This window comes from Plecotus auritus (assembly GCF_963455305.1).
Source record: "Plecotus auritus genome assembly, chromosome: 4".
NCBI lineage: Eukaryota > Metazoa > Chordata > Mammalia > Chiroptera > Vespertilionidae > Plecotus > Plecotus auritus.
In genome coordinates, this window is record NC_137775.1 from 7,692,007 (window position 1) to 7,813,645 (window position 121,639).

At 40.2% G+C, this 121,639-nt stretch overlaps 1 protein-coding gene across 1 annotated transcript; it reads left to right on the forward strand.

The window, feature by feature from the left end:
• Positions 1 to 29,050: 29,050 nt before the first annotated feature.
• On the forward strand, positions 29,051 to 101,016 carry IPCEF1 (interaction protein for cytohesin exchange factors 1). Its single transcript, XM_080664565.1, has 9 exons — positions 29,051 to 29,177; positions 29,808 to 29,977; positions 49,935 to 50,008; positions 53,776 to 53,847; positions 60,148 to 60,206; positions 61,698 to 61,786; positions 71,544 to 71,910; positions 88,492 to 88,685; positions 95,948 to 101,016. The coding sequence occupies exons 2-9, from the start codon at positions 29,819 to 29,821 to the stop codon at positions 96,110 to 96,112; spliced, it is 1,179 nt and encodes a 392-aa protein (XP_080520691.1). The 5' UTR covers positions 29,051 to 29,177; positions 29,808 to 29,818; the 3' UTR covers positions 96,113 to 101,016.
• Positions 101,017 to 121,639: the final 20,623 nt, after the last annotated feature.

Below are 121,639 nucleotides of genomic sequence, written 5' to 3' on the forward strand. Positions count from 1 at the left end.
GGGTCCCAGGTTTGATTCCAGTCATGGGCACGTACCTCGGTTGCAGGCTCACTGCCCTGGTTGAGGTGCATGTGGGAGGCAACCAATTGATGTGTTTCTGTCACATCAATGCTTCTCTCTCTCTCTGTCTCTCCCTCTCCCTTCCACTCTCTCTAAAATCAATGGGTAAATATCCTCAGGTGAGGATTTAAAAATAAGTAAGTAAATAAATAAAATGGTAAAATTATTAAAAAAAAAAAAAGAATGAAGCACAATGATTTGTACAAATTCCCAACAACCTATTTCTTCAGGTATCCTTATGCATTTATTGTGTTGGCTCCACCTGAAATCCACATGAAGGCAAAGCTTGACTCTTCACTGCTTTCTACTTATACCAACACTGTGGGTGTCATATCCATCACATTACTTTCCTCCACTTTCCAGGCTCCATCCTCCACCTTTCTCTCATTGCCTCCTCTCATTGTGTTTTCTGGATTCCAGATTTTATAACAAGGGTCTTACTGTGGTATTTTTTGAGCGAAGCTAAAAGAAAGCCTTGAACCAGCTACTAGGACAATAAAATGTCCTCCAACTTGATGCAAAAGCATAAGAATAATTTTCATCTTTTCCATCATCATTAAGCAATAGTGAAGGAGCCTTGCTTATAGTCACTCTGATATATTACAAGCATAGTTCTTAGTCCAAGTACAAGTAGTGGGAGCAAACTATGTATTTAGTTCTCATTCATGTATGTCCAAATTGATGGCCTCATGGTTGGTTATTTTGAGTTCTGTACAGGATTCTTTTTTTATTTTCACTTTTAAAAATTGTGGTGAAATACACATAAAATTTACAGTCTGAACTTATTAAAGTGCATGGTTCAGTGGTATTAAACATTCATGTTGTTGCACGACCCCTACTCCCATCCATCCCCATAACTCTTTTCATCATGGAGAACTGAATTTTTATACCCATTAAATCATAAGTCTCCATCAATCCCTATTCACGCCCCTGAAAACACCATTATACTTTCTGTCCTTATGATTTTGACTATTCTAAGTATTTCCTATAAGTGGAATCATACAGTATTTATTTTTTTGTGACTAGCATATTTGACATAGCATAATATGTTCAAGTTTAATCCATGTTGTAGCATATTGCAGAATTTCATTCCTTTTTAAGGCTGAATAATATTTTATTGTGTGTATATACCGTATTTTACCTATCCATTTATCCACTGATGGACACTTGGGTTGCTTTCATGTTTTAGCTATTGTGAATAATGTTGGCATGAATATAAATGTACAAATATCTGAGACCCTGCTTTCAAATACTTTTGCATATATACCCAGAAGTGGAATTGATGGATCATATGGTAATTCTATTTTTAATTTTTTGTAGAACCACCGTACTGTTTTCTACAGTGGCTGTACCTTCTTATATTCTCACCAACAGTCTTCTCAGAATTCTTAAGTATAGACTGCTTGTCTAATTATTTTGACACTAGATGCCTGGTGCATGAAATTTGTGCAGTTGGGGGGTGTGTCCCTCAGCCCATCCTGCACCTTCTCCAATCTGGGACCCCTCGGGGGATGTCCAACTGCCTGTTTAGGCCCGATCCCATGGGGATCGGGCCTAAACAGGCAGTCAGACATCCCTTTCACAATCCAGGACTGCTGGCTCCCAACTGCATGCCTGCCTGTCTGATGGCCCCTAACCGCTTCTGCCTGCCAGCCTGATCACCCCCTAACCACTCCCCTGCCAGCCTGATTGACACCTAACTGCTCCCCTGCCAGCCTGATCGTCCCCAACTGCCCTCCCCTGACAACCCGGTCACCCCCAAATGCCCTCCCCTGAATATTCCATCTTTATTAGATAGGGTTTTTTCTTTAACATATTGGACAGCTCTAACTGGTTTGTCTAGGTGGATGGAGCATCGGCCTGCAGACTCAAGGGTCCCAGGTTCGATTCTGGTCAAGGACATGTACCTTGGTTGGGGGCACATACCCAGTGGGGAGTGTGCAGGAAGCAGCTGATCGATGTTTCTCTCTCGTGGATGTTTCTAGCTCTCTATCCCTTTCCCTTCCTCTCTGTAAAAAATCAATAAAATATATATATTTTTTAAAAAAGAAACATTTAAGATTCCTCCATATCTGCCTGGCTGGTGTGACTCAGTGGTTGAGACCCCAGGCTGCCGCAGCTGGGAGGGGATCGTGCGTGGGGGTGCGCGCCCCTGCCAGGCTGAGACCCCAGCTCAGGCTGCCACCACTGGCAGGGGATCAGCTGTGGGGGGTGAATTTGTTTTTGTTTTCTATAAAGGGTCAGGAGGGCCTCTGGGCAGCATTCCGCCAGGCCGCTTACTCTGCAGGCTCTCAGCGGCAGCCCTCCCTGAGACTGGGGGACTCCTGTGGGGCTGAGAGGACTGGGCACCACCATCTTGTGGCTATGGGTGATGCCATTTTTGTCGCAGAGTGATGGTTAATTTGCATATTACTCTTTTATTAGATAGGATAGTCCTACTGGGCAGTGAAGATTGTGAAGTTTTAGGTGAATACATTTAGAAAACCAGGTTATAGTTTTCCTATTATTTTTTTCCCTGCTGTGCCTTTGAGAGTTATGTTCTAAGATCTATTTAATGTTAATTTATGTTCCCAGGTGACTCGGGGTGTCAGTGGACTTTTTCCAGAGCAGAAACATGTGATGCCAAGTCTCATACCTCTAATGGAAAAACAGCTTGTACTCCAAGAATTTCTTGGCTGATTTTAAAATAAGCTCTATGTTAAACTCCTGTGTGTTGGCAGTAAAGGAATAGATGACCACATATGTTTTATTCTTGAAGGCTCATAATATTTTTGCACAAAATATACCAATGTGAACAGGAACGGGGACAACTACATTACAAAGAGAGACTTGGCTAGTTGAAGACATAAAACTATCTAGAGGTTATTCTTTGAGACAGAATTTTCAAGCTTTTCAGATTTTTGATATTTGAGCTGTTATTTTTTCTAGTTAATAATATTTGTGCTTTCTTAAAATTGGTTCAAAAATATGAAGATAGTTTTCTAAGGGATAGGATCCAATTCCAAAACCGGTAGGTATTAGTGGAAAATCTCAAGATAGTTTGAGGTTATTTCCACAAATTAGTGGGACACCTTTCCAGACAGTGTTTTTGTTTGTTTGCTTGTTTTTGCAGTCATTGTTTCTGTACAGTGGGAGGAGAGAGTAGGTGGGATGGGCTTACTCTGGGAGTAAGTGGTTTCTTGGTGATTTTGTTTTCCCTTAGTTTATTATCCTCCGTAGAAATAGCAATGCTTTTCCTAATAAGATCATCTTTTAAAGTGTCCAGGAAAGGGATTTACTACCGTGTGTGTATGCCAGTTTACATAGGAAAATTTAAATATAACTTTAAAAGATTTAGAAAGGGCTTTTGTTAATGATTAGTGAGGCACAGGAAATTCTTGTTAGTCTAGGCTAGCTGGGCTGTGGTAGCAAATTAACCCTGAGCTCAGTGGCTTCACACAGTAAACTTTCCACACTGTGTGTCCCACGCTGGTTGCATGAGAAGGGGAAGGCTCCCCATGGGCACCTTGTGGCACCTTGTGGCAAAAGGTGGCTTCAGCGTTTGGCATGATGGGAAGAGAGAGTGTGGAGCATGCATACTCTTTTCCAAACGGGAAATGTCACAGGTCACCTCCCCCCTGCAGACCCCATAGGTCAGAAGTGTCCCATGGCCTCTCCTAACCACATGGAGCTGGAGGTCTTGCCAGGGGCAGAGAGAGGAGAGACAAACTAGGTGCAGAGAGCACCGGCAGTTTTTTCTTTGATGAACTGTGCTGGAAATTCTTGCGTTAGGCATCTCTGTAAAATAACTCCCCTTCCTAAATCAGTCAGATTTATAATTCCTTATATTTTACTATGCAGGTAAGTTATTTTAATCTTTTAAAATTAATTGCACATGTTTTACTTTTTAACTTTAGGTAGGGATAAATAAAACAAGGATTATTGAGGGTATAGATAGATGTAACCAACAATGGAAAAAAATGTCCCTTGGAAAAAGGGCCTTTATATGTTTATAGGTCCACAGATTATTATTAATAGTATTTTTTTTTCTTTTCAATAAGACCATAACTTGAAAGAAAATGTAGCTCCAAACGGTGAGAATTGATTACAAAATCAGTTCATGGGATATTGAACTAGGGATATGGAACTGTACTTAGAACAGTTTTAATAGTGTTATTTATTTATTTTGTACTTAGTTTTTTTCCCCACTATTATATGCTCGGCCTTCTCTGAATTTTAATTTCAGGTTTTTCCCCTTTTTGTATCTCATGTTTTTCTCCTTAAATTTCTGTTTCACTTTATTGAATTGTTTTATCAATCAATATTCTCTTTTACAGTACCTGAGGAATAAACATCTCTGAAAATGTCTATTTTGCCCTCATGATCAACTGTGTCTCTGACTGGAAATAGAATTTTATGTACCAATTTCTTTTCACTCAGAACTTTGAAGGCATTGCTCGAATATCCTTTCATGTCCTAGGTTGCAGATAAGAAATCTGATGGCATTCTTTTCCTTGTTTCTTAGCAGATAATACCTCTTTATCCCATTGCAAACGTTTAGAATTCTCTATATTCATTGGAAACGCTGACATTTCACAAGACAGTCAAGTGTCCGTCTTTCTAAATCTGTCTGGTTCACCTTGGGTGGCCCGGGGAGATCCCTTTCCTTCTCCCCTCTCTCTGAGCTCTGCTTCCCACGGTTTTGATTCCTTCTCTATTCTCCCCACGGGAACTGAGATGGCCACTGCTAGCTCCAGGTGTGCATTGCACTCGTGGCTAAACTCCCAGGAAAAAGGCAAGTCTCTTTTCCAGTACTCCGGGCAGAATTCCCTGATTAGCCCGACTTGGTTCATGTACTCTTTTCTAAATCAGACATTGTGGCAATGGCAATAAACACTTCGGCTCGTTTACCTCTTCCTACCCCTTCTGCCTCCCTCTGGTTTAAGACATTCTTGCATCTTCTCTGGGTTACTGCTCAGTCTCTTCACTGGTTTCTTGGTTTATATCTTGCTTCCTTCAGTCTCCTCTCAGTGCTGGAGCCAGAGCCATTAACATGGGTTTGTTCGATGAAACACTACAATGTTTGCCCATTTTACTTCAAGAAAGATTAAGTTCCCAGCAATAGCTTAAAAGACCATCCATGATGTCCCTGACCTCATCTCCTACTCCTCTCCTCCCGTTGCTCACTCTGCCTCCGCCAGGCTGGTCTCCTTGCTATGCCTTTCACATGCCAGACACATTCCCAGTTCCATGTCAGGGCCTTTGCATCGGCTGATCTCTAGCCTGGGATATATCTTCAGGCTGTTTCCTCACCTCTTTTAGTCAAATGTCAGCCATTCAGTGAGCCCTTTTCCTATCCACTCATTGAAAATTACAGCCCTCTATAATATTCTTCCCTATTTTATGTTTTCCATTTACCTTCTCTATAATATGCCATCTATTTTACTTACCTTGTTGGTCGACCCTCATGAAATGTAAACCCCATGAGGGCAGGAGGCTTTATCTGTTACGTTCAATATTGTGTCTTCAGGCTCTAAAAATGTACCTGGCACATGGTCAGCCAATACATATGTGATGAATGAATGAATGAATGAATGAATGATTGGCCAGTGTAAGTCATATGCTTGCTCCTGTTTTGGGGATGTGGGGCCATGTGATTGACAGTGCCATAAGGAGGGACAGAGGCAATTCCTGAAAGAAAGGAGGCTAGGCAGACAAACATTTAAAAATGCTCAATAAAGGATCCTTTTGGTGATCATTGATAAAATGGGGGTTTGTATTAAAAAGGGATGAGCTTAGCAGGTGGAAGAAAGCTGCAGGTTCTGAAATCTGACAGCAGTTTTTTAATTTGTTTGACTTTGAATTTTGTGTGTATATAATTGTCCTTTTTAAAAAATTTTAAATTCTTTATTGTTTAAAGTATTACATAAGTCTCCTTTTTCCCACTGACCTCTCCCTAGACGGCACCCCCCCCCCCCCCCGCATGTGCCCTCCTCCCTCCCCCCCTCCGTTCTGTGTCCATTGGTTATGCTCATATGCATGCATACAAGCCCTTTGGTTGGTCTCTTACCCCATCACCCCCGCCTTCCCTCATGGCAAACTTTTTGACTCGAGGGCCACAATGGGTTCTTAAACTGGACTGGAGGGCCGGAACAAAAGCATGGATGGAGTGTTTGTGTGAACTAATATAAATTCAAAGTAAAGGAGCGGAGGGGAGAGCAAGAGAACCCTCCGCTCTTTCGGCTCTGCAGGCCGGATAGAACAGCCGAATGGGCCAGATCCGGCCCGCGGGCCGTAGTTTGCCCACGGCTGGGTTAGACAGTCTGTTCAATGCTTCTATGACTCTGGGTCTGTTTTGGTTCCTTAGTTTATGTTGTTCATTATATTCCACAAATGAGTGAGATCATGTGATACTTATCTTTCTCTGACTGGCTTATTTCACTTAGCATAATGCTCTCCAGGTCCATCCATGTTGTTGCAAATGGTAAGAACTCCTTTTTTACTGCAGCGTAGTATTCCATTGTGTAGATGTACCTCAGTTTCCTAATTCTCTCATCTGCTGACGGGCACTTAGGCTGTTTCCACATCTTAGCTATGGTGAATTGTGCTGCTATGAACATAGGGGTGCATATATCCTTTCTGATTGGTGTTTCTGGTTTTTTGGGATATATTCCTAGAAGTGGGATTACTGGGTCAAATGGGAGTTCCATTTTTAGTTTTTTGAGGAAACTCCATACTGTTCTCCACAGTGGCTGCACCAGCCTGCATTCCCACCAGCAGTGCATGAAGGTTCCTTTTTCTCTGCATCCTCGCCAGCACTTGTCATTTGTTGATTTGTTGATAATAGCCATTCTGACAGGTGTGAGATGGTACGACATTGTTGTTTTGATTTGCCGTCCTTCGTCCTTATATTTTACATTAATTAGTCTTTAAAGGTTAGGTAATTTTGCCTGGAAAAAATTATGAAGAAAATAATTTTCTCTGATTTCCTGAGTGATTTAGTTCTAAATCAATTAGATTTTTATTCCACCTGACAATATATGAAAATATAAGTTAGACTTGGGCAAAGAATATGTTATTTTTTTCAGGAGAGTAGAAAGCAAGATAGATTATCAGATAATCTCTCTATATTAGATTTCTTCTTAACTATTTGCCTGCATGCAAATAAAATTTTTGAAGTTAATTTTAGGCTGAATAATTGTCAGGTTAAGAGCTGTATCTTGGAAGTCTTTATTTATATCTAATTTTCCCCTTTAATGAGTCTTGCCAGAGCTCTACTTAATTACTTTTATTCAGAGAAGTAGCTTTGGGTTTCATTAACTTCCATATATTCCTATTTCATTGATTTCTGCCTTTATTTTCGCTATTTCTTCCTTGGTTTTACTATTTTGCTACTTTTCAGTTTCATGTGGTGAACCATTAGCTTGTTTATTTTCATTTCTTCTTATTTTTTTGATAAATATATTTAAGGCATAAATTTTCTTTTATAAATTGCTTTAGTTCTGTTCCCTAAATGTTTTTGGCATGCACTGTTTTCAATGGTGATAAATTCTAAATATTGGACATCTTTTATTGGATTCGTTCTAATGTATTTGGAATTTAATGATGTTGTTCTACATGTATCTTCTTAAAATATTTATTTTCATGCTATTTGTTGCTGATATGTAGAAATGTTATTGATTTTTACATATTGGCTTTGTGTTTAGCAACACTTCTATGTCGAGTCTTTAGTTTTAATATTTCAGGTGTAGATTATTTTTCACATGTAAAATCATATCATCTGAAAATAATGACAGTCTTTATTTTTTAATCATTATAATTCCTACTGCCTTTTTTAAACGAACACTTCTGATACAATGTTGTTGAATGATAATGAGCATTTTGGTTTATTCCTAATATCAAAGAAAAAATTTCAACATTTCACCATCAAATAGAGGAAGTGAGGACCACCTTACTGAAAACAGAGGAGTAAAGACTACATTCTTTTGCCCATGAGAGGAATTTGGGAAGGGCGTGGCTTGGCTTGGCAGTTCATCTCTGACCCACGTGGTTTTTCAGTGGAGTGCTGTTGGGACAGGAGGATTTACTTCCAAGGTTACTATTACATCCACATGTCTGGAGCCCTTGGCTTCTTCTCCCCATGATGCTTCATATTTCTGGGACTATCCACATAGCGACCTCAAAACAATGGAATTTTGTAAATGTCTTCTGGCTTTCCATAGAACAAGTATTCCTTTTTCAAATCTAAAATTCTATGAGTTTGAGCCCAGCCCGTGTGGCTCAGTGGTTGAGCGTCAACCTATGAACCAGGAGGTCGTGGTTCGATTCCTAGTCAGGACACATGTCCTGTTTGGGGGCTCCATCCCCAGTGTGGGGTGTGCAGGTGGCAGCCGATCAATGATTCTCTCTCATTGATGTTTCTTTCTCTCTCCCTCTCCCTTCCTCTCTGAAATCAATTAAAATATACTTAAAAAATAAAATTCTATGAGTTTGGGTCCATAAGCTCATATAAATTACAATTGAACATATCTATTTAACTAAAAAAAAATTTCCAATATCAAATTTTAACACAACAAAATTTCAGTAATATAGAATAAAAAAATAAAACCAGATGATTCCTTATTTTGATGACAGACTTTTACTTTTGGGTTTAGATGATGTTATCTAGGACAGTGGGAGGGTGGCAGGTGCATGTATGGTTTAATGGGAGGAGGTGGGTATAACACAGTGTTGTGTGTAGGTGAGGTGTGAGTGGGAAAGTGAGTGGGTTGGCCACAGGAAGCTGCGCAGACCACAGGAAGCTGGCTGGGGCGGGGGGGTGGGCAGTCTTTGGCTTTACTTAATTAAAGGCAAGAATAAAATAACATGAAGACAAGTGGAAAGTCTCACACGCAAAGTGCATAAAGGGATGGAAACAAAAAATAAGCAGTGTTCAGGAAAAAGTGAGCTGAAGGGGGTGGTTAATTGCAACCCACTCTAACTTTTGTATTCTCAGAAGTTGATACAGCACGAGAATCTAATTAAAATACAAATAAAAGAGAGTAAACTTCCTTTAGAAATAAACACGAAACACTCTTTTGTAAAGCTTAGATTTCTATATTTATAATGCTAATTGTTTAAAAAATGCTATATTGAAATAGAATGTTAACAGGGAGTCATAATGATGTTTCTGCCTTTGGTCTCAAGCTAAATAGTGTACTTACAGGCTTGTCCACTAGGTGTCTCTTTGCTTACATGTTAGGACTCCAGTGAGAACTCCTCTCTTGCTGAAGGCCATAGTTTACATGGATTGTGTCAACAAATATCTCCATTTTGGGCTATTTAAGAATGGCTTTAATTTAATAGTTCCTCTTAAAGAATAAGGAGATGTGTCCTGGCTACATCGCTCACTCTTGCTTTAGAAATTTTGAAGACATTAACCCAGCATTTTCAGCAGATGCAAAATGCAGGTACCTGTACCAGGGTTGTTGGCAGGCGGAAATGGATGGAAGCCTCAGATTCAATAGCCTGCCCACTTAGGATTCTGACCAGGAAGTCAGCCCCACATTATTTCTGAATGGAGCCTTGGCAAGGATGCTTAATTCCAAAACAAACTGCTTTTGGCTCTCTAATGTCCCTTTCCAGGAGCTTTATGTCTTGCTGATCAGACCCTTCCAAATACCCAGTGGCCATTGATCTGTGGTCCTACACGCAGCCCTTTGGGTTCCAGATATCAATTACTGTGAGTCACATAAGGCCTCTCTGAAGTGTCCAAATCTGGTAAGTAGTTACCCGCTGTAACTTGGCTTAAAGTAGAGGCAGGATTAATATATAAGGCCACAGATATTTAGTAGATGCCTATAGTATGCCTGGCCTGGAGTGTCTACAAGAATTATTGGAATCATTCATTCTGTAAGAATGTGATGGAATTTATTATCTGCAGAAAAATTAAGCACTCTGCTAAGGAGAAGTGGAAAAGGCAAAGATTATTCTAAGACAGTGATTTTCAATATTTTTCATCTCATGGCACACCTAAATTACTAAAATTCTACAGCACACCAAAAAATATATATGTTTTGCTAATCTGACAAAAATTAGGTATAATTTTGATTCATTTACACTGGATGACTATTGTTGTGTTGGCTGTTGTCATTTTTTTTTTTAATTTGGCAACCTAAGGGGAAAGAGGTCAGACTCCCTGACTAAATACTCAGGTATTTCACGTTTTAAAAATTATTGCGGCATACCAGTTGAAAATCGCTGCTAATGTCCAAAGGGCCCTGAGCTTGGAGTTTGCAAACCTGAATTTAAATTCTGACTTTATAACTGACTAGCTCTGTAAAGTAGTTACTCCACCTGCTGTGTCTGTCAGCCTCCTCAGCTGTAAAAGTACAGCTAATGTTACTTTATAGAGTTGATGTGAGGTTGGAAAACAGTTTACAATAATTCTGCCACATATCATCATAAGAGCCTCCAAGAGAAGTCACTCTATTATTGGTAAAAGCACCCTTTTTCCATTACCAGGCACAGCACTTTAGTTCCCTGTGGTCTCTACCTCTCCTGTCTGAATGGCCTTGGGCAGTGGTCGGCAAACTCATTAGTCAACAGAGCCAAATATCAACAGTACAACGATTGAAATTTCTTTTGAGAGCCAAATTTTTTTAAACTTAAACTTCTTCTAACGCCACTTCTTCAAAATAGACTCGCCCAGGCCATGGTATTTTGTGGAAGAGCCACACTCAAGGGGCCAAAGAGCCGCATGTGGCTTGCGAGCCGCAGTTTGCCGACCACGGGCCTTGGGCATTACCTTTGCAAAATCATAAGCCCCGTTCCAGTGATATTTCCCAGTGAAAGAGCTAACCAGACAAGAGCGGAATCTTAGCTCCAACTCCAGAGCAACAGGTCAGCTTTTATAATAGTTTCCTTCTCTTGGCGTCCTTCCCGCCAGCAATGGTCCTGGGGCAGAGGCCACTTCTACGCGGGGTGCACCTGTTCACCTTGATGTAAAGCATGTTCAGATGAAGGTTGTTTGTCAAAGCTGCATTAAAGGGCCTGGTGCCTCAGAGCAGTGCACACAGCAGTTCAGTTTTCGTAGGCAGAAAAATATACTATCTTCCTTAGCGAGAACATGTAATCATTTTTCACGTAGAGAAATTTAGAGTTGCAAATTACAGGGAGGTAAGGGCCATCTAAATTTGCCATTCTTGTCTGGCCCAGTTTAGTCCACTGTACCTGCTCTCACTCCATAGGCTGGGCCGAAGAGAACATAGAAATCAGGTGTTGCTATGTAGGGGGCTGCCATTGTAGGCAGACAGGGTATGCTTGTGGGACAGACTGTGGTGGACCTAACCATTGACACGTTGCCTACCAATGCCCCCTGGGACCTCATCACTGGCCTGGTGGTCCTTTCTCTACATGCTGTATCTTCTTGGGGCTACCGCTAACCAGGATTTGACCACAAATCCCTTTAATGGGACCTATGCATGAAGCTAATTTAGACTTCAGAGTGACTGGCTCTTTTCTGGAAGTCCCTGAGATTTCTGTCACTGGCCTAGGAGAGGAGGCAGGCGCCTTGCACTGATGCTCAAGGTTGCTGCTAAGGTGTGTGTGTGTGTGTGTGTGTGTGTGTGTGTGTGTGTGTGTGTGTGTGTTTGGGGTATGTACAAGTATGTTTTGCTTGGCTCCTGCCTATATAAATAATATGAATACCCAGAAGTCAGAGTGTTAGCCTGATTCTGGAGGGCTAGTGGGAGCAATCAGGGGGTTGGCATTTCATGACTGACAATCATGAGAACAGAAAGCAATATCCAGATCATGTATCTTATTAACCAATGACACCCAATACATTTAATAAAAAATAAAGTGAATATATTTTAAAAAGAGAACAGGATTAATCCTATAGAGATGAGACCCAGCGCTCTTCAGAAAGCTGGTTGACTCCACATTCTGGTGAGAAGTGCCTCAATTGGGAGCAATGGGCACAGGGCACACATGGGTGGCCCCCTGCTGTGGCCTCAGAGCAAATCAACAAGGCTTCGCTTGCCCAAGTGTAAGGGCATGCTGTGGGCGCAGACCACAATCTCTGAAGTTTTGGGTTTGGGATGGCAGCAGAAGGGCAGGGGACCCCTCCAGTCCAGACAGGCAGGGACCTTCCTGCCTCCCCAAGGTGCCTATCCAACAGCTATTTGTTAATTGGTGCAGGTTGTCCCAGGAAAAAGAAGCAGATTGTTCGATATCTCTTGCACTTTGCCACTGACTTGTTACTATGGTAAAATGGTCCTTTCTGAGCAGAGATTGACATTGGCTGAAAGAGGGCTTTCGCCCCTTAGACTTGTGGAGTTTTATGTCTAAGCCTTAATTGTCAGGACTGACAGCTTATGTGGGGATGCACGAAAAAAATGTAAGGAAGAAGCCAGCCAATCTCCTCAGATGATGCATCACAGTATTTAATGGTGTTAAAAGTAATTTTAACCATCATCGTTTCTGTTGAAAAAAGGCTATGGGTTGGACCTGGAGAGCATATGCTAAGTGAAATAAGCCAGTCAGAAGAAGACAAATACCATATGATTTCACTTATATGTGGACGCTACTGAACAAAATAAACTAATAAGCAAAATAGAAACAGACTCAGATACAGAAAACAGATTGACAGCTGTCAGAGGGGAGGGAAGTTGGGGACTGGGTGCAAAAGGTGAAGAGATTAAGCAAAGAAAAAAAAAAAGCTAGACACAGACAACAGTATGGTGATTACCAGAGGGAAAGAGGGGTGGGGAGACGTAGAAGACAGTAAAGGGGCGATAAATGGTGATGGGAGGACTTGGGGTGCTGAACACACAATACAATCTACAGAAGCTGTGTTCTAGAATTGCACATTTGAAACCTACATAATTTTATTAACCAATGTCACCCCAATAAATTCAAATTTTTAAAAAACTGTGGCTCATAAAGCCATCTGTCAGTTCATCCTCAAAGTGGAGAGACAGCAGCAAAGCAATGCAGCAAAACAAGTGGAAAGTTAACCATCAAAGGGAGAAAATAAATTTAAAAGAATGACACTATTTTAAAGCATGTGGCATCAGAGTGACAATGGGGCTTACATTCTGAAATAATTTAAATAGAGCCATGTTTTTTTTTCACTTTCATAAACCTCCTGGATAGAGCAACAGCCCCAGACCACCTCCACCCCATCCATCACCGTGCCTACGCTCCCTGGGAGGTCACCTTGCGTTTTGCTTTCCTCTCTCCTGTTCTGCCTTGACAGAAGAAAGCTCCTGCTAATGGGCAAAACGAATGGATTATTTCGTGTCCTTTGCTTTTCCAGATGAGCAAAGATGAATTGTCTCTCCTGCTTCCCAGGGCGTTGCTTTGATGGACTACCGTTTCACAGGCCGTGCTCGTGGATAGATGGCTCTCATTGCTAGTTAGCGTGCACCTTGTTGCCACACATATTACAAGCTTTTTGATGACTGAGACTTCAGCCTCAAGAATAAGCAACGCTTTCTGTTTCCTCTCAGCTCCAGTTCCTGGATTAAGAATAATTCACATTGTTTGCCTGTGTGCGTGAACTTTCTATAAATCCATCTGTTGCTCTCAGAATGTCTTGTCAGCCCTGGCCGGTGTTGCTCAATGATTAGAATGTCGGCCTGCACACGAAAGGGCTGTGGATTTAATTCCAGATCAAGGGCACATACCTGGGTTGCAGGTTTCATCCCCAGCCCAGTCGGGGTGCATGTGGGAGGCAACCAACCGATGTGTCTCTCTCATATCAATGTTTCTCTCTCTCTCTTCTGTCTCTCTCCCTCTCCCTACCTCCTTTCCACTCTGTCTGAAAAGCAATAGAAAAAAAAATATCCTTGGGTGAGGATTAACAACAACAAAATAACATCTTGGGAAATGCTAGCATTATAATTTTAAAGAATAAATATGTTATGAATTATTCTGTGGTTTTTTAATATTTTAGTTCAGAGTTACGCTCTTTTCCATTAGAGCTCTGTGAAAAGGAGAATAAACCTAGCCCACAGTTTATTTAAATGGGAAAAATGATCTATTCTACAACAAATTACCTTCTTTTAAAAAACCCTGAAAATGTTAACCATGATGCTCATTTTCCTGCATCAGTTTCAAAATTTTAATGTCTATTGGGGAACAATCAAGGCAGCTACTTTTGGATCGGTTGACCCTATAACTCCCTTGAGTGAAATTTTTTTTTAGTTCTCAAACGTTACTAATTATACTAGCAACTGCCTTCTTTATCAATTGAGCATTTGTTGTATATTGGTAGTCTTGGTTTATTTTCTCATTTTCAAATTATAGAGGACCAGAGTCCATATCTCTGACTTAGCTGACAGGAATAAATGTGCATTTTGTTTGTGCCTAAAACAGAATGGAACTATTCTTCCCGTAGTCAGTTTGGGATGCAATAATAAAATACCATAAACGGTGACTGCTCAACGATAGGCATTTATTTCTTAGTCTGGAGGCTGGAAGTACGACATCCGGTGCCAGTGCAGTCAGTTCTGGTGAGAGCCTTCTCCTGGGTTGTAGACTGCTGTCTGCTCAGTGTGTCTTCACCTGGAGAAGAGACTGTGCTAGCCTCTACGCTCTTCTTCTGAGGCAGCCGTGGGCAAACTACAGCCCGCGGGCTGGATCCGGCTGTTCTATCCGGTTCTCTTGCTCTCCCCTCCGCTCCTTTACTTTGAATTTATATTAGTTCACACAAACACTCCATCCATGCTTTTGTTCCGGCCCTCCGGTTCAGTTTAAGAACCCATTGTGGCCCTCGAGTCAAAAAGTTTGCCCACCCCTGAGGGCACTAATCCCACTTATGAGGGCTCCACCCTCATGACCTAATTCCCTCCCCAAAGCCCAACCTCCGAATTTTTTTGGGGGGTGAGGAGGAGACACAAATATTTAGTCCTTAACAACCAGTATATATGAAGGAAAATCTTTCTTTCTTTTTTTTGAAACTAACGTTATAATTCATTTTTTAAACTAAAATTTTAATTTTTGTTAATTCTTACTTGAGGATGTTATTTTCCATCGCTTTTTAACAAGAGTGGGAAAGAGGGGGGAAGAGGAGAGAGAGAAACATGGATGTAAAAGAGACACATCTATTGGTTGCCTCCTGCACGTGCCCCGACTGGGGCCTGGGATTGAAACTACAACCCGGGTGCTTGCCATTGAGGGGAAATCAAACCTGAGACCCTTTGGTGTGCAGGCTGACACTAACCACTGATTCACACCAGCCAGGGCTATAATTCATTTGATGATGAAATGTGTTTTCCATTTTTCAGTTACAGAGTTTATCAGAATCCACTTTATTTTATATTGCGACTTTTAAAAAAATTAATGATCTCATTGTCTTGGCGAAGTCTCATGTTGTGGTCTGTTAAATTGTCCTTTACCGAAGGTAGCTGTCTCGAATAGGAATGAGAAAGCTATTCTCTTAAATTCTTAAACAAGGCATCAGAAATGTTTCTGGGGGAGTAGTTAGGGAGTTAAATCAACCTTGAAGTGCGGGAGCTATTTTATTTGATGAAACTTGTTATCACACTAGCTCAAACGCTTTAGTTGTGTGCTAATTCCATTAGGAAAAACAGTTTTCTATAACAAAGCTATTTCTAAGTAATTGCTCCCATTGAAGGTAATTGCTACCACAAACAGAGCTTGCATTGTGCCCTACATGTTTCCCATATGATATTTCATTTAATTCTCACAAAAAATCCTCGGACTTGGTTATTATTATTTCTGTTTAACAGATGAGGCAGCTGCTATTCAGAGAAATTAAGTAATTTTCATAAGTTTCCATATTTAACAAGTGGCAGAGTGAAATCTGTTTGACAGATCTGAGTGTACAGCAGTTTCAAAATATTATTTTTGGTTGTGTAGCCATAAAATAATTTGGAAACCCTGTGTACCCACTTATACTTTAAATTGTCATTTAGAGTTTTTGTCATATGTTTAAATAGTTGGGAAAGATGTAATTTCTGGCATATTATAAATCTTGATAGTAATGAAGTTTAGATTTCTTTTTAAATATAACCTATGTAAAAAAAAATCACAAAGATTTGGTATGTCCTATTACTTTTTTTAAAAAGTTATACTATGGTAGGAGTCAGAGGTTAAAAAATCAACTGCAAAATTAATAATTCAATACAATTATGAGAACGTCTATGAATAAAGATAAGGTGCTAGGAGGGCATATAAAAGGGATTGATGCCTCATAGGATCAGGGAACACTTTCTTGACTAAATGATATTTGGTCTGAGGGCTGAAGGTTTAGATGGTATAAGCCTTCTTGGGAGAGGGCTGTTGAAGAAGAGCATGCACAAAGGTTCTGAGATTGGTTAAAACATGTTTAAGGATTTTTTTAAAAAGCCAGTAAGTCAGGGAAATGCAAAGAAAGACATGGAAATGATCCAAGATGGGGCTGGAGAGGAGACAGAGGTCACGTAGGACAAAGCCCTCCTTGTAGGAGATTTTCATGGTTTTGTTCTTTATCTCAAGACTCAGTGGCCATTGTAGAGATTTAAAGACAGAAATGAATAGTCATGTGCATTGAGAAAACATCACTCTGGGCAAGAAAAAAAGCTGGGACATCAGCTAGGATGTTCACGAAGTGGTCCAAGCGGGAGGTGTTGGTGCCTTGGACTAGGGTGGTAGCAGTGGCTATAGACAGAGTGGACACACTTAAGAGATAGTTAGGAGGTAAAAAGATATAACATGTACAAGAGAAATATTACTCAGGATCCAACAGAGGCTTAATATCTATGACCAAAGCTGTGTAATATCAACAAATCCCAATGCTTAGAGGAAGAATTAAAGATAATTTTTTCCCTTTTTTCTTTCATCACCTCCTATGGGTTTTCTCTTTGGTATTTTACAAATAAATGTTTTATCCAGATTTATGTAATATGAATGTGGCATTTTTGACATAAAAAAAGGGGTATTCATTCTTCAAAAGTTGGGAACCACTTGTATAAGAAATCAAATCACAGGGACTATGGATCTGTATTTGTGGTGTCAGTAGGAAGAAATTGAAAAGCTTTCTGCTTTGGGGAAAGTTTCAGTGGCTTGTGGATGTAACAGGTTTCTTGCTTGTCAAAATCTGAAAATAAGAGATCTTTTTTTCTTTTTGTTTTCACCTGCTTTTCTGGAAACCACAGAATGTCTTGTTTTTCAGGTAATCCACTACAAAGTGTAATACATCAAAAGTGGCTCATCTCCATATGAAAGTTGGGACTTCAGAGGCAGGAGATGAGTTGTATTTTCGAAATTGTTTAGTTAATATCACCAGAATGACAGTGATGGATCCAATAGTTCCACCTCTTACAGAGGTTGTTCATCATGAAGAGGAAAACATTTTTACTTTTCAAAGATACATGTTTCTAAGTAATACAATAATAAGTACACAAATAATATTAGACTTGAAAGAGTACTGACAAATGTGCAGATGAAATTCTGACTTATTTTATAAACTCGCTTTTAAACAGTTGGTTTATTAAGTTGTGCTTAAAAGGCCATTTAATGAGTTGCTTTTATTGTGAAATTTGTCAATTGAAACAGAAATGCCTACCACCCCTACCCCCATGTTTTTATGGACATTTCAACCCCACATTTATCTGAAATCTCTTTTCTCTTCTAACTTTAGTTTCTACCAATTTGGAATCATACATGGCTTCAGATGGCAATTTTCTCGTAAGTACCCTTTGGAACACTCTGGGGTTTAGATATTAATCGTTAGCTTGGTGAATGAATAAAAATCTAGACAAATTGATTTTAAAGTTGGGTAGGTAGTTATTGTCCTCCACATCATTAGCCATGACTGAATTGAATGATTCTTTGTTAGGTTTCAAGGTTTTCTTATGATCACCAAGCATTTGTTTAAAACTCCTACCTATTTCCGACACATAACCAGGATTTTAATGTACTGTACACGAATTGTTTCTGTTTTAAGTTAACTATGGTACCAGTGCAACCTCTATGGGAACAAATTCTGTTAATTATTACACTAAAATTGTAGGTTTCTTTAAAAATAATTTCATAAATTTGCCTAAATTAGGTAAGTCAACTGAGCAAGGGTATTATTTCTAGTAGATGAGAAAACGCAGGCAGGGAGAATGGAGATGTTGGTATAAGCAGCACACTGTTTCTCATAGAAGGGGGGTTCAGGGTGGTGTGGGGTTGTCTGTGTGCAACTTCTGGCAAATCTGATGACCTCATGAGCGATCTATAGGTTTGAGTTTTTGGAGTAGAGCCAAAAGCAGCATCAGAAGTAGAGTGTTGAGAGAAGGTAGGATAAACTTCATGCCAAATAGGGAACATGGACAATGGTTTCTTGCTGCAAATTAGAGAATGGATGTCAAGGAAGGTTGTGGTGAGAGTGATAGGGAAATTGAATCAGACAGCTCCTGGAAGGAACACCTTGCTGAAAAGCAGGGCAGAAGACAAACGATCTGCTTACTTTAACAATTTCATATGCCAGAAATAGAGAAGGCAACTTTAATTCTGATGCTAATTTTAAATGAAGAAAAATAGCTTGCTAGTGATAAAAAATGGTGGAAACTTTGGGAGAAACAGGACTGCCAAAAACTAAAAAATGAAAACATGAGTTATAGTCAGTTCTGTACCCTAGGAAATGAACCATCTAAAACTTGCAGAAAAGGAAGTATGATCCATGGGATACAAATGGGTGGGTGTTGTTCGATAACAGAAATGTGAACAATCTCAATGAAGATAGAAAAGAACAGCGAAGAGGATAAATGTGGACGCACTGGGAGACTTTTGCTAAAATTAGATATAAAAACATATGCACAGGATGTTAAAGGAGGATCCTACGGTGAAGGACAAAAGCAAATAGATAGCGCATATCTGTAAAAATACAGCCAGGAAGACTGAGGTTCAGAGTGCCCAAAGTTTATAAAAATTTTTAAGAAGAAGAAATCTATAGGCCATGGACATAGGCGATAGGTGGTGAAGGCCTGGGGTGGGGGACGGGGGCAGGCTAGAAGAGGTCAATGGGGGAATAAAGGGGACGTATGTAATACTTTAAATAATAAAGATTTTTTTCTTTAAAAGAACAAATCCATATGATTATAAGCACATGTGTATGTGTTATACGGGAAAATATGAAAAGGGAGAATTAGGACTGTTGGATCCTTGAGAAAGGTAATGTCGTGTTGCATGCTTACATTACTTCTTCTTCTCCTTGAAGAAGAAATGGAAATTAAGACAAGAGAACATATAAGCACTTCAAATTAATGAATTCATTCATTCAATTATCCATTGAGACATTCTTTTAATGTTCACTGATGACCCCTCCTGACTATCAGGTTTCAGCCACTGTACTAGGTAGGAGGAGAGATTGAATTGTGACTTAAAACAAGTTGAAATCTCTACATCTTAAAAAAAAAAAGCATAATGCTGGATATGGGAACAAAGACTGCAGATGTGATTACCTAAGGACTAATGTATCATCCATATTATTCTCAATCTAGAGCTGTTACCACGGTAATAGGTAACCTGCTGGGCACCAGTGGGTTCTGTTTTTATTGGTGGGAACTCTGGCTATTTCTGGGTCATTCTCATTTCATGAGCCAACCTCTACTCCTAGATTCAATCAGCTCAGCTCTCCCCACGTGTATATTTACCTGTTATTTTTGTCTTACCGCCTATGCGTCTGGGCTGTACTGCTTAACGTCTCTCTTAAGCATTTCTTCCAGGTGCTTTTCCGTGATTACCCTACTTTATCTTTCCATTCAGAAAATTAGTTCCATTTTCTGCTGTCATTTGTTCCCTAAATAAAATGTAGCACAGGAGACCTATTTTTATGCCAGGTAGTTTCGGTAGGCTTGACACATTTGACCTAATCACATCCTGGATTTCACTTCGTTTCCACTAAACTAACATTTATGGAGCTGTATGTGTGGAGTTTTGCTTGGTGCTGGGGTATGAAGATGAGGAGCTTATCACTGGTGGGGGAAGGGCAATACTTTTAAGGCAATTTTATTGATTCTGACCTGAGAGTTATCATGGAGGTTGGCATGGTAAATGGTGTTAATAAAATTGCTCAAGACACTGGATGCGAAGCATTTGAAATTTCATTATGTGTGTGGTAGAATACCATTGTTTTTTTTTTTTTTTTGTTAAGCTGAGTTTGCTATTTGATAGTATTCTTTTCTGTCCTCTGAAGGGAAACAGCAGAATTTTCAAAGCTAAAACTTCACATAGAATCAAAGATAGTAACTCACCAAGTTCTGTTGGTTTTACCTCCTAAATATTTCTCTACCTTCATAGACACAACACTTGACCTTCCCTCTGCCTACTCTTTGCCTCTACACCTGCCCCCCTCCAATCCCCTTGCCACGCAACACCGGAGTGAATTTTCCTAACTGCAAACCTGATTATGCCACTCACCTGCAGACATCTGCTCCATGGCTTCCCATTGGTTTTCGGGTAAACTTTATACTTGCAAACGTAACTTACAAGGGCCCTGCATGATGAAACTTTGCTACTCTGAACCCGGTTACCGCCCACATTCTGTGGTTGATGTCTACTGGGTCATACCTGCATGCTATCTTAGACCCTCTATGCACAGGTCTGTATCTTTCAGATCTTTGTTTTTATCAACGCATGGGGTGCTTTTCCTGGCTCCCCAGTTCTGGGTAAATGCTATAATGAGCTACATCATAGCCCTTCTGTGCAGACCTTACTATCTGTGTTGACCTCTATGTCTTTTGTGTTGGATTGGGAGCTTGCTTGGCGTTGAATCTCTAATCCTTGACACAGCAATTCTGCAGTAATTACTAATTTGGGTAGTTGAATAAACAAAAACCATAAATTACCAAATTGTGGCCTGAAAAAAGAATTAACTAAATCCCCTTTAGAAACATCAGAGCTTGTTGGGAAATCTTCAACATGATTAGATTTGGTGCAGTCTCTAAACATCTCTAAAAATCCGTTTTCGTAGTTCTTGATATTTATAAGGCTTTCTATACATCACACTGTGGTGATAACAAAGTATTATACACTAATTCAGTATTGCTAGTTTTCTTTTATGATTCATTACTCACGTAGATAAACAAAGAGACAAACAAATAAAAGGAAATAAATAACAACCAGCATATATGAATCTTAAAAGCTTCATTAAAAAAGTTCTCTGGTCTCAGATTTTAGCAACAGTATCTCAGGTAAGAAAGGTGAACAGCCTTAGTTAAAGATGACAGGCTCCAAGGGGATGTGGCACATTATCTCCCTTACTGTTGTACATAATTCTTTCCCCTTAAGCGTCTGAGATTTCTCACTTTCACAATGGCTCTCGTGGGGAAGAAATGTCAGGATGATCTTAGATCAAAACTTTATGACAGTGTTTGCTCAAGAATTCTTTTCAATAAAATTCCTTCATTAAATATCGCCTGAAAAGCACATGTCAAGTGAAAACGTTTTCCTGAAACAAAAGGCTCTGCGTGTCAATCGTGGTGACTTTGCTGGGTTTTCCCGCTCAGGAGGGCCAGCTCTCTGACTGCCAGGGGACTTGTACTTCTAGCCCTGTGGTTGGGTTACCTGCTGGCACCTGGCCGGTCATCGCTGGCATGAGCAGCCTAACAGCAAACTGGTACTTGTTGTGTTTGCCTCGCCAGAAAGTCCTGCTTCATTACTTGCAGAACATGACTCGCTGCCCGGTCTTTATGTGTCCTGCGCGCCGTGAATAGGCCAGATAGGATTCCAGTCACCATGGGAACCTGCTCTGCCCCTTGCTCCATCTCCATGCCCGTGGTGTGTGTCTCAGGGATGTGATGATATTCAGAGATGAAGTGAGGAATATATATTTTCACTTCTCTTAATCAACTAAAAGCCGCTGAAATTGTGGCAGCTTGTTTTTTTTAGGCTACATCCACAAAAGCCCGTGCTGAACTGGCTGAGCCAAAGCTGCTGTGATAAGCCTGCCGCACGGCTCACACTCAGGAGGCCATTTACCATAGGCTGTTAAATAGGAAGCAGGACTTCAAGCGAGAAGTGCATGGCAGCCCGTCTGGGTAGGGGCCTGTTAGCTCTCACTGCAAAAACTGCCGTCCCTCCTCCCAGTCCCCCTTCTCCAGCCCATGCATTTCTATTTTGGGGTTCCAGATTCTTAGTAGTTGGAGGATATGGTTAAAACAGGATGCTGGAGAAAGCTACTGTGGTTTTTGAGGAAATCGTATTTTAGATCAAAGTAGAGATTTGTTCAGTACAAGTCCATTTCACCTTCAAGGAAATACCAAGGTTCAACTCTCCAGGTGGGTTCAAAGTTAGTGTCAGTCAACCCCAGGGGGTTTTCTCTAGTATGCCCTGCTTTGGAGGTGAGAAAGGTGTTGGACCAACTTTTATGTTGCTTAACTCTACTGATGTTATTTATGAGTGAAGGCATTTCTCAGCTCTGAATAATCAAGCAGTAGATGGCTTTCAGATATTTGTTAAATCTCCACCCATGCAGGCACCACTATTAAGGCATCACATAGAGTAAAAATGGATGTGAGACACAGTTAATCCTTTGGGAAGTATTCACTGAGTGACCCCCATATGTCAGGCATTGGGCTAGGGGGGTGCTAGATTCGGAAGTAATGACAAGTTCAAGTCCATCAATTCTCTCTTGAAGTCTTGACCAGTCACTGAATATAAATAGTTATCGTCATTAAATTACAGAGTTGAAAAGAGATTTGATAAACTTTAAGACGCAAGATGATTGAGTAAATGTGTGAGATAGGGGAAAGGGACTATCTGAGATCATACACCTGTTCTGGGTTGGACCATTGGGTGGATAATGTTACTGCTATGTATGTGCCATACAGATATAAAAACAAATAAATTATAATATTCACTTCAGAGACATCAGCAAAGCACTGTGGGGATACAGACATCAGAAGCAGAGTAACACAGAGTTCCACAATAGGGCTAGGATTCCGACTGGCCCGAGGCCCATTCTTGGCTCTGCTGCTAGTTATGTGTGATTGGAGGGGAAGTTACTTAAGCACACCAAGATGAAGTTCCTCATTTGTGAAAAGGAAGATAAAAATGGTACCTACTATGAAAATCTTTGGGAGATAATATGTCAATTATTACAGTGACTATAATAAACAACATTGAATGATTATAAGATTAATATAAGAGCTAACTGCCTTCTAAAGTCCAAGAAAGCTTCCTGGTGGAGGTGGCATCTGACCTGAATCTAACAGGATAACTAAGCATTAACCAGATGCAAAATAGGGAAACAGGGGAAAGGAATAAAATATTCAAAAGTATGAAGCTGCTAAAGTGCCTGACATTTCTGCAGAATAGAAAGAAGTTGAAGGTACCAGGAGAGGAAATGAACAGATGTCTTGGAGGCATATTGAGGCTGCTGTGGGCAGGGACTGTGATTGCAAGATGGAACCTTACAAATGAAATGACTGGTTTCCACTCAGTAATGGTCCTGTGAGTTCACATTTTCACCTCCACTCCGTTGCAAACATAGAGCAATGATGAACATAGAGCAATGATAGGCAAAAGGAGACAGGAAACCAAAAAAACACCATTAGGCTCAACAATGTGGTAATCATCTCTGTGAATAAGTATGGAATCAAGCATGACCGAAGCTATGGATCTGATGAATGCCTCCACTGGAGGCAGGAAGTAGTTTACCTCCTGGCCCAAGGCAAGGGGGTAAAAAATGCTCCACTCATGTGAGGAGAGCTACTTCTTGATGACAATGGTAAATGGGGGCTCCCCCACTTGTGAAAGGGCTAAAGATTAAAACACTTAGCAAACCATGGCTTAGGTTAACACCTCAGGGCCTAGGGAGAGAGGAGATAGAGACAGTCTCTAAATCAGGAAGTGAACCTAGACACCAGCTAGGTCTAGAACTGGGTATGCAAGATTCTCCATGATAGCCTCAGGACACAATTGTAGGACTGGTAACAAGACCAAGTGGAAGTAAATTCCAAACTGGTAAAGAGGGAGCCAGGGAAAGGGAGAGAGGAATGGCGGGGAAGGTGAGAGAGACAGAGAGAGAGAGAGAGAGAGAGAGAGAGAGAGAGAGAGAGAGAGAGAGAGAGAGAGCCCTTCCATTCACAATGCTGCAACTTCCAATTCTAAAACTTTTACAAAATGTTAAGACAGAATAAAAAATTAAAAATTTGAAGATAACTTTATTTTATGTGAAATCAGTTTTTTAAAGCCTGAATGTTAAGATTGCTGACAGAGGGTCTTCCAAACGGTGTTTATTTATTTCTTCAATTCCCATTCATTCCCAACCCACTGGAATTGGTCTCCTAGCCCAACTTGACAATGAAGCTATTTTTGCCAAGATCTCTAATGAACTTTTCCTTTCTCTTTTATCCTGGCAGCATTGGATGGTTTGGACCCACCTTTCTCTTGAGTCTCTCCCTCACTCCCATGATAATTCTTCTCTGGATTTTCTTGGTTTTTCACTGGCTGTTCTTGCTCAGTCTCCTTGGAGTCACCTCTTCTACTGCTTTTGTGCAATGTGTTGATCTGCCTTTGGATTCCGACTTCTGTCCTTTGTTCTTCCACATCTTGGTGATCTTATCCAAACTCAAGACTTCTACTCTCTCTATACTGATGATTTCCAATATTATACCTTTAGTCCAGATTTTCTCCAAATCCCTTGACCCTTAAATACTATACGTACTATTTCCACTTGTGTGCTGCATGTGTACACCAAACTCAATATGCTTACTGCTAAACAAATATATATACTTAAAACTATGCTCTCTATAGTGCTGTCATTTATTCAAATGTTTGGGCTAGAAACCCCAAGATTTTCCCTGGCATTTTGCTCTCCCTCACTGTCCATGTTCTAACTTCCTCCTCCTCCTCCTCCTCCTCCTCCTCCTCCTCCTCCTCCTCCTCCTCCTCCTCCTCCTCCTCCTCACCTTCCTCTCCCTGTGCCCACTCCCTTCTTTTGCTCCTCTCCTTCGGATTTTTCTTTCCTGTCTCTTTTTTCTTCCCAGTCCTCCTTTCTTTATTTCTTCTATTTCTCTTCTATGTAGAAAGTGCCATTGCACTCAGCTTTCCCTTGAACTCTAGACTTGCTTCCCTGTCCTACTCCTTTATACCATACTGACAACACAAGCAAACATCTTATCAAACTACTACTTTTGTAAGTTTTATTCTCAAAATAAATATTTGCGTTTTTCCATTGACTTTTGGCAAAATACTAAAACTCCATTTGCTTCAATTTCCTTTCCTATGAAGTGGGAATAAAACATAGCACCTAAGCCACAAATATAAGAATTCAGCCCCAGAATTTATGAAAAGAGTGAGATCAGTGCCTGCCATGTGGCAAAAATTGTATGTGTATAAGCTTTATGTATATTTCTTAGCTGTCAGTGTTTTCTATTACTATTATGATTAGACTGTCTATTATCTCCATTTTCCACTAATAGAGATTTTATAAAATAATAATCTATTAAGTAATATTTGAGGTAGGTAGTCTTCTGAAAAAATTAAGCAAGTTTTTCATGTATTTTCACAGGCAAAATTTTAATAATTAAAAGCTTTAAACTTCCCTTTAAAAATTCAGTTTAATTTTCTAGGAAGGAGTAAAGATGTTTGTGGGGGTAAGTGTTGGGTAGAAATATCCCTAACAGCTGTATCAACTGGTGTTGGCCTGGCCCTAAAATATATAAGAAATTTTGTGGCTTCGTTAAAGTATTGGTAGCTTGAAATTGACAGCAATGTGAGGCTTTATACCATGGAAATTAGGTAAATGTTACAAGTCAGGGCCCATTTAGCAGCATATCACTGTATAATTTTGCTAAATACCAAGATCAGTATGAAGTTTGATGTAATGATGAACTGTCTTACTGTTAATTTTAATATAGCATGAGGGCAAGTTGTGCCTGCCAGATTTAACAATTACTGTATATATTCATAGTCAATGTAATAATTATCCTGGGTGTTAACATCATTCAACATCAAAAGAGGTCCCTTTTTATATTTTGTACTGGTTTCTTTTTATGCTTGTGTTTTGAGTGATTAGTGACCAAATGATGTTTTAACCATCTTAAAAAGTAAAAGTACTCTTTTACAATCAAAAGAAAAAATGTATTTAAAAGAAAAGTTTACCCCCCACTTTAGAAGCAAGTGAGGGCAAATTCATAATTTAGAGTAATTTTAAAATTTTACCTATAACATTCCAATGGGAAGAAAATAATATGATAAAAATGTCTTATTAGGCTCTGGATTATTGTTATGAGAAAGAGTGAGATCAGTGCCTGCCATGTGGCAAAAATTATATGTGTATAAGCTTTATGTAGTTCCCCTGTTGAAAAAATATCTCATAACATGCTCAACCGGTGTTCGCCTTTTTTTTTTTTTTTTCACTCACTCACTGAAAAAAACCACATGTAACATCTTTTTGAAACTGACTAGTTCGCCAGTTCCACTTCCTGTTGTGAGGAGTAAGATGTGTCTTAAACTCACTAAAGTTCTCAAGATTGTTTTCATTCTCTGATGTCAACCAATATAGGTTTCAAATTCATATATATCAAGGGAAACTGAAACTCCCTGTAATTTGTTATTTCTATAATATGCAGCCTGTTTCTCACTGGGGAAATGGTTTCAACAGTTAATGCAGATTGTGAAATAATTTACTTTAAGAGAAGTGCTCTTAAGGAGAGTTGACCCAATGACTGAACTCCCCTACCCCGCTTTAAAACAGTCTAAATAAAGCACTTTCTTGATGTTGGGTGATCACCCTGTAATAGGCATTGTCCTTCTGCTTAGAGCTCCCACTTCTTATCCAGCCTAGGCACAGAATCTAGTGCAGACCAAGGGCTAGTCTTGGGTAAGATTGAGGCAAAGACTACAGTTTGATTTGGGGCTGTCTCTAGAACCAGTCCTAAGTCATTCATAAGGGATGGGTGGAGGAGAGTCACTGGTTCCCTTGACAGATCCTACAGCAGTCCTCTTGTGACTTCTCTCTCTCTCTCTCTCTCTCTCTCTCTCTCTCTCTCTCTCTTGTTCTTATAAAGCTGCTCTTTTTCTATGAGCTCTAGTAATGCAATTTCACCTTGTCAGTCTGGGGCCATCACTCTCTAGGAATGTCTCTGTACAACTAGCTCCCTTTTCCCCTATTGCTTTGGTTCCTAGTTGGTCTCGAGTATTCCCTAGCCTCTTCTGGACCCACTGCTTTCAAATCACTCCCACTGTCCAAATGTACGCCCTTGCCCTTCATCCTGGCTCTTGGACAAGTGTTAGCTCTCCAAATAATGTACATATTTGGGCTAAAATATTTGGTTAATAGCTACTATTGGTTTTACTGATCTCAGAGAACTGCATATAAAAAAAGGCCCAGGAGGCCATTTGAGGGAATGGTGGGGATTTTAGACCAGGATGCAGGTCAGTGTGGGAGATATTTTGTGAAGTGGAGATGAGACTAGGACCTTGATGTGATAACATGCCTAAAATTTAGTCACGTGTCTTGTCTGAAACATGTCTATTCTTGACTAAATTTAGGACAGTTATTGCCTTTGTTATGTCCTTTTTTTCCCCCCACAAGAATGATTAATTTCTTTGGGGATAAAATTTTATTCTAACACTTGTAAAATAAAAAGTCAGTTCGTGATTTTCCAGAAAATATAATTTAAGCACTTTAACTTCATCATTGTTGCTGAAAGAAATACAAGTTTTACTTATCCTAAAAAGTTATTATGTAATTTCTGTTTATTATACATCAAGTATTTGTTTATATCTATAATCATATAATGTTATGTTATGCGTAATCATATAATGATTTTTTAGTTTTCAGGATATTTTCACATACAGTCTTATTAAATAGTATGAGACCTTAGGATTGTAATTATGAGTATCTTGATTTTACAAATGAGGAAGTAGGTTCTGAGTGATAAATGAATTTTTTCCTGGGTAATAGCTAATTATGATAGTCATGAATTGATTTCAGGCTAAAAAAATTCCATCCTAATTCCACTGTATTATCTTCCCTTTTTAAATGTATAGTAGAACCATATACAAAAACTATTGGATCAATAGTTAGATATATAGAATACTAGCCAGGTGCATCTGGAATAATATATAATGTTGTAATAAGGTAGCCTACCAACTTTTAGAACTGCTTTTCAATTATGTACAATTTTTTCAAATTCTTTACTTGTTAGCATAAAAATCTGTCATTTAAACCCAAGTAAATTCAGCTTAGATATTGTGGAGAAAAAAAAGAAACTTCTTTAATCTAAAATGTCTTTCTTTCTACTCACCCACACCCACCCACCCACACACACAAAGAAGGCCATTTTTTTTGTTTTGTTTTTTATTTTTGTTGATTTAGTCTGATTTTATATGAATGGTTTAAAATGTGTAATGAAAAATGTGTATTTCAGATTTTTGTCTTATGCCTGATTTGAATATTATAAAATAGGAGTTGGTATTAATCTTTTAGAATGTGAGAATTATTCATGGGGACTTAGGACAGATAAGCAATTTAAATTTGCCTGTAGATAAAAAACTTTCCTGATAAGGAGGCTTGATGGCTACTGAGAGCTCACCAAAGAGACTGTGGCATTTCTTTTTCTGGGATATTTAATTCCTGTGGTTTAGCTATAACCCTACGAGGCAGCTGGACCATGAATTTTTTGGTCTGAGGCAAACCTGTAGTATTGTGAGATTGCAATGATTATCTTCCAGGTTTATTTAAATAGTTGTTACTTAGAAATTGCAAGAAAAGAAGCAGGATAGATACAGATATTTTTCTTCTCTCACAAAAAAATAAAAGGGAAATAAATACATACATATTTTTAAGAACTTTAGTGAGCAGTGTCCTGTCATAACTGAAGTGGTAGTAAGAAGGCTGCCTGTGGGTGGAAACAGGAAACATTAGTGATAAACGTTGTGTTACCTGTTTTTTTTTTTTTTTTTTTTTTTTTTTTCAGGTTCAGCTGAATGTCTATTGATTCTAATTAGCACATTTTGTGCCTCAGCTATAGCTCCCCTCCGCTCTGCTTGGAGAGGTTTTTTTTAGCTTCATCCTGCTCACAAACACTGCCACCTCCTCCCTCCTTCTCTCTTTACCAATGTTACAACACAATCAGAAATTTCCTCTTTTCTTCCCTTCCTACATTTTCAGCAGGTTCCCTTGCGTCAGAAGCCGGGAAAGAAAAGTCAAGGTAATTAGATCTCTTTTGTTTGTTCATCCCCTTTTTGCACGTGTGTGTTTCTTTTCCTCTTGGATGCCTTCTTTGGGATCAGTTTTTTTTGTCTGTCTTACTGTTAATATCAGGAGGGGAACGGCAGATTAATTCTGGGTTATTTTGGGGTCGATTTTAAGAAAAGCCGGCACGCTGTTCATTTGGCTTCATCTCTTGTGGTGTGTCAGGAGGGCTGTGAAAGCCTGGCATAGGGTCAGGAAGTGGCTGTGTGTTTGGTGGGCATTAACCCTTTTCTGTCAGTTGCGTAACACCTGCTGTTCCTGCTGACAGGAGCTCTGTCTGTGCCGAGATGTGCCCGGCAGCCTCAGGATTTGAATGTTTCCACTTATTCTTGTGGAATAATAGTCTTAGACTAACACCTGCATGCTAGTCTCACTGTTTCTTTGGTCATGTCTTGTACCTTCTAAGCATTAAATGAATGTTTAAAAATAAAAGAGATAAAATACTTTTTTTTTTTTTTTGCATTTACTTTGCATAAATCTTGGTTAAAAAAGAACCCAACTCCCAGGAGGTAAAAAAATGAAGTTTCCTTTCTCTGTCATATACATTGGGGTAATACGTGACCATCTTTTCATGTAACGGTTGCAGGTTTTTTCACAATGAGCCGGAGGAGGATATCGTGTAAAGACCTGGGGCACGCGGACTGCCAAGGGTGGCTCTATAAGAAAAAGGAGAAAGGAACTTTCCTGAGCAACAAATGGAAGAAGTTCTGGGTGGTACTGAAGGCATCCTCCCTATATTGGTACAGCAATCAATTGGTGAGTCCACTCTCCCTCCCATCCCCAGCCTCTCTCACCAAGGGTGAGCTGAAGATCCTGGTTGAGCAGATGGTCCCATTGGGAAAGTTACTTTTTTTATTTCTAGGACTTGGAACAGAGCAAATAAACAACTTCTAGAAACCATTTCTGGTCCAATACACATGTAGGTCATTCTCCTGTGTTTTACGGAAGAGAAAGCTGTGCTGCTTGACTGACTTAGCTTTGGTTGGAGAAGGCCATCCAAATGGATGTCCTTATAAAGGAGACTTTCCGTGTCTATTCATGTTACTATTCTATGAGAGATTCCAATCATCTCAGGATTTACGTGGACAGCATTAGATATGGGAAATATACATTGTTAAAGTCTCTACAAAAAAAGGGACTCAGCTTTAAGATCTATTAGAGGTGCCAGTCCACGGACACTCTTTTTAATTTCTCCTCCTTGACTATCTTTTCCTCTGACCTTCTTTATTAGAGGGGTTGGTTTTGGAATCGCTAACCTGTGAGCCAGCGTTGTGTTGGTGACTATTGTGGCTTGTTCTTTGGCATGTTCAGTGATGGTATTAAATTACGCTTGGACAATCTTGATAGGAGAGTTGTCTAATCTATCATTTCGAGGCAGTATGCTTTTGTGGTTTTCTTCACAGGCTAGTTTTGTGTTTGGAAAGGGCTAGGAATAAAGTTATTGTTAGAAGGTGTGCTGATCTTTCCTGGCTTGAGACATTTGGAAAACATTGATGTTGTTGAACATTGAATGAGTAGAGATTTTTCACATAGGAACTCTCTCCATTGACCTCGGAGTAGCCAATGGCTAATCTCGGCAGAGCTTGAGTTTGTTTTGTGGGTAAAGTGAAGATCAGCAGTGGATATCCTTTGATCAATTAAGGAAAAGTTAGGAATTACTCTTAAGCCAGGATAATTATTTTTATATGACACCATTCTTTAAAAGTAACTTGTATGTGCCATAGAGCAAGCAACAGAGTATTAGAGCATGCAATTTTATACATGTAAAATAAGTTCTGTGTATGGTTTGGGGGCAAAATTTTTAGTTGATAAATTCACATTCACTGATCACTAATTCACTGGCACCCATTCTGTAAAGAATAGGTTAAACTGGACCCAAATCCAATTCTAATGATGTGGAGTAAGCATTATTCCCTGTGTTTCTCTCTGTACCCCTTCCAACACCCCTGTGTAAAGCATGCTATAAAATTCTTCAGGTTCTATAAAAATATATTTCCTCAAGCCTTTAGTGAGTTTTAACAACTTGAAAAGATTTGGGAGGTTCACAAAGAGTCACCTTGATAAACATGCAATCTTCCACCCTCTCCTTTTCTCTCTTCTCTTCTGCCCTCCTGGATTCGTTTATCTTCTTGTCCAGCATGTATTTGGGTTTTACCCAAATTAAGGCAACCTGGAGCTGGGGTCTCACCTGCTATCCTAAGGGATTTTTCCTAAACAAATACTGTTTTCTTCTTAGGAAGAGCTAATGTTAATGTGAACTTCAACCTCTTGTTTCATATTATTTTAGGCTTTTGCTTTTGGGTAGTTGTGGCAAGTGAGAGTCTGTATCTTTTATAAAATGAGAGGACTTCCTGATTTACATTTTAATAGCTCCCCAGGAATTTCCAGAGGTTGTGGAAGGACTGGGTGCTGATGGAGAATGGTGCATCTGTGGGAAATAACAAAGCTCAGATAGAAACGTGGCATTCGTTTTCTCATCCGATCAAATTATTCAGCGGAGACGTCCCGGGTGCTGTCCTTGTCTTTATAGAATTTAAAGGAAGCCCCTGCTGAACAGCACACAGTTACGGATTTGTTTTACTTGGCTTCATCAGCTCACTGGGCTTAAGCAATGAATTACTATTTTGGGCATTAGGAAATCTCGTGCCTCCACAGGCAGCAGCAGTGTTGACTGAGGCCAGATTAGGAAGAGGAAGAGGAGATAACATCAGACATATGCAAGCACCCCGGGCTTCACTTGCAAACGCATATAGAGTGATATTCAGGTAGCAAATCCTGTACTTGAATAGAGTTAGATCAGCAACACTGAATGGAGAATAAATGTGTTGTTACCTGGCAACGGAATTATCCTATTAAACTAGTGGTAGTTGATGGAAGGACCCGTCCAACTCCTTAATTCTGTGACTGTGTCATAGAGCAATATCCTTAGCCCAGGATGGTTGCCGTATACAAATCTGACTGCACGCAGGTGACATGATTAGACACCTTGTTTCCTCCTTCCATAGGGTTCTGAGAGAACAACTCTAGAAATGAACTTTAGGGTCATTCTCCTGAGAAAGTACAAGTGGGAACCCTTTGGTTGTCTCTACTGTTCCCTGACAGTGCCCGGGAGACCACTGCCTCCTCCCCTCCCTTAGCGTTTTTTTGTTACTGCTGTCACCCAGGAATTGACTCGTGGCATACCTTCTTTTTTCACAATGCTTTGCTGCTTCAAACAGTAATAGCTAGACTTCCTTGAGAAAGGTCAAGTCCAGACACTCATCTGCCATTTTTCTCACCTCATATTATGTGCTTAAATGTGATACAGCCACAAGAATGTATGCCAAGTCTTACAAAAGCAGATTCAAGTTTAATAGCCAACAAAATTCATGTTGTTTAAAATCCTGGGTTTAAAATCCACACAATTGTTTTTCCTTACCCCTAGGATAAAGTACAAATTCATTTACTGGCTTGTGAGAGTTTCCTGACCCATATCTGTCCTACTTCCCCACCCTCCCCACCCAAGTTTCAACTGTAGAACATTAAGAGGGGAGCCAGGGCCAGTAAATGGGGCCTCAAGCATAAGTGCAGGGATGTGGATTGGATCCAGGAGGGAGTAGGGATCCATGGTATATTCTCGAATCAGAAGATGATCTAATGAAATTGGCATGTGAAAATGTGAACCTAGCCCTCATTCACGGGAGATGTTGGAGAATAAAGGAGCTTTCTGCAGGCCAGTGGGAGAGGGTGACAAAATGCAGCGTTGGGCCATGAACTCCTGAACTAGAGTGGAAACAGAATTTGAGGCCTACTACACGAAAGGCAAGATGTTGAGAACTTGGATATAGGGGCTACGCAGGGCAAAATGATGGTTCAGCAGCTGTCAGTGAGCAGTTCACTTAAAACCCAAACACAGGAATGATGGAGGACCTTTCAAATTCTGTTACTTCCCTCATTATAATTTCAGGTATGCGGAGACAATCTTTGAAATGGCCATTTATTTGCCTTCATCTATAGGTTGTCTGTGATGCTATCACTGTGTCCTGATATTTATTTTCCTTGGTAGTTCCCAGAATGTATTTCTAAAATAACGGTTTCCCATCCTAGTTTTATGATCAGGCCAGTCTGTAGTTGGGGCAGGCAGTTTTTAGTAACTCCTCCTTGCTAAATTCATAGAATGTGGGAGCAATTGCTTATGCTGCCAATTTATTTTCCTTTTATATTTTTTCCAAACGTTTCAAAATCAATTGTGAAACACCAAGACTGTGCAATCCCTCATGTCTTGGCTTGTTCTCTGGAGGCAATGATATGCTTGCTGCTTTCGGTGATGGCGCTGGAGCGAATGACGTGGGCTTGGCTGTATCACAGGCCCACCCTCCCGGCGCATGGCAGTGACTGAACTGCCCACTCGAGGGATGCCGCGCCAGCCTGTTGTCTCTGGTGGGCGGTGCCTACTGCTTTCCCTGGCGATGCCACAACTTCTATCTGACTCTGTCTTTCCTCGGTGGAATCCATCATGTCTGGTTTCTTGAACATTTAAATGAAATTAAAATTGTTTTAAAATATTGCATAATGATATGTGTTCATTTAGAAAAGCTGGAATATATACTTAACCAAAATGAAAAAGATAGGGAGGCAAACAGACAGATATAAATAAGTGAATTAAGATAATTTATTTGTTTAGGTTAATCACGATCCTACCACCTTGGTGTGATCACTGTAAACATTTTGTGATATTTCCAAACTTCTTTTCTGTTTTCCAAAAATAAAACGATAGTGTGTATAATGTTGTAACTTGATTTTCTCCCTACGCAATACATTCTCAACATATTTCCATGGCAATACATATGTATCCAAACATCATGTCTAACCACTGTGTTACATATAGATTTATTATAGTTTACCAATCCACAGAATCTAAAATCAGAAATATCTATTATTCTAAAATCTTTTTAAAAATATTTTTTCTTGATTTCAGAAAGGAAGGGGAGGGAGAGAGAGATAGAAACATCAATGATGAGAGAGAATCATTGATCGGCTGCCTCCTGCATGCCCCACACTGGGGATCGAGCCCACAACCTGGGTATGTGCCCTGACCAGGAATCGAACCTCTTGGTTCATAGGTCAACGCTCAACCACTGAGCCACACCGGTCTGGCCTAACATCTTTTAAAATAGCTAACAGCAGGTAGCCTACAGAAGCACACATATACTAACTTAAATATAAAGCATTACACATTTAACTTACCTATAAACATGTTTGTATAACTATTAATATATGTGTATAAATGTTAATATGTGTATACACATATTGAAATGTGTGTGAGCACATACGTGTACATATGTGTGTAACTATAACTTAGTCACTATTTTAAGCTAGCAGGCAGGAAGGTGGATTTTGTTAGCATGGTATAAAGGAGAAATGTCACCTGAATTCTAGTTCTGCGTTTTTCTTATGCAGCTGTGTACCCTTCGGTCAGTGATGTGACTCTATGCATCCATTTCCTTACAAGTACACTGAGGCAAGAACATTATCTCTACAAAATTCAGAGAGACTTTGAGAAGATCAAATGCTTCTTAAAACAACATAAAAAAATCAAAGGAATTGAATGCAGAGAAAGGCAATTTTGGATATGCTTTAGGTAAAATGTGCATACATCATATTGTGCTTTCAGGAGGCAGAAGAATTGTAGTAAGGGTTTTCAGACACCAGAAATGGTTTCTTTGGGCAACAGTGGCTTCTCCTGTGCTCAAATTCTAAAACTTGCCTACTGACCCTGAGTAAAGGCTGATTTTAAGGCATTAAACAGGGGCGTCAGCTGGGCAGCCCTGGGAGGATTCTTCAGCACAGTGGTTGCTAACCTGGAAGGAGAGTTCCGGTAACTCGTGACTGAGTGATGAGGGCTGTGTGTACATTTCTCAAGCAATAGCAGGAGAAGTGGCCCCTGGGATGAGCTGAACTTTGGGTTGGATTTGAAGATTTTCCTGAGAAGTCATTACATGAGGATTTATCATCCCTCTGGAGCGTGTTCCTTAAGGGGCAAAGGCCCAGCTGCTCCCACAGACCAGCTCATTGATAAACTCATCTGTCATCTTGCTGCTGTGGCTAGTCTCCCTTAAAGCATACTTTAAGAACTTCAAGAGGAAGCTATGCAGTGGAAATTCTTAAAAGTTGAGTACTTTTTAAAGGAGTCAGAATTTAAGGGAATCTGTTTGAAACAATGTCTTCCAAAAAGACACAAGGAAATGCCATGCTAGAGTCTAAGGTATCCCTGGGTTCCGAATCAGGAGGACAGGCTCTACCCTGATGCTGCAGCCCTTTACACCTCAGGCAAACCGCCCACCTGTCTGGGCCTTCCTCCTCATCTGTTCAACAGAACTGTGGAGAAATAGCCATTACTAGGGGGCGGGGGGGGGGGGTGTTGAAGGAGAACGTGCTCATCAGTAGAACATTAACCATTATTTTCATACTCTGAAGCTTATGAAACTTACTTACTGTGGCAAATGCGTTTGCACCCTTTACTGGAAAATAATGACTTTTGGAGTAGCATCTTTAAAAATTGTTTTAATGCCTGGTCAGTGAGGCTCAGTGGTTGAGCGTCAACCAATGCACCAAGAGATCACCAATTCCATTCCCACTCAGGGCACATGCATGGGTTGTGGGCATTCCCTAGTATGGGGCAGGCAGGAGGCAACCGATCAATGATTCTCTCTTATTGCTGATGTTCCTATCTCTCTCTCCCTCCCCATTCCTCTTTGAAATTGATAAAAAATATATATATTTTAAAAAGATTATGGTATACTGACTAACCGTGATTTTAAAAGAGCTAAACTTATTCTTTATTTCTCCTAAATTTTTAATATTGAAAGCAAATGCACAAGATTTTTACTTTTCTTAAGTGGAGTTCCTTTATTTACTATTCCCCACTTCTGTTCTAATCATGAATGGTAGATGAACTTTATTAGATGAAAGAGATGTAATTTATTCTGTAATAGTGAGATTGAATCAATTTCTTCTTATTCATTTAAAACTTTCCTTCCTACTTAGTGCTTTCTTCTTTTTTTGATCATGCTGCTGAAGAGACCATCCCTAAGTAGGTGAAAATTATCGCTAGGGTTTTAAGGCTTCTAAAAGGACTGGTGGGAGATAAAATTGGATAGGGTCAGATCCTGAATGGCCTGCATGCTAAGAATTTTGTATTATAGACAATAACACACGATTCTTTTACCTGGTTAGCTTTCCATCTTAATTTCTTTTGAAAATGGTATTTCAGAAGCAAGTGACTTTCTTTGCGTGCCAGATTACAAGAAAGTTCACTCATACCTTAATTTCATTTAAAATGCCATTTGCTTCCAGCTACCGCTTAAATACCACCTCATATGCTAGTGAGGTGGTCAACCTTGGGTGATGTTTAGGAGGAAATAATAAAGAGGGCTTAGGGTGCCAAGCAGCTGGGCTTTTGTGAGTAGGAACCGTGAGTAGAGTCATTTTCTTAGAAAGGAATGGCATTTTGGTTCAGGTTTCCCAGAAGCATACCCTGAGAAGAGAATTGGGATGCCAGTAGTTTATTTGGGAAGTGATACTGGCAGTACTTGGAGAGGGAAGGAGGAAGTGAAAAAGGGTAGACAATTAGCTAAGAAAGCTCGCCTTATCAAACAGATTACGACTCTGGATAACTGAAGCTTCATTCTGCTGGGGGACTCTTTTTTTATTTTTTTTAATATATTTTATTGATTTTTTACAGAGAGGAAGGGAGAGGGATAGAGAGTTAGAAACATTGATCAGCTGTCTCCTGCACACCGGCTTCTGGGGATGTGCCTGTAACCAAGGTACGTGCCCTTGGCCGGAATCGAACCTGGGACCTTTCAGTCCGCAGGCTGACACTCTATCCACTGAGCCAAACCGGTTAGGGCTGGGGGACTCTTAAGAGCCCGTGAAATATATGTATCTCAGAGCTTTCGTTCCACAGGGCCGGGACCTGGGGTCTGTGCACACCAAGTCCCGTGGTCATTGCTGGAGGACTCATCCTGGGGGCAGTGATCTTCAGCACCTCAGCACAGGTGGAGAAGTGGTGGGTGCACCAGCAGCACCTGCTACAAGTGATCTGCTTCCCTCAGAGCCCCCTTTTCTCTTGTCCTTGTTAGAGCCTCGGCATCCTCAGAGCTGTCATAGTTACTACCATCAACATTTCCAGTCCATTTTTGTAATTAATGCCAGGATCTGTGGGGTCTGGAGGAAATTGGGCCTTTCTGTTTATTTGCCAAAAAAACATTTGCCAAAAGTTTTCTATGTAGAATTTCTAGGCATTTGTGAGAATAAAGTATCTTTTGGTCAAAATCCCATCATAGTCATAGGGTAATGTTGGATAAAACTAAATGCAAGAATCCTATCTAATAAAGAGGGAATATGCTAATTGACCCTCACACCGTCGCAAAGATGGCAGCACCCACAGCCAGTAAGGATGGAATATGCTAATTGACTGCCCCACCCTCAAAGATGGCGGCGCCCACATCCAATAAGGATGGAATATGCTAATTGACTGCCCCGCCCTCAAAGATGGCAGTGCCCACAGCCAATAAGAGGGAATATGCTAATTGACTGCCATGCCCTCAAAGATGGCGGCGCCCAGTTCCCTCAGCTGCCCAGGGCCGGCCTGAGGCACAGGCAAGCCTTGGGTGGCAGCTGCCCAGCTGCCCAAGGCCGCCAGAGGCTCAGGTAACCAGGGCCGGCTGAAGCTTGCGCTGCTGGCAGTGGCAGCAGCAGAGGTGTGATGGGACATCACCTTCCCCTGATTGCCGGGCTGAGGGACACCCCTTCATGCACTGGGCCTCTAGTAGTTTAATAAAAAACATTCCCTAAGTAATGTATGAAGGCTATGGTGATATTACTAGCATTTTTGTTCTCTAAAGAAGTTAAAATATTTCTTCCTGTGATGAGTCTGATGCAAAGAGGGCAGGGAAGGCTGAGACACACAGAAGCTGTTCAGAGGGCTCAGCTGACAATGGACAGAGTGAAAAACCTATGTTATTTCACCTTTATGTTCCTGGGACATTCCTTCTCTTTTGCTTTCTTTTCATTCCTTTGCCCAGTTCTTATCAGATAATGAAATAATGAAACCTTAGTTTTTTTAAAAATAGTTTTAACAATTTAACAGTATTATATACATCTATGTGAAATCGAGTTCATCTTGAGATGCTGGATCTACCTGCTTTCTCACTGTGTGCTCTGCCTAACATCACATAGTAGGTAGCTTACATTGAGACACTTGATACCAAATCCATGGTCCTTTCTTTGTGCATCCATTGACTGCAAATTCTATTTTAGCTCCTAGTTGTGACTAAAGACGTTTTTCAGTCTCATGCTTATAATTATTTAACTGAGTTCTGGGTTCTGGTCCGAGGTGTCTATCACTTCAATAATACACATAACTTGCCCATTTTATAATGCCCATCTAGTTAGTTGTCTAAGTTAGAAACTGATCATTTCGTAAATTCTGGCACTTGGATGTTGATTAATTTTCTTCTGAAGGTTATGATAGTGTTGCCTCAGTGGACTATGCTTAGCTTTCAATAAATGTTATCTGTTATTAGATGTTAGTCAAGATGATTATAGTTCTTAAAGGGAATTCAGGCATTCTCACTGCCAGATCTGCTTCTGATACCTAGAAGAAAACAAAACAAAACATCCTTTTTTTATTTTTCAGTGCCCAGGGCTAATAGGCTCAGCCCTCTGCCTGGTGGCCCAGCAATATGTGCAGGGTGTAGGCTGCCTTGGTGTGTAATGTGCTTACTTCCTTTTCAAAAGGGAAGAGGGCACATCCGACAGAACAAAGCAGTGTCATCGTGGACTGTCTCCTATGCAGGGAGGAAGGGACATTTAGATTAAATGCAATTTTGGGGGGAGGGAGAGTGGGAAAAACTGCTAAAACTATATACAAAATAATAGCAATGTCACTTTAAAAGTCTTAGATTATATTCCACTATGTACAGTCAAAATTCTGTGCTCGGTGGTCCCTTGGAGTCATTATTTGTGGGGTTACATCACCAGGCTTATATTCAGTTAGGTTCATCGGTTTCTATTTGTTTATTAATTTTAGGAATTGCTTCTCTTTTTGGCTTGTTTTATTAATATATATCATTTACCCCAATTCCAAAGTCAACTCTATATTACACATTACAGCCAGATATGTCTTGCTTTCCTACCTATTCCTCTACCCTCTTCCTTCCTCGTTTTTGTTTTTGTTTTATTTTTCCATTCATTCTTTTTGTAGCTATAAGCAAGTGTGTATACTGAGGCATTACCTGGTTTCTCTTTTCTTACACAAAATTAGCCTGCTGTGTCTGTGGCACTGTACCTTGCTTCTTTTTTTTGCCATGTCCTGGAGATTGCCCTATGTGCATATGTCATTTTCTTATAATTATTTTTGGCATGTGGATGCCACAGTTTATTTAACGCGCCCCCCCTCCCCGCCCCATGATAGGCCCTTGGATTCTGTACAGTCTTTTTTGTTGTAAATAATGCTGCAGTGCACATGTCATTGCACATCATTCTATTTAGGACAGATCCCAGGAGTGGGATCCTGGGTCAGAGGGTCCATGCAGTTTTGCTCATTACTGCCCAGTTTCCTTCCATTGCGTTCCTTTTGCGTGACCACCAGCCATGTCTGAGACTGTTTCTCTGTAGAACTAGAACCTTCCCAATTGGCTTTATGTTATTTTTTTTTTCATCTCAGTTGATTTTAGGCATATGTTTTAGAGACCATAATTCAAATTTCTCTAGCGGTCATAATTCTGTGTGTGCCATTAGAACTTAGTGACACCTGTTCTTAGGTGACATGAGAATGGGCAGCTGTGCTGAGAATCCAGACTCTGCCTGTTTCCAAGGTGCTGGAGTTTCAGGGCAAAACTGAGCAAACCACACATCCGTTTGGAGAACTGGAGGTGCAGCTTCTCCGGATTTGGAGAGTCATTGGGTCACCTCACATTTTGTTTCAACTAATCCCGAAAATGTTAAATTCATATTTACACATAAACACAAAAGCATATTACCAAAAAAAATCTGTATTTTGTTTTTAAAATGATTTTCCCCTCAAAGTGCAGATTTTATTTAAAGACCTGTAATTTGTTTAGTGACACGTTTTGAGGGGGAAATGCTACAATGAAAGTCCATGTAGATTCTAAGATGTCTCTTGATTTCAGAGTTAGTAAAGTGTAAAAAAATCAGGTTTCTTTGAATCAAGGTAATATGGTTTCACTGGGAATGGAAAGATAATGATACTTTCTATTTTTAACCATGAAATACATAATAATTTCTTCTATTAGACTTCATCTGTTGCTGGTTTGGTCTTCTCTGATTCAGCCTTTGAAACATACACATCACTCTTATTTTTCTGGGTCTGCCCTTCTGCCTCTCTGACGTGCGCAGGTACTTAAGTAATTTTGTCTATTTTGCCACCTATCTGTAATGTGAAAAAGCCAAACGTTTTGATGGCAATGAACGCTCATTTGTGTATTTAAATATTAAAATTTGATGTCCCATTTTAATTTAAAGATATGTCTGAAGGGTGGCGAATTTAAAATAAAATATTTTTGTTTCTAAAATTCCTGTAGTCCAAAACTGAAGCTATAGTGAGGCTTACACCATAGACTATAAGAAATATTAAACCAATTATGTGTCTAATGTTTGAACCAATCATGTTGAGTCATAAGCAGGATCATCAGAGACCTCATATTTTACTTTCTTTCAAGTCTTACTGACAGCCCAATGGGTAGGATTTCATTGATAACTTTTTATTCCCCAAGCTTTTCCTACATCTCATGTTTTGAAAAACAGCTTTATTTATTTATTTTTTTAAATTTTTTTCTCTTGTCAAATGGTTAATAATTTTTTTAAATAAATATTTATTGTTCAGATTATTACAGTTGTTCCTCTTCCCCCCCCATAGCTCCTCTCCACCCAGTTCCCACCCCACCCTCTGCTCTTACCCGCCCCCCCACACTGTCCTCATCCATAGGTGTACAATTTTTGTCCAGTCTCTTCCCGCACCCCCCACACCCCCTTCCCACTGAGAATTGTCAGTCTGCTCCCTTTCTATGCCCCTGACTATATTATATTCACCAGTTTATTCTTTTCATCAGATTTTTTATTCACTTGATTTTTAGATCCACTTGTTGATAGATATGTATTTGTTGTTCATAATTTTTATCTTTACCTTTTCCTTCTTCTTCCTCTTCTTAAAGAATACCCTTCAGCATTTCATATAATACTGGTTTGGGGGTAATGAACTCCTTTAGCTTTTTCTTATCTGTGAAGCTCTTTATCAGCCCTTCAATTCTGAATGATAGCTTTGCTGGGTAGAGTAATCTTGGTTGTCGGTTCTTGTTTTTCATCGCTTTGAATATTTCTTGCCACTTCCGTCTGGCCTGCATAGTTTCTGTTGAGAAATCAGCTGACAATCGTATGGGTACTCCCTTGTAGGTAACTAACTGTTTTTCTCTTGCTGCTTTTAATATTCTCTCTTTGTCTTTTGCTCTTGGCATTTTAATTATGATGTGTCTTGGTGTGGTCCTCTTTGGATTCCCTTTGTTTGGGGTTCTCTGCACTTCCTGGACTTGTAAGTCTATTTCTTTCACCAGGTAGGGAAAGTTTTCTGTCATTATTTCTTCAAATATGTTTTCAGTATCTTGCTCTCTCTCTTCTGGCACCCCCATAATTCTGATGTTGGTACACTTGAAGTTGTCCCAGAGGCTTCTTACACTATCTTTATATTTTTGAATTCTTTTTTCTTTTTGCTTTTCCGGTTGGGTGTTTTTTGCTTCTTCGTATTTCAAATCTTTGGCTTGATTCTTGCGATCCTCTAGTCTGCTGTTGGATCTCTGTATATTATTCTTTATTTCAGTCAGTGTATGCTTAATTTCTAGTTGGTCCTTTTTCATATCCTCGAGGGACTCACTAAATTTATCGGCGGTTTCTAGAAAATTCTTGAAAAACCTTATAACTGTGGTTTTGAACTCTATATTCAGTCATTTGCTTTCCTCCATTTCTTTCATTTGTGACCTGTTTCTTTGTCTCCGCATTTTGGCTGCTTCCCGGTGTTGACAAAATGGCTTTGTGTGCTAGGTGTCCTATAGGGCCCAATGGCTCAGCCTCCCCAGTTACCTGAGGCGGACACTCTTGGTACACCCCTTTGTGGGTTGTGTGCACAGTTTTGTTGTAGTTAAGCCTTGATTGTTGTTGGTATCACTGGGAGGAATTGACCTCCAGGCCAATTGGCTGTGAGGCTCATCAGTTGTGTCTATGATGGGAGAACTTCTGTGCTGGAGACACCCTTATGGGGCAGGACTTGCTTCAATGGGGCTTTGATGCTCACTGTGTCTGCCCCCTGAGTGTGTCCCTTATGGATCTGAGGAGTTGTAATGTGGATGGTCCCACTCTGACCACTGGGTACACTGGCTCTTGGATCTCCAAGGAGGTACAAATTTAGCCTTTGCCTGAGGCCACCCAGCAGGAGCTACGGAGAGATCTGCAGATTCCTCTTCTTTGTTTGGGTTTTGGAGGTGCCCAGATGAGGCCCAGTTGTGAAGCAATGCAAGCTGCTGTGGAGCCTCAGGCCTTTTTTTGGAAGTTCTGGGTCTCTCTGACCCAGCTGCAGTTTGTTAGATAATTTTAGATTGCAAAGGGCCAGGCCATTCATGTGCAAAAGCCTCTACGCACAGCTGGGGTAGGGTTGTAAATTGGGTGGGGTGGAGGATCAGGGAATCAACAGGGCAGAGCAAACAGCAATGGCTGACCTTCAGCCCTGCCCTAAGAGGCCCCTGGGTCTCAGTGTCCTGTGGTAATCGCTGCAAGCACCTCTGAGAAAAAGCCGCCCTCGTGTTCCGGCCTGAAGCCAGACAGTCCAGTTTCTCTTCCCCCGCTGCCCCCCCGCAATCCCATATGATTCTGGGTTCCCAGAGTCTCGCCCGGAGCTTGTGTCTCCCTCCTGATTGAAAAAGACAACCTCAGTCCTCAGTTGACAGCCCTTTCCACACGCACACACCTCCGTACCTCTGCACTTTACTTCTGCACCTCCTCTGAGTCTCAGTGTGCTTTTCTCTTCCCTTCTAGTTGTAGAATTTCCACTCAGCCAGCATTTCTGTGGTTCTGGATGATGTTCGTTTTGTCTTTTAGTTGTAGTTTTGAAGTGGTTGTGCGAGGCAGCAAGTTCAGATGTTCACCTATGCTGCCATCTTGGTTTCTCCCCAAAAACAGCTTTATTGAAATATATTCTATATACCATAAAATTCATTCTATTTACATTTACAATTCAATAATTTTTGGTAAATTTACTGAGTGATGCCACCATATTAATAAATGAATTTTAAATCATTTTTATTATAGAAATAAAATTCTTCATGCCCATTTACACTTAATCTTCATTCTCACCCCCAACTCCAACTAATCACATTCTACTTTTTGTCTCCTTACACCTGCCTTTTTTCTACACTTCATATAATGGAATTATACAGATTTCTTTCACACATCTAACTTTCACTTAGCATAATGTTTTCAAGGTTCATTTATGTTTTTAGCATGTGCTCATAGTTCACTACACAATATTTCATTGTAAGAATATACCATACTATTTCTTTACCAGTTGATGGATATTTAGATTGTTTTTAGTTTTTGTCTATTATGAACAATGCTGCTATAATATTTGCATGCAAATCTTTGTGTGGGTGTATGCTTTCATACTTGTAGGTATCTGGGGTAGATACCTACAAATGGAATTGCTGGTTTGTATGGCAATTATATGTTTATATATTTTAGAAACTGTTAAACTTTTTTCCAAAGTGGCTTCTGCATCTCATTTCAGCACTTTATTGTCAGAGGAAAAAGACAATGTTTCTTATCATTCATTCACTTAGAAAACTCATTTTTTATTTCACAGGCGTTGAACACTTGCCTTGTCCTAAGTATTAATGATATAATATAAATGACAGGAGTATTTCCTTCAAAGTACTCACAGTCTACTGGGGAAACAGGCAAATAACCAGATAACCAAATATAGTAAGAAGTATGTAAGTGAAGTCCACCCTTGGTGCTGGGTGCCGAGGGGAGGGCACCTATTCCGGGCTGAGGGAGTGGGGGAAAGTTTTAAAGAAGGTCACACCTAAGTTGATTCCTGGAGATGATTCTAGGGGAGTGCTGTAGGAATGGCATTATAAGCCTAGGAGCAGAGGCAATCTGCTCTTAAAGAACCCCTTTACCTTGATCAACTTTACTTTTTTTCCATAGCAGTTATTGCCTATAGCACACTATGTAATTTATGTGCTTGTATGTTGAGCTATTGTCTCTTTCCCCTTGAGAATAAAGATCTCTGTTTTGCTCACTGATCAATTCCAAAATCCCACACAGTGCCTAACACAAAGAAGCTACTCCGATAGATATGTTGAATAAAGGAATGTGTAATCCTAACAATTTTGATAAAAATGGGATTTTATTGCTGCTTAATGACAGCAAGTGCTGGTGAGATTCCCCAGAGACCAACAAAATCAGAGGTGCTGGGAAAAGTGGATGAAGTGGTTGGCGAGGGGGAACACCTTTGAGACTGCAGAACATCATACCACAAAAGAGCAAAGCCTGTCTTGCTCCTCAATAAGACTAGGCTTGGTCAGACAAGATTCCTCAGTGGCAAGTGATGGTTTGATACCTCTGGCAAGAGAACATTTTTTTAAAAAAAAATATATTTTATTGATTTTAGAGAAGAAAGAAGAGGGAGGAAGAGATAGAAACATCAACAATGAGACAGAATCATTGATTGGCTGCCTCTGGCACGCCCCCTATTGGGGACTGAGCCTGCAACCCAGGCATGTGCCCTTGACCGGAATCGAACCTGGGACCCTTCAGTCTGCAAGCTGACGCTCTATCCATTGAGCCAAACCAGCCAGGGTGAACAATTTTTTTATGACATTAGGATATTAGGATACAGAGGGAAGTTTCCGGGTACCAATGCAGAACTTTCAAGTTACTTTTCAGAAAGTTAGGAATTCTTGAAGGGGAAGGATACCATTCTAGAATATTGTTTTGGTTAATGTAATAAGGAACAAGGAATCTGATTGGGGTAGGAGGAGAGAAAGCAGAAGGAAGAGGAGAAAACTCATTCCCTTAGGATTTGCCCATTGTGATTATAATTTTTTTTTTTGCAAGTCAAATAAGAAAAGACAATTTTTGACACAGTTATCTTTGATTCTGAGTATATCTTGCTTCAGAATAGTGGAAAATTGCTTTTGCTCATAAAGGAAAAATGATCTTTTACTCAATTGTATTTAGGCTCTTAGTTGAAGGAATCTCAGCCATTTCAGTAATGCGAAAAACGAATCCACCCAAATATAGATTTACAACTTATCTATTATGTTGATTTATTTTAAATAAATAAAAATATTAATAAAGGCATATATATTTCATTTTTTGTTGATTGATTTTTATATTGTTACTAGAGGCCCAGTGCACAAAATTCATGCATGGGAGTGGAGTCCCTCAGCCTGACCTGCACCCTCTCCAATCTGGGAGCCCTCAGATTGGAGTGGGCCTAAGCTGTAGTCTAGCCTCCCTCTGCAGGAGGCGACCAGGATGATCAGGGGAAGGTGCCACCCCCATTACCCTGCTTTTGCTGCCACTGCTGGCTGCCACAGCTGCCAAGGTGTTTTCATCAACATGGACTCTAGTCCCTTCACCACGAAAAAATGACAACTTTCTTTAGGCATTTTCAAGATATCTTTTTCATAGGATATGACCTTCCTTCCTTTCTTCCTTCCTTCCTTCCTTCTTTCCTTCCTTCCTTCCTTCCTTCCTTCCTTCCTTCCTTCCTTCCTTCCTTCCTTCCTTCCTTCCTTCCTTCCTTCCCCTCACCTGAGGATATTTTCCCATTGATTTTTAGAGAGCATGGAAGAGAGAGGGTAAGACAGAGAGAAACATCAATGTGAGAGGGACACTTCAATTGGTTGCCTCCTGCATGAGCCCTGACCTGTGCTCCAGCCAGGGAGGAGCCTGCAACCTAGGTACATGCCCTTGACCAGAATCAAACCCGGATCCTGCGGTCGGCAGGCCGAGGCTCTATCCACTGAGCCAAACTGGCTAGGGCAGGATATGACATCTCTTAACCCCTCCAGCAGCGGACCTTCGTTTTTTCCTCCAGGAGTGAAGTGGAAAAACCCTAGATCACCTTCTTGGATTCTTATTAGGCAAGTTACCAAGAACACTGAGAGTGGCATATGGGGAGCTTAGCCAATGAGCGGTCAGAAAAGGTGTTTCCTTTGTAGCTCACGTGCAGAGGCTGGACTGCTGGCGCGTGTGGCTGGCAGTCCCTGTTCTCTCCAGGCCTGCGCCATCCGTGGCTTGCCTCACCGCACATGCAGTCCCCTCCCACCTGCCTGCACATGCAGCCTCCTCCTGAGCGGCCGTGACGTTACTACAGCATCCCAGCTCATTTGCATAGTACCTCTTTATTATATATACAGGTCTTTTGAGATGGGCTGTTTGAACTGAAAATAAATTGTCTAGAGGCTAATAATGCTATCAATTCGGTCTCAATTCTAATTCAATTCAAAGGAAGTACTTTCAGTGTTTTTGTTTTTTTCCTTATTTTGGTTGAGTAAGGAGCATGGACAATGCTGGAGATGAAATTGTATAATTAAGCAGGACTTGATGTTGAAGGGCCTTTTACTAGTATACTCTGCTGAAGCATGTAGACTTCCTCCAAGGGCAGTTGGGAACAATGTAGGATTTTAATGAAAAAGTGACATGAAGAATGTTCATGAAGATTTTCTATTGCTGTGATTTAGACACTAAAATGGAGGAAAGGACAGAATTAGGGAGGAGGATAACAGTGTAGGAAACTTTTTCAGTAATTCAAGTTAAAGTTCATGGTGATCTGAAGGAGGTGGTATGTAGTAGATGGATTGAAGAGCTGAGACAGAGGCAGCAATGATACAACCTGCACAGACGCTGAGGAGATGGAAGAGGCAAAGATGTTTCCCGTATTTCTTTTGTGACAACAGTGCAAAAAGTGATGTCATTCATTGAAGTAGAATACACGAGAAAGAGGAACAGGCGTTTTATGGAGTAAAATGATGAGTTTGGTTTTGGATTTGCCATATTCTTAGGGAGTATCTAAGTCAGTTTGGGCTACTATAACAAAACCCCAATTACTGGATGGCTTAACTAATAAGCATTTATTCCTTATTATTCTGGAGGCAGGGAAGTCCAAGATCAAAGTGCTGGCAGATTCTGTGTCAGGTGAGGGCTCTCTTTCTGCTGTACCTTTACATGGAGGCCAGAGAGGTGCTTTGGGCTCTTCTTATCAGGGCACTAATCTCATCCTGGGGCTCCACCATCATGACCTCATCTAAACCTAATTACTCCCCAAAGGCTATAACTCCGAATACTTCCCAAAGGCTACAACTCCAAATCACACTAGGGACTTTGGGGACACATTCAGTCCTTAACAGGGAGCCCCTGGAATACCCATGTGAATAGGTAACACTGGGCAACTGGATCCCTGAGATGGGCTCTCTGGGTTGTATCCCAGTTTGAAGTATAGATTTTGCATGTGTGTATATAATGGTGGTACATGCAGCCAGGGGAGTGTGTATGATCTCCCACAGAGAGGATTGGAATGAAAAGAGAACAGGTCTGTGGTCAGAAGTCTGAGAAACAGTGACATTTAAGAAATGGACAGGAGAAAAAGACCTATAGAAGGAGGGCAAGGAGTAGTTAGAGGGCAAGGGAGCAGCAGAAATGTGTTGTCAGAAAAGCAAGGCATTGAGGCAGGGCAAGGTGGAGGGGGCAGGCTATAGTACCAGTTATAGAGTTCAATTAAGTGAGGGCTCATAAAGGTAGGTGGGATTTAGCAGCATGGATGTCATTTCAGGTATACAACATAGTGATTAGACATTTATGTAACTTATGATGTGACCACCCTGGTAAGTCTAGTGTCCATCTAGAAAGTGCCCTTTAGAATTGAATTTTGAGTCTTATAAGAAGAAAGCATTTCAAGTGAAATGCTTTGCATGAATTGACGCATGTAGGAGAGGAACGATGGGACAGGCATAAGGTTGGATGTTTGGTTTAATTTTCCTGAAGAGAAGAGTGCAAGGTGCATTCTAGGTGGCAATAAGAGAAAGAGACAGATGATGAAGTAAAGTAAGAGCACCCAGGGTGCAAATTTGATAGCAAGCTGGTTTTAAACATTTAGATTGTATTTTCAAAATCAATTTTTGCTTCTCTCCTAATAACCACTGACTCATTTATGTTTAATCTTGTGGTCTGTACTTCTCCACTCATTACCAGTTGTAGATGGAAAAATATTTGAGTTCTATCTGTGATAAGCAATCTAGCCACTGCCTTGTGGTACAGTTAAATTTTATCCATATAGTAAAAATTAACAAATTCTTAGAGAGTGGAAGAATTATTACATTTCCTATAAAAATATTGATTTTTAAAAAATCTTCCAGCTTCTTTTATTTTATTTTTTTTAAATTTCTTTATTGATTAAGGTATTACATATGTGTCCATATCCCCCCATTACCCCCCACCTCCTATTCTTGCCCCCACCCCCCTGTTGTCTGTGTTCATTGATTAGGTTTATATGCATGCATATAAGTCCTTCGGTTGATCTCTCCCCCTTACCCCCACTGTCCCCTACCTTCCCTGAGGTTTGACGTTCTGATGGATGTTTCTCTGTCTCTGGATCTATTTTTGTTCATCAGTTTATGTTGTTCATTATATAAATGAGTGAGATCATGTGATATTTATCTTTCTCTGACTGGCTTATTTCACTTAGCATAATGCTCTCCATCTCCATCCATGTTGTTGCAAATGGTAAGAACTCCTTTTTTTACGGCAGCGTAATATTCCATTGTGTAGATGTACCACAGTTTTTTAATCCACTCATATGCTGATGGGCACTTAGGCTGTTTCCAAATCTTAGCTATGGTGAATTGTGCTGCTATGAACATAGGGGTACATATATCCTTTCTGATTCACGTTTCTAGTTTCTTGGGATATATTGATGTTTTAAAGTGGCATTCACATTATGTCTCAAAAGTGCCACTTTCTTCTGCAGTCTTTCCTGCATAGAAAGAACTCCGAGGGATCAGTTATGGAACTGAGATTTTACCAGATTTGACTCTGTGATTTATTCCCCAAGGAACTTCCTACAGTCTTGGGAGAGGAAATAATTTTTGTTGGGTGTCCGTTAAGTATTTTATTTACCTGAACTTATTTAAGTCATATAACAACCAATAAGTTGTAGATCTATGATATAAACCTCAATTTACTAACTCCAAAGTCAAGCCTCTGTCCACCATATATGAGTGCTAATTAGGTTCCATCTTATGTGCTGTGGCTTCCTAGAGTAGTAGGATGGGAATGATGCTGAGGATGCCTATAGGCTCAGCAGAAAGCATAGCCCTGATGGTTTAGGGAGAGAGGAAGGGGAGGGGCAGGTCCTTTAGGTGCCATACAATGGCCGTCACGTTACTACTGATGGAAAGATTCTAGATGACTTTACAGGAGACTATCAAACTTCTCTAATAAAATGTGTATCTAGGAGAAGTCCAGTGCTGATTCAGGAAGATGTCTTTTGATTCTCCTTTATTTCATCTATGCTCTCTTTATTCATTGTATATCATCTCAATAACCTAACTGCTAGACTAAAGCACTGATTCATATATGTGGTATGCATGTGTTTCAGGCAGAAAAAGCTGATGGATTTGTCAACCTGCCTGACTTCACTGTGGAGAAAGCATCTGAATGCAGAAAAAAGCAGTAAGTTGTCTATCATTTCCCACAAAACTCTGAGCCAGGATAATATCCCTTCATAAAGTTCCTTGGGTGATGTGGTGATTTGGAAGTTAATGAAAGTAACACTCAATGTCTGAGAACTTTGAACTTTATGGGTTGGCACCCCAAACAATAATAGAAGCTTTTTACCTCTTATTTTCAGGAATTGCATTTTGTGGAGCAGATGGATTTTAAAACCCCTTGGGGCTTTGGCATGCCATGTTGTTGACTGGTGTCTGTGACAGAATTTAAAATAAGCTCCCTTCCAGAACTGGCGGGGAGGTCAGATGTCAAAGTTTTGTCCTGGTGAAGAGAATGACTAGTTAAATAGAATTCTCCAGAGGTGTCTATATTATGGCAAGACTACTTTTCCTTAGTTTATAATAGAATTATCAGTAGAAATCTTGAAATTGAATCCTCTTGCGATGCCTTAGACTTGGGGATGACACCTTGATATAATTTGAGTTCCAAAGATTTGAGAAAAAATAGGAAAAATAGTCACCAGGCGTGGTCCTAGTTTTATTGAGAAGGGAATAGCCCAGAGAGTTTGGACTTGTCTAGAACTCATGGAAGGGCTGGCTCTAGACCAGCTCTCCAGCCTCCCAGTCAGGTGCTCTTGACAGCATCCAGCTGCATTTTGCATGTGTGTCCTCTTCACCTTTTTCTTATTTTTTCTTCCACCTTTGACATCTTTTCCTGTTTCGTTAGAAAAGGGCATTTCCTATTGATCTGTGTTACTAATACCGTGTTTCCCCGAAAATAAGACAGTGTCTTATATTAATTTTTGCCCCTAAAGACACGCTAGGTCTTATTTTCAGGGGATGTCTTATTTTTCCATGAAGAAGAATATGGTACACATTTATTGTTAAATGAAAATAAAGTAAATTTATTACCTGTATACTGTACGGTAGTACGGTAGTTATCAACACAAACCAGACAAATTGTGAATCCTACAGTATCAAGAATTTACTCATTTATTCAATGATAATCATGTCATCATCTTCTGGAACATCATCATAACAATCCAATTCCTGAATTTCCTGGTGAATTTCTTGTGACTCCATTTCTTTCAGAATCAGTGGACCAAATCTCTCATGTTTAGCAACAGCACTGTCTTTAAATGAGTACTTCTTGTCAAGGTAGCCTGCTCGCAGTGCATTTGCAATGCAACTGTCAGTGATTTTCTCCCATGAATTCTTCACCCAAGTCACAACTTCTTGCAGTTTAAGTTTCACAAAGTTTCCACGCTGATTTCTCTCCATTCTATTTTCAATGTAGTCATTAATTTCCATGCGCAAATTGTCTTGGAATGGCTTGTTTAGTGCAATATCAAGAGTCTGGAGATAGGCCGTCATTCCTGCGGGAATCATTATCTGATCTATTTTTCTTTCGTGAAGAAATGTCTTCATGTCTTTAGCGCGGTGAGTGCTGGCTGCATCCCAGACTAGCAGACCTCTTTGGCTCCCTCGCATAACAAGCGGCAGCATTAAATCGACCCACTTCCTTATAACTGCTTGTGTGGCCCAGGCTTTTTCAGTTTCAGGAATAAAAACGCCCAAAACACGTTCAATCTTTTCCTTCTTGCCCTTAGAAATGATTAAAGGTGGGATTTTAGTGCCATCCAGACGAATTGCCAAAATACAGGAAACACGTGCACTTTCGTAAGCAGTGGAGGGAATGTACGCCAAGGAGGCACCCCGCTGTTCAATTGTTGTTTGAGATGATTGGCCCATAAACCCTGCAGTTTCATCCATAGCAATCATGTTGGAAAGATTGTATTTAGAGAAGTCAGCATCATCAATAAAGGACTGAATACAAGTGCTCGCTTAATAACTTGAGTATCTTCCAACCTAAACAATGTTGTAGATCTTCTTAAAGACAGTTCACTTTGCTGAAGGAAATTATCCAGCCAGTGTTGTGATGCTTTGAAGTCTTCGGGGGCTATGTCAAACTGTGGTGCCATTGCAAGGGCAAATTCTTGAATCTGAGCCCTATTCACAACCAAAGCCTTTGCTCTCCTGTCAACAACCCATTCACAGATCAGGTCTTCCAGCTCGGAAAATAATGGTTGCCGACCTGATCCACACTTGCGCTCTTTAGCATTTCCCTTGTCCACTTGTTCAATGAGGTTACCATACTCTGCTCGCCATTTTCAGAACAATCGGATACTCAACATCTTCTCTTTGCAGAAAGCAGTAAGATTTTGGCCCCAAGAGTCTTCCATGATTCCTTTCTTGTACTCCACGGAGTAGCTTTTTCTTTTTGCGCTCATTTCTAGGGATAAAAAAAAAGGAATTGGGGTATCAAGGTGGGGGGAGGGGGATCACTCAAAATGACACAGGGGGGATCAGAGGGGGGAATCAAAATGGCACAGGAGAATCAGAGGGGGGGTTACCATTTTAGTAACCCCTTTTGATCCTCCTGTGTCATTTTGATTGCCCCCTCTGATCCTCCTGTGTCATTTTAAGTGATCTCCCTCCCCCCACCCCTGTGCCACTGAACACCTTCAGCAGACATCCCCCCTACCCCTTTATCAGACATTTACCCCCTGGGGCCTGCCTGGAGACTGTCACTGGGCTTGCTGGGGCCTGGATCTGGGCTGGAGCAGGGTCTGCCACTGACTGAGAACCTTCAGTCATCATGAAGGCGGCCGCGAGCATCAGGTAGTGTCACCAGACACAGACCAGCACTCACCACCTTCGCCGTGTCCCGTCCGCTCTAATCCTCCTGTTCTTCTACACGCATCTGTGAAAGTCTTCTCCTCTCTCCCGCCCCACGCTCACCGCTCTCTCCGACCTCCGCTCCGCCTCCACACAGCAGTGATGTCAGGACTCCGCGTAATGTCACTGGTTGCTAGACGCCAGTCGGGGCGGCTCTAGTGACCAGTTTACAGTAAATTAATTTCCATTCTGAGACAGAGCCTGGGGCCTTATTTTCGGGGGATGCCTTATATTTCACTCAGAAGGAAACCTGTAAGTAGGCCTTATTTTCAGAGGATGTTTTATTTTGGGGGAAACACGGTATCAGCAGCTGATTTGCTTATTTCTAAGAAAATGAATAAACTGGTGCTAGCTTTAAGTCCTTACCACTCTGGTGTAGCTGCACATATCCAGTGATAGATACATGAGTTTGTGATGATTCTTGTAGTTTTGACCAAACTATTTATAAATGTCCTTGCCTCGTACTGTAGGACTTCCGGTCTAAATGGTAAAGGGGAAACACTTTGTTATTTGTTATCTTTAATGTTTTATACTTTTATTTGAAACTAAAAGTCTACCTTATATGTTTTATGTACTAAAGAGTGGCTGGATAAGGTTTTTGATGGGTTATCACAAGTTCTATACTTGATTATTTTCATGTAAACAAATTCTCATACATATCTGAATTAAGACTGTTCTTGAAGGAGTTGACCTAAGTATTTTGAAGTGACACCTCTATCACCCTACATTTTAATGTATTATCTCAATAGCAAAGTAGTTAGTAAATGAAAATAAAAGAATATGCCCATATGTTTTAAATAGAAACCACTGACACAGTCCTGTTCTGGATGTTCATACATGATGAATTAACCCTCTGTTTTTGAAATGAAATAGAGATTAGACAATGGATATTTAATGTGACTAAATTATTTTCTGTAACGTTACAAAGAAAGCAGGCGCACTTACTATACTTATATTTGACTGATTTATTTTCAAACCCATTGACGATTACAAGCACTAATTTTGTATGTGTCTGTGCTTTTCCCCTTCAAGTGCTTTCAAGATCAGCCATCCACAGATCAAGACCTTTTATTTTGCAGCTGAGAATACGCAAGAAATGAATGTGTAAGTAGAGGAAATAGATAAATCCAATCTCTATGGGAATAGTCTTACTTTGGTCAGGTGTTTGAATTTTAAGCATATGTTCATATCAGTTATTGTTTTATTAACTTCTCATGCTTTAAGGATTAATCTCTTTAGCAGCTACAAAGTCTTCTTGCTTTCTTCTCTAGTATTTGGGAGCATTTTGGAGAACTGTACATATCAAAATGGCTATTTTTGGAAGAAGTAATGAGATTCTTCTGAGGGAACCACTAAGTTGAGAAAGGAAGAGCCAGATAATTGTAAGAAAATGTTAAAATGAGAATCAGAATCATGGGGAGAAGGCTTGAAAGTGTTATATAACTGATCTTGCAGCTTTCAGAATTCGGATCTTTACAGCGTCTCATATGTGCTGTGTGATATCATGGTGATTCATGCATTTATTCGCTCTCCATGGGCAATCGCAAATATTTTGCAGGACAGTCTTGCTCAGAGTATAGCTGACACAAGTTTTATGTCCCTAAATTCCTGATTCCTGTTTGTTCTGTTTAAAGAAGTGGACTGTATGCATCTAGTATTACCTGCTTGAGGCTTCAGAGAGCACTCTAATTTAAACTCTAGTTTCAGAATTTTTAGTGTCTCTCTCTCTCTCTCTCTCTCTTTTTTGGCTTATTAATCCTCACCTGAGGGTATTTTTTCCATTGATTTTTTTTTTTTTTTTTTTTTTTAGAGAGAGTGGAAGGGAGGGAGGGAGGAGGGGAGAGAGAGACACACATAGATCAGTTGATTGGTTGCCTCCTGCACCCGCCCCCGGACAGGGTGGGAGATCAAATCTGCAATCCAGCTATGTGCCCTTGACTGGGAATTGAACCCAAGACCCTAGTGCACTAGGCTGACACTCCAACCACTGAGCACACTGGCTAGGGCAAGAATTCTTAGTGTCTCTTATTACCTTACATAACCAATTGAAATATGTCTATGGATCACCTGCTATTGTCCCATTGTAGCAGATCCTAGGCACCAGAAATAAAGAATGCAGACATAATTCCTCCATTCATGGAGTTTATGGCTTAATCTATTTTATTTATTTATATATAATGATTTTTCTCTTCTATCTGCCTTATATAACTTCCTCTTGCCCTTTTGCTCTAGAAACTTAAAGAAAAACTGCTTTTCACCAAACACACATGAACGAGCACACACACACAACTTATAGGATATCCCATCAGCAGCCTAGTCTAGCTAGAAGCATTCTCATTGGTTCCCTACACCCCACCACAGCCCTTCATGTGAGGGCGGAATGGCTTTTTATTGAGAAACCCAGCGTTAGAAATAACAAGGCAAGGAATTGACAATTGAGTCTTTCAAACAAGCCTTTTCTTTACTTGGAGAAAGAGAGAAGTTGTTTCTTCCCTCTTTCTGATTTTAGCTTTTCCTTCCTGGCTTTCTCGAGTGTCTGAAAAAAATAAGAGCAGGCACACAAAAGGAGAAGATTTTTAAAACTTCACTGTCAAAGCTCTTTATTTGTTTACAGGAGTAACTCTAAATCCTATTGATGGGCAAGCCCTAGGGGTGTAAGTGGTGCGTGGAAAACTTAACGTCTTGCCTAGCAGTATTGAGGGCCCCAAGATAGTCCTGGAGCTGAGCCATCCATTAACCCCAAATGGTCTCCCCCTGCCTCCCCCCATAGCCTCCTGCTGTCCCTGGCTTCTCTCAAACAGCGTCTTGTGTCTCCAGCTTCCTTCCTGTCTACATCCTTCCTACCCATCCTATGGCTGGCGCTTTCAAAGTGGTTCTGTTTTCTCTGACGCGGGGAGGGTGAGACCAGTTTACCAGAGTTAGCGTTCAGTGTTCCGTTATCTGTGAATTTACCTTCCGGCATCGCAAAATACATCTGTGAACCAGGACAAAGTTATTAAACCTGTTACGTCTCAGTCAGATTTGCTCTATAAGTCACACATCCGCCTTATTTTGCTTCTTGCTCACCCTCTTTTCCAGTTTATGTTTATGTTTCTAGTCCACCTATGTTCAGTTTTTGTGTTTTCCATTTGCAGAGATCTGACAGCAAGCAGAGTTGCTTGCGTATTGACTACTAGTATAACTAAGAAATATACTGTATATACACTCTGTCTGGTTGGCTAAGTCAAAGCCTGTCATAGTTACCGAAGCCAAGATCCTATTGCCAGTCTATGCTGTGAAGACCTGTTAATTTTACTTGAAATTATGTTAACACTTATCTTTCCAGCTTACAAACAAGGTGTAAATTGAAATTTGAATGTAAGGTGTTCTGAACCCATAGTTTTGAATGACCTTTAGAGTTTAAAACTGTCCATGCGGCCGCTCATAGACAAACGGCCCCTTTTGTCTGTGCCAAAATGTATCATAATTCCTTTGATTTGTGATACATTATTAAGTTTTCTAATAGCCACCAATGCAGAATCTCTTGGGGCCGCCAGGCTAACTTCTCCCACAAGGGTGTTCATGTGGTGATGAAGGGTTTGTTCTGCGTTAGCCCCGGAGGAGTCTTTTCCTACCGAGGCGGCCTGTTGGAGCCAGTACATCACGTGCCTGGTGTTTCTCAGCGAGATGCAGAGATGCTGGGAGGGAGGGCGTGAGGGCATCTGGGGAGATGGGTTCTGCTTGAGAAGCCCTCCTCCTTGGGAAACAGCACTTTTGGGTGGTGACATTTCTATCTGGGACAATGAAGGGCAAAGCAATTAAGGTTAATGGTTATGCTGTGTATTCTTAAGGGACCCTCAATTTATAAGGACGGGGGGAGTGGTTAGGGAAATGAAAGAGCTGGTTTCTGCACAGAGGCTGGTGGTAGCTGCCTTTCTCCACGGTGCTTGCGGGAAGCATGTGCTTGTTTTCACATCAATTTCTTAACACTTGTGTTTCTCCAACACACATATTCATGGCAAGTCAACGTACAACACACTCCCGGGAACATCTGTCATCTTCTATGTAAATACAAGTCTTTTTGTGCATCCATCTATTTAGCCACAAACAGAAACGTTTCTACTGCCTCGATGTTTAACTAAAATGTTCATAGCAAAGGAGGTGCTCTAAGCCAGTGGGTGCTGGAAAGAAAACACTCAAACAAGATTCTAATCAATCACCAGTTTTTCACAGCAAGGAACTCAGCATGGCAATTAAAAGGACATGGTTTTTGGGTAAGGGCTGAGAGGAATCTTTTTTTATTGTCAATACTCTCCCAATCTGCTATGTTTCTGTATTTTCGTGTCTGCTTATTTTAGGCATTCTCAACTTAAAACCATTTTTGTCTTGATATGTCAAAATTTTTTGTCTATTTCACTTTTATATACTTTTTTTTGGCGGGGGTTAGCTTATATAATTATGAAATTATGTATAAACGAAGAATGAGTTTATTTTTGGTATTTTAAAAGTGAATCATTAAATTTATTGTGCTTTGACTAATCAATGTTTAAAAATGTGCTTTTAAATACTTCTTTTAGTTAGGTGACACATAAAACATATTCTTGTAAAAATCACGTAATACAGAAGTATGCAACGTGATAACCTCCCCATGTCCCCAACTTCTCTCCCTGGGATTAACCCCTTTTAACAAACAGTATGCTGTATAGCCTCCCTGAGGCTTTCATTGCATATCAATTTGTGGATGTATACAAATACATAGTTTTAAAAGTACGTTGAATCAGCCTAAACATGTCTTCACTTTCTTGTTTTCATTTCACAGTATGATAGGATTTTCCCAGGTCATTACAAGACTTCCCACCTGTCCTTTTATTAGCTCTGCTATAACATGGTACCGATAGAATCAGTGCCATACTTTACCCATTTTCCTATTGATGGACAATTATAATGTACTAGAGGCCCAGTGCATGGATTTGTGCACCGGTGGGATCCCTCAGCCTGTCCTGTGGGGATTGGGCCGAAACTGGCTCTCCGACATCCCCCGAGGGGTCCCGGATTGCGAGAGGGCAGTTCTCGGGTGACGCAGCCTGGAATCGGGCACTCTCCTCTCTGGTTCTGGGTGCAACACCCGAGAACCGCAGCTGCCAAGTCACTGCAGCTCAGCAGCTCCTGTGTTGAACGTCTGCCCCCTCATAGTCAGTGTGTGTCATAGCTACCGGTCGGATGGTCGAATGGTCTGACAGTCGCTTAGGATTTTATATATATAGATTATGTTTTATTTTCTTGTTTTTGTCATTTATTTGTGTATATGAAGTTGTGGTTTGTAGGCTAGATGTTTATAGTTAGACTCGTTGGGCAAAAAGGATGGATATTTAACATTTGAATACTATCATTGAATTGCCTGCTTAAAATTGGCCGCATCAATTTTCATGTTCAACTCAACAAAGATTACAATGTTTTCTCCTAAATTCTAGAAATCACAGATATTTAAAATGTTGCCCATCTAGTGGTGAAAAATATTTTCCTGTGTTTGAATGTGCATTACCCAAAATATAGTTGAAGCTGAGAATTTTTTCCATGTGTTTATTAGCCATTTGCATTTTTTTTTTTTTTTGGTATGATTTCCTGCCTCCTTGTATTGTTGTTTATTCTGTTGGGTCTTGATGAACATTTTCCAGTGCCTGTGGCATGATCTGGTCCCAGGTATTATTCCAGTTTTAAGTGGCCATTAAGAGAGTACATGTTTCTCATTGTGCTGAAGGGGTTTTCATAGATGAGGCTGGGATTCATCTTTTCCTGGCAGACAGTCCTATTTTATTTATTTTTAACAATCAAATTTATTTTATATTTGCTGTTAAATGTTAAAAAAATGCAGCAAGGCCATGGCAGGTGGAGGGCTGGGTAAAGATTCCTAACTTATTGACAGACGGAAATGTGCAATACTTCTGTCCTTGGTGTGTGGCCTGAGAATTGTTCATGAGGCATTACAGGTCTCAGGGACGTGAAAAATATAAGTGAATCTCGAAGTGCATAGCATTGTTATTTTTTTGGTATTGGTAGACTTTGGCCACTATTAAATGCTCTGGTTTCTCAAAAGTAATACATAACAGGGAACATTTTTTAAAAATACAGAAAACTGGCAAGATGTGGAAAATTAATTGCTTAGATAATCACCGTCCCCAAATAATATTTCCCCTTTAAATAGGTTATATAGTTAGGAGCATATGAAATAGACCTTTTATATCTTTTAAAAATTCTGTGTTATAAAATATGTTCCTAACAAAACCCTTGAGAAAGAACTGCAGTAGCCTGAAGTCATAAGCCAAGTTTGAGTTCCTTAAGGGTCATCTAGTTCTATTTTTGTTATTGATGTTTAGTTGGAATTCATTGCCAACAAAATGGTAAGTGAATCAAAGAGATGACATTGACAGTTTTTGCTTTATATCACATTATTCAAGGAATTAAAAATTTCCCCAGTTTAGAAATACCTATCTAGCTCTAGCCAGGTCTTTTACTGATTAAAATAAAAATTCTGGCTTAAAAATGTATCATCTTTTCTTTATTTTTATGTGAATTAAACAGATATTTTAAGAATTACAGAGATAAAACTTTAATGGTAAAGTTACTAAACTTAATAATAAGGATTTTCATGGTTGCTAACCATTTCAAATGTACAATTGCAAAAAATATATTTGTTCAAATATTTAGAATATATAATGTTATTACCCACAGTAGTCATCTGGATAATGGGCCACCTCATTTCTTTTCTTTTCTTGCAAAGAATGCCCTGAGTAGCCTGGCTGGCATGGCTCACTGGTTGAGCATTGACCTATGAGTCAGGAAGTCATGGTTCGATTCCTGGTCAGAGCACATACCCAGGTTGAGGGCTCGATCCCCAGTGTGGGGTGTGCAGGAGGCAGCCAATCAATGATTCTCTCTTCTCATTGATGTTTCTATCTCTCTACCCCTCTCCCTTCTTCTATAAAATCGATAAAAAAATATAGTTTAAAAAGAGTTCCCTAAGTAATGAAAATATTGTGAAACCAGAGGTCTTAGGTTTCGATACCACAAATTTGTGCTGGAAATGTTTAGAATGACTGTAGGATTATGACAACTTTATTATAAAATATGGCCAAAACCTTCCTTCATGGTCTAGGGCCGTGGTCGGCAAACTGCGGCTCGCGAGCCACATGCAGCTCTTTGGCCCCTTGAGTGTGGCTCTTCCACAAAATACCATGGCCTGGGCGAGTCTATTTTGAAGAAGTGGCATTAGAAGAAGTTTAAGTTTAAAAAATTTGGCTCTCAAAAGAAATTTCAAGCGTTGTACTGTTGATATTTGGCTCTGTTGACTAATGAGTTTGCCGACCACTGGTCTAGGGAAAAGGTGAATCTCTTTGGTCAAATGTTTATTTTCTATTTAAATTATAGGTGGTTAAACAAGCTTGGATTATCTGTAACCCATCATGAATCCACTACAAAGGACGAAGGTATGTTCTATTTTAAAATTATGAAAATTTAGCAAGAAAATTAGAATAGGATGAAATAAGTTCTATGCATTGCCTTGTCCTAATGAAACACACTTTGGCATTTACAATTATCTGAAAACATGCAGAGACAATCGCACAGACTTGCCAGCATGGAACTGAGCTTCCTCTGCTGGCTATGCATGCTGTTCACACTTCACCCACTCGTTAGCAACTGGAGGCTTCAATGACATCTCACACAATTGCCAATGCAAATGTTTCATTGCCTCACTTACTGGATTCTTACTCATAGGCATCATCTCATCTAGACAGATAACTTTCATCCCACTGTTTCCTTTCTGATATTTTAATATTTCCACCAGATGTGTGCTGAGAGTAATTACCCTAAGTTTGTATTAGGAACCTGAAGGTCAGATTGGGACACAGGCTGAGTCTCAGTCTTTTAGCTCAGTCTGTAGCTTTCAGCATACACAGCTACAGGATTCTGATTCTTCTTAATGAGGCCGGTGCTCCTTAATATGGAAAAGAAAAGGCGTTAGGTGCCAGGGTCGCAGAGCTGATGCTATTCTGAAATGCTCAAACCATATAAAACTTGGGAATTGGAACTAGAGAGTTATATCTTTGGATAACAAAATCGAACAATCTTAATTTAGAAATAGAAAAGTGGCAACTAGGCTTAAAACAAGAGAGGTACATTATAATACTGTGAAATCCATGTGCTAACTATCTCCCTGGTTCTATTGCCCATAAAATAAATGGTTCTAGTTTTAAAGTCAGAGGGAAGGCAGAGAGGGTAGGTGGGTGGGAAGAGATCAAATAAAGAACTTGTATCCATATATGCATAACCCATGGACCCAGACAATAGGGTGGTGAAGGCCTGGGGTGGGGTCAGGGGACGTGGGTTAGAAGAGGTCAATGAGGGGAAAGGGGGACATATGTAATACTTTCAACAATAAAGATTTAAAAAAATAAAGTACATTGATATGTTGAAAAAAATAACTACATAAAAGCCTCTCCTTATCCTGGTATGTAAGGCCTTCCATGATATGGCCTCAAGGAACCTTTCTGTTTCTTTTTCCACCATCTCTTTTAGGGACTTCATATAGTTGCACTGTTGGCCTGCTACTAACATCACTCTTGGCACCATTGATGGTTTACTTATTCTTTCAATTTCAGCTCATTATGGTTCCTGGGATCAGAATTAATCACTATTGATTTTATGCTGTCTTAATATATGAGGAATTATTCTATTTTGCCTGAGCTACCTATGGGGAGTCCTCTTCCTGTGGGTTGGACACTCCTTGAGGGCAGAAACCCTGATGTGGCCACTGGTTTTCCCCTCTCCTGTAACCCCCTTGCACCAATAGCTCACTAGACGAGTACTTTCTGAATTGGGTTGGAATTGCAATAGCCAGATGGACAGACCTCGGCTCGTGCATTATGGTGTAAGTGATAACGGCGTGGAAACATTGAGCATTCTCGTTTTTGTCATAGAATGCTACAGTGAGAGTGAACAGGATGATCCAGAAATAGCTGGTGAGACAGCACCACCTCCTAACCCTTCGGAGACTCTGCCCCCCTTGGTATGTACCCACGTAATTAGTCTGCTATTCATTGATCAAGTGCATGGATGTCATTACCTCCAATTGGGTAGAAATGACCTTGACTGATAAATTTTTCGAACAGGCTAAATTAAGATACTTGCCAAAGAACAAGTACAATCCTCAGGGTGCTGATTTTGAGCCTTCTCCATAGCAACCCACTCGTATGACAAACTTTGAGTACTTGTGCGTGACCCACAGATGTATCATTCTCAGAGGATTCACAGTTAATGCAGAGGGCTTCTTGGTGATAGGCCAGTGCTTGCATAGACTCGTTTTATAACGTTTATTTATAGCCTACTTACTCTCAGAGAGAATTGAAAGGGCCGTGCCTAGGTGCATGTGCTACAATGTGCAATGAATGTAAAGGGGATAAAGATACCAGCATTAAGAGAAAACTAGAGTCAGAAAGATAGCTGGGAGCCAGGAGTGGGTTTAATGCATGAAATCTGCACAAGGAATGATTCTGTATAGTCACTAGAGAAAAGTGCAGGTTTGAGTCTAAGCTTTGAAAGTATCCAATGTAAGTTCGGTTTATTAATGGGTTTTTGTTTTTCCAAGTCCTGGATTTAAGGTGTTAAATATCAATTAGATAACGACCTCTCCTGTTTTATTTACCCTCTGCCAGTGCAGGATTATGGTCACTTTTCGAATTTATTTGGCTAGCAGCCAAACCATAAATAAATATTTACTGAATGAATATGTTTTTTTAAAAGTATCTATTAAATAGGATTAGCCAAAATTAAATGAAATATAAATAAAATTAAATTTTGAATATGGTGAATTTTGGACCAGTTTTTGAACCAGTCTTGCAATCTATCCTTTTTTCATACATTCATAGCTTTTTGTTAACGTAGTCTTCCCCTTTTGAAATCAGTCTCTGAATTGTGAAAAATCTATTATTTTATCTATATCAAACTTAATGATATCTCCAGATCTCAGAGGGTCTCCTAGCTCTTCATAATGTTCTTATTTGATTACCCTTTATTCCTCCTAAAGAAGTTGAGGAGGTCTTTAATAGATGTTCCTTGTTGATTTAATAGAGAAGCATATGTTTCAGTTGAATTTCTCTCTCTCTTTTTACTCCCTTTCTCTTTCTCCTATTTTAACCTGTAACATAAAAGGATTGGTTGGTTCTCTCTCCTTGTCTTCCTAAAATTCCTTCTCTCTCCTATGGTGCCCATATATGACTCTTGTATGATTTATTTTAGTTCTAAAATACAGTGATTTTCATTTTTTTTAAATGGCAAATTAGTATCATAGATTAGAAGCATTATCAGGTACCCAGGACTTTACTTGGTGAGAGTAAATGCAACCAATTATCGTCTTAGAAGGGTCATGACTCAGCTGCATTGTGCCATGACTGTCTCACATGCTGTTACAGGGAATGCTGTTTTAAAACAAATAACTGAAGGGGTGCTTATGAGACTAGTAAGTTATGTCATTGAAGTGGAAGGATTCTTTAGAATTTGGGGGTCATCACTCGTGTTATTTCTTCAAGTTCTATGTTGAGCATTTTCGGGAAGGCCACGAAGACTAACATTTTTTCTGAGGAAATATGTTAGAAATAGATAAATATTGAAGAGCTAGATTTTATTTTTCTTAGAAATAGAATATGTTCCTCATTCCTGCATATTTCCCAGGCAGATTTTGTTTTTGTTTCTTCTTGTTTCTGAAAAACAGACATGTAAGACACTTGGTTAACATAACATTTAAGCTTTTTATTTAAACAGATGAAATTTTAAAAATCATAGTAACTTTTTCCAGAGTGTGACTCAAGTTGTTGTTTTGGCTCAATCTAGCGTAGTCTAGCTTTGATTGAGCTATACAAGCGTAGGTGAAAACAGTACCCGCCCCTCCCCCCACTCCCCACTCAGTTCTTGCTTTTTTAAAAAAATTGGGTAATAAACTTTCATTTTGGAATGATGAACTCAAAAGTATAAAACCATATTATTCTGGAAAATTTTCTCAAAAAATTTTAAAATCTTGACCTAAAAATTAGTCTAATATCCAGTCATTCTAATGGCTATGGAGGAAAGATAAGCTGTAGGACTTCAGCACTACATCGACTTGGACTTCTGCTTCTAGTGGCTGAATCGCAGGGGACACGGCAGGGTCTTCAGTGAGTGAACAAGAGGTGTTTGTTTATGTTCCTTTTCCTTGAGAAGGCTTCACAGGACGGGACATTCATTTATTTCTATAACTGTGATATAGAATTTCTCTGTTTCTATAACAGAGAAGTTAGAAATGGGAGCTTTCTGACAGGCCTAGTAAGAAATCTCAAAATAAATAGGAGTCTGTAGGTTTCACGGAAGATCATTTGTAGAAATCTCTATCCATGATTCCCTGAAATCACAAAAGAGCAAAAAAGGAACCAGCTTCGTTCACATTTAAAACCCAGTATTATAAATTATAAAGTGAAATAAGAGCTATAAAAATCATTAAAAATCTATCCTGCATACTGGGTGGGACAACAGTTGTTTGTATGGAAAATAATACAATAATTAATAAATAATAATACAAGAATAAACTGTTTTGCATACTGAAAACTGTAAACCTACTTTTGCTCTACCCTGTATTTTTCCTCTAAGCTTAATTTTTAAAAAAATCATTGCCGGAAAACTTGATCTGTGATTATATGCTTATTAATTCATTTAAAAAATATTTGCTGAGAGCTACTGTCCTAAATACTTGGGACACATCAGTGAATAAAACTCACTTCTTTCTGGACCCAGACTTCCAGTCGAAGGAAACTGATGCTTATTATCTGCTATGTCAGTAGATGTAGAGCAAGGTGAGTCAGGGAGGTCAGGAGTGCTGGAGGTTGGGTTGCAGCAATGAATAGGAAGCCAGGACTGGCCTGGGTGAGAGCCGAGATCTGAACAAAACTCTTGAAGGGTGGTGAGTCAGCCAAGAGTTGCTCAAGCATAGAGGACAGTGCAAGCCAAGATCTCCTTGGTACGTTGAGGATAATGCAAAGAAGGCAGTTGGTGGGAGCAGGGTGACAAAGATGAGAGCAGCGGGAAATGAGGATGCACTAGTGGTGGCCATATCATGTACAGCCTGCGCTGTTTGGAGTTATTTAGGGAGCCTCGGGGAAGTTTGAGCAGAGGAGTGAAGTGACCAATTTCCATTTTGAAAGGACCACTCAGGTTGTTGCGTGGGAGAGACCGTGGGAGGCTACGTATAAATGCAAAGAAATCTACTGAGAGACACAGTGGGGATTCAGAGAAGGGCATAGATGAGACATGGAATGGTCAGATTTTGCATATAGTTAGGTAGACCACCCAATAGGTGATCCAGCTGGGTCAGACACAGGAGAAAATGAGAAGATAAATGTTGATAATTCCAGCTGCAGGAAGCTCATGCAGATCATTTTTAACATGCAGTCACATATTTGGCTGCTTTTCACAAGGACAATTCCTTTATATCCAAACGATGAAAAAAAAAATCAGCTAAGAAGAGATAAGTAAAGACACACCTGCACACTGTGGCCCATGGGACAGTGGCAGAGGAGGAAGTCTCTTAAACACAGGAAGTGGAAGAATCAATTTTAGAAATGGAAATGCAATCCTAGTAGGATAAATCTTGCACAGCTGTTTACTAAAGTTTATTTGATCTTTTGATATGTGTACTTTATAAAATAATTCAAATGCTTGCAAGGGAAATAGTTGTAAGAGAATTATCAGTGATTACGTATTTAAGAAAAAGAAAATCGCATGCTTTCTCTTTAAGATGCAAAAAACGTATCATAAGCTCTATGGTTTGAACATTGAACTGATTTTCAGATCCTTCTAAAATTGGCTCTTACATCTTTGTTTCTTGCTTTAACAGCTCGTCTTCTCAGCCTGCTCTCTGGCAGTCAATCACGAGATGTGCTGGCTACCCCTCACCCTGTCTGTGTCTTCCATTCCCACTGCCACTCCCCTGGGGGGGACCACCTTAGCTGTTGCCTGGGTCATGGAAATAGCAGGCTGTTTTTCTTTCTTGGTCTCTAATCTCTCCTCTTAAAATCCACATGCAAATTAGTCTTTCTAAAGTGCAGTCCGATACTATGGATTCACCCAGTGAGGCCTTTCAGTAAACCCTCACTGCTTTTCAAATTAATTCTGGGCTCATTGGATTGATATTTAAGGCACTGGGCTTCCTTTAAACCAGCAGTACTGTCTTGATGCTGATTCCTCCATTGTCATCACCTCAATGAACTGCCCATTATTTTCCCAAAAACTTTCCAGACTTTCCTGCTCTCGCAGCCTGGAATTACAAAGTTTCTCCACTTGCAGGAACCTCTTACCCCTACCCTAATTCCACCTTCTAAATATCTTTCAAGACAGGTTCAATTGTGACTTCCTTCATTGAAGCTTCCTTAGTTCGTTAAGTCAGGATTTTCCTTCCTTCTTCTGAATCCTTTATACTCCTATAGTGCATTGTTTTTTGACACCTTTTCATCTGACTTTTTTATTATTGATTTTGTATATCTGTTGTTTTTCTCTAATTATTAAGTTCTTTTTAAAAAAATATATATTTTATTGATTTTTTTACAGAGAGGAAGGGAGAGGGAGAGAGAGTTAGAAACATCGATGAGAGAGAATCATCGATCAGCTGCCTCCTGCACACCTCCTACTGGGGATGTGCCCGCAACCAAGGTACATGCCCTTGACCAGAATCAAACCTGGGACCCTTCAGTTCGCAGGTCGACGCTCTATCCACTGAGCCAAACTGGTTAGGGGCTATTTATTAAGTTCTTAATATTGTAGTCAGTGTCCAATATCTTCTTCTTTACCCATAGCACTTACGACTGCTTCTAACACTTACTCAAAAACTAATAAATATTTATTAATAGACTGATAAATGGGTAGGTGGTGATTATTGTGACTTCACCCATAATCTCCACTGATTTGTGCTCTACAAGCATTTCCACGTGAGAATTGGCAAGTTACTACTTTGCACTTCTCTAGTGCTTTCAGATGGCTTTGGGAAGGATGATTCTAGTTGACTCACAAAAATCCTGTATTCATTTTACAAGCAAGGAAGCCACCTTCAGAGGAGTAAATATGGCTGTCCTAAGTATCATTTGCATGCTTAAACTTACATTTTATTAAGACTATTCTTTTATGTTATCTCATTTGCTCCTCTTGGTAAATCTGTGTCCGTCGGTCAGGAAGCTAAGGAATATTTTTGTGTATGGACCACGTAACAGGGAGGCCGAATCGAGATAGTGTCTCTTCCGTTGAGCATCTTGAGTTCTAAATTGAGAAAGAGGCACAACAAATTTGTCATTCAAACAAAATAATCTCAAGTGTCGATAAATGCTCTGAAGAAGAAAAAATAGAGCAATGTGCTAAGGAGTGGCCGGGGCTGGGAACAGAGGATATTGCTTTGTATACTAGTATGACTGTCAGGGAACAGCCTGCTGAGGAAGTAATATTTGAATTGGGACCAAAATCCTGGGAAGGAGGCAGCCAATGAACAATCCACAGAAAGTCTTTCTGGCACAAGGAGCCAGAGATTTTCTCAAAGAGCAGGAAGAAGACCAATGTGGCTTGAAAGGAGAGGAGAGGGGAGGTGGCAGCAGATGGTGCCTGAGGGGCTGGTTAGGGGTTGCTGTAGGCCTTCTCAGCTATAATGGAGACTTGGGGCCATTTTTCTACTTCTATGGGCAGTTATTAGAAGATGTTTCAGCAGGGGAGTATTGTGATCTGTTCTATGTTTTAGAAATACTCTAGTTATTGTTTAGACTGGAGGATGGACCAGGCAGGGGAGAGGTGAGCGATGGTGGAGATAGGAAGTCAGTAGAACAGGACTTGGAGGTAAAGTGGCTTTTTGAAGGTCATGGATACTGAGGGTTGGATTGAGGAGGGAGTCTTTTGCCACTTCATTGCCCAAAGGTCATGCAGAAGGTCAGTGACAGAGTAGGGAGTATACTATACCAAGGTCTTTGGATTTTTATGGTAATGTTACTAGCATATGATAGAAATACAAACAATACTTTTAGGGCCAATGAGCAATTGACTGGTTTGTTTTTATTGATATAGCAAATGAAAGGGAAAAAAGGCTGTGTACATTCCTCTTTTTTCTCATTTGGTTTTATTATGTTTAGTGTTAAGTTATTCCTGTATCTTTCATTTTTTAAATATGATTTGACTAATATTGCTTAAAATTTATATGTTTACTCACTTCTTTCTAATTACAAGATTTTGGTGGCCATTTAAAACTATTTTTCCCATGTCAAACCTGGGTTTTAAAACAATTCAAAGGAATTGTAGCTAATCAGCATTTGATCTATACTTTGATGAATAAAAGTATCTTATACAGAAAATGGGGAAAAGTAATATTGACATTTTAATTTAATTCATTAACATTAAAATCTTTAAAATGTCTTTAAATCTCTCATTAAAAATTAAAATATTTAGCTCTAGCCAGTTAGGCTCAGTGGATAGAGTGTCGGCCTGAGGACTGAAGGGTCCTGGGTTCAGTTCCAGTCGAGGGCATTTATCTTGGTTGCAGGCTCCTCTCCTACCTGGACAGGCCCTGGTCAGAGCGAGTGCAGGGGGCAACTAATTGATGTGTTTCTCTTACATCGATCTCTCTCTCTGTCTTTCTCTCTTCCACTCTCTAAAAATCAATGGAAAAATATCCTCAAGTGAGGATTAAAAAACCCCACACACAACAAAAAATAAAGTATTTAAATCCCAAATGCTCTCAAGTTTGTGGAACCACATCCAATTGTTAATATCTAATAAATAAAATACTAATTTTGTTTGCGATTGTGAGAATGAGCATTTGTACTGCAGTCAGTACCTGTCACCCTTAGATCCAAGGATTAGGATAAATCACCCATAGCAACTTTACCGAGAATTTTAGGGTCTCTTCAACAGCAGGTTGGACACCCCAGGGCTGTTTTTCTTCATACAGCTGGCTCTCCAGTCTGTTCTTTGTTGGCATTAGTTTGTGACCAATGTGTCAGGCACAGATGCAACAAATGGAGATGCAAAAATGATTAAAAACAGCCTGTTCTCAAGTAACTCACCAACAAAGATGAACAAGTCCGTCAGCAGTTACAGTATCAGTTGACCAATAAAATGATATTCCACCGGTGTGACAGAAGTAAGCCCCAAGCACCAGGCAAAGGTACCTATTTTACCCTGACATCCCCAGAGAAAGCTTCTGGGAGGAGCTTGCCTCTGAACTGATCCTGGAAGGATGGGCTCCTGTTAGCCACATAAGGGTGTGACTGTCAGTCACTCCTTTCTACCTTCATTTGATTCGCAGTGGGGAACTTATGAGCATATTACACAGATGGTTCACAGAAGGCATGGAGCGAACAGTTTTCTGTTTGACATGTAGCTACAGTTATTAGTAGCTACAGAATGATAGAAATAACAAGCCATGATTTAACACGACACTGCCTATAAAGCACACTCCCGTGTGGAATCCTCTGTAATGTTGCTGTAGGTTCACTTCAATTTGTACTTTGTCAATCTCTCTTCTAATGAAAACTCCCTCTGACTTGATACACGTCATCTCCTCCTCCTCCTCCTCCTACTCCTCCTCCTTCTTTGATTTATTCTTTTCTCCATTTTAAAATCACATTTATAAATGCTACTTGGTGCTAGAGAAAATGGAAAGCATTTGCCCTGTGTTTGAGTAGCACCACAAACAGGAATACCGTCCACAGGCATTTCTGATGCTCACTTAACGTGTCTTTCCTTAGTCCTTTGAGCAAACTTGTGAGGTTCCTAGAGGCTTGTGGAATGTGCTGCAGCAGGTGTGTGCAGCTTTTGGCTCAAATATCCATTTCGCTATAATCTAATTAGAGAAGCATCAGCAGGAGCAACAGAAACGGCTTGAGCTTCGTCTCTGCAGAAAAGGAAGCTGAACACATGGAAGCCAAGCTTTACCAAAATAGCTCACAGTAGGGGTATGTGTCAGGACTGGGCCAGAGTAGGTATTTTTGTAATATTTCTTTTATAGATCCTGCTGATGAGTAAACTATTCCCGGCATTTATTTGGATTGTTTGGCAAGTGGGCATTCCTTTCTCCAGATAACTGGAGTTTTACTTCGTGAATTACAGGTCTTTCTTTGATCTCTTAGATTTTAAATGGTTGGAGTGATTGAAAGCAACTGGTTCCCAAGTTCATTGACGTATTCCTGAATGGAAAGTTTTCATGTCTTCATAAATATATTAAGAAGATGAGTGTGATGAGTCGGTATCTTAACTAGATAATTTAATGTCATGCTACTAAAAAGTGGCTTTATTGATTATTTGATGATCCATGTCTAGTATGCAGCCAACTGGGCACATATTGGCCAAAAAACAGGCTTTTCCCATGAGAACTCAGAGCTTAGAACTTGCAAAATTCTTGGGACAGTATTGGTTTGGCTCAAAGTCAAACATTCTGAGTTAGTTGCAATGATTCTGAGGTCTTCTGAGTAAAGACCCTAGTTTACTTTTTGGCTTCTTCCCTCTAACAATTTCTTACTCCCACTTCCTTGGAGTTTTGAATGTTTAAAATTGGTGGGAATTTTCCATAGGATGGCATAACAAAACTGAACCATAAAATGCCTTCTCTGTCTTACCTGCCATTGGAGATATAGGGTGATCCATAGACCATTGGTGTCTGGATTTATGGCTCTTACTGATCAATAAAATTAAAAATGGAAGGACAACATATCATTATGAAGTCTTTATTTTGATGACTATAGATAAGAAAAAAGCTAATATCCACCATCACAGTTTTCTAAATATATAGGGCGTCCCCCCAAAAATGTTTACACACTTTATAGCTGATAGCTCAGTTGATGTTTCTTTCTTTTCAGATCGAACTCACTGGAATTAATAATTATTCAAAGAGTGCATACATTTTGGGGACACCCTGTATTTTAACATCAAAATGTAACACGGATAAACTCTCAGAATAAGTGAAGTGTTTACCAAGAGAGGACAGTTGGTGATGTTGCATTGATATTTTCTCCATGGACTGGTGAAAATTTCACCGGGGATTGTCATTCAGCCTTGGACTGTGTGTTAGGAACTGCTTGCAGGAGACCTACATCATCAACCCAGTTCACCTAGTCTGTGGGGCAGTTTTTGGTTTCTCTGTAATGAATTAGAAGCCTGCAAATGTATCCTTGTCTTCTTTGGCAAAAGTTTATTATTAAAGTTTTTAAAGTATTGAAGAGCAAATGAGGTAACATTATTTCACCTAACTATGCGGCTATGAGGTGATACTGGTCATGTGCTAAGGAATATGTAAAAGATACTTGAGGATTGATCAATATAAGTGCTTTGCCCACATTACTGGTCATCACTCAGTTAATATTATTTTGCTTCATCTCTGGCTCCAGGTTTTGCTTTCCTTTCTTAATCACATTTCTCAAGACTTTTTGCTCATTTTAGTGATAGATTGCAATCTCCTTTTTGCTCAAAGAGTCCTTCAGTATTCCAAAGAATTCCCCAAAGAGGCCTGTTAAGTTTCTGGAGAACATTGAAGAATAAGGTAAATCATGATATGGAAATTTTTTTTCAGATCCTTGAACAGTGAATTTAAAATTATATAAACCAGTTTTTAGAAAATGGCATCAGAATGCCTGTCATATGGATGTAAGTGTCACACATATTACTGGACTATTGGCCACTTTTTGAAACAATGGATTGCCTTCATTGGATATTAAAAGTAGAGAATGCTTATTTCATCACGACTTACTATTTTTTCCAATTTTATGTGTGCTAAATAGGCAGCAGAGCAGGCATCTTCATCTTCATCCACACTGAGTGAAACACCGGGTTCTTTCTCTTCCCTGGAAAATACCGTAAAGACAGCCAGCACTTTGCCCACCTCCTCATCGAAAGAAAGACAGTCCTTGACCGACATTAACAGTTCGTCTGCTGCTGAAGATGTGGGACAATCTATAGCAATAGCTGTGGAGATTCACCCACCTGGACCCTCAGAGGCAAACAGTCACAAGGCCCCGGAGAACTTGGCTACATCAGAATGTGGAGTTTTGAACTCTTTATCTAGTGGTGACACGTCTTCATTGAGTAGCAACCTAGACCATCTTACTGTCCCAGACAAGCCTACAGGATCAAAGATGATGGACAGAGGTAAACTCATAAATTGTTTCTTTTTCTTTAGGGAATGACTGTTTGGGTGTGGATGCAGAATTCTAACGTTAATTTGTGAAAAGAGTGTTTAAAGTCATGAATGATGATGATTCCGTCATTACGCAGCCTTGAGGGTTAAGCCAAGGGGCTGTTTCTTTAGAGGAGTTTGCACGTGGAAAACCCCAGCTTTGAGGCCATGCATTATTCTCTATAAGTGTCACTAACCAAATGCTTATAGTCAACTATGAGACAGGTGGATCATAAAATAATATGTTTTTCACCAGTCTGAGGAAAGGCTTGACTTTTTTTTTTTTGGTCCCATGTTCTATGCTCTAAAGCTTGTAGGAAATAGATCAAGGCTTTGTAGACTGATATTTATAACATTACTTCCTTGTTTCCACGCAAACTTAGAGCAACTACCTTCCCTGGACCATGACCACAGACAAAAGTTTGGGCTAGCTGGTAGGTTCCTGAAGGTGCCCATGTGGTTAACAGGAAGAGAGACAATTTGCATACATTTTGGAGGGCAGCACTAGAACTTTTAAACACTAAGGGGAGCACAGTTTATGCTTTTGAAAATAAAATTTAAGTCTTAGCTAAGGAAAGAGCTAATGGAATGTAGAAATTAATAATGTGCATCTCGTAATGCTCTGTGCTAGTAGGTCCTTACCTTTTATTCAGTCTAACTTTTTTATTATTATGTTCAATCATGGTGTGTCTTTTCTGATGGTTGTGTGCCTTATTCATTCTGGTGGAGAACAAGCTTACCTGATATAACATATTGAGCAATGAGGCAGTGACAATTTTGGTTTTTATTTTTTAAAAATATATTTGTATTGATTTCAGAGGGGGAGGGAGAGGGAAAGAGAGACAGAAACATCAATGATGAGAGAGAATCATTGATTGGCTGCCTCCTGCATGCTCCACACTGGGGATTGAGCCCTCAACCCGGGCATGTGCCCTGACCAGGAATTGAACCGTGACCTCCTAGTTCATAGGTTGACGCTCAACCACCGAGCCACACTGGCTGGGCTGGTTTGTATTTTTTAATGTACTGCTGAGAGAAAATTGACTGGCTACATTCCCATGATACTTAGATAGAGTGGCCTGATGGCATAGGTGACTGTTCTCCCCTCTCTCCTAGCCTAATCAGCGAAAGTTTTTTTTTTTTTTAAGTTTACAAGTTGTTAGTTGTATTCTATTAATTTAGTATTTACTATCAGAGTAATTAAGGCCAACGATTGCAACTGCAGACCCAGTTGTGTGTGTTTTGTGTGCATTCTTTTAAAGAACGTGAATTGTAATACTCTGGTTGGGACCTCATTCTTCAGTCGCCACCATTGTTACCACTTCCTGTGATGTTTCACACAGTTGACTTACCTGCCTGGCTTCTAATGACATTTTCAATTGTCACCCCTAATTTAGGCCAACGGTCTACTTTACATTAAAAAAAGTGGAATGCATGAAGTTACTGGCAAAATAACTTACTTCTAGAGGTGAATGAGGTGGGATAGGGAAGAGAATAAAAGTAATGCCATTGAGGATGGAGAGGGGTCGAGTTTGGACTGCAAGGAAGGTAAAACAGACTCACACTGTCCTCAGGTTTGCAAGGTGCTGTCCTGTAGAAGAAGTATGGGCTTAATTTGTATCTCCTCGGAAGTACACAACTGAAGCCAGCAGTGCAAGTAAAAGGAGGTAGTTTTAGGTTCAGCCTAAGAAACTTCTTTTTAACACTGAGAAAGTTCAAAATAGAGTGTGCTCTTCAGAACGTAATGCATTCCTTGCCACTGAGAGTGTTTTCTCATTCTGAGACAACCACTTTCACTGGCTGCTGGTTGCATATTGTTCCTTGTATTGGGTTTTACAAAGATATACTGAAGAGAGAATTTAAGCATTTCCAACTCAATGGCCTGTAACTTGATACTTAGAAGATCATTCCAGATATAGGAGTGGTGAGACTAAAGAACATAATAAAACGTGCCACATCTATTCTTTTCCTGCCGAAAACTCTTACTTTAATTATTGAGCCATAGGTAGAACTAAACACACACACACACACACACACACACACACACACACACACACACAGAACCCCATGATGAGAATGGTTTAAAAAACAAAATAGATAATGAAATTTCATTTGCATTCTTTTCCAAGACATAACCCTGCAGCTTGAGTTGACTTTAGAGCAGCCTTGGGCAAACTACGGCCCGCGGGCCGGATCCGGCTGTTCTATCCGGTTCTCTTGCTCTCCCCTCCGCTCCTTTACTTTGAATTTATATTAGTTCACACAAACACTCCATCCATGCTTTTGTTCCGGCCCTCCGGTCCAGTTTAAGAACCCATTGTGGCCCTCGAGTCAAAAAGTTTGCCCACCACTGCTTTAGAGTCATAACCTGAGAGTCGTGGGAAGATGCGTGAAGCTCTTACCCGTGTCTAAATGTCACTCTTGGAATGCATGTGCTGCACAGCCTGGCTGGGCACCAACACCTCCTTTATTCTAAGAAAAGGAAGAAGCCTTGTATTTTTAAAATTTGAGTTAAGTGCTGAGTGACCCACAAAGTCTGTACGCTTCCTTAAACCACTTGACATGCAAGTGCTCCTGCCAGGAGAGAGGAAGAGGAAGTAAAAGTCTTCTCCTCTCACTGATTTGCTGGCAGTTGCCGTATGTTACAGCATTTTTGCTGCTGATTTTTTTTCCTGCTACTGGGGGTTTGGTTAAATTCCCAGAAGAGCTAAACTACATAGAGTCATTGCTATGGAAACAGCAGCCCAGTCTTTGCCTGTGCTTCCGATGACCTGCTATTGAGTACTCAGATTGTGTATTTTGCATGTTTTTAAACATGTGTGTGTTTGTGTGTGTTGGAGGAGGTAGCTTTTCATTTTTGTGGCTTTTAAAAATTATGTTTTACCTGCCAGTTAAAAAAAATACATAAAAGCCCTGAAATTCCTGTGTCTGAAATATTGTTCAGGATATTTTCATGACAGGGATTAAAGTTTCAATGTCCTCCAGAATAGGAGTTGGGATTTAAAATTAAGTCCCATTCTCAAGATGCATTTGTGGGAGTAAGAGGCTTTTATCCTAGAAAATAAAAAGATTCTTAAAGGTTAATAACTGAGTCCTGAAACAAGCAGACAGCATGTATTATAGCCTTCTTTTTATTTAGACAACGAGAGAAATATTTTGCAGTTGGTATGCAATTAAAATTGCGGTTGCTAGAATTCTATGCTGAATTTAAATATCCTCTTAGACATTTCTCCCCTGCTGTGTAAGCTATTAAAATTGCACAGTGCTAATTGCATCCTATTGCCTTTGCACATTGGGAGTTTCAGAGTTCCAGAGCTGTCCAGATTCTTCCCTGAGTCTTTCTACAAAGCCAAGGGGCAAGGAGGCGATGGGGTTAATGGAATGTTCATCTCAGCTCCGTTTTACCCTGTGCTGTATCTCTCCTTTGGGAGAGGTTATTTGGCCCCTGACTTATGCCTGTGTGATGATGACTCTCATTGTTGTCTCTATTTACATTGTGTTAACAACGTGGAAACAATTTCATTATACTTACTGCATGAATTGAGTGACCATACCCTGGATGCTGAAAGCTAATAACCACTAATAAGACTAACACCCAATTTATGCAAATATATTTTCAAGTACAAGTATAGCCAGAATTAATCTGGGAATCATGTTGAATAAAAAGCAGTTTTAATGAAAAGACAAGCACACTAGAGCATGCATGACATCCCAGGAAAGTGGCATAAATAAGCCATATTTTAGAATTTTGCAAATTTTACAAATTTTTTTTTTTTTACAATTTGAATGTGAACAGTACAGATGACACGTTATTTTAGCCAGCTACTTCAGATGTTGCTGTAGGAATTTTGTGGCATGTCTGTTTAGGAAGTAAGAAGATAATAAGAAAATGTTGAATACTGAATTCCATTCAATTTAGTATTATTTTTATTACTTTTCTGAGTTCCTTACATCTATCTATTCAGGTACTTGGTGTTAAAGGGAATACAAAGATGAGCAAGATTCAATTGCTGGTATAAAACATTCTAACATCTAATAGGGAGAGTGGGAGGAATAAGACACATTTAACCAAAGAAAGCAGAGGAAAAGAGGTGTCACAGAGAGATACAAAGTACTTGAGAGGTTTAAAAGAGAGCAGGGACTCAAAGTATAGAATGTGACATCTAAGTGGGAGGTTCTGTGCATAGAGATAAAAGACATGGAAAGAGAGATGGAAAAGAAACTTAGATGATGTTGAATACTAGGCTAGTTGTTATTTCAATAGGTAATGGATGACCATTTCTAACCAGGTTAATCTTGTGATTGAACTATACTTTATAAAAAACTAGAGGCCTGGTACATGACATTCATACACTGGGGGAGGGGGACCCCTCAGCCCGGCCTGCGTCCTCTTGCAGTTCAGAACCCATCGGGGGATGTCTGCCTGCAAGCTTAGGCCCGATGCCTCCTGGGGATCAGGCCTAAGCTGGCAGTCAGTCATCCCTCTTGCAGTCTGGGGCTCTCGCAGTCCGGGACCCCTTGATCCTTACTGCCTGCCTGCAGTGTAGGTGGGAGAGGCTCCCGCCACTGCTGCTGTGCTCACCAGCCATGAGGCTTCTGGCTGAGCAGCACTCCCCCCTGTGGGAGCCCACTGACCACCAGGGGGCAGCTCCTGCATGGAGTGTCTGCCCCCTGGTGTCAGTGCGCATCATAGCCACCAGTCATTCCGCTGTTCAGTTGATTTGCATATTAGGGTCTTATTATATAGGGTTAGGTCAGCTTTAGAAAATGGAGTAGAAGAGAATACGAGGAGACTTATTCTCTTAGCTTCTGTAATAGCTGAGGTGGCTGTGGAAATAGAGGAAGCGAAGGTGAGCCATGAGGAGTTCTACAGCATGCCTATCAAGGTGAAGGCTGATCTTGGTCTTGTGTCTCTGTTACTTAATGTAGTCCCTAAAAAATTTCCTAGGGATCCTATTTTTTGAACTATGCTCTGAAAATGGGAATATATATTTACTATTGGGAAAATCTTGGCTCTATAATTGTTGACCTCAGTGGCATTGGTCTCAGCACAGGTGACCCACCTCTTGCTTTCTCAGCTCCACGAATGCCTTTGTGAGATCCTCCCTGGGAAAGAGGATTAGTTTATTTTCATTGCTTTATAGTACTCACTTGTTTTCATATACCACAAGAAATTGATCTACTGTTGCTGATCATTTTATTTTTTTATTTTTTATATATTTTTATTGATTTCAGAGAGGAAGGGAGAGAGAGATAGAAACATCAATGATAAGAGAATCATTGATCGGCTGCCTCCTGCACGCCCCCTACTGGGGATCGAGCCCACAACCCGGGCATGTGCCCTTGACTGGAATCGAACCTAGGACTCTTCAGTGTGCAGGCTGATGCTCTATCCACTGAGCCAAACTGGCTAGGGCTGTTGCTGAACATTTTATTTTTTCAGCGTTGGGCTGTTGTAAATACATGCTGATGTGAACATTCTTTTTTAAAAAAATTAATACACATTTTTTGAGCTGTTTTAGAGTTACAGAAAAATAGAGCAGAAAGTACAGAGGATTTCCATATAATCCCTCTTCTTCTACACACAATTACCTCTATTATTAGTATCTTGCATTAGTGTGATTTACCTGATACAACGAACAACTAATATTGACAAATTTTTATGGACTGAAGTCCATGTTTTCATTAGGGCTCACTCTTTGTACTGTACAGTTTTATGGGTTTTGACAAGTACATAATGCCTTATGTCCACCATTAATCACAACATTATAAATAACAGTCTCAGTGTCATAAAAATCTCCTGTGTACCCCTTCATCCTCTCTTCCACCCCTTTTCCAGGCCCCAGACAACCGCTGATCTTCTTCCTCTTTAATTTTACCTTTTTCCAGACTGAAATATAGTTGGAGTCATACAGCAGGTATGGTCTCCAGATTGCCTTCTTCCCGTTATGCATTTTAATGTCCTCCATGAATTTTTTGTGGGTTAAAGAGCTCATTGGCTTTGTTTTTTTTATGGCTGAATAATATTCCATTGTATAGATGTACCACAGTTTGTTACCCATTCATTTATTGAAGGATATCTCAGTTGCTTCTAAGTTTTTTGTGTTTTTTTTTTAATATATTTTATTGATTTTTTACAGAGAGGAAGGGAGAGGGATAGAGAGCTAGAAACATCGATGAGAGAGAAACATCGATCAGCTGCCTCCTGCACACCTCCCACTGGGGATGTGCCAGCAACCAAGGTACATGCCCTTGACCGGAATCGAACCCGGGACCCTTCAGTCTGCAGTCCGACGCTCTATCCACTGAGCCAAACCGGTTTCGGCTGTTTCTAAGTTTTTGAAATTACAAATAAGGCTACTATAACAGTGTGTACAGATTTCAATGTGGGATATAAAACATTCAACTCATTTGGGTAAATGCCTAGGAGTGCAATCGTTGGAGTGTATGACAAGGCTATGTTGAGCTTTGTAAGAAATTCCAGCCCTAACCGGTTTGGCTCAGTGGATAGAGAGTCAGCCTGCGGACTGAAGGGTCCCAGGTTCGATTCTGGTCAAGGGCATGTACCTTGGTTGCCGGCACATCCCCAGTAGCGGGTGTGCAGGAGGCATCCGATCAATGATTCTCTCTCATTGATGTTTCTAACTCTTTATCCCTCTCCCTTCCTCTCTGTAAAAATCAATAAAATATATTTGAAAAAATTCCAAATCAGCTGTACCATTTTGCACTCCCATCCGCAAGGAATGAGAGTTTCTGTTGTTTCATATCCTCACCAGCATTTGGTGTTGTCAGTGTTTTGGAATTTTGCCATGCTAGTAGGTGGGTCATGGTATCTCTTTGTTTTAATTTATGATTCTCTAATGACATAAAATGTTGAGCATCTTTTCCTATGCTTATTTGCTCTCTGTATGTCTTATTTGGTGAGATATCTGCTAAAATCTTTTACTCACTTTTTATTTGTTTTGTTGTTTTTTTTCTCATTGTTGAGTTCTTTGTATATTTTAAATACAAGACCTTTTATATGTGGTGGCAAATAATTCCTCCCAGCCTGTGGCTTGTCTTTTCATTCTCTGAATGAGAATTCTTATGCATATATCCTGGTCTACTTATGCCTGCTATCATCTTATTCCAAATTCATGTGTCATTTTTCTAGTTTCATTTATGTAAAATCCAGCTTTCTCCAAGGTGTCCACATGAGTCCCCAATGCCATCTTTGTTGTAAATCCAGTGCTGTTGCTTCTTAGACTTCTGTCGTTCATCAGTCTATTTTTTCCAACCCTGACTCACACCCTTTTAGAAAAAGAGTCTTAATGTCTGATAGGGCAAGTCTTTCTAACTTGGTCTTTCTAAAGAGCGTTTGGGATACTGTTGGCCATTTTAACTTCCATATGCATTTCTTGCCTTGGGTTGGCCATGCAGTACAATGCTGATAGAAACGGTGGTTGCAGGCATTTTTGTGGTGTGCCTGATCTCCAAGGGAAAACTTTTTTACTCTTTCTCCACTACAACAAACTTAAAAGTAGGTACTTTATTGCCACTTCTATTTTATGGATAAAGAAACCGGGGCTTAAAGTAGTTAAGTAAACTGCTGAAAGTGGTCATGTACCTAGTACGTGTGAAAATTGTGTTTGGAATGCAGTTTAGTTTGACTCCAGAGCTTGAGATTTTAACCACCTGATTAAGAATAATTCTGTATAAGTAATCAGCAAGACACAGGGTTGGGTTAGATGTGATGTGAGACAAGCCACATTGTATAACCAGAACAATTTCCTTCCTGTTTTATAACTACCAGTGAAGCAGTACAGGTTACTTAATGATAGAAACAGAAGTAACTAAATACAGATACCACTTATTGATGGGGATTCATTCTGGGAAATGCGTTGTTAGGCGATTTTACCGTTGTGCAAACATCAGAGAGCCCACTCACACAAATCTGGGTGTATGTATGTGCTATACTTTTATATGACTGACATCCCTGTAGGTTTCTTTACACCTGCATCACCACAAACACATGAGTAATTGTACTGTCTGAAGCAGAGTGGGCTGGGGAGGCAGAGAAAGGAATTTGAGAATTCAATGGCATTCTGGCTTATGAGGCACTAGTTGGGTCCTCTCAGATGTTTGGATCTTTTTCCAAGTGCAATGATACGTTTGTGGAGAAATTGAAGCTGGCGGGTATTATGGTGTGGTTTACATTTTTTAAAAATATATTTTTATTGATTTCAAAGAGGAAGGGAGAGGGAGAGAGAGAGAGATAGAAACATCAATGATGAGAGAGAATCATTGATTGGCTGCCTTCTCCACGCCCCCTACTGGGGATTGAGCCTGCAACCCCAGCATGTGCCCTGACCGGAAATTGAACTGTGACCTCCTGGTTCATAGGTCGATGCTCATTTTTAAGAGATGACTTCACTATATGGAAAATGGATATTAGGAAGCTAACATAGACCATGTAGCTATTGAAATGGGCCAACAGTCGAATAATGTTGGTTGGATTAAGATGGTAGCAATGAGGGTGCAGGGGAGAAAAAAAATACACATATTTGGGATATATTGTAAAGATAAAATATGAGAATGTGAGAATGTAAGATTCATAAAAAAGTCTACTCTTTTTAAGTCCATACCCAGCACACAGTGGACATTAACAGAGTATTTGATAGATGAGTTGAATAAATGAATGAATCAAATGTGTGAAGAAAAGAGAGGAATCAAGGATGAGTCATATGTTTTCCAGCACACTCAACCTCCTGTAACATTAGATAATATCAACTCCAAAGGATTATGATTTTCTGGAAAAAAAAAGTTTTCCTAGTAGGGATTTAATGGCCATATTTAAATATATAACTCTAAATATGTACAGTAGGTTCTTAAATAATGTCATTTTATTCAATATTATTTCATTATAATGTTGTTGAGATGGTATAGAAACTTAACTCTTATTTATATCAATTAGCCTATGGTAACATAGGTTTCAGCATACATTTCACTGCAGTTCCATGAAACTATTGGCGAGGTTAAGTGAGGACTTACTGTACATTAAGGATTTTCTACAATAATAGAAATAAGAAAAAGAGCGTCATCTTAAAAAGGTAAGGGCATTTATAAGTCCCAAACCTTCATTTTCTGCTTAGTGAAACTGAGATAGCGTAACTTCATCCTTCCTCTTGCCTCAGTGCTCTGTCCACTTTCCTCCTTCTGATCTTCCATTTCTATCTGTTGTTCTCACTTGTCTCTATCATGGAGCCACATGGATGATGGATCCAGTATGTTATGGGACCAACTTGGCATATTTTTCTATAGTGAATTGAATTTGTATCCTTGGTTTTAGGCTATTTTTCCAGCTATTTTCCTCATTTATTTCCCATTCAATCTCCACCTCATAAATATATTTTAAAAATGAAAACCTACCCATATGCCTTTTTAATATGCATGCCAGTATGTTTTGTTTTCTTAGGATGTGGGCAAATATAGGAGTTTTATGACTGCATTACATATTTCACCAAATCCTGGGTGTTAATACAATTGAAAGAATACATTTTAAAGTTAAATGGGATTATTTGTTTTGAGAAGTAAGGTTATATATCAGGTGCTCGGGCAATGGACTCAATCGTAGATTATTTCCAAAAATTACAGCCACAGGAGGTAATAATAATAAAACAAAACAATATTAAGGATTGTCTACTAGATTAGATTTGCTCTTATCAATAAAAGCAATAATACAGTAGTAGTGAGTTGCCTTACTTAATAGAAACATCAAATATCCAAGAGAAAATAGGTACATGACTCAGCAGAGATGGTAAAACAAATATGGAAAAATGAGGAAAATTAAAGTGAAACTACTCTTTTCACAGACTCACAAGAGCACAAGTAAAAATACTAGCTTTATACTTAAATGCTTACTCTGACTTTCTCTCAATCTGTTTTCTCTCTTATAGAATTTCTTTTACCTGCCATTTAAAATAAAATCACCTCATTCCAAACTACCATTCTTCCAACTTTGCTTGTCTATTTCTAAGCACTTATATCTTTGTTGCAAATCCAGGGCCACAGTCTACCATGACCTTGACTCTCACCTTCTGCTCCCAATTTTACCTCCAGGTGTCTAGTTCAAATGTCCAAGCAGAGAATCTGTATAGCTCATGGATTTCCTGCCCTGGGGTCTGGTGCCCTAGTTCCGCCAGCTACCACCTCAGTGACTATATATTACCTATTTTGAAATAATCACCATTAGAATTTACTCAAAAGAAAGTATATCAAATATCTTCATAGTATAGCATAGTATCTAAGACAATGAACTTTGGATCCAAACCTAGGTTTGTCTCTTTGTGACGCTGGTCAAGATTTTTAATCTTTCTATGCATGGACATAGAAAGATTTCTATGTCCTTTATATCTTTCTTTCGTGTACATCAGGATTAATAATACTTTCCTCATGGAGTTGTTACAAAGAAAATGAGATACTGTTGGTAGAGCAGTTAACATAGTACCTCACCCATAGTCAAAACTTCATACTGAAGCTGTCTCCACCAGCATGCACAACAGCAAAAACAGGCGGAATTCCCCTCAAAATTATGCTATGTTAATGTTCTAGGTTAGTAGCATCCTGACTGTACTAGTAAAAATGAGTTACCCAGATTTATCTTAGTTATGTAATTTAAATTTGCTCATCATTATGATGTAAGTCTTTTTGCTACATTGTAGAGTTGTCAGAATCACTAGAGAAAGCCTGCAAATGCTTTTGATCTATTGGCATCGGATGTTGTATGAAATAACATTTGTAAAGCCTTAAAAGCTATCCAGAATGTCACAATGGCGCTCATGATTTCTTCTCTTTGTAACCGAGGCCTTCCGTGGTCGTTCCTTTCTCCAACAGAACGCTGCTGTTCTGTAGAACCAGGGAGCACTGTTTCTGCCTAACCCTTCCCAAGTCTTTCACGTGTGGAAGCTAACATTGTCTACTTTGGAGCGTCACTTAGGCTTTTTTAATCTCCAAAGTTTCCCTTTCAAATTCCAATATGAAATATGGCATATGAATTCCCCTTGTCTTCTGAAGCCAGGATTTATGTTCTAAAAAGAAAAAAAAAACAACAACACACATTCTAGAAAGCACAATGAAACACTAAAAATAAAATAGTGGGGGAGGCCAAGTTGAAAATACAGCTTTTAAAGAGAGAATCTGCTGACAGTGAATTCTTGGCGTCCAGGAGCTTGCCTGTCCCATCTGAAGCGGACGATAGGCTAAAATACATGGGAGGAAGACGGGGGATGAGCACACTCATTTGACATAATCTTGGAAAGGAATGAACTTCTAACCATTAGTTAAAAATGTTGTTATGTCTCATTTACTAATATCACCAAGAACGATTGTGTTCGCAAAAATACCATGTCTTTCCTGAGTCTAAATTATTCGATTCCTGACCTAAGTTTGGAGAAAGTTTACTAGTCTGCCCCCTGGAGGCATGCTGAGCTGATCTAACAGATGTCAAGTGTCACCAATGTTCCCCTCAAAATCGTGCCAACTCAACATATGAGATGCCATGCTTTAGAGCAGGGATTCTGGACATACTCCTGTGAACAAAGATGTAAATATATACATTTTTCATTAGGATGTGGCTCAGAGCAAATAGACGCTACTGTCTGGACAAGTCCCACCTTTCTCATTGTGACTCCAGTCCTTTTCTCTTCCGATGAGTTGAGGCTGGTGACACAATCCTGACGTATTGATGACACAGTCTATCCTGGTTACTCTAAGTGTGGTCCATGGGCCAGCAGGGCTGGCGTTGCCTGGGAGCTTGTTAAACATTTAGAATCTCAGCACCATCCTGGCCCGACTTAATCAGAATATGCATTGTAACACAATCTCTAGGTGACTTTTGCCTATGAAGGTTTGAGAAGACTGATCTAGAAGCACCTTGTGGGATTGAATTTTTATTCTTAATTCCATCATGGATTTACATTTGGGAAAGATTACTTACTGTGTTTCAAGAATCTCCATTTTTTTTGCATCCATAACATAAAAATAGTTTTCACCTTTCTTGGCAAAGCACTGGCGAGGCTAGATGAGATAGACTGTGAAGTGCCTTATGTGGAGAAGAGAATTGAAGTCTTGTTAATTTATGGAAGAGGACTAAAATACACTCTTGAGAGGAAGGATAACAATTGCATTGGAAACACTTGGCTGTCCGACAGAATTCGTCTATTTCCTATCAGAGGCCAAGGGAAGTGGAAATAATTAACCTGGCTTCTGTTTCCAATGGGAGAGAGAGCAGTGGTCTTTCCTGCCCGCCTTTTTTCTTGCTCTTTTTACAATCTGGTAAAATAGGAGAAATAATCTGGTGCTTGCTGATCTGTAACTATAATTTAGAAAAATATTTACATAAGAATGTGAAAGAGAGCCTTTTACAATATTACTTTACGGAGAAGCCCCTTAAAGGTACAGGAATAGTTCTGTGGGCTAACAGGCCAGTGCTGATCTTCCATATAGCAACCGGGGAAGGACTCACCGCTGCCTTGGGCTCAGGTGCAAGCTCTGTTTCATTGTGTGATTTTACCGTGTGGGCCCTTTTGTTCTCTTATGATTCTATGTATCACCTGCTTCTGCTGTTATTGAGTGCTCACTTAATGGCCCTGTGAAGACCTAAGCCCCAGCCACCAGCAGCAGTGAAAACAGTATAAAGTCCTTGTCTAGGTGTGGGCAGGGTTAGATCCTGAGTATCTAGCAATACATTGTACGCCTCTCAGATTACGACACAAAAGAGCCAGTACGGATATTTTCATTTGATGACTCACAACACCATTTATTATTTAATTGTCCTTACGCTTGTGGGCTATTCTGGAGTCAGGTTATTAGAAGTTAGACACAGAGGCTTTCAGTTTAAGGTTTCTGCTAAGGAGAGATAATGGCTGAGAAGTAAGAATAATACAATAATTTGCCTTTCATTTTCCTCCTCATTTCTCCAAGAATGTCAACCTTATCTCACTATTATCTCCAATTACAAAATGGATCCAAGTAGAGAATATTATTTGTTCATATTTTAGGTGGATTCTGTATTAATTTTCAGTAATCTTAATAGGTCCCTGTTACCTGTGTGTTAATTTTAAAGTTACACACACACACACACACACACACACACACACACCTATATTCTCATTGCTAATATCCAAAGTTGAAGTGAAGGAAAGGAATATGTGTGTGTAGAAGAGAGATACCTCTGATATTTTAAAATAAAGATAATATATATCCATATAAGTATGTTGAACAATAATAAAATTATCCAAAAGGCAGTCCTTTTTATTTTTCACTTATGGAATGTATTTTATGTCACATTATTCTAAGATTCTAATTATTTTTATCTTCACCAATTTAATATCTGTTGAATTAGATACATAATCTTAATGTAATCATTTTACTAAAACTGACATAATTACAAACTAATGTATTAGTCAAGAGTAATTTTATTTTCTGTCATACATTTTAGTAGAATAACTTAACAGCTTAGTGAACAGAGAAACTTAAAGAAACCATTCTGTTTACCTTTGCTATATGCTTGCTTGATTTGCTTCTGGAAGTTTATTAAATATGTATTACTTACTTTAAAAATACTGTGGTCCTGCCGAAACTGGTTTGGCTCAGTGGATGGAGCGTCGGCCTGCGGGCTGAAGGGTCCGGGGTTCGATTCCGGTCAAGGGCATGTACCTTGGTTGCGGGCACATCCCCAGTGGGAGGTGTGCAGGAGGCAGCTGATGGATGTTTCTCTCTCATCGATGTTTCTAGCTCTCTATCCCTCTCCCTTCCTCTCTGTAAAAAAATCAATAAAATATATTTAAAAAAAATACTGTGGTCCTGAAGGCTATGTATTTAGAATTTATTAGAAGTAAAGTCCAACCTGCCTACTAGAGCTAAAAAACACAGGGTTTGGCAGAAGTAGGTTTACAGTTGTGAGTATGTGAATCAGAGTTTATTTTTTTATTGTATTATTCGCTATAGGACCAACTGTAAACCTACTTTTGCCTTGTCCTGTATATAAAATGACCATATTCTGGTGTGTCTGAAAACTACCATGGTCCCAATCCTAATATCTCCTTTAAGACTCAGATGTCATTGTATTTAATTTTCTTAAACCTTTCCATGTCTCCAGCTTACCTGCAGGACTGTTAGCATGCTTCGTATTTCTGTGAAGGTGTTACCAGTTGTCTTGATGATATCATAAAAGCCTACTTTCTTTACAGCTTTATTGAGATAAAATTCATAAAATTCACACATAAAAACACACAGTTCAGTGGTTTTTAGTATATTCACAGGGTTGTGTAACTGTGGCCATAATCTAATTTGAGAACATTTTTAGCACCCATAGAGAAACCTGTGCACTTTAGCTGTCAACCCCCATTTTTCTCCCCGGGGAACCACTCATCTATTTTGTCTCTGTGGGTTTGCCTATTTTGGACATTTTATATAAATGGACTCATACAGCATGTGGTCTTTTGGCAGTGTTTCTATTACTTAGCAGAATGTTTTCAAGGTTCTTCCATGTTGTAGTATGTTCATTCCTTTTAATTACTGAATAATATTCCATTGTATGTATAGGCCACAATCTGTTTATCCATTCATTAATTGATGAACATTTAAGCTGTTCCAACCTTTTGTCTATGTGAATAGTGTTACTTTGAACATTCATGTACAAGTTTTTTGTTGCCACTCTTTAAAAATGTATCTTTATTGTTAAAAGTATTATAGATGTCCCCCACTTCCCCCCTTTACTCCCTCCACCCTGCACTCCCCCAGGGCACATACCCAAGTTTCAGGCTCCAACCCCAGTGTGGGGCATGCAAGAGGCAGCTGATCAATGATTCTCTTTCACCATTGACGTTTCTTTCTCTCTCTCACCACACTATTGTCTGTGTCCATGGGTTATGCATATAAGTTCTTTGGTTAATCTCTCCCCACCCACTCATCCACCCCCACCTTCCCTTTTATGTCATATATATATATATATATATATATATATATAAACTAGAGGCCCGATGCACAAAATTCGTGCATGGGGTGGGGGTCCCTCAGCCTGGGCTGCAATGACGCCAGCATCCTGGCCAGCCTCTGGTCAGAGGCCCACCCACCCGCCCTCCCTCCATGGGCCAGGGTGCGTGGGACGCAGGGGCCCGTCGCTGTGGTGACGCCGCCAGCATCCAGTGCCCTGGCCACCATCTTTGTGACGGAGTGATGGTTAATTTGCATATTACCCTTTTATTAGATAGAATTGATTTCAGAGAGGAAGGAAGAGGGAGAGAGAAAGCTCCCGTAAGATGAGAGCTCCAATGGTGTCACTAAAATGCATGTTTCGGCCGTGTCTATAGATTGGCTCCATTCTCATGATTCCTAGGATGATTTCTGGAATCTTCTAGTTCACATCATCACACTACTCAGTTTAGGGAAAAAAGGGAGATTGATTCTGTGATAATCCTAAACCAAAGTTCAGAACTGAGGTCCCTGGCTCCAGCTGGCCTGCCCTGAAACCCATGATCATTCCTAAATCAATGACTGTGGCCAGCATGATGGAGCTGCCATTGGATTAGCCTAGCACAAATGGTCCCCTGGTTCTCGGGTAGAGTTGCTTCACTAGAAGCATTTGGGCTGAGGCTGGAAAGACCTAGTTAGGAATGTGAGTGGAGGAAGCAGAAAGAATAACCATTATCTGCTCAAAGCCACAGACCACAGGCAGGTTTCTTCTTTCAATGGGCAGTTAAATGTCATCTGGGAAAGTGATTCTGAAGCCTTAGGGTGTGTATTAGTTTGCTAGGGTTTGCCTGTACCATCACTGTATTTTTGAAGCACATAACTCTTTAGTTTCATAGGTTCACAGATGGAGAGGAATTTTGCCACAGCATGAATCATTCTTTGGGTCTCTCCAATACCAGATATAGATGATATTTGTATTAGATTTTAAACTTAGCATTGATGTTGGAATGGGTTAAGACTTTGGAGCTGTTGGGATAGTATGAATATGTTTTGTATGTGAGGACATGAATTTTGGCTGGCTAGATGGTGAATTATTATGGGTTTGATTGTGTTCCTCCAAAATTCCTATATTGAAGTTCTGACCCCCTGTACCTTAGGCTATGACTTCATTAGAAATTGAGTAGGTGCAGATGTAATTAGTTAAGATGAGGTCAGTAGGGTGAGTCCTAGTCCAGTATGACTGGTGTTCTTATAAAAGCGACACATTTGGACTCAGAGACATGCCCGCAGGGAGAACCCCCTGTGAAGATTGAGTTATTCTGCCGCAAGCTAAGGAACCAACAGAAGCACAGAGAGAGGCCTGGAACAGATCCTTCCTTCCCTCGCGTCTTCAAAGGGAACATGACTGTGCCAAAACAAAGGACCATAAACTCATAAACTGAGTGGCTTAGACAACAACAATTTATTGTTTCACAGTTCTTTAAGCTAGAAGTCTGAGATCATTGTGTCAGCAGGGCCTTGTTTTAGGACCACAGTGTCCAATGTTCTCACCTTGATTTTAACTGGGTTTATTATTATTGCTTTTTTTTTTATTTTCATAGAAGAAACAAAAGTGTCTGGAGATGATGAAATGGAGAAGCTCTACAAATCATTAGAGCAAGCCAGTCTATCTCCTCTTGGGGACCGACGACCTTCAACCAAAAAGGAGTTGAGAAAGTCCTTTGTGAGGCGGTGTAAAAATCCATCCATAAATGAGAAACTCCACAAAATCCGAACCTTGAATAGCACATTAAAGGTAAAAAATGTCAAACTGTAGATGAACTCTGTGGTTTCAAGGTAAAGAATGGCTGGTTCTGCAGAGATTCATGCTAGCCACTGCGTGTTTGTGTGGGTGGGAGGAAGGGAAGTAAAAGCAAGTCCTGTCTCTGTGGGATGAGGTGACCTTTGGTGTTCTTGAAGCTCTAGAACACTCACAGGGGGAACCCATCTACTTTTTCTATATAGGCCTTGATTTTTACATTCACTCCGATATAAAATTTCAAATGTTAAGCTCCTTAGAAGTCAGGGACCATGTGTAGTAATTTTTGTGTGTGTACCTTTTTACCTAGCCCAATAGATGTTGATGAGCGCTTAAGATAGTTAACTTGTGAGAATAAACAGTAATATTAATAAGATCTTGGGATTCCACTGATTTATCATGAAGTGCCACTATTCTGTACTACATCCAGAAGAAATTTTCTAGATTTCAAAATATAGCAAAGACTTAGTGACTCTTCTGTAGGCTCTGCAGCCAAGATATACCACGAGAGTCGAGCAGTAGGAAATATGTACTTCATGGTAATAGACCAGCAGATGTTTTCACAATGGGAATGAGGGAGAGTGTGCAGGATGTACTGACGCTATTTTCAGGGCCTCCTGTGACTAAAATGAGTCCTCATAACAAAAGCATTCTGCTTTCACATTTAGATTATAGCATGAACAGGAGGAGGCCAGGATACTTGGTCAACTGGTCCTGAAAAGCCTTGATAGATCCTGCAATTTAATTCTGTTTTGGGCATGTCCTTCTGTATCAAGAATTTGAGTCTCTTTCCAGAAAGGAATATCAGCAATCAAAGCACAAGGCTACAAAGAGATGGCTGAGTGACTCTTAGTCAGATGTCCCAGTTAGTCAGTAGAAGACCTCAGCACTTTATAAGGCTGCAAAAATGAGGCTGCAAAAGAAAAGGGAAAGGGGTATTTTAATTATACAAGTAAAATCCAAATGCAGAAAAATTCCCTAACATTTATTGATGAAAAACATCAATAGCACACATTTTAAAGGCAAATATGATATATTTCACATTATGTACAGAATTGATAAATGTTTGGTTACTTGATGTATTATGCCTTTGTATGTTGGGATTTTACTAATTTATGGCAGTAACTGCTATAAATGAATACATTTTCATTGAACAAATATTTCCCAGATCTTACTATGTACCAGGCACTATTCTAAGGCACTGGAACTATTGAATGGACCCCACCTGACAATGGAAACAGAGAGGAAAACAGTTAGAATGCAGTGTGCTAAGATGTCGTAGTTGATACAAGCTTGGAGTGCTTTGGTAGTCCAGATGAGGGCAGTGGCTGCCTATCTGAGGCCGTTAGGGACAGTGCTGACAACTGACAAATGAGTAAGAGATGAAGAATATCAGGAGGAGCCCAGCTGGTGTGGCTCAGTGGTTGAGTGTCGACCTATGAACCAGGAGGTCATGGTTCAATTCCCGGTCAAGGCACATGCCTGGGTTCGCAGGGTCAATCCCCAGTGTGGGGTGTGCAGGAGGCAGCTGATCAATGATTCTCTCTCATCATCGATGTTTCTATCTCTCTCCCTCTCTCTTCCTCTCTGAAAAACAGAACAAAGCAAAAATAATATCAGGATGAGAAGGAAGGGCATTCAAGGAGGAGGAACTAGCTTGGGTAAATGTATGTCAGTGGATCATGCTTTAGTCCATGTTGGGAGAAATAGGAAATGGAGGCTAAGAAGAGGATAGACAGTGCAGGCCATTTCTAGAAGGAGAAAGACTGTGTTCTTCACCTCTCATAAAACAGCAGGCTTACGATTCTAGACCATCACAAGACCGTGTCCCAGCCTGGCCACTGAGAGGCTAGGTTTATACATGGAATTCAAAGGTTTTAGCAGCCTCGTGTGGTTCTCTGTAATTTCTTGCTCTCTATGCACTGTGGCCATATAATTGATCAATCCAGCTTTTTCCTTTTTCCCTGTGCATTAGGTATCTATTGCTAGGTAACAAAAAAAAATCTCAAAACTTAGCAACCTTAATCAATAAACACTTATTTCACAGTGTCTGTGGGTCAGGAATCTGGGCGTGGCTTGCTGAGGAGCTTCTCCCTCAAGGGCCTGTGATCCAGGCCTTAGCTGGGACTGCAGGCCTTCCTCCGCTGGGGGAGTCAGTACTTGCAGACTCTCTCGTGAGGTTGTTGACAGAATTCAGGTCTTCACAGGCTGCTGGACTGAGGGTCTCAGTTGTTCATTGTCTTTTGGCGGGAGGCCGTACAGTTCTTTGCCCTGTAGCCCTTTCTTAGGGTGGCTTCCAGAATGAAAGCTGGCTTCCCTGAGAGCAAGGAAGACACAGACAGCGAGTGAACAAGATGGATCATATGCCAATGTCAATCATAACTCCCGTTACATTCACAGTATTTACAGTATTCTGGTCATTAGAGGCCAGTCACTAGGTCAGCATGGATCCACAGAGGGGGATTATACAATGGCATGAATATCTGGGAGCAAAGAACACTGGGGGCCATGTCAGGGGTTATAATGCCCAGCTGAAGAACTACTCTCTGTACATTCCTGGAAGGAAGCCCTTTCCACAGATCCCTTAGGCCTCACGAAAGTGTGATGCTGGGGCTGTGAAACATCATCCATGTCACCTCTTCCTGTCAACCTCATCAGGAGGGAGGAAGATATGATTTTGTGGAACTTGACTTTGGTGAAAAAAAAGCACATCAAACTATTCATTGGACAAAGATAATTTAGTACTGTATATTTATTCAAGTCGGAAGGCTATAAGAATTATTTTAACCATCTTTAATTAATTAATTTTTAATTGACTATATTGCAATGACATTGAATAATACATTTATACAAGTTTCAGGGATACAATTCTATAATACATCATCTGTATATTGTATTGTGTGTTCAACACCCCAAGTCAAGTTTTCTTCCATCACCATTTCTCCCCTTTACCCTCTCCTACCTTTCCCCATCCCCCTTCACCCGTGGTAATTACCAAACTGTTGTCTGTCTATGAGTTTTTTGTTTGTTTTGTTAATCCCTTCACTTTTTCACCCAGCCCCTCCACCTTCCTTCTGATAGCTGTCAGTCTGTTCTCTGTATTTATGAGTCTGTTTCCATTGTGTTAGTTTATTTCGTTCATTAGATTCCACATATCAGTGAAATCATATGGTACTTGTCTTTGTCTTTAACATTCAAAGCAGTCAGGATGGTGGTTGCCTTTGAGGAGGAGGGAAGGATATGATGGGAGGGGCCACAAGTACAGTCTCTGAGATACTGGTAAGGGTCCTTTGTTGACTTTGGTGTTGGTTACAGACTGGTCCATTTTGTGATAATCCATCAAGCACAAGCCCTATTGTGTGTGTGCTGTTCTCTGTGTATGTTACATTGCAATATCAAGATTTATTTAGAAAAAAACACTTTAAAGCTTGAGTGTGGACAAGCAGAGACAACAGTTTCATGCAGAAACAAGGGAACTGTTTTAACAATAGTGTTTATATTAGTGATAGGCACATTCCATACATAATAAAAATATTCCTGTATGGGGATTGTATTGGAACAATTGTGGAAATTCTTCAAGAACATTGAGCAGACTATCATGTCATGCTGTAATATAGATCTTTAGGAATTTCTGATAGCTCAACATCCACTGATTTTTGGCTAAGTCTTCCTTTATTTTATAATGCATGATTACTGGAATAATTAAGGGGTCTGCTTGAAAGTTTATCTCAGGGTTTCCCTGGCCTATGTCAAGAGGAACTAACCCTTCTTTGCCCAACTGCTCCAATAGAATACACTTTCAATGCTTAGGTTTTGAATCAAGTTATCTGCTGCATATTTGGAGTGAAAAATGAAATTATAGCATCTGCCTTTCACAGTATTTTTTGGAAGCCCTACCAAGCCCAGCCTACCTGCCAGAAGGCAAGGATGATGTTGTAAAAGTGGTTCAAAGCATTGGGAGAGCAGGACCCAGTGTGATGCTGCTGAGTCCGGGGTGCTGGGTCTAGGAGGGAGCTCAGAGGGTTTGTTGTTTCATTAATTCCCTTCCTCTAAATTCTTGTCTACAGTGTTTTTCTTTTATCCATTAAAAACTAACACAGACTTGAGCCAAATGGTAAGACATTTGGATTGTTTAGAACTATAAAACGTGTGGTGTTAGCCCAAAGTTGAAGAGACCCTTTCCTAAAACCTTTTATCAGATTTAGAGGGATGACTAGTGCATTTTTGCCTTTCAAAATTAATTTTCCAAATTTTGTTCAACTGTAAAGATCTTGTTTTTCAATAAAATATTAGGATCTCTCTCTGAACAGATGACAAAATTTCTTTAGAGCAAAAGTAAGAATCCTTAAATAACTTCATATGAATAGCACTATGGTGTTAGAGGATGAAAGCTCTTTTTTTTTTTTAAATACTGTGTTGTTGTTTTTTTTTTATGGAAGCATAAATGTTGAGAACTCAGAGAGAAGAAAGAAAACCCTCTTGACCCTGGCTTGACTTTCTGCCAGTAATCCTTCCCAGTTACCCACTTACTTCGCCTCCCTCCTCTGCTTCTGGGTCCTGGCCAGCCTGCTTGTTATCCTTCTTTGATTACTTTCCTACTGAACAATTTTTTCTCTTTTCTTAAACCTAAATATATCTTTTGATCTTCATCTATTATCACATCCTTATTCACTTGATTCAAGATTATAAATCTCATCACTCAGACTTCTGTATGGAGGGGGGGGGGTACTTTTCTCTTGAAATCTATATTATTCTGGCCAATCTAGAAACTGGAAAAGAAGAAAACAAGAAAAATGTAATAAAACAATAGATTTGAGTGCCACTAACACTTGTGATCATCTATGATGAGATACTTCATTTGGATAAAACAAGTGCTGACAATTCTAGAATCCTTAAAACTATGTGGAAATGTCTGTATAGTTAGACAGATATAGGTGTGTGATATATAACATATAATAAGATATATATTAGAGACCCAGTGCATGAAATTCATGCACTCAGGGGAGTCCCTCAGCCTGGCCTGTGCCCTCTTGCAGTCTGGGAGCCCTCAGGGGATGTCCGACATCGGAGGCAAGAGAGGCTTCCACCACTGCCACCGTGCTCGCCAGCCATGAGCCCGGCTCAGGGCTTCTGGCTGAGCAGCGCTCCCCCTGTGGGAGCACACTGACCATGAGGGGGCAGCACCTGCATTGAGTGTCTGCCCCATGGTGGTTGGTGCACATCATAGCGACTGGTTGTTCTGCCTTTTATTATGTAGGACATATATGTATATGTGTGTGTATATATGTATGTGTGTGTGTGTATATATATATATATATATATATATATATATACACACACATACACATATATATATGTATGTGTGTGTGTGTATATATATATATATATATATACACACACACACATACATATATATATATATATATATAACATGTATAAAATATTTTTGTTTGTTTATGGAGAGGATTTTTTTGGGCTCCAAATAGGATTCATGATACAAAAGAAATTAAAAAGCAAATGAATAAGTAGTTTATTCATTCATTTCTTATTTCATATATTAATTTTTTCAACAAGTATTTAGTGAATGTCCACCATGTGTCAGTCATTCTTTCAGGTACTTGGGGACATAGCAGCGGGTATATCACACAAAATTGCCTGCCCTCATGAAGCTATATTTAGTTAGAGGGAGAAATATACAAAGTAAGTAAGTCATTTTATAGTATACAAAGTAATGATAGATTTATAGAGAAGAGAAGGCAGATAAAGAATGTTGAGGGATCACTTATTAATTAGGATAGGCATGAAAATCTTTGAAAGATGGAATTTGAGTAAAATAATTGTGTAGATGTAGGTAGTGGGCAATAGGAACTGGGGAGAAATATTCTTCTCATTGTTTCTTTTCCTAAAAAAAAAATTGAACAAGGTCATCAGCTGTAAGGGAGGATGTGGGCAAGGCTTGAGTAGACACAGGAAGTTTTTAACTAGTCCTTTGGAAGAGCGAGAGAGGAAAGGGATGAGAAAACATGATGAAAGTCCACTTAATGGCAGTGGTTATGAATTTGAACTGTAACCAGTGAGCACAGCTGTAAATTTTTAGCTACACATATGCCATCCTAGAGGTAGGAAGAGAGAGTGGTTCATTAATATATATGTATTGAATGTCTTCCTGCAATTGGCATTGTGTTGGGTATAAAGAACACAGAAATGAATTCAATATGTTTATTATCACCTTCCTTACAAAGCTTTAGAATAGGTGGTATGAGGAATCCATGAGTATATAAGCATAACATGGTGAGCAACAAATGGTGCTCCAGCCCATGGAACCCTGGACATGAAGGGGAACCATTAAAGGGACTCAGCATTTTAGGTGGATCCCGGCACTGCCATGAGGAAGGTGGATTTGAAGTGGAGATTAGACACAGGGACTCCTTTAGGAGGCTGCACAGTAGGTAGAGTGTGGTATATTGGACTTAGTATCTGAAATTAGAGTGATAGTCATAGGGACAGAGGAAACAAGAATAGATTTGAGATAAAATTATTAGGACTGAATGATCTCTTTTTGAATGTGGAAGCTGTTGCATCTTATTTTTACCTCATTTTTTGACTACAGAAAACTTCCCTAACCTGGGGCTGACATTTCAGAAATGTGTCATTGATTACAGAGGAGGCAGGGTGAAATGTGAAATAATATGAGTAGATTCTATACTCTGTTAGCATCATTGTATACTGTTTTCATGGAAGGTTAGTAGTCTTTGAATTTAAAAAAAAGGCCTATATAGTTATTCTGCATATATTAATTAAATAAATGTGTGTGATTTATTAAAAATTAAGATAAAATAAAAATATATATTTTTATTGTCTTATATCTTAGGGAAAGCACTGTTTTCCATTTTACTTGGTAAAGTTTGGCTGGCCAATGAAATAATGATACAGTTATGAGTTTCAGGAGGAATAATGGTCACATTAAGACAGAACTATCACTGTGGTATGCAAAAATGGATTAATCAGAGAAGAGTCACATAGGAGACCTTGGCTGAATGTCTAGTTCTTCCATTGGGTAGGATACTTAACAGATGTCCTGCCATATATCTTAGGGTTGTTGTAGGGATTTGAATATTAATAGGTAAACACACTTTGATAATTTTGATGAATGTGTATGTGCAATTATTTGTAAAAGGGATGAAGGTTGCTTATTGAAATTGAGATACTCACTACAATCCCTCTCCTCCCCCCCCCCCTTTTTTTTTCTACTTGGACAGTGTAAAGAACATGACCTGGCCATGATTAACCAGTTGCTGGATGATCCGAAGCTGACAGCCAGAAAATACCGCGAGTGGAAGGTCATGAACACCATGCTGATTCAGGACATCTATCAGCAGCAGCAGGACCCTGCGTCTGCATCAGCCCCTGCAGGCTCCCCCTAGGGACTCCAGAAACCACCTTCCTCTGCCTCTGTTGCAAGTTCTGTTTGACAACAAGCCAGCATTCTCTGCCCTTCTCCCCCCAAGCAACTCTTCAAGATGTTGCTAGAGCTCACATTTTTCCTTAAAAGGAAAACTGAGACCAGTTCCTCAAGTATCAGCTTCCCGTAGAGATGCAGTCTTGGTGAGGACCAGCACCAGGAGCAGCATGACTCCTTCCAGGTGTGGCGTTCCTATGGAGTCTGGAGGGATGGAGTCCGGTTGAACAGTCCTTGTGTTCCTCTTGGGAGCTCAGTTATGCCAGACTCTAGGTGGAATGTGAAAACTCTAGCTTCTGTTCTCTGCTCTCAAGAGAATTACAACGTTCTGTGGACAAAGGATCACTTTTTTACATAGAAATATTCAGTTCTCCAATTCTACTGAGTTGGGCAGCTGAGTTCTCCAAATCATTTTGTTGGATGAAGGAATGTTTTCTATGGCAGCAACTGGAACAGGACAAATGTGTTTGTGGAACTGAAATCCCCTGCTTCTGGTCCAGAATGGTGGTACCCTTTCCACGAGTGGAGAAACACTTCATAGCGAGTGGGGTGTGGGAGAACCCGAGAAGGAGGTGTGTTCTGTGTTCCTCTCACTCAAAGGACAGTTTGATGGCCTCACACTTCACTAGCTGGGGGTGGGGTGGGATCTGATTATGTTTCCTTCCCACAGAACAGCTAACGAAAATGTCTCCTTATACTTGGGGGCCTCTACTTCTTCCCAGCGTTTCTGAACCCCTGTAGGGGACAGTAACAGGTCCCGCAAGGAATGTTTGCTGCAGTTGTCCTTGGGTGTGTGCCTATGCACAGTACAACTTTATATCTAGGCTCCCCAGGATAAATATTGATGAGATCATTCTGTTATCTGAATTGTTTAAATACCTTTACTCCAAAAACAACAACAACCAGCCAACAAAAACAGCAAAAGAGTTCAAACATGATTGTTTTATTTTTGTATGTTTATGTCACATTGTGTCCTATGTGAATAGCCATCTATAATGTTTGTTATTTAAGTATATTTATAGAAGTTCAAATTACTAGTGTTTTAAAAGATGATATACTATTCTATGTTTTGCTCAGTATATATTCTCAAAGGATATACATTTTTGCTTGAGAAAAATAGAAATACTATTAATGATTGATTCATTGGAGTTATTACATATATAATGTACGAGGAATGCTCAGGAAATCTTGTGGGATCAATGAGGGGGGGGCATGCAATAATTATCTTCCATTTTCTGATTTATCTCTTTCTCTCTCCCTACCTCTCTCTCTCCCTCTTAGCCTTCCTTTCTCCCTGCAGAGGGCTTACATTTCTCTGTTTTAAGTCACTCTCTTAACTGGAAATAGACTTTCATCTTACATTATCCCTTTGGATAAATAAAATTTAAATCTTATGCCATTTATGCCCTAAACCAGTGGTCGGTAAACTCATTAGTCAACAGCCAAATATCAACAGTACAACGATTGAAATTTCTTTTGAGAGCCACATTTTTTAAACTTAAACTTCTTCTAATGCCACTTCTTCAAAATAGACTCGCCCAGGCCGTGGTATTTTGTGGAAGAGCCACACTCAAGGGGCCAAAGAGCTGCATGTGGCTCACGAGCCGTGGTTTGCCGACCACTGCCCTGAACCAAATGAAACACAACTAATGCAGTCTTTTGTCTAAAGACCTGTAGAAATTTAGGGGTCTGTTGTTAAAGAGAACTAATTTTATTAGAGGAGCAATATGAAAGTCTTCCCTTACTAATCATCATGAATATTTTTCACCATAAAAGTAACCACAAACCACCAAAACCCCACTTTGGCCCTACCCCTAGCAAATGGTCAGCATAACACAGTTTTCTGTATAACATTTAACCATGGCTTGATATTCAAATGGAAATAACCCCTGAATTTTATCTGTAAACTAAATGGAAATAGTTGTTGAATATTTTCCCAAGCTTTACTAAGAAGTCTTAATACTTTGCAAAAAAACCCCAAAAAACAAAACAAAAACAAAAAAGAAAACACCAACCTAAACATCAGGAAAGAAAAAAATCAAACCAGAAACACACACACACACACACACACACACACACACACACACACACGAGGAAGCAACCTGTAGTGTTAGAAGCTGGTGTAAGATAAGAGGCCAGGGCAGCTGGTTTAGGCCAGCAAACTCTTCAAAGCTCCTATACCAAGTGGACCATGCTGGGCGAGGTCACAGGCTACACAGAAGCGGGCGCCTGGCCCGTTATGAGTTGCTGTTGGTACTGGAGAGAAGTAACCATTCATGTCCTCAGATTGGGACCTGAAGCTTCTGGTAGGAGAGGCTGATGCTTTCATCTCTCCTCTGGAAATGATCATTTAGCAGCTATCAGAGCATTGATTGTGTTGGATGCACAATGTCAGCCATGTGTCGAGGGAAGGAGACTTAATGGAGGAAACGATAACGGAGTGTGACATACTATTCTCTCCTTTGTTCTCTAGTTCCCAGCACCAACCTATACATTTCAAGAGTTGTTTTTTTTTTTGTTTTTTTGTTTGTTTTCCCCTAAATTGATTTCTTCCAAGAGCTTTTGAGCAGGGCTTGGGATATATTTCAGTGTTCTACTTTGGCTTTTCATTAATACACATTTGACTGACCTTTTAGTAGACATTCCCTTAGAACCATCCAGAGGCAAAGTCGGTTCATGAGATTACTTAACCAAGCTGTTCAGTTATTTTTCAAAGGCGAGTTAGTCTAGAAGCATTTGCTGTGTTAGTTAAAGCAGCCACCGTGCAGAATCTCCCCAAATGGAAGTTCAACTGAACTGTACCATTTGCATCCTGCTCTCCTAGACCAAAGTTACCTTAAGGGGAGACTGCTCTACCCACACCTGTAGACAGAGGGTCTGAGGGCGGTGGAATGACCCAGAACCACGGCTGTTCAGTAAGGAAGTGGAGAATCTCTAAGCATAACCAGGTCCAAAACCTGTGGGCACCTTCTATTGTTCAGGATCAGGATCAGACTCCTCCTTGGGGTTGCTGGGAGGACCACTTCTCACCATTGTTAGTCTGTAGACCCAAACTGGTGCCTGCTATGATACCCTCATTTGCTGGTCCATCACAGCACATGCTAAATCGGATGGTCTCATTCTTGGGTCCCATCTTTTTTGCTTTTAATAATTCTTAGTTCTGCTACAATCCCAGCATAGTATCAAGAAGAATCATAAAGCATACTTTTGCAAAGACTCCAGGAAACCTAAGAAAGAACTTAAGTTTGGAGTGAGATTTCAATGTGAACCAATGCCTTATGTGTATGCAGCACTTTATAGTTTGCAAACAGTCTGATGCAGGGTCCCCCGCCCCCTCCCCAGTGGTCTTCATGGGATGATTGTGGTTTAGTACTCCTCTGTCGGATGGAGCGAGGAAACATACTCTGAAAGGTGAGGTGCTGGAGAGAGCCCCAGGTGGTATAGCCAGGACTTGAACTTGTTCTTCCCTCTCCCCTTACTTTGCCCAGTCACTGTTGCGTCCAAGTAGTTGGACTTGGAGTGCCCATGTCTTTGTGCTGAAATGGGCACACGCAGTGGTGGCTTTTGCAAAGTCATCCATTTGAACCCCCCGGGGGAAGGGGGGAAGAAGCCTTCTTGTCCTTGAACACACTCTCTTCCCACAGGTTACTGTCCCTCCCAGAGTGACCTGTTGACTGTGAATTGGGATTTAACCTAAGCACTCTGGGCTTCCTTGCCTTCCTTCTGAAAAGTCTACTGCTTGTGAGGTGTGGTGAGATCCTTGGATGAAAGAGATAGACTTCAAGAAATGGAGCGTATTTTTTTTTTTGTTTTGTTTTCCTTTCAAAGAGTGTCAGGAGATGTCAGAGACCGAGCTTAGTGGCAAGGGGCCACTAGTCACGTAATTTTTCCCCAGAAAGCCTTTAAATCACAAACAAAATCAGAGGTAAAACATAAAAAGAAAATATACTTTTCAGTCTTTTAAAGAGAAAAGGTAATATTTTGATACAGCCACACCGAAGATTTAGTGAGCAATTTAAGTACCCAGGATGCCTATCTGAAAGTTACTGTTTATTGAAGAGCTGCCATGTCCAAATGAAGTTTTAGGATGTGTCTCTTCTTCAGTCTGGTAGAACACGCTATTTGATTGGGGTGTCCCCATTTATTTCCCTTCCAATTTTTGGTACACTTATCTCACAAGAGAGACCAGGTCCTGGAAATGTGAGGTGACTGTCCTGCCCGGGCTGTTGGAATATGGAGTTGAAAAGGAAAACCCTAAAACTGGACTGTAACAACCCATGTGGAATGGACGGGGAGGGGACAGTTCCGGGTTCACACCATGACGCCAATCTCAGGGAACAGGATATTGAGCGGCTACATGTTTCTCTACGTGGTGAGACAGGAAGCTATCTTCTTGCATCCTCTGCACGTCTTTCGTTACTCTTCCCCATGTTACCACAGGCCACAGAGAAAACATTAAAAAAAATGGATTTGTCTTTTTAAAAAAATAGTTCTTGCATTTCTCTTACTGTGAGGGCACTCAACTGCTCTGTATTGGTATTTCTTCGCGTCCAAAGGGGAAGCATGCCCCATGGAAACACTTAGTATCCCATAATAAAACCAAGATTATCAGTCACCATGGATGTTAATGTCCTTGCATGAGGGGGATGTGACTCGTAGCACTGCATGGTCTTTGGGGGCAAGATGTTAATGTGGAAATGACACCTTCAATTTCACTGTGCTTTCATTCTCTGTCACCTACCCTCTTGGATTATTCTGGAAAGTGTCACAGCTCATTTCTCCTGCTTTATTTTTTTGAGGTTGACTTGTAAGATAAAAATAAAAACAAGGTGAAATATATATATATATATACCTAGTAAAATTACATGGAAAAAAATTAAAATATACTACTGGTGTTCATTTTCTGCCCGGCAATGTTGTATTCTCAAAAAAAAAAAAAAAAAAAAAAAAAAAAAGATTCTCTAGGAAGTGTTTGAGGGCTGGGTGTTTATCTTCTGTAAAGGTTACAGTGCCATCTAGTGCCAGTCACTAAAATAATAGATTCTGATATTTTTATTTGTAAAGAAAAGATCTAATTCTGTTGGGAATTCTTTTTCAACGATAATTGATGTGGTCTCCTCCAATGGTCCTCAGCTTACAGGTTTGTTAGCACAGAGATATTTATATTTTTCAAAATTATTAGTTTACAAACTTAGACTTGCGTATTATATATCCCTTACCATTTACTCAGCACCCACATCTTCCTTAGAGATTTAAACATTTAGTCAGATTATAAAAGTTACAACTTGTGGCACATCAGTTATTTAAAATACATAAGCTATTTCTGTGAAAAATAAACAAAGCTAATACTGAAATAGCATAATAAGTCGCCTTTGTTTTGGATCCACTGATCAGAGGACGTTAGCCTGAATTTGAACTTGATTCACAGTTCCTTGATTGCTGTCTATACAGTGCGTTGTTTTCTCTCTTTCCCAATTCTCACTTTACGTGCTGAGCTCTAGCCTCGCTTTTTTCCAACTTACAACCACCAAGTACAGTATGTTTAGGCGCCATACAGAAGCAGTAAAAAGTATTCTAGACCAAAGGCAAGGGTATAGGGTGTTCCTGATTTCTAGAGCAAGCCTGCACCGGTTTCCTATTGCCGCTGCACCAAATTACCACAAATTCAGCAGCTTACAATGTGTTTTCTTTTTTTTTTAAAAAAATATATTTTATTGGTTTTTTACAGAGAGGAAGGGAGAGGGATAGAGAGTTAGAAACATCCATCAGCTGCCTCCTGCACACCTCCTACTGGGGATGTGCCCGCAACCAAGGTACATGCCCTGACCGGAATCGAACCTGGGACCCTTGAGTCCGCAGGCCGACGCTCTATCCACTGAGCCAAACCGGCTAGGGCTAAAATGTGTTTCCTTACAGTTCTGGAGGCCGGAAGTCTGACGCGGGTTTCGGTCCCAGGATGGCTTTCCTCCAAGAGGCGCCAGGGAGAATACGTTTCCTTAAGCTCCTCAGCTCACCCCCATTCTTTGCTTCTTGGTCCCCTTCCTTCATCTTCAAAGTCAGCAATGTTGTGTCTCTGCACCTTTCTTCTTAGTCATGCCCTCCTCAGACTCTTAGAGACCCTTGTGGTTACATCGGGCCCACTTGGATAATCCAGAAAAATGCCTCTATTTTAAGGTTAGCTGACTAGTACCTGGATTCAGTTTCCAACCTTTTCATTCCCTCTTGCCCTTAATTCCCTTTGTAACATATACACAGGTTCCAGGGGTGGGACATGTCCATGATTCTGCCCACCATACATTTCTACTTCGAATATTCTGCTTTGTCCCCCTGAACCATAATTTTTTCCTCCCAGAAATTCCAGGATTGCCAAGGTTTAACTAAAAGCATAAAAGTCCTTTTTGTCATACCATGTGATTTGAATTTGATTTTATTAAAATGTGGATCACCATAGAAGAGGTAATTCTATCTTTATGAGTAGAAAAGCAAAAAAATGCCTAGCTTTTATTTATTTATTTATTTATTTATTTATTTTATTTTATTTTTTTCTGCAAAAAGCTTTATTGTTCCATTTGGTCCAATGCATGGGAGATGGCTCCAGGGTGGTTAAAAAAATGGCCAGTGGTTTCAGGCAGAGGCTCAGGCAAAGGCCAGACTCCAGGGGAAGGCAGAGGGGCCCTGCAAAGGCCTCTGGGATCCACAGGCTCCTGGTCGTGCTTGAGGGGGAGCCTTTCGAAGAGATCCTCGCCCAGCCCAGCCTGGGGGCCCGCAGCCTGCGGAGGTGAGTCAGGTGTCTCCCATCTCCTTGATGAGTTTCACCTCCTCACCCCGGAAGTGGTTCTCCAGGAAGTCCCAGAGATGAGGGTCTGCAGCTCCCAAGGGCCTGGGTCAGGTTCCTCTCCAAGGCCAGGGCCGTCTCCATGGCGCCCTGAGTTTTGCCCACTCATCTTGGGGAAGCATCAGCAGGTCCTGGAAGAGAACTTGGCCACCTCCTGGTTTTGCATTTTAAGAGACGTGGGGCGCCCTCGTGCTTCTTTGCCACCAAGTTGGGGAAGAAGGGGCCCAGCCTCCAGAGCCACATCTTGGCGGTGGAAATAGAAGCCCAGGGAGAGGTAGGTGTGGGAGGCCCGCAGGGGCAGGCTGGCCAGGGGGTGACCCGGTATTGTGTGGAAGGCAGTGTGCTCTATAGACAGGGTGAGGCAAGAGTAGGCTGACAGCTGTGAGTATGTAAAACAGCTTATTCTTTATTATTATTTATTAATTATTGTATTAATTTCCAGATGAAAAACTGTAAACCTACTTTTGTCCCACTTTGTATATTATCTTTTTTTAAAAAAAAATTTTATGTGAGGTAGGTTTTATCTTTTTGATACATGAGGAGCTAAACTAACGCTCCGCGTGGTAGATGCTTTGCCCAAAACTGTGCAACCAGTGAGGGGTGGAGGGGGAAAAGATTTGATTCTAGTTTGGTTTTGGCTCCATCACTGAAACTCTGACCGAACTGGAGGTCTGGTACTCAAGAGCTGGGACCATACCAGGGTCCTCTGTTCACTCTTGCTTCTACAGTGTCTGGTATTGGCCTATGATTGGAATGTGGCAAAGAATGATTGATTTGACCACATCAAAACAGCAGCAGAATGGTTAGGGTGTGGCAAAAGGGCAGGCCTCTGCAGGGGGTTTGCAGAAAGGGTGCCCCCTCCCAAAGGCAGTCAATAGGGTGGTGGCTGGAGATGTGGCGCCCCCTGTAGGTCGAGCTATTACATTGAAGTTCAGTAGTCTCAGAGCTTTCTGGGGCTGCACCTGATTCTTGGGAGGACGGTGCTGCTTAAGAATAAATGGTTGAACTTTATATTATTTTTAAGGTTGATGATGAAATAAATAATAGGCCTGGAATAGTGTGAGCCTGAAAGTTGGAGTTCTTCAAATTTCACTTCCTCTGGGGAGGATAAAAGCTGTGGTTCTTTTGTTGTGATAATGATGGACTGTCAGCCTGCGTTCTGCTCGCTGAATAAATGCTGGTAATTGCTAATTGTTTTGAGAAGAATACTGACTCATAGCCTAACAGCGACTTGCATATCAATGTGTCAGAAACCTCTGTGCTTTCTGTTGAGAGCCTGAAGGTGTAGCGGGGGTCTGCACTCTTGCTTTTTCATCTTTCTGTGGGGCAGGTCGGTTCAAGTGCAACTTTTGCCAAGAGATATCATCCTCGGGACGCTTAAAATGTGGACAGTGGGATCATACTCCTTGTTTCCGGCCGTTTTGGTCTGCAGATCTTGTCTTTTGTTTCATCTACAGTGGAGAAGATGAAGAGTATGTGATTACGTTCCTACAAGCTGGTGTTGGGGCTGATATAAGTGGTTACTCACACTTGTGAGGATCCTTAAGTGTGTGGACAAAAAGGGGCCACATGCTAGCAAAGTCTGCATGGTGGCCTTGCAAACTCAGACATGAGGTAACCACAGAGGATGGTCTGGAATTAAAACGTTTTTATTATTGATTTTTTTTTTACAGAGAGGAAGGGAGAGGAATAGAGAGTTAGAAACATCCATCAACTGCCTCCTGCACACTCCCTACTGGGGATGTGCCTGCAACCAAGATACATGCCCTTGACCAGAATCAAACCTGGGACCCTTGAGTCTGCAGGCCGACACTCTATCCACTGAGCCAAACCGGTTAGGGCAAAACTTTTTAAGTTAAAAAGCAGTCTATGGTGGGTAGTCTTGTCTTAGGCCGGTATATTCCCTGACAAAGATCAACTTTGATCTCAACTGATTCTATTGTCTTGTTGCATCTACCATAATATACCTTTGATAGTCAGGGTAAGTTGTAACTTCCCTTTTTCTGGAACCTTCTGGGCACAACCCCTGCGCCAGGATGCCAGGGCTGAGACCACAGATTCCCTCATTGCTATTGTTATCGTGTTAATTGTTGACTGTTAACGGTACCCACCTGTGTAAAAGGGGCATGTGTCTATCATTTTACTTATTATCCAATCCCAGAGGTCCCCCCCCCCCACTTTGTTTTCTCCCACCTCCATCTTCTATCCCCAATGGATTTCATGTAACCCACTTATATCTCCACCTTGGATGGTAATTTATAAAAATAGGTTAAAAAACAAAACAAAAACAAACAACAAACCTCCATTCTCCACAGCATTATCTCAATACATTGAAATTCTGCTTCCAGGCAATGGTTGACAGTTTGCCTCAAATAAAGTCACAAAAACTCTTTACAGGTTTGAATGTTGCTGACATTAACAAGTGTCTTTCACTCTGATTGCTTCTTTGAAAATATATTAGCCTACCACATATTTATGACTATGTTAGACCCAGATGCAGCCACTGTGCCGTCATCCTTTTTGTCAGGACGATTCTAAACTAAAAAGGGCATCTCCAGGGAAGTCAACATGATCAGAATGAATGTGGACATGGGACCACTAACAGGGTGACTGTTGTCAACCGCTGTCCTTTTCTATTGTAGTCGTTCAGCTCGGTGTAGTTTCTGGTTTGTAGTTTGCTGCGGGTGCAAAGAAACTTTAAAGGCAAGACATTGTAAGGGGAGAACTCAATGAGTTTGAGATGCAACCATAAAGGGGGACCTTTGTAAGTCCCCAAAGGGAGAAATAGTACCCTGCTCCTGTCCTCTCCAATGTAATTCAAGGTACTCATCTGATCCTCTTCCCATCTCTTATGTTGGATTCTGATATCTGCTGCACGAGTCAGAAACCATCCATTCCAGGACACCGACCTTGGCTGTCTCCCTCCCTGCAAACACATAGGAGACAGCTCCTTATCCCTTCTCTGTGTTCACCCAGGAAGGCACACAGGTGAGGATCACCTGGGGAGCTTTCAAAAGTCCCGATGACCAGGCCCCACCTCCAGACAATTGAACTTATAAACTTATAATGAACTTATAAAATTCATCCAAAGCAGGACTCAGACGTTTCACATTTTAAAACAATCAGGTGATTTAAATGAATAAATGGGGGTAAGAATCACGTATAGACAAAGGGATTCTAAAAGATTAACATTATGGAAAACCACATAACTGTCTTTTTCATTACTGAAAGCTTTGTGTAATTTGTTTAATGTAATATTCATGACAGTTATTAGTGATTTTTCTGAGGCAGAAACAGTCTCAGAGAAGTTAATCTCTTTATTTAACCATAAAAATAGAAAGTCTTGCACAAGGCATGCTCCAGAAAATAAGCATATTTAGAGATAATAGGTATGTTTTGAAGAGTAAATATACTACTATCTCATTCTTTCTTTTTACTAGTATATGTAGCGTATTTTTTTTTTAACCATAAACTCAACTCTAGCTTTATTTTTCTAAGGGTGGGCTTTTATTTATATTTCCTTGCATGCCTTCTAAAGCTTTGGGAGTAGTTTTTGAAAGAAGTTGTGTAATGTAGAAATTAAGGCATAGTTTTAAAATAACTTACTGTGAGAACCTAATCAGAGTACGCCGGGTATTCAAGGCCAATTTGCCATTCCCATGTGCAAAGGCAATGACAGAGCAGTTTTACTGTACACACTGCACAGGCGTACCTTTCTATAACCCACATATCGATGCCACTGTTTGTCAAGAAGCCTCTTTTGTCTGAACTGGTATAAAGACGTGTGACTGACCAGCCGGTGCACGGCCGCTTCGTGGGGCTCCTTTGAAGAATTGTTTTGGCTCCTTGTTAGCAATGGCTACTTGGTCTGCAATACAGTCTCTCCTATATGCCTAGGACTACTCATGTCTTCTTCCGATACCAGGCGTCCACGGAGGTCCGGCTCCTGGCAGGGGAAATGAGGCCCAACACTTACTATCTGGGTTACTTTGGAGAATGTAATCTCTCATTCTTGATTTCCTCATCTGCAAACAGGATTCTCGTAGTATTTCCTGATAAGGTGTTGTGAAGACTAAATGAGGCAATGATTGTCAAGCCCTTACTGCAGTGGTCGGCAAACTCATTAGTCAACAGAGCCAAATATAAACAGTACAACGATTGAAATTTCTTTTGAGAGACAAATTTTTTAATCTTAAACTTCTTCTAACGCCACTTCTTCAAAATAGACTCGCCCAGGCCGTGGTATTTTGTGGAAGAGCCACACTCAAGGGGCCAAAGAGCCGCACGTGGCTCGCGAGCCACAGTTTGCCAACCACGGCCTTAGTGGAACAACTGTAACTCGTTTGCACTTGATGAGTATACATAATATCCTTATTAACATCCTAATTATCATGAAAAGGGTACGAAGTGACTGTGCTTCAAAGGCATCTTATATTCCCACCTGGTAGCGGGGACCTTAGTGGCAGGTCGGTGTGAGGGCTACCTGCTGCTCTGCTGTGCCTCGTGCTTCGCCTTCTCATTGCAAGTGAACAGGTGGGAATCCCTTCACAGTCCAGCTCCACCCACTTCACAGATGCCAGTTGTCATTGCACTTCCATGTATTTGAATTTAAAGGGCCGTGCATTTGGTTGCACCTGCATTTCAGAATGCGGCTTGGCCACTGTCTGTGGGGATGTTGGGCCAGCAGGAAAAGAGGGCTCAGGAAGGAGGCTGAGGGGCTGAACGTTTTGGTGAGACAGGAGGTCCCTTAGCCATTCTAGAGAGGGAATATATGGTAGGCCTGAGAGAGTTAGATGAGCTCGGCCTGCAGAATCACGTGGCTCTATCTAACGTCAGTTTCCACATGATTTAGCTGAAGTTTGGTACCATTGTTTTACTATACGAGTCAAGGATAGCTGAATATCAGAAATTTCCACTGGGTTTTGTCTCATTTCTACTTTTCTCCTTCTGCCTTAGGCAGAGTAATTTTCATATTACTCTTCATATGGGGGGGCGGGTCCCTCAGCCCAGCCTGCATCCTCTTGCAGACCAGGAGCCCTCGGGGGATGTCTGACAGATGGCTTAGGCCCTGCCCCCAACACCCTGCCACTGCTGGTTGCCGCCACCCACCCCATCGCTGTCCCCTCCCTCTGCCCACTGGCACCCGCCGTGGCTTGCCAGGCACCGCCCGCTCACCAGCTCCTTCCCCCACTGTTAGGTCAATTTGCATATTAGGCTTTTATGATATAGGACTAGTGGCCCGGTGCATGAAATTCGTGCACGGGGGTGTGTCCCTCAGCCCGGTTTGCACCCTCTCCAATCTGGGACCCCTTGGAGGATGTCTGACTGCCAACTAAACTGGCAGTCGGACATCCCTCTCGCAATCTGGGACTGCTGGCTCCTAACTGCTCACCTGCCTGCCTGCCTGATTGCCCCTAACCACTCTGCCTGCTGGCCTGATCACCCCCAACTGTGCCCCCCTTGTGGCCTAATCGCCCCTAAATGCCCCCTCTGCTGACCTGCTCAGCCCCAACTGCCCTCCTCCCCCGCCAGCCTGCTTGCCCACAACTATCTCCCCTGCCAGCCTTCTCACCCCCAACTGCCCACCCTGCCAGCCTGCTCGCCCCCAACTGCACCTCCTGCCAGCCTGCTCGCCCCCAACTGCACCTCCTGCCAGCCTGCTCACCCCCACCTGGCCCCCACACTGGCCTTGTCACCCTCAACTGCCCCCCCTTGCTGGCCTGATTGCCTCCAACTGCTCCCCTGCTGGCCTTCTCACCCCCAACAGTGCCCCCTGCCAGCCTGCTTGCCCTCAACTGCCCCTCCGCCCATCTGATCACCCCCAACTGCCCTCCCCTCCTGGCCTGATCGCCCCTAACCACCTCTGCCTCAACCCTGCTACCATGGCTTTGTCCAGAAGGACGTCTGGAAGGTCTCCCGGTCTAATTAGCACATTACCCTTTTATTAGTATGGATTAGCCTCAGAATGGATCTCTGGTGCAGCCAGGAATGGGAGGGGTGAGAGGGTGGTGACAACAGGCCAGGAAGACAGCACTAGGGACAGGTTGAACACAGGATTGTGCATGTATCCCTTTGACATGGCTTTCTACTCTTTTGTGATATCCAGGACACACCGATTCACCCAGCCATTTCCATATGACCAACTAGGACTCTCTGGGGCATGATGTCTTAGGCTTTCTGAATGAGCGGAGCTGACTTATGTCTTTATAAGTCCTCACCACTCAAAAGATAATGGTTCGCCTACTCTGCATAGCAAATCAAAATAGTGAAAATAGTCAACACTAAAAGATTCCAGTGAGCATTTGAGTTTTTCTATTATGATTACCTGGTGCTCTATTACATGGTCCTTTCAATTTTCTCTCTCTCTCTCTTGGTGTTTTCAGTGTGCCTGCTTTGACTGTCCTCTAAGAAAGTGCATGCCTGGTTTTAATGGGAAAGCTTGAGCACTCTGCCAACATCGGGCTGAGCCAGGGAAATTTGGAATGAAGCCCACACGTCTTCCTTCATTTCTCTGAGCCTCCATGTGTCTCTGTCAAGGCCGAGAGGCTGTGGCTTGGATATGAGGCCCAGGTAGCTCAGAGATGTTGGGCTCTATGGCTGGCCCAAGCCTTTTTTCATATGCTGTCCACTGAGCCCCTCACCAGGGAAAAGATAGAACGAAAGTTCCCCCTGGTCTGGACAGAGATTAAGTCTATCAGTCTCCCCCAGGAAGCGCACACAAACGTAATAAGGGACTATATCTATTCTCATAAACTTCTAGTGATTCTGGTCTTTTTTGCTTTTTCACAAGACACCTCTGATTCATTCCATGATACATACAGCAAACAACGCTTCCTCAGGATGTGGAGGGTAGGTTTGACCTACAGGAAAGGTCAAAGGCTCAGGTGGCCAGCAGAGTGCTCCTGGAAGCCCCAAGACCCCCTAGGAGATGGGAGGGAGATAAAGCAGGGCTCTGCGATAACTTCTCCATATGAAACCTAACGCAAACAGCAGTTCCTGTCACTTACTTTTGATAAGTGGGTTGACTACTGTTCACATTTCTTCTTTCAAAGAGCGTTTCTTCTTTGACTCTTGTCCTAAAAATGCTTATGAATTTTTAACTAAGCTGCTCAGCCAGCTGGGTTCTGGGAGGGAACTGTCTGTGCCTGATTGCTCCTGCTATCTGGGTCAGAAGTTGGAGGGGAAGGTGTCTGAGTCATGGGTGAATATCTTTGAACAAGTTGCTGTTTGATGTGCAGTTTAGTGTACATAGTGTGGCTTCTGAAGTATTATGCCTCCAGCACTTTCTGTGCGGTATATGTCCCCGGACTCAGGGGTTGGGAGAAGCGGGAGGGATGATGTGGGGTATTGGGTGGGTACTTTGGGGACAATTCCAGTACCAGATTCATTGTTTCTGCTCTCATCATCTCGACACCCCAGAGAACTCTGTGCCTTCCAGGCAGCCATAAACTGGTTCAGAGAGATAGAGCACTTTTCTGCCCAAACCAAGTCTTGGACTGAATGTTGGTACATCAGAAAAAAATTAATATCCACAATAATATGTAGGGCTCCTGTGTTTACTCTGTCACATGAGGAGTCCTATCCCCCACCACTCCCTGGCATAAAACAGACTCATCTCTGTTTTGGGGTTCCAGAAAGAATAACTCATTTCCCCACACCTGGCTATGAATATAACCCTACTTCTAAAGTAAGCATCTGGGGATTTTGGTGCATAGAGTTGGGCATGGATGCTTCTTGCTGATCTTTCAAAAATACCGGGGTACAGATCTAATCATCTGACTTCCCTGCTTGAAAATCTCTGATGGCTCCCTACTCTCCTCTGAATAAAGCATGCATTCCTTAAATAACATTCAAAGTCCTTTAAAATTTGGCTTCAGCCAAACTTGAAGCTTCTCCCATTGTTCAGCTCTCAAACCCTATACTGCCCGTCATAGGCCATTTCCAGCAGGCAACTCTTTATATTAACATCCATTTGGCCTTTGCTATAGAAGTAAGTTGATTCTAAAATTTCTATGAAGGTGTGAAGAAAGGTGTGAATAACAAAGTCAATCTTGAGGACAAAGAACAAAGTTGGAAACCTTACACTATGAGGTGATCATGACTCACTGTAAAGTTACGGTATATAAAACCATCTCAATAGACCAATGCAATAGTTTGAACCATGCATACAAGGTTGCCTGAATTATAGCAGAGGCATAGTGCAATGCAGAGGAGAAAGAATCTTTTCAATAAATGGTGCTGGGTCAACTGAATGGTCATATGGAAGCAATGAATATTATACCTACTTTATATCATACATATAAATACTTTTCAGGTGGATTATAGGTTCTGAATGATAAAATCTTGAAGCAAACATAGAATATTTTCTTCAATTTTTAGTGGGAAAAGATGTCTTAAATAGGACATACAAGCCACAATCATTGATAAATTTGACTATATTAAAATCTAGAACTTTCTTTCATCTAATATGCCAGTAAAGTAGTAAAAAATTAAGACATACAGTGCGAACGACTTTCCATACATATATTCATAGAATGCAAAGAACTACAAGTCAATAGAAAGTGACATATAACCCAATAAAAAATAGACAAAAGCTTATATAGTCATTTTACAATAGAGAATTCCCAAATGCCAATAAGGTTATGAGATGCTCAGCATAATTATATCAGAGAAATGCAAATTACCTCATAATAAGATATCACTGTATACCAGTAAGATGGCTAAAATAGTTAAAAATGGAAAATATTAAAAGTTAGCAAGGATGCATAACACTGGAAATTGTTCACACACATGTTAGAGGGAAAGTAAACTTTAGACTATCATTCAATATTATTTACCAGGTAATTCCACCCCAGGCATGTACCCAAGATAAGTGCATATATATGTGCACCAGAAGATATGCACATACTAACATTGTTTATGATAGCCTAAGACAGGAAACACCCCAACCGTCCATGAACAGCAGAATAAATGAATAAATTGTGGTATATTCACACAAAGTATGAAGGCCCTTGTATGCCATGCAGTGACTGGACTTTAACTCTTAGCTAATGGAACCCCTTTCAGAGGTCTTGAGCAGAACAAAGCTATAAGGCAGGAAGTTGCATGTGGCTAGGGAGGCAGAGAAGGTATTTTCATGTGTTGGGATTTGGATGTAGGTTTTCCTTTTCAGAGGGTTCTTGTCTATAACTATTTTCAATATGTAACTGGATCTATCCAATGTGATTTTGAAATAGCTGTTTTCCTACAATAAAGTGCTTTTATGTCGAGACTACTTCCACATTTAAAGAAATCATTCCTAACAATTTATACTATGTTCTAAATGTTGCCCTAGTGAACTTCTTGTTCTTTTTGTTTGTTTGTTTGCAAAGAATGTAACTTCATAAGATATCAAATTTATTTTTTGAGTAGATTAGAAATGAATGTAGCTACCTGGCAGTGTTGCTCAGTGGTTGAGACCTGACCTATGAACCAGGAGGTCACGGTTCCATTCCTGGTCAGGGCATATGCCCTGGTTGTGGACTTGATACCCAGTAGGGGGTGTGCAGAAGGCAGCCAATCAATGATTCTCTCTCATCATTGATGTTTCTATCTCTCCCTCTCTTTCCCTCTCTGAAGGGAATAAAAATATATTAAAAAAATAAATGAATGTAGCTACATCTATTTGCAACTATAGATGTTATAGCAGAGAATTGATTTTTCAGTTTGTTCAGCAGTTCTAGCTGAAGGAGTCATGGTTTTCAAGTTTTAGGGACAAAAAATGGAAATAATTTACAAAGAGAAAAGCTCACTTTCATTCATTTTGAAGTGCTAATCCAGAGCAAAGTCATCCATTACTCTGATTCTTGGATGCCTGACCCACTTTGTATCACTTACCTGGAGAATATACTTTTTAAACAGGTCAGCTATCATGTATGAATGAGAAAGACAAGAGAAAAATCTAAATTTGTATCACGATCAGGTTTTCTTTATTATATATATATATACATATATATATATATGTCATCATACATTACATGCAAGAAAATTATAATACAGCTTAAAATGTTTATGTATACTGGCACAACAAGAGTAATACAATGTAAAATTTTATTTTACATATAATTACCTTAAACAGTCGAGTAAGAATAATGTAAAAATAATGTAGCAATATGCTCACTGATGTATGAGTCGCAATTTTGATCTGCTCGTGAGACCACTGTGATTTGGTGGGTCATTCTTTTGAAAGCTACAGCTGATTATCCTGCCCTCCCTGGAAGGGTGCATGACCTGGGAAATGATAGCTGAGTCTTTACTGCAAGTGAAAATAATTTTCAACAGTGAAAAATAATTATGACGAGACTAACACACTAATTAAACAAACAAAAACAAAAAAAAAACCAAAAAAACAAAAACAAAACCCAAACAAACAGAAAACGAAAGCAAAATTAGCGGGCCATCAAAATGAAGAGAATGTTGTATATGTTTAAACATTCCTCTTTGTGTGTTACCACAACCAACAATATATTCATTTGTCTCTATTTTTGTGGCAGGGGCACATGGGTGAAATAATGCACAGTTACCCAGGCCAATATATTTGACTTATTGTGATAAAGGCAGATATGGGGGAAGATCTGAAAATGAACACAGGAAGCACGTTGAGCTCATTGTTAAATCCATGGATTTCATACTATGTCCCGAAAGATGTGCTTTCATTTGCTTAGAAACAAAATCTGTAAAACATGAACTATTCTAGACGTTATGTAGGTTATGGTTGGGCACGCCTATATGTTCTTTAGATATTTGACTGCTGCAGAGAATCCATAGGCAGAGCAGCAGGTCTGTATCTTCCCTTCCACCCTCCAACACTTCTAAGAAAAATGATGGATTTTGCTCTTCTCACAGACCCCTGCACGGGAGCCACTAGAATGATCACATTGGTAGAGTTGATTGCTTCTGTTAGGTTTGACTTCAAGTTCAGAAAAGAAAGTAGCAATTCTGCTGCCATTTCCATTGCTGGGAGAAAGGCAGTTTGTGGGCTAGAATCTGTTAAAAAATATTTGAACTAAGTCAACCACAAAGAGTCTTATTTAATGAAACATATTCTTTATAATATTTTTATTTTTCCCATGGAAACATTATAAGTATATTTTTAAATGAAGTGCTTTTAGTTACCCGAACTTCTAATGTAATTAAAGATGTACAGCATATCTCTTTCCTAAAGGAAATTATCTTGGAAAAGCACAAATTAATGTTACCAAAATGTAATGACAAGTGACAGAGCACCTAATGGTTAGATTTACACTTTTAAAAACTTGCCTATTTTCTACATTTGCTAGAGCAATCTCTTTTTTTTGTAAAACTCCAGTTGCAAAATTTCCGGCTTTTCATTTAACATAACGAAATGAAAATAATAAGATCACTTATAATTTTAAGTTTTCAGAATTATTAAGTAGATTAAGGGGTCAGAAAATGCCTTGCCAAAGGGAGGGTGAGTTAGTGGAAATTGGTAATTCTTCTTTAATTCCCCCCAAAGTAATGAAAAATTTTATACTGATATAAACATATAGTAAGTTTATATTGGTATATGTAGATATATGATCCCTTTATATATTCCATTTACATTGGTAATATAATGGGGATACATATACCAATATTTTAAATTTAATTCTCATTAAATTAATGGGGATTTATATTCTGATAGTCATAGAGTAGAAATTTTTATGGAGGCGGTATTACATTATACGTTGCAGCACTGAATTTTATGGACCCAAGATTTATGATAATTCAAACTTCTCAGTGAAGTTGATGTGTTGAGGGAGATAATAACATAATTTGAAATTCAAATTAAGATTTAAATAGAGAAGGTACAGTTGAAAGCATCTTCTAATTTTTATTTTAAGTTTATTTCCAAAGTATAAATGTAAATAACGAGTCTGCATGTAATTTATTGATTGTGGATTTTCAAATAAGGAGCTAAGACCTTGACAAATTTAATTTTAATGATTGCTTTCTATTTTGATTACAATCCTATATAATAAAAGGCTAATATGCAAATTGTCCCCTGGACTGGGAGTTCAACTGGGAGTTTGACCAGGGGGCGGGGCCGGCCAGCCAACAGCCTGCAGCCCCTCTCCCCGGCTGGCCTGGCCCTACCAGCCCGATCAGGATGGGCCAGCCGGACCACGAATTTGTGCACCAGGCCTCTAGTTACCATCTAATTTCCAAGGATCCATTTTGCTACTGTGTGTGTGTGTGTGTTGGTGACATTTATTTTAAAATAAACTATAAAGCAAAACACCTGACTATGGATTTTCTCAAACAGTGGGCACTTGAACTCAAATTATACTTGTATGTGGGAGTCTCCAATATTATATACTCTTGCCAGGAGCTTCTTAGACTTAAAAACATTATAAAACACAGATACGGGTCAAAATTATTTTCTTTTAGCAAAATAGAGTCAAATTGACTTCTGTTTATAGATTCAACCTAATCTTAATTTCTCATTTTTTAAAAGCTATCTGTGTGCCATACAAAAACAGAGGAAACACTTTTTGTTTTTAAATTTATGTCGCAAACAGCATGGCTGTTACCAGGCAGTTAGCATTTACTGGATTTCTAACTGCTCTCCCACAGTGCCACATGAAACATAAGGTAGCCCTTTTCCTCAAAGTGTCTGTATTTAATTGCTCAGCCTAAGTGAGAAACCAGCCAGTTAGTGGACAGCCAGCATGATCACTTCAATAGTCTTCAGGATCAATAAGAAACTAGCCAACTTGATTTCCCAAGTGTCTACTAGAAGCTTCAGCCTTGTTATAAGAAAATGATACTTTAAAAGAGATACTCATATTTTTTTATGTGCATATTCATACGTATAGGTCAAGCCAGGTACAAGTAACTTCAATGGACTTTCCCAACTCTTCTTTTTCATGGGAATTTTATTGTTGTGAAATTACTTAAAATGAATGGATCATCAACTGTTATTAAGAATTATATTATGCCATTGGGCTTATGAATTTCATTTTGATAATATTTAGTTTATTCTTAAAGAAGGAAGGATTTCATAATAAAGGTGAAAAAGAAATCATATAATCAGGATTATTTCAATCCCTATTCCCCTCCTCCCCCATAAATGGATGGAATTTATTAAAACAAACAAAAATCATTGGGCAGTTGTTCATGTAAACAAAAGTTTTTCTTATTGTTGTTATTTCCCCCCAATCCATGTAGAAATTATGTGATCGATTCACAGATAGCAAGGGCATCCTAACAACACTTGTCAGATTCTACTATTTACAAGATTAATTTTATAAATCCTGAAAATAACCTAATGTTATTTGAAACTCATTTATTTAGATGCAGTAACTTGCATGAAAAGTACTCAGCTGGGTAGGAGGCCTATTGGTTTTCTCCATTCCCTGGAGAAATAAGGGCCATGCGTTTCCATAAAGAAGCAAATGAGTTTTGAGTTAATACAGCAGTGATCAGTAGCAGCTTCCCACTGAGTCAGAGCACTGGGAGAGCCTGGGGGCAGATGGGAACAAATTGTCTCACAAGCAAAGAGAGTAACAGGAAGGCCTTGTTATTTTTCTGTTTTCTCAAAGGACCCCTGCAGAGGCAGTAGAGGGCAATAAGAATCAAGTTTACCACCTGCAGAGAGGCAGGAGAACAAGAATAGGCTGATGGGTTTCTTGTAGTAGTCAGGATATTGGAGGTTGAATTCTGACAGAATCTAAAGTCAAAATTATGCAGGGAAGGGGGCCATTATTGGATGAAATGGTAATGTAGGTGGCCCACCATTGGTACCATTGTAATTAGCTAGTTATTAATGACAGGAAAGAAGCAAAAGGAAGGTCAGACATAGGCATGTCATTTGGGCAGCTTCACCAGGAAGCTGCAATTTCACACTCCCCAGGGAACTACCAGCCCATTCCCTACAGATCGCTGGAGGAAGGGGTCCAACAGAGGGGAGATGAATACATGCACAGTAAAGTTAGGATGAGGTAGGGAAGATGCCTGTCAGTCAAGCCTGGGGAACCATGGATTGGCTAGAGTAGGCAGGGCCATTGCAAGCCTGTGGAAGTTTGGGAATACACAATTCCACGCCCCCCCCCCCCCCCCCCTGCTCCAAAGGAGCACACTCGATTGGCTCTCTCTCTTGGCTCTCTGCTTTCTTTGGCTTTGCTCCTGCCTGGGGTTCCCTCCATGGCCATGTGGCCATGTAGATCCCACGTGCAGTGGAATGATGGCATGCAGCAGAAAACACAAGCTGAGCTCGCCCAAGGCTGCATTGGACTATGCCCTAACAGAAAAGAGAAACTGGCTTTGATTTTAGTTCTCTGGAAGCAAAACGGGACTTCTTTCTGGGTGGGACAAAAGGAAATGGGACCTTGGAAACTCAGACATTTATTTCCACAGAAATAAAGCTTTCTACAATGTCTCATCTTCCTGTGTGAGTCTCAGGAAATTCCTTTTCTTGGGATATCGCAGGCAGCCCACTCTAACTAGCAACTGGTGAGATGTGGAGATCTCCCTATCCACCACACCATGATCTTAAGCTGTGAGCAAAGGTTTGTCTCAATTTTCCACTTTATTCAGGTGATGCTGACCCCCTGCTCTAGTCATTTCAGAGGGAAATTCATTCAGTAGAGAAAATAGAGGGGCATGTATCTGTGATGACAAACATTCCACGAGTAAAATATCTTGAGCAGCAACAACAAAAACACCCAACCAACCAACTAACGAATCAATCAACAAACAAAAACACATCAAAGGGTAGGCAAATACCAAGCAGGCATTCTGAAACTCCTGTTTCATCCAGTTCCATTTATAAATGGAAACTTCTTTGGAAGTCTCTGGTAATCAGATTCCTTAGACTGACTACTGTGCTCTCATTTCAAAGAAGGTCTTGACCCTGACAAGAGACGGGTCATATGTACTACTCTGCCAGGAAAAGTACAGAACTTGATATTGCATCTCACTGCTATGCTGTATGATGGAAAATTCATGCAAATTGCCTTTTATTGTCTGAGGAGTGTAAGAACTCTAATATGTCACTCAAAAAAAAAATCAGTGGGATTTCCACAGGTTTAATTCTGATAGAAGATCCTTTCAAGACTTCATGAAGACAACTATATGCCTATAGATGGGAATATCTATGGAAGCCAAATCTACCCAGGCACTTGAAGACTGGAAGAGGTACCTGCTGATCTCTTGGCCTGGTTGTTTGGGTGTCACAGCAGTTCGGGTAGTGACATTCCAGCCATACCCGGATATGGAATGTAAGAAATATCTCTGCAAAGCAGTAGCCCACCTCTGGTTTCCAAAGGGAACCAAAGAGGGGAGAGCCTGTGAGATACATGAATTTTGAAAATATTGCATAGCGTGGAGGCACCTCTGCCCTCCTCAAAATGGGGAAAAATAATTGCTGTTCTTCTCAGCGATTCATCCACTTCGTCCTCCACTGTGGATGGTGAAATCACAATCATCAGGTCACACCAATGTAATCATCTCTCCCTTTTCTCCAGAATTTGTTAATTCAAACAGTTTTACTCTGCTTAAATTATGAAGCACACCCACACTATTCAGTGTGTGTGACTGTGTTTGATTTTACCCAGGCTCTTAGGAGAACAGTTTATTTCTTTGGATTTTAAAGAATATCTTTGTCTCCTTTCTTTTTTCCCTTTTTCTTCTTATAGTTCCCTTAGTTTGTATCACTTCTCTCATTTTCATTTGGTATTTTGTAATCCAGTGTTTTCATTGAAAATTTTCTAATATTAGTGGGTAATTCTAATCATACTTATGTATTTGAATCAAAACCATAGACAGTTCTTTTAAGAGACTTGAAAGCAAGTATGACAGCCTGTTCTGAAGATTTTTTTTTTTTTTACAAAATTCAAATTGCAAGGCAAGAAGAAAAAAGTTGTAGGCAATCTTTCAAGTCACCTTTTACTGGAAGATTTTTGTAGCTAAACATTGTTATTATAGTTCATGTGATAATACTAAGACGAATTTTCTTCACTGCCTCCAAAGGACCTTTGTGGTCCTTCCCTGGAACCATAAAACAAACACACACCTTTCTTTGTTAACAATGCACACATTGCTAAGAATGTGATATTATAGATGGAATGTAAGCAATAACCCTTTTTCTCAATTGCACTGGTTCAGATTTCATGCACATGATTGTGGGGTGAGAAGCAAACTGTATCTGATTTATGTGATAGCCCGGAATGACAACAAATCGCTGAGATGTACAAGCTTTGGGATGTGCGGACAGAGGCAAATTCAGTCACTGCAGAAACTGTGAGCCCCCCTCCTCATTAGATCCACTTAATATTCCCATTCTTTCAAAACCCAAACGGAAGACACTGATCTGAAGAAAATAAACATATCTGTGCTTCCATTGAAAAATCTGGCACTGTTGTGATTAATATCAGGCAATTTTTACACCAACATAGGACTGTTTTATGTTGTTTTCGCAACTACAGAGGTTTTCCTAAAACAGCTATAAATCTGTCCAGTGTAGCTGTTTGCAACTCGAGCTTGGTTCTGGGGGTTCCTGTTTCTGACAGATTCTAAAGGACTTTTGCAACTTTGAATAGATTGGCACCTGCCCCACAAATCATCTGGGTACTTCTTAGAGAAAAATCTCTTTGTCTAAAGGGTAGTAATGCCAGCTACTTTCTCTAAGTAGTTGTGAAGTGTGCTGCCAAATAATTTGAATGGTAGAATGATAAAAATGAGTAAGCTCACACCTTCCTTCCTTATCCAATCTTGGTTCTACTTGAGTTTTAACTCAATTTTTCTAAACAAACAAACAAACAAACAAACAAATGTCTGTATTGTCTCAGAACTAGTAGTAGACTCTGGGAACATCTTAATCTAATGCCAGAGACTTTTATTTTTTTCTTCAAGCATATGAGGATCTTTTTGGGATATGAATGGATCAAAGACTCCTGAGTTTCTGGAGGTTGGGAGTGAAGGAAGAGCTCACCTCTTGTACCACATGAGTTTATCAGGCTGTTCCTTTTGGGGTCAGGGGCATAGCCAAGCATTGGTTTCCAAGTGGGTTTGCTGTGAAATGCAAACCTGCACCTCTCTCAAAGTGCAGAGGCACAGTAACTCTCCCAGCATCCTCTGTAATTTTGTAAAGTTTAAGTGCAATTTCAATGCAGAATTTAATGGAGTTACTTACTATCACCTTATAGCAAATGCAAAGTGAGTTGAAAAAATATATCATTAAATTTGTATTAAATGTGTGATGAGAAGAACCCCAGAAAATGGATCTTTCTTGAATATGTGCCCAAACTCTAGAATCATCTCTTCATATGTTTGAGTCAAGAGATGCTTTAAAAGATAGATATATTCATTTAATGATTTCTGAACTCTTGAAACGCCTTTAAAATGCATATGCAGTCAGACCAGCATGGCTCAGTGGTTGAGTGTCGACCTGTGAACCAGGAGGTCACGATTTGATTCCCAGTCAGGGCCTATGCCCGGGTGTCTCGATCCCCAGTGTGGGGCATGCAGGAGGTAGGTGATCAATGATTCTCTCTCATCGTTGATGTTTCTATCTCTCTATCCCTGTTCTTTCCCCTCTTTCTAAAATCAATAAAAATATATTTTAAAAAATGCATATGCAGCTATTAAATGTTTATTTGAAAAGTACCTTATGGTTAATAGGAAGCACTTTTAAAAAAATGCCACCATTTAATTCCTTCAAGACCTTTACTTTTAATCTACCCTTAACCCACTTTCAGTATTCTTAAAATCTCAGTGTCAGTGGTCCTTATCGTAACCCAAGTGCCTAGGACACAATAATATTGTTGGAATTAAGTTGAATTTGACCCATTTTCTGCTCCCTTTAAGAAATGTTACAGAATTGCTTGACAGTAGTTTGAATATTTGCCATACACTGCAGACCACTAAGTATTTGTTTTGCTTAATTCTTAAACACTCAGTAATGCACATAACTGGAAAACAACGACTGTGACTTGAAATTATTTCTAATTAAATTCAACTGGTTCTTGGATGGATATCCCAAAGTTGAACTCTTTGACTCGTCACTTTAGGTCCTAAAGTCCTAATAACAATGGTCTTAAATATAATCTGGATGCCATATTCTGTGACTATGAATCCTCAAGTATCTTACACAGAAAAAATACAGTGGTTAGGCCAACGTACCCAGGTAGGTCCATATTTCTTCCTACTTCTCCTAACCCAAGCAATATGTCCTGTCAGAAAAAAAAAATATGTGGAGAATCTTTGTTAAGGATCTTGATGTTTCTACAATGGCAGCAAGGATTCCTTGAGACACCCATTTCTCATCAGCTATTTCCAGGAAGGGGCCGTGCTTTTGGCTGCCTACAAACAGGGGCACGTGTGGCCAGTAGAGAAGCTGAGACTACTGAGTCCTATCCTCAGTTTGCTTCGGATAGAAGGCTGAAAAGTTTGGGAAACCCCAAGAGGTAAAAGTAGCTTCTGCAGTATTTACGGCTGACGCCGGAAGAATTGCTCATGGGCCACCTTATCCTGGTGATTGCTGGCAGACTGAGAATGTCTGTACAAATTGTTCACCTTAGTTATAGGAGAAACACAGCACATTTTGAATGAAACATTTAATCCAAGCATATGGGAAGGATTTTACTTTACTTTTGAACAAATAAACATACTTGACTT

Coding starts and splice junctions, on each gene's coding strand:
- IPCEF1 (XM_080664565.1), top strand. CDS start 29,819: ATGAGCCGGAGGAGGATATCGTGTAAAGACCTGGGGCACGCGGACTGC. Junction 50,009..53,775: donor TCTGAATGCAGAAAAAAGCA/GTAAGTTGTCTA, acceptor TTCCCCTTCAAG/TGCTTTCAAGATCAGCCATC. Junction 60,207..61,697: donor ATCCACTACAAAGGACGAAG/GTATGTTCTATT, acceptor TTTTTGTCATAG/AATGCTACAGTGAGAGTGAA.